This window comes from Oncorhynchus clarkii, chromosome 27 (genome assembly GCF_045791955.1).
Source record: "Oncorhynchus clarkii lewisi isolate Uvic-CL-2024 chromosome 27, UVic_Ocla_1.0, whole genome shotgun sequence".
NCBI lineage: Eukaryota > Metazoa > Chordata > Actinopteri > Salmoniformes > Salmonidae > Oncorhynchus > Oncorhynchus clarkii.
In genome coordinates, this window is record NC_092173.1 from 45,624,298 (window position 1) to 45,768,476 (window position 144,179).

General features: G+C 44.5%; 6 protein-coding genes across 7 annotated transcripts; 5 read left to right on the forward strand and 1 right to left on the reverse strand.

Moving 5' to 3' along the window:
• The first annotated feature begins 5,413 nt into the window (after positions 1-5,413).
• Positions 5,414-19,605, forward strand: LOC139386281 (guanylate cyclase activator 1C). The gene is made up of 4 exons (XM_071131777.1): positions 5,414-5,727; positions 14,425-14,574; positions 16,843-16,930; positions 17,113-19,605. The coding sequence occupies exons 1-4, from the start codon at positions 5,533-5,535 to the stop codon at positions 17,253-17,255; spliced, it is 576 nt and encodes a 191-aa protein (XP_070987878.1). The 5' UTR covers positions 5,414-5,532; the 3' UTR covers positions 17,256-19,605.
• A 13,840-nt stretch (positions 19,606-33,445) lies between these two features.
• Positions 33,446-34,167, forward strand: LOC139385964 (thyroid hormone responsive). The gene has a single exon (XM_071131279.1). It carries the CDS (start codon positions 33,560-33,562, stop codon positions 34,010-34,012), a length of 453 nt encoding a protein of 150 aa, XP_070987380.1. The 5' UTR covers positions 33,446-33,559; the 3' UTR covers positions 34,013-34,167.
• Positions 34,168-34,705: 538 nt separating this feature from the next.
• LOC139385927 (NADH:ubiquinone oxidoreductase subunit C2) lies at positions 34,706-37,261 on the reverse strand. Its single transcript, XM_071131224.1, has 3 exons — positions 36,988-37,261; positions 35,433-35,576; positions 34,706-34,901 (listed from the first exon to the last, which is right to left on the reverse strand). The coding sequence occupies exons 1-3, from the start codon at positions 37,121-37,123 to the stop codon at positions 34,852-34,854; spliced, it is 330 nt and encodes a 109-aa protein (XP_070987325.1). The 5' UTR covers positions 37,124-37,261; the 3' UTR covers positions 34,706-34,851.
• A 3,307-nt stretch (positions 37,262-40,568) lies between these two features.
• Positions 40,569-51,097, forward strand: LOC139385844 (RAB30, member RAS oncogene family). The gene is made up of 5 exons (XM_071131101.1): positions 40,569-40,667; positions 42,634-42,732; positions 43,474-43,557; positions 46,858-47,041; positions 50,526-51,097. Exons 2-5 carry the CDS (start codon positions 42,640-42,642, stop codon positions 50,777-50,779), a joined length of 615 nt encoding a protein of 204 aa, XP_070987202.1. The 5' UTR covers positions 40,569-40,667; positions 42,634-42,639; the 3' UTR covers positions 50,780-51,097.
• Positions 51,098-64,359: 13,262 nt separating this feature from the next.
• On the forward strand, positions 64,360-116,382 carry LOC139386099 (prolylcarboxypeptidase (angiotensinase C)). 2 transcript variants are annotated; one of them, XM_071131524.1, is made up of 9 exons: positions 64,360-64,651; positions 90,190-90,330; positions 91,680-91,781; positions 91,950-92,131; positions 92,856-93,013; positions 93,358-93,527; positions 100,528-100,698; positions 106,781-106,968; positions 114,432-116,382. In XM_071131524.1, exons 1-9 carry the CDS (start codon positions 64,466-64,468, stop codon positions 114,643-114,645), a joined length of 1,512 nt encoding a protein of 503 aa, XP_070987625.1. In that variant the 5' UTR covers positions 64,360-64,465; the 3' UTR covers positions 114,646-116,382. The 2 variants fall into 2 exon arrangements, with proteins under 2 accessions (XP_070987625.1, XP_070987624.1); XM_071131523.1 differs by lacking the exon at positions 64,360-64,651 and adding an exon at positions 77,303-77,715.
• A 20,181-nt stretch (positions 116,383-136,563) lies between these two features.
• Positions 136,564-138,579, forward strand: LOC139386164 (protein FAM181B). The gene has a single exon (XM_071131623.1). The coding sequence runs from the start codon at positions 136,921-136,923 to the stop codon at positions 138,238-138,240; it is 1,320 nt and encodes a 439-aa protein (XP_070987724.1). The 5' UTR covers positions 136,564-136,920; the 3' UTR covers positions 138,241-138,579.
• The last annotated feature ends 5,600 nt before the right edge of the window (positions 138,580-144,179 follow it).

Below are 144,179 nucleotides of genomic sequence, written 5' to 3' on the forward strand. Positions count from 1 at the left end.
AAATTAAAAAGCCATCTTCCATAACATCAGCGTGAGCTTATCAACCGTAGTGTGCATCCTTATGAAACACCATCTTTGGATGAAGCAAATCTACAGAATCACATTTGAAAGGAATTCCCAAAGAGTGAAGGATAAACGGTATGAATATGTGCAAGTAGGTAATGTATTAGTATTGCTGTCTTGAAACATTAGAGACTCATTGATGTTGACAGTGAACTTTACCACACAGCAATTACAGTATTAACTGTCATTTCAGAGAATCATTGAGTTGAATACAAGTCCCATTCTCCCAGGAACTCATATACCTAGATGAGGCTGGATTCAATTTAGCGAAGACGAGGAGGAGAGGAAGGAACATCATTGGTCAACGCGCCATCGCTGAGGTACCTGACCAACGCGGGGGAGAAATGTCACCATATGAGCAGCTATGAGCCACAATGTGGCTCTCCACCGTCATGCTACTGTTGGACCATACAACACTGCCCATCTCCTTCATTTCCTGAATACCTTACATGACAATCGTTTTCAGCCAGAGCAGAGAGACACCAGGTGACCCTGAGGAGAGAGACACCAGGTGACCCTGAGCAGAGAGACACCAGGTGACCCTGAGCAGAGAGACACCAGGTGACCCTGAGCAGAGAGACACAAGGTGACCCTGAGCAGAGAGACACCAGGTGACCCTGAGCAGAGACACACCAGGTGATCCTGAGCAGAGAGACACCAGATGATCCTGAGCAGAGAGACACCAGGTGATCCTGAGCAGAGAGACACCAGATGATCCTGAGCAGAGAGACACCAGGTGATCCTGAGCAGAGAGACACCAGGTGACCCTGAGCAGAGAGACACCAGGTGACCCTGAGCAAATCAAATCAAACTTATTTGTCACATACACATGGTTAGCAGATGTTAATGCGAGTGTAGCGAAATGCTTGTGCTTCTAGTTCCGACAATGCAGAGAGACACCAGGTGATCCTGAGCAGGGAGACACCAGGTGATCCTGAGCAGAGAGACACCAGGTGATCCTGAGCAGAGAGACACCAGGTGATCCTGAGCAGAGAGACACCAGGTGACCCTGAGCAGAGAGACGCCAGGTGACCCTGAGCAGAGAGACGCCAGGTGATCCTGAGCAGAGAGACGCCAGGTGATCCTGAGCAGAGAGACACCAGGTGATCCTGAGCAGAGAGGGCCAGGTGATCCTGAGCAGAGAGGGCCAGGTGATCCTGAGCAGAGAGGGCCAGGTGATCCTGAGCAGAGAGACGCCAGGTGATCCTGAGCAGAGAGGGCCAGGTGATCCTGAGCAGAGAGGGCCAGGTGATCCTGAGCAGAGAGACGCCAGGTGATCCTGAGCAGAGAGGGCCAGGTGATCCTGAGCAGAGAGACGCCAGGTGATCCTGAGCAGAGAGGGCCAGGTGATCCTGAGCAGAGAGGGCCAGGTGATCCTGAGCAGAGAGACACCAGGTGACCCTGAGCAGAGAGACACCAGATGACCCTGAGCAGAGAGACACCAGGTGATCCTGAGCAGGGAGACACCAGGTGATCCTGAGCAGAGAGACACCAGGTGATCCTGAGCAGAGAGACACCAGGTGATCCTGAGCAGAGAGACACCAGGTGACCCTGAGCAGAGAGACGCCAGGTGACCCTGAGCAGAGAGACGCCAGGTGATCCTGAGCAGAGAGACGCCAGGTGATCCTGAGCAGAGAGACACCAGGTGATCCTGAGCAGAGAGGGCCAGGTGATCCTGAGCAGAGAGGGCCAGGTGATCCTGAGCAGAGAGGGCCAGGTGATCCTGAGCAGAGAGACGCCAGGTGATCCTGAGCAGAGAGGGCCAGGTGATCCTGAGCAGAGAGGGCCAGGTGATCCTGAGCAGAGAGGGCCAGGTGATCCTGAGCAGAGAGGGCCAGGTGATCCTGAGCAGAGAGACACCAGGTGACCCTGAGCAGAGAGACACTAGGTGATCCTGAGCAGAGAGACACCAGGTGACCCTGAGCAGAGAGACACCAGGTGACCCTGAGCAGAGAGACACCAGGTAACCCTGAGCAGAGAGACACCAGGTGACCCTGAGCAGAGAGACACCAGGTAACCCTGAGCAGAGAGACACCAGGTGACCCTGAGCAGAGAGACACCAGGTGACCCTGAGCAGAGAGACACCAGGTGACCCTGAGCAGAGAGACACCAGGTGATCCTGAGCAGAGAGACCCCAGGTGACCCTGAGCAGAGAGACACCAGGTGACCCTGAGCAGAGAGACACCAGGTGACCCTGAGCAGAGAGACACCAGGTGACCCTGAGCAGAGAGACACCAGATGACCCTGAGCAGAGAGACACCAGGTGACCCTGAGCAGAGAGACACCAGGTGACCCTGAGCAGAGAGACACCAGGTGACCCTGAGCAGAGAGACACCAGGTGATCCTGAGCAGAGAGACCCCAGGTGACCCTGAGCAGAGAGACACCAGGTGACCCTGAGCAGAGAGACGCCAGGTGACCCTGAGCAGAGAGACGCCAGGTGACCCTGAGCAGAGAGACACCAGGTGACCCTGAGCAGAGAGACACCAGGTGACCCTGAGCAGAGAGACACCAGGTAACCCTGAGCAGAGAGACACCAGGTGACCCTGAGCAGAGAGACACCAGGTGACCCTGAGCAGAGAGACACCAGGTGACCCTGAGCAGAGAGACACCAGGTGATCCTGAGCAGAGAGACCCCAGGTGACCCTGAGCAGAGAGACACCAGGTGACCCTGAGCAGAGAGACACCAGGTGACCCTGAGCAGAGAGACACCAGGTGACCCTGAGCAGAGAGACACCAGATGACCCTGAGCAGAGAGACACCAGGTGACCCTGAGCAGAGAGACACCAGGTGACCCTGAGCAGAGAGACACCAGGTGACCCTGAGCAGAGAGACACCAGGTGACCCTGAGCAGAGAGACCCCAGGTGACCCTGAGCAGAGAGACACCAGGTGACCCTGAGCAGAGAGACGCCAGGTAACCCTGAGCAGAGAGACGCCAGGTGACCCTGAGCAGAGAGACACCAGGTGACCCTGAGCAGAGAGACACCAGGTGACCCTGAGCAGAGAGACACCAGGTGACCCTGAGCAGAGAGACACCAGATGACCCTGAGCAGAGAGACACCAGGTGACCCTGAGCAGAGAGACACCAGATGACCCTGAGCAGAGAGACACCAGGTGACCCTGAGCAGAGAGACACCAGGTGACCCTGAGCAGAGAGACACCAGGTGACCCTGAGCAGAGAGACACCAGGTGATCCTGAGCAGAGAGACCCCAGGTGACCCTGAGCAGAGAGACACCAGGTGACCCTGAGCAGAGAGACACCAGGTGACCCTGAGCAGAGAGACACCAGGTGACCCTGAGCAGAGAGACACCAGGTGACCCTGAGCAGAGAGACACCAGGTGACCCTGAGCAGAGAGACACCAGGTGACCCTGAGCAGAGAGACACCAGATGACCCTGAGCAGAGAGACACCAGGTGACCCTGAGCAGAGAGACACCAGATGACCCTGAGCAGAGAGACACCAGGTGACCCTGAGCAGAGAGACACCAGGTGACCCTGAGCAGAGAGACACCAGGTGACCCTGAGCAGAGAGACACCAGGTGATCCTGAGCAGAGAGACCCCAGGTGACCCTGAGCAGAGAGACACCAGGTGACCCTGAGCAGAGAGACGCCAGGTGACCCTGAGCAGAGAGACGCCAGGTGACCCTGAGCAGAGAGACCCCAGGTGACCCTGAGCAGAGAGACACCAGGTGACCCTGAGCAGAGAGACGCCAGGTGACCCTGAGCAGAGAGACGCCAGGTGACCCTGAGCAGAGAGACACCAGGTGACCCTGAGCAGAGAGACACCAGGTGACCCTGAGCAGAGAGACACCAGGTGACCCTGAGCAGAGAGACACCAGATGACCCTGAGCAGAGAGACACCAGGTGACCCTGAGCAGAGAGACACCAGGTGACCCAGAGCTGCAAATGTATGTTTACATCAGGCTGCTCAGGTCCCCAACTGGTTCCACGACCATCCCAGGTTTTTACAATTCTCCATCTCCCACCATATTCTCCATTTCTCAACTCCTATTGGGGGGGTTGTTTTCAGCATTGGCTGTGGACGGCGTACGATCACAAACCCCAATGAACGTTTGACCCTTGTCCTTGGTGTAGGAGGCCTGTGGTGACGTTCCTGTCAGAGTCCTGTCAGGGGGAGGATGTGTCATGACAAAAGTTATTTCCCCTTTGCTGTCTGGCCAAGGAGAATATCGCCTGCGATGTTGATGAAGACCTGCGGCCGGACCAAAACATTGTTTTCAACGGAGAATTTGTTTCTTGACTTAAAGTTATGATTTGACTGTATTTTAAGTTTCTTTATCTATTCCGTGTAATTGATCTAACGTACAGTAGTACAAATAGGAATATTTTTCTTCCTTTGCATATGCAAAATATATTTACTTACTTTTAATTGTTTATTTACTTTATGTTTGCATTTTTACTGCGTATGTGCTTACGGTATGCTGTTTGACGTGTATTGAGTCATGTTAAAATGTAAAAAATAAATAAAAAAATTGCCTTTGTGTTCCTTTCTTGTTTGAGTAAAACACAAATAGTACACAGTATGACAACAACGTCTTAGTCTTTACACTGAAATAGGTGCTGATAGTGGTGTTTTGAATATGTCACATTAGTGTGTTCTCGGTTGTCACCAAGTTAGATTCATTTGACGTTTGTATGCGTGCGTGCGTGTGCACGCACGTGCGTGCGTGCGTGTGCGTGCGTGTGTGTGTATATCTCATTAGTATGCAGAGTTTCATTTTGAGCAAGGTCTTACATGATTTTGATCCCAAATTATTGTGTTGTCTGTTTAGTGTTTTGAATACCTACGATGTGGTTTCAGCAAATGTGTTTTGACAATTGGGAAAATCTGTGTATGTGGAAATGTGTGGAAAACAACGTTGATTCAAACTAGTGTGTGCCCAGTGGGATGTGATCCGTTGCTACACAACCAAGATGGGCGGGGAGGGTTCTTGTGTCCATCGGCAGCTAAATTAGGTCTGGCCACAGTGACTTGGGCTCCGTGACTACACTTGACCTTGTTGGGCTCAGAGATTCCTTAGAAATGCTAATCCAGAGCTGTAGTGCCAGGGTCTTCAGCCAATGTTCTTCCCCCTCACGGTTCTCTGGGTGGGACGTCTCTGTCCAACGAGCCAATCATGGGGCCCCTCACTTTACACCGGCGAAGCCTAGATGTCCCCAGGTTCTTGGTAGAGCTGTCCAGTTATCCCATTATAGGGTTACCTCTTTTTTTAGTAGCCGGGGAAGGGTGTGGGGGAGTGTGTGTGTGTGTGTGGGGGGGGGGGGGGAATTAACTCAAGTAGATTAAGACAGAGTCAATGCAGCAAGAGTCAGCCAGTTGCAGTGTTGTTCTCCACTACGCCTCACCTCCCTCCGGCTCCGCTCTCTGCAGGCAGGCCCCAGACCCCAAGGCCCACACCACACCTCTCTCCTAGGCAGAAGCAGAACGTGTCTGTAGGAATAAGAAAGTATGGGCGCCTACGAGTCTAACCTGGACGATATCCTGGCAGAGGACATGCACCACTGGTACAACAAGTTTATGAAAGAGTCTCCTTCGGGACTCATCACGTTGTTTGAGCTGAAGACGATGTTGGAGATGCAGGGGATGACAGAAGAAGCTAGCAGCTACGTGGACCAGGTCTTCTTTACCTTCGACATGGACGGGGTAAGAAGACCCTCATTCTCTCTCTCTCTCTCCGTCTCCCTCTCTGTCTCTCTCTCTCTCTCTCTCTCTCTCTCTCTCTCTGTCCCCCCTCTATTTCTCTCTCTCTCTCTCTCTCTCTCTCTCTCTCTCTCTCTCTCTCTCTCTCTCTCTCTCTCTCTCTTCGAAGACACGGTTCCACCAGGGATAGAAAGATGAATTAATTAAGTCGAAATATATATGGCAAATAGAAATCCAATATGGATGGTGTTAAGAGATAGATGGGAGGGGTTGAATGGAGCTGAAGGGTAGGACTAATAACAACAAGATAACCAATGTAAAACATACAGTAAAATGTATAAAGGTTCAGAAATGTTGTGAAGTAGCACAGTTACAAATAGAAATCAAACTGGATGGACATCAGCAATAGAGGAAGGACTAACCTCAAACAAAATATAACTAATTGTAAAATAGATTGTGTCTGTAAGATGTGTATAAACTGAAGGTAGAAGACTAAGTGTTTATTAGTTTACTCCAATTGGGGGATCGGCGGTAGGGTTTGTGGGGAATAATAATAAAGGGATATTCTTTTAAAAGTATGTATATATAGGTATGTGTATGTCTGTCTATATGTGTATATGAATGCATGCGTGTATGTATGTGGATATATATATTTACCCCCCAAAATATATGGGAGATTGGAAATGATGCAGACAATTACATTGATGGAAGTAACAATCTTTCCGCAATATTAAGCTGATCCACCCCTTAAACAAAGAAGTGTGAATTGATTTGATTCATGTATTATTATAAACTGGGTGGGGTCGAGCCCTGAATGCTGATTGGTTGACAGCCGTGGTATATCAGACCGTATACCACGGGTATGACAGAACATGTATTTTTACTGCTCTAACTACGTTGGTAACTAGTTTATAACAGCAATAAGGCATCTCAGGGGTTTGTGGTATATGGCCAATATACCACGGCTAAGGGCTGTGTCCAGGCTGTACTCTAGGTTGCGTCCTGTGTAAGAACAGCCCTTAGCCGTGGTATATTGGTCATATATCACACCTCCTCAGGCCTTATCGCTTAAATATAGCCCTGTTCAAGATGCTCACAGCACTTACATTGTAAGGAGAGAAACTCACCTCATTCACCACCAATATGTGCCTTAATTAATGCTCACCACACATCAGCTCACCACACATCAGCTAACCAGCTCACCACACATCAGCTAACCAGTTCACCACACATCAGCTAACCAGCTCACCACACATCAGCTAACCAGCTCACCACACATCAGCTCACCACACGTCAGCTCACCACACATCAGCTAACCAGCTCACCACACATCAGCTAACCAGCTAACCACACATCAGCTAACCAGCTCACCACACATCAGCTAACCAGCTCACCATACATCAGCTAACCAGCTCACCACACATCAGCTCACCACACATCAGCTAACCAGCTAACCACACATCAGCTAACCAGCTAAACACACATCAGCTAACCAGCTCACCACACATCAGCTAACCAGCTAACACACATAAGCTCACCACACATCAGCTAACCAGCTCACCACACATCAGCTCACCACAAATCAGCTCACCACACATCAGCTAACCAGCTCACCACACATCAGCTCACCACAAATCAGCTCACCACACATCAGCTAACCAGCTCACCACACATCAGCTAACCAGCTCACCACACATCAGCTCACCACACATCAGCTAACCAGCTCACCACACATCAGCTAACCAGCTCACCACACATCAGCTAACCAGCTCACCACACATCAGCTCACCACACGTCAGCTCACCACACATCAGCTAACCAGCTCACCACACATCAGCTAACCAGCTCACCACACATCAGCTAACCAGCTCACCACACATCAGCTAAACACAGAATGCTAACCAGCTCACCACACATCAGCTCACCACACATCAGCTAACCAGCTCACCATACATCAGCTAACCAGCTCACCACACATCAGCTAACCAGCTCACCACACATCAGCTAAACACAGAATGCTAACCAGCTCACCACACATCAGCTCACCACACATCAGCTAACCAGCTCACCATACATCAGCTAACCAGCTCACCACACATCAGCTCACCACACATCAGCTAACCAGCTAACCACACATCAGCTAACCAGCTAAACACACATCAGCTAACCAGCTCACCACACATCAGCTAACCAGTTCACCACACATCAGCTCACCACACATCAGCTAACCAGCTCACCACACATCAGCTCACCACAAATCAGCTCACCACACATCAGCTAACCAGCTCACCACACATCAGCTCACCACACGTCAGCTCACCACACATCAGCTAACCAGCTCACCACACATCAGCTAACCAGCTCACCACACATCAGCTAACCAGCTCACCACACATCAGCTCACCACACATCAGCTAACCACACATCAGCTAACCAGCTCACCACACATCAGCTAAGCAGCTCACCACACATCAGCTAACCAGCTCACCACACATCAGCTAACCAGCTCACCACACATCAGCTAAGCAGCTCACCACACATCAGCTAACCAGCTCACCACACATCAGCTCACCACAGAATGCCATCCTCCACTGTGCCCCCTTGAACTTTCTAATCCTGTAGCTCAGGTTGAAACACTTCACTAATATGACATATGGCTCATCTTCATATAACTCAGTTATGAACCCTGTTAACCCAGACCTTCCTGTCTTATTGTTAACCCAGACCTTCCTGTCTTATTGTTAACCCAGACCTTCCTGTCTTATTGTTAACCCAGACCTTCCTGTCGTATTGTTAACCCAGACCTTCCTGTCTTATTGTTGACCCAGACCATCCTGTCTTACTGTTGACCCAGACCATCCTGTCTTACTGTTGACCCAGACCATCCTGTCTTACTGTTGACCCAGACCATCCTGTCTTACTGTTAACCCAGACCATCCTGTCTTACTGTTGACCCAGACCATCCTGTCTTACTGTTGACCCAGACCATCCTGTCTTACTGTTGACCCAGACCATCCTGTCTTACTGTTGACCCAGACCATCCTGTCTTACTGTTAACCCAGACCATCCTGTCTTACTGTTGACCCAGACCATCCTGTCTTACTGTTGACCCAGACCATCCTGTCTTATTGTTGACCCAGACCATCCTGTCTTACTGTTGACCCAGACCATCCTGTCTTACTGTTGACCCAGACCATCCTGTCTTACTGTTGACCCAGACCATCCTGTCTTACTGTTAACCCAGACCATCCTGTCTTACTGTTGACCCAGACCATCCTGTCTTACTGTTGACCCAGACCATCCTGTCTTACTGTTGACCCAGACCATCCTGTCTTACTGTTGACCCAGACCTTCCTGTCTTATTGTTGACCCAGACCATCCTGTCTTACTGTTGACCCAGACCATCCTGTCTTATTGTTGACCCAGACCATCCTGTCTTACTGTTGACCCAGACCATCCTGTCTTACTGTTAACCCAGACCATCCTGTCTTACTGTTGACCCAGACCATCCTGTCTTACTGTTAACCCAGACCATCCTGTCTTACTGTTGACCCAGACCATCCTGTCTTACTGTTGACCCAGACCATCCTGTCTTACTGTTAACCCAGACCATCCTGTCTTACTGTTAACCCAGACCATCCTGTCTTGCTGTTGACCCAGACCATCCTGTCTTACTGTTGACCCAGACCATCCTGTTGTCACGTTCTGACCTTTCCTTCCTTTGTTTTGTCTTTATTTAGTATGGTCAGGGTGTGAGTTGGGGTGGGCAGTCTATGTTTGTTTTTCTATGATTTGGGTATTTCTATGTTTCGGCCTAGTATGGTTCTCAATCAGAGGCAGGTGTCATTAGTTGTCTCTGATTGAGAATCATCCTTAGGTAGCCTGGGTTTCACTGTGTGTTTGTGGGTGATTGTTCCTGTCTTTGTACCAGATAGGGCTGTTTTGGTTTTTTCACATTTCTTGTTTTGTTAGTTTATTCATGTATAGTGTCTATATTAAAGAACCATGAATAACCACCACGCTGCGTTTTGGTCCGCCTCTCCTTCACTTCAAGAAAACCGTCACAGAATCACCCACCACAACAGGACCAAGCGGCGTGGTAACAGGCAGGAGCAGCGCGAGGAGTACTGGACATGGTAGGATGAGTTGGATGGTAAAGGACCCTGGGCACAGCCTGGAGAATATCGCCGCCCCAAAGAAGAGCTGGAGGCGGCGAAGGCGGAGAGGCGCTGGTATGAGGAGGCAGCACGGCGGCGTGGATGGAAGCCCGAGATTCAGCCCCAAAAATTTCTTGGGGGGGGGGCACACAGGAAGTGTGGCGAAGCCAGGTAGGAGACCTGCGCCAACTTCCTGTGCTTACCGGGGGGCTGGAGAGACCGGGCAGGCACCATGTTATGCTGTGAAGCGCACGGTGTCCCCAGTGCGGGTGCATAGCCCGGTGCGGTACATACCAGCTCCGCGTATCGGCCTGGCTAGAGTGGGCATCGAGCCAAGTGCCATGAAGCCGGCTCTACGCATCTGGTCTCCAGTGCGTCTCCTTGGGCCGGCTTACATGGCACCAGCCTTGCGCATGGTGTCCCCGGTTCGCCTGCATAGCCCAGTGCGGGCTATTCCACCTCGCTGCACTGGCAGGGCAACCGGGAGCATGCAACCAGGTAGGGCTGGGCAGGCTCGGTGGTCAAGGCAGGTGTCATTAGTTGTCTCTGATTGAGAATCATACTTAGGTAGCCTGGGTTTCACTGTGTGTTTGTGGGTGATTGTTCCTGTCTCTGTATTTGCACCAGATAGGGCTGTTTTTTTCACATTTCTTGTTTTGTTAGTTTATTCATGTATAGTGTCTATATTAAAGAACCATGAATAACCACCACGCTGCGTTTTGGTCCGCCTCTCCTTCACTTCAAGAAAACCGTTACACCTGTCTTATTGTTGACCCAGACCATCCTGTCTTACTGTTAACCCAGACCATCCTGTCTTATTGTTGACCCAGACCTTCCTGTCTTACTGTTGACCCAGACCATCCTGTCTTATTGTTGACCCAGACCATCCTGTCTTATTGTTGACCCAGACCTTCCGCTGGGCAATACGAACTTTCAGCTCCCTCCATAGATTATCTATTGGGTTCAGGTCTGGAGACTGGCTAGGCCACTCCAGGACCTTGAGATGCTTCTTATGGAGCCACTCCTTAGTTGCCCTGGCTGTGTGTTTTGGGTCGTTGTCATGCTGGAAGACCCAGCCACGACCTATTTTCAATGCTCTTACTGAGGGAAGGAGGTTGTTTGCCAAGATCTCGCGATACATGGCCCCATCCATCCTCCCCTCAATACGGTGCAGTCGTCCTGTCCCCTTTGCAGAAAAGCATCCCCAAAGAATGATGTTTCCATCTCCATGCTGCAAGGTTGGGATGGTGTTCTTGGGGTTGTACTCATCCTTCTTCTTCTTCCAAACATGGCGAGCGGAGTTTAGACCAAAAAGCTCTATTTTTGTCTCATCAGACCACATGACCTTCTCCCATTCCTCCTCTGGATCATCCAGATGGTCATTGGCAAACTTCAGACGGGCCTGGACATGCGCTGGCTTGAGCGTGTGCTGCAGGATTTGAATCCATGACGGCGTAGTGTGTTACTAATGGTTTTCTTTGAGACTGTGGTCCCAGATCTCTTCAGGTCATTGACCAGGTCCTGCCGTGTAGTTCTGGGCTGATCCCTCACCTTCCTCATGATCATTGATGCCCCACGAGGTGAGATCTTGCATGGAGCCCCAGACAATTTTCTAATAATTGCGCCAACAATTGTTGCCTTCTAACCAAGCTGCTTGCCTATTGTCCTGTAGCCCATCCCAGGCTTGTGCAGGTCTTTATTTTCATAGCCGTAGGACCATGCCTCAGGACTACCTGGCATGATGACTCCTTGCTGTCCCCAGTCCACCTGGCCGTGCTGCTGCTCCAGTTTCAACTGTTTTGCCTGCGGCTATGGAATCCTGACCTGTTCACCGGACGTGCTACCTGTCCCAGACCTATTTTTTTTTACCATGCTGGTCATTTATGAACATTTGAACATCTTGGCCATGTTCTGTTATAATCTCCACCCGGCAAAGCCAAAAGAGTACTGGCCACCCCTCATAGCCTGGTTCCTCTCTAGGTTTCTTCCTAGGTGTTGGCCTTTCTAGGGAGTTTTTCCTAGCCAACGTGCTTCAATACCTGAATTGATTGGTGTTTGGGGTTAAAAATCATACAATGTCTCTCGCAGTTGAAGTGTACCTATGATAAAAAAAAATGACAGACCTCTACATGCTTTGTATGTAGGAAAACCTGCAAAATCGTCAGTGTATCAAATACTTGTTATCCCCACTGTATATACACAGTAAAACGAGTGCTATATCGACATAACCTGAAAGGCCGCTCAGCGAGGAAGAAGCCACTGCTCCAAAACCTCCATAAAAAAGCCAGACTACAGTTTGCAACTGCACATGGAGACAAACATTGTACTTTTGGAGAAATGGCTGATGAAACAAAAATATAACTGTTTGGCCATAATGACAATTGTTATGTTTGGAGGAAAAAGGGGGAGGCTTGCAAGAAGAACACCATCCCAACCGTGAAGCACGGGGGTGGCAGCATCATGTTGTGGGGGTGCTTTGCTGCAGGAGTGATTGGTGCACTTCACAAAATAGATGGCATCATGAGGCAGGTAAATTATGTGGATATATTGAGGCAACATCTCAAGACATCAGTCTTGAAAGTTAAAGCTTGGTCGCAAATGGGTCTTCAAAATGAACAATGACCCCAAGAATACTTCCAAAGTTGTGGCAAAATGGCTTAAGGACAACAAAGTCAAGGTATTGGAGTGGCCATCACAAAGCCCTGACCTCAATCCTATAGACAATTTGTGGGCAGAACTGAAAAAGGGTGTGCGAGCAAAGAGGCCTACAAACCTGACTCAGTTACACCCGCTCTGTCAGGAGGTATGGGACAAAACTCACCCAATTTATTGTTGGAAGCTTGTGGAAGGCTACCCGAAACGATTGACCCAAGTTGAACAATTTAAATGCAATGCTACCAAATACTAGTTGAATGTATGTAAACTTCTGACCCACTGGGAATGTGATGAAAGAAATAAAAGCTGAAAAAAATAATTATCTCTAGTATTATTCTGACATTTCACATTCTTAAAATAAAGTGGTGGTCCTAACTGACCTAAGACAGGGAATTTTTACTCTGAGTTTAAATGTATTTGGCTGAGGTGTATGTAAACGTCTGACTCCAACTGTTGCAAAGGGCATCAGTGTCTTAACAGAGAGCTTTGCCAAGGCAGGATACTCCGATCGCAACCGAACCCAGAAATCTGGCAGTGGCTTCTGATTCAATTTGATTTTCACAGAACCACTTGTTGCAATTTCGATGAGGCTCTCTTGTTCAGATATTGGTAAGTGGACTGGAGGCAGGACATGAAAGGGATAATGAATCCAGTTGTTTGTGTCGTCCGTTTCAGGAAAGTACCTGCGTAATTGCGCACCCAACTCACTCAGGTGATTCGCTATATCAGATTTGACATTGTCCGTAAGCTTGAGTTCATTTGCACACAAAAAAATCATACAATGATGGAAAGACCTTTGTGTTGTCCTTGTTAATGTAGACAGAGAAGACCTCCAACTTCTTAATCATAGCCTCAATTTTGTACCGCACATTGAATATAGTTGCAGAGAGTTCCTGTAATCCTAGATTCAGATCATTCAGGTGAGAAAAACATCACCCAGATAGGTCAGTTGTGTGAGAAACTCGTCATCATCAAGCGGTCAGACAAGTGAACATTATGGTCAGTAAAGAAAACTTCAAGCTCGTCTCTCAGTTTGAAAAAACATGTCAATACTTTGCCCCTTGATAGCAGCGCATTTCTGTATGTTGTAAAAGCGTTACCTGGTCGCTGCCCATATCATTGCATAGTGCAGAAAATACACGAGAGTTCAGGGGCCTTGCTTTAACAAAGTTAACAATTTTCACTGTAGTGTCCAAAACGTCTTTCAAGCTGTCAGGCATTCCCTTGGCAGCAAGAGCCTCTCGGTGGATGCTGTAGTGTACCCAAGAGCCTCTCGGTTAATGTGATTGGATGTTAATTATTTGACTAGGCTACCTGTATTTGACATTGTGTTGTTATTTCGCTGAACACTAGATGGTTTAATTTTATTTTTTGGCAGTGAGAAAAAAACTCACCCATATGTATAGCCCCGTTGGAAATTTGGCGTACCCTCAGCACTCTGGGTAAACCTGACATAGACCATTGTGAGAGGCAACTTTGAGAGGCATCTTTGAGAGGCATCCTTGAGAGGCAACTTTGAGAGGCATCCTTGAGAGGAAACTTTGAGAGGCATCTGTGAGAGGAAACTTTGAGAGGCATCCGTGAGAGGCATCCGTGAGAGGCATCCGTTAGAGGCATCCGTGAGAGGCATCCGTGAGAGGCATCCTTGAGAGGCATCCTTGAGAGGCATCCTTGAGAGGCATCCTTGAGAGGCATCCGTGAGAGGCATCCGTGAAAGACAACTTTGAGAGGCATCCGTGAGAGGCATCCTTGAGAGACAACTTTACTGGGATATTATAATTACATTAGGTGTTGGTGTTAACCAGAAAGTTATAGTAAGTATCTATTCTCTTTTTTGTTGTTGTCTAACAATCATATTTCTCTCTCTCTCTCTCTCTCTCTCTTCCAGGATGGATATATAGACTTCGTAGAGTACATAGCAGCAGTCAGTCTGATGCTGAAAGGAGAAATCAACCAGAAACTGAAATGGTACTTCAAACTGTTCGATCAGGACGGAAACGGCAAGATTGACCAAGATGAAATGGGGACAATATTCAAGGTGGGCATCTATATTTATTTATTATTTATGTAATTTAGTTGCTGTGATTTTTATACAGCCATCTTTATCAGGCTCAGAGCCTTGAGGAACATTATAAACTCTCTATATCGCCACTGAAATATAGACTTCAGAGAGATTAACTGTGAAGGGATCAGAAAGGTTTAAATAGCCGACAACTGGACAACTAAAAGGTTGCTAATCTAATCCTAACCTAAATACATCCCTCACTACTGTATGTTGTCGATCAATCTGCTGCTTTGCTAGCTACACTGGAAATCATGTAGCAGAAAAAGATACTGTAGAATTCTGAGTTGGATTAATTTTTTACATTTATCCTGTTAGAGGTCTTATTTAAGTCACCACAAGGACGCAGTCATTCAAAAAAATGTCTTATCTTGTTTAGAGGAAACATTTCCTATAAGAGTTTTTTTTTTAAGGCTTGAACGGTGAACTAAGAAAGTAGAGTGCTATAAAAAAATAAAAAAACGTAACTGTAACTGACTGTTGTGGATTGGCTTGATACCTTCAAACAGTCCAAACGGTCAACGGACTCTATCTGAGGATATATTCTGGGGCCTGGAGTTATCGCTTTACATCTCAGAGTGGACCAATCGGACAATGCTACTGACTACTCAAGCTCTTATAGGGTAACGGAGTTCCTCCTAAAGTGTGCACTGGTTCACTTCCTTTCACTGAATTGAAAGGAAATGACTGGTAAAAAAAATATATATATATATGGTGGGAAGTCCCATTACTTGTCCTCATCCCAGAGGATGACAGAACCCCAAAGGATGACAGAACCCCAGAGGATGACAGGATGACAGAACCCCAGAGGATGACAGGATGACAGAACCCCAGAGGATGACAGAACCCCAGAGGATGACAGAATCCCAGAGGATGACAGAACCCCAGGGGATGACAGAATCCCAGAGGATGACAGAACCCCAGGGGATGACAGAACCCCAGAGGATGACAGAGTCCCAGAGGATGACAGAGTCCCAGAGGATGACAGGATCCCAGAGGATGACAGGATCCCAGAGGATGACAGAACGCCAGAGGATGACTGAACGCCAGAGGATTACAGGATGACAGAATCTCAGAGGATGACAGAACCCCAGAGGATGACAGAACTCCAGAGGATGACAGAATAGCCAGAGGATGACAGAATCCCAGAGGATGACAGAACCCCAGAGGATGACAGGATGACAGAACCCCAGAGGATTACAGAACCCCAAAGGATGACAGAACCCCAGGGGATGACAGAATCCAAGAGGATTACAGATCTCCCAGAGGATGACAGAACCCCAGAGGATGACAGAACCCCAGAGGATGACAGGATGACAGATACCCAGAGGATTACAGAACCCCAGAGGATGACAGAACCCCAGAGGATGACAGAACCACAGAGGATGACAGGATGACAGAACCCCAGAGGATTACAGAACCCCAAAGGATGACAGAACCCCAGGGGATGACAGAATCCCAGAGGATTACAGATCTCCCAGAGGATGACAGAACCCCAGAGGATGACAGGATGACAGAACCCCAGAGGATGACAGAACCCCAGAGGATGACAGGATGACAGATACCCAGAGGATTACAGAACCCCAGAGGATGACAGAACCCCAGAGGATGACAGGATGATAGAACCCCAGAGGATGACAGATCCCCAGAGGATGAAAGAACCCCAGAGGATGACAGGATGACAGATACCTAGAGGATGACAGAACCCCAGAGGATGACAGAACCCCAGAGGATTGACAGAACCCCAGAGGATGACAGATCCCCAGAGGATGACAGAACCCCAGAGGATGGCAGGATGACAGATACCCAGAGGATTACAGAACCCCAGAGGATGACAGAACACCAGAGGATGACAGGATGACAGAGGATTGACAGAACCCCAGAGGATGACAGAACCCCAGAGGATGACAGAACCCCAGAGGATGACAGATCCCCAGAGGATGACAGAACCCCAGAGGATGACAGGATGACAGAATCCCAGGGGATGACAGAACCCCAGGGGATGACAGAACCCCAGAGGATGAAAGAACCCTAGAGGATGACAGGATGACAGATACCCAGAGGATGACAGAACCCCAGAGGATGACAGAACCCAGAGGATGACAGGACGACAGAGGATGACAGAACCCCAGAGGATGACAGGATGACAGAACCCCAGAGGATGACATGAAAGTATAAAAACACTTATTTCTAATGATATTCTCTGTGACTTCAGCTCTTTGTTCTTTGTTTTGATTACTTCAGGCTATCCAGGACATCACCAGATGTTATGACCCTCCTACGGAGGAGATTGTGACCCTCATCTATGAGAAGGTTGACATAAATAACGAAGGTAAGAACGATCAACATTTAGAGATGTACATTTATTGAAACGGGGTGAGCTTGCCCATAGCACAGATAGGTATTCTAGAGGGTGGAGTTTAAGTTAGCTTCTTAATGATTTTAATTGCCATCCTCTAGGAAGCCAATGTGTATCTTGTTCTATATATTTTTTGAATTGTTCACACCTCCCAGGTGAGTTGACTCTGGAGGAGTTCATCGAAGGAGCCAGGGACCACCAAGACATCATGGAGATGTTGGGAAAGATGATGGACCTCACCAACGTTCTGAAGATCATTGTCAACGGACAGAAAAAGCAGGTCAAATCACCCGAATGAGGATGACGTCACTTCCTGTTGCACTTCCTGTTTGGTGGACTCAGAATTTACAGAATGCAACGCAGAAAGGTTGTTGAGAAAGAATAGGATTGTTTGGGACGGAAAGCAATTATAGTGGAATGTTTAATATATAATATATGGAGGAAATGTATAAAAGAACAAACGACGAACTTGAGCATCTTGATGAGAAGGTGAATATACATGAATGGGAGGGGAGCCATGTCCCAAATCTCCATCGACCAAGAAGACTGAGTTGATGTAAGGACAATGGAACCATGCCAGGAGGTCATGTGACCCGTCTTGCCTACTCTATGTTCTCTATTTCTACATCCCGATTGTCTTTTCACCCTTTTCCCAAAGTCCCATCATAGATTTAACCACGGTGGAAACCCTCTAGGCAATGATTACACCAATTAAATACTTTGAGATCAAATGACAGGAAGTGTGGAAGTGCAAGTGTAGAGAATTGGGATGCAGACTATATGTTCTCTCTGTGTGTATCACTTGAGTATCCTCCTCCTCTCACTGTCACCACAGCTCTCTCTAGTCCTCCTGCTCCTGCTCCTAGTCTCACAGTCACCACAGCTCTCTCTGGTCCTCCTCCTGCTCTCATAGTCACCACAGCTCTCTCTAATCCTCCTCCTGCTCTCACAGTCACCACAGCTCTCTCTAATCCTCCTCCTGCTCTCACAGTCACCACAGCTCTCTCTAGTCCTCCTCATCTCAGTCACCACAGCTCTCTCTAGTCCTCCTCCTGCTCTCACAGTCACCACAGCTTTCTCTAGTACTCCTCCTCTCACAGTCACCACAGCTCTCTCTAGTCCTCCTCCTGCTCCCACAGTCACCACAGCTCTCTCTAGTCCTCCTCATCTCAGTCACCACAGCTCTCTCTAGTCCTCCTCCTGCTCTCACAGTCACCACAGCTCTCTCTAGTCCTCCTCCATCTCTCACAGTCACCACAGTTCTCTCTAGTCCTCCTCCTGATCCTCCTCTCTCAGTCACCACAGCTCTCTCTAATCCTCCTCCTCTAACAGTCACCACAGCTCTCTCTAGTCTTCCTCCTGCTCTCACAGTCACCACAGCTCTCTCTAGTCCTCCTCCTGATCCTCCTCTCTCAGTCACCACAGCTCTCTCTAGTCCTCCTCCTCCTGCTCCTCCTCTAACAGTCACCACAGCTCTCTCTAGTCTTCCTCCTGCTCTCACAGTCACCACAGCTCTCTCTAGTCCTCCTCCTTATCGTCCTCTCTCAGTCACGACAGCTCTCTCTAGTCCTCCTCCTCCTGCTCCTCCTCTAACAGTCACCACAGCTCTCGCTAGTCTTCGTCCTGCTCTCACAGTCACCACAGCTCTCTCTAATCCTCCTATGTAACGGTCTTAAAACACACTTTGTCACCAACTGATACATTGTTCTTAGAGGTATTTTAAGAGAGAATGTATAAGTGCTGTTGTCAGAAGCAAGCCCTTATACCATAAACAGACGGGTATTGAACTTTAGGGGCGTTCTCTGGCTGGTGACTAGGATTCTATGCATTCCTATTTGTATTCAGGCTAAAATATTTCAAGAAACTGAATAGATGTATTGTATATCCTCTTATTCTAAATAAATGGAATGGATTTGTTGTTTTTCAAAACAATTATGGAACGTTATAGATATTTATAATCATAAGCAAATGTTTGAGAAAAAATATATATTTTCACAAAGTAAAACGTTCAGGTTTCTGAGTCACTAAAGATGTTTCATAGTGTGTTTTAGACTGGATGTTGAAAGTGACCCTACATTCAAAATGCACACGTGTCCCTTGGGTTGGGACTGATCTCAACATTAGACTACTTTTGGGGTTCTGAAAACCCAACCCTTCTTTTGTGTTGTTTTTGTACCATCATCATTGAAATGCAAGATAAATTCTATAATGTATATTTCAGCCCAGGTGCAATATGCATTTTGGCCACTAGATGACAGCAATGTATGTGCAAAGTTTTAGACTGATTCAATGAGCCATTGCATTTCTGTTCAAAATGTTGTATCGAGACTGCCCAAATATGCCTAATTTGTTTATGAATAACATTTTATATTAAAAATTGTACACTCTCCTCTCCTTTCACTGTAATAGCTACTGCAAATTGGACAGTGAAGTTAGATTAACAAGAATTTAAGCTTTCGGACAATATCAGATATGTGTATGTCCTGGGATTAGCCTACGTTAGCTCAACCGTCCCGTGGAAGGGGACACTGATCCCGAATAAATTTTGAAACATGTTTTTTGGGGTTGCCTTAACAATTTTATCAATACAGTCATTCTGAATAAACATACCGATTTCCTGTTGATTAAATAAAGGAAGTGGTTCAACAGTTTTAACTAATTTCTTCAACATGATACTGCAGGCATCCAAACATCTAGGCATATATCGTTTTTTATATCGTCTTAAAACGCCCCTGACTTCAATGATTTCTATGGCTAACAAACTTCCAGAATCATACATTTGGATGCTTGTTTATACTGAAAGATATCCCCTCCACTTGCTACAATCCTTACCTACTGAGTACTTGGTTGACATATATTTAATCCTACAGTAGTCTATTTATAACAAGCTTAAATCCTGGTGTTTCATTTATCAGCACAACTAAATAAGTTCTCAGTAGAGGACCTACGGAACCATGGTGCCCGCTTCCAGCAGAAATACCATTTATTCAACAGTATAGGACCTACGGAACCATATTGGTGCCTGCTTCCAACAGAAATACCATTTATTCAACAGTAGAGGACCTACGGAACCATGGTGCCTGCTTCCAACAGAAATACCATTTATTCAACAGTGGAGGACCTACGGAACCATGGTGCCTGCTTCCAACAGAAATACCATTTATTCAACAGTAGAGGACCTACAGAACCATATTGGTGCATGCTTCCAACAGAAATACAATTTATTCAACAGTAGAGAACCTACGAAACCATGGTGCCTGCTTCCAACATAAATACCATTTATTCAACAGTAGAGGACCTACGGAACCATGGTGCCTGCTTCCAACAGAAATACCATTTATTCAACAGTAGAGGACCTACGGAACCATGGTGCCTGCTTCCAGCAGAAATACCATTTATTCAACAGTAGAAGACCTACGGAACCATGGTGCCTGCTTCCAACAGAAATACCATTTATTCAACAGTAGAGGACCTACAGAACCATGGTGCCCGCTTCCAACAGAAATACCATTTATTCAACAGTAGAGGACCTACGGAACCATGGTGCCCGCTTCCAACAGAAATACCATTTATTCAACAGTAGAAGACCTACGGAACCATGGTGCCTGCTTCCAGCAGAAATACCATTTATTCAACAGTAGAGGACCTACGGAACCATGGTGCCTGCTTCCAACAGAAATACCATTTATTCAACAGTAGAGGACCTACGGAACCATATTGGTGCCTGCTTCCAACAGAAATACCATTTATTCAACAGTGGAGGACCTACGGAACCATGGTGCCTGCTTCCAACAGAAATACCATTTATTCAACAGTAGAGGACCTATGGAACCATGGTGCCTGCTTCCAACAGAAATACCATTTATTCAACAGTAGAGGACATACGGAACCATGGTGCCTGCTTCCAACAGAAATACCATTTATTCAACAGTAGAGGACCTACGGAACCACATTGGTGCCTGCTTCCAACAGAAATACCATTTATTCAACAGTAGAGGACCTACAGAACCATGGTGCCTGCTTCCAACAGAAATACAATTTATTCAACATTAGAGGACCTACGGAACCATGGTGCCTGCTTCCAACAGAAATACCATTTATTCAACAGTGGAGGACCTACGGAACCATGGTGCCTGCTTCCAACAGAAATACCATTTATTCAACAGTAGAGGACCTACAGAACCATATTGGTGCATGCTTCCAACAGAAATACAATTTATTCAACAGTAGAGAACCTACGAAACCATGGTGCCTGCTTCCAACATAAATACCATTTATTCAACAGTAGAGGACCTACGGAACCATGGTGCCTGCTTCCAACAGAAATACCATTTATTCAACAGTAGAGGACCTACGGAACCATGGTGCCTGCTTCCAGCAGAAATACCATTTATTCAACAGTAGAAGACCTACGGAACCATGGTGCCTGCTTCCAACAGAAATACCATTTATTCAACAGTAGAGGACCTACAGAACCATGGTGCCCGCTTCCAACAGAAATACCATTTATTCAACAGTAGAGGACCTACGGAACCATGGTGCCCGCTTCCAACAGAAATACCATTTATTCAACAGTAGAAGACCTACGGAACCATGGTGCCTGCTTCCAGCAGAAATACCATTTATTCAACAGTAGAGGACCTACGGAACCATGGTGCCTGCTTCCAACAGAAATACCATTTATTCAACAGTAGAGGACCTACGGAACCATATTGGTGCCTGCTTCCAACAGAAATACCATTTATTCAACAGTGGAGGACCTACGGAACCATGGTGCCTGCTTCCAACAGAAATACCATTTATTCAACAGTAGAGGACCTATGGAACCATGGTGCCTGCTTCCAACAGAAATACCATTTATTCAACAGTAGAGGACATACGGAACCATGGTGCCTTCTTCCAACAGAAATACCATTTATTCAACAGTAGAGGACCTACGGAACCACATTGGTGCCTGCTTCCAACAGAAATACCATTTATTCAACAGTAGAGGACCTACAGAACCATGGTGCCTGCTTCCAACAGAAATACAATTTATTCAACATTAGAGGACCTACGGAACCATGGTGCCTGCTTCCAGCAGAAATATCATTTATTCAACAGTAGAAGACCTACGGAACTATGGTGCCTGCTTCCAACAGAAATACCATTTATTCAACAGTAGAGGACCTACGGAACCATGGTGCCTGCTTCCAACAGAAATACCATTTATTCAACAGTAGAGGACCTACGGAACCATGGTGCCTGCTTCCAACAGAAATACCATTTATTCAACAGTAGAGGACCTACGGAACCATGGTGCCTGCTTCCAACAGAAATACAATTTATTCAACAGTGGAGGACCTACGGAACCATGGTGCCTGCTTCCAACAGAAATACCATTTATTCAACAGTAGAGGACCTATGGAACCATGGTGCCTGCTTCCAACAGAAATACAATTTATTCAACAGTAGAGGACATACGGAACCATGGTGCCTGCTTCCAACAGAAATACCATTTATTCAACAGTAGAGGACCTACGGAACCACATTGGTGCCTGCTTCCAACAGAAATACCATTTATTCAACAGTAGAGGACCTACAGAACCATGGTGCCTGCTTCCAACAGAAATACAATTTATTCAACATTAGAGGACCTACGGAACCATGGTGCCTGCTTCCAGCAGAAATATCATTTATTCAACAGTAGAAGACCTACGGAACTATGGTGCCTGCTTCCAACAGAAATACCATTTATTCAACAGTAGAGGACCTACGGAACCATGGTGCCTGCTTCCAACAGAAATACCATTTATTCAACAGTAGAGGACCTACGGAACCATGGTGCCTGCTTCCAACAGAAATACCATTTATTCAACAGTAGAGGACCTACGGAACCATGGTGCCTGCTTCCAACAGAAATACCATTTATTCAACAGTAGAGGACCTACGGAACCATGGTGCCTGCTTCCAACAGAAATACCATTTATTCAACAGTAGAGGACCTACAGAACCATGGTGCCTGCTTCCAACAGAAATACCATTTATTCAACAGTAGAGGACCTACGGAACCATGGTGCCTGCTTCCAACAGAAATACCATTTATTCAACAGTGGAGGACCTACGGAACCATGGTGCCTGCTTCCAACAGAAATACCATTTATTCAACAGTGGAGGACCTACGGAACCATGGTGCCTGCTTCCAACAGAAATACCATTTATTCAACAGTGGAGGACCTACGGAACCATGGTGCCTGCTTCCAACAGAAATACCATTTATTCAACAGTAGAGGACCTATGGAACCATGGTGCCTGCTTCCAACAGAAACACCATTTATTCAACAGTTTTAAATTTGCTGCTGTGAAGTACTTTTGCTTTACTTCAAAATGGCACACAACTGTGGTACTGTTGGATTGTATGTAGGGTGTTGCTTAGGGGTTTGAGCTTTTCAGGTTAGAGAAGTAACACTGCAGATGAACGACTAACTGGTATTCATCTACAGATTGTAAAAAATATATATAAATAATTACACAATGTGGCTGATCAGCAGAATGTTTAGCTTAAAATGTTGATAAACTATTAGGCTATTTCATCACATTATCAGTGCAGCGATGTGCACACGGCAGAATTTATTGGGGATCCTAAGCAGCTACACTTCCTGGGGTCCAAACACATTAAGGCAATTACATGACATATAAAACAAACGATAAAACAGTACATCATATAACATTAGTTCACCACTACATATCTAATATACAAAATAATAATATTACAATGTATGCGTGTGTAGAGTGTGAGTGATAGTGATTGTGTGTGTATGCCTGTACCTGTGTGTGTGTGTCTCTTCACAGTCCCCGCTGTTCCATAAGGTGTATTTTTTAAATCGGATTCTACCGCTTGCATCAGTTACCTGATGTGGAATAGAGTTCCATGTAGTCATGACTCTATGTAGTACTGTGGAATAGAGTTCCATGTAGTCATGGCTCTATGTAGTACTGTGGAATAGAGTTCCATGTAGTCATGGCTCTATGTAGTACTGTGGAATAGAGTTCCATGTAGTCATGGCTCTATGTAGTACTGTGGAATAGAGTTCCATGTAGTCATGGCTCTATGTAGTACTGTGGAATAGAGTTCCATGTAGTCATGGCTCTATGTAGTACTGTGAGCCTCCCATAGTCTGTTCTGGACTTGGGGGATTGTGACCTCTGGTGGCATGTCTTGTGAGGTATGCATGGGTGTTCTGAGCTGTGTGCTAGTAGTTTAGACAGACAGCTTGGTGCATTCAGCTTGTCAATACCTCTCATAAATACCAGTAGTGATGAAGTGTGATGATATTAATTAACACAAATGTCGATCTGAATGCAAACAGGCAGGAATGATTCACAAGGAAGGTGGATCCTTTTGAAGATGAGAAGTGGATGAAAAAGGAGATTTGGCTCATGAATCTATATGGTCCAAATCAGGATGATCCACACTTCTTCAAATATATATACCAATTTATTGAACTTACAGGTTACAAATTATCTAATCATTATGGTAGGAGACTATAACACAGTGTTAATAAGTACCTCAATGGACCGTAAAGGAAATCACTCTACAAACTATCATCACCGTGCCCTTAAGGAAATCACAAATATTATGGACACATTATACATAGTGGATATTTGGAGACTAAAAAATTCCCGACCTAGTGAGATGGGAGGAGACTTAATCAAGCCAGTCGTCTTGAATACTTTCTTGTCTCTTTCTCTCTTGCATTAAAGGTTAAAAAAGTTTGAATAGGAGACAGAATGCGATCGGATCATCATCTAATTGGCCTTCACATAACTCATAGATTTTCCACGTGGACGGGGATATTGGAAATTTAATCAAAGTTTACTGGAGGACAACTCCTTTTTAACTAAAACAAAATAATTTATAACAAAAATGTTCCAGTATAATATAGGTTCAGCAAATCCCCTTATTGTTTGGGATACCTTTAAAATGTACCTTCAGGGGTCATTCAATTCAATATTCATCAATAATTAAAAAGCAGTTTCTGGCTAAAGAGACAAGACTAACCAGGGAAATCCATGAACTAATAGTACAGGTAGATAGCAATAAAAACGATACTACAGAGACACAAGATAAGTTAGAGGAAAAACAAAAAAGAACTTGAGGAACTTATTCAAGAACGATCTAATGTAATCTATTATAAAAATAAAATAAAGCCAACTGGATGGAATATGGAGAAAAATGCACAAAAGTCTTCCTGAATCTCCGATGCAGGAACACTAACAAAAGGAATGAGCAGAAACTCGTTACTGAGTCATCTATGATTCTCCAAATTATATTTTAAAAGAGGAAGCTAATTATTTTAGGCAGATGTTCTCTTTTCCGTCTCATCCTCTCCCACTGAATGAAGATCACGGTAAGGAATTTTTTCCAAATAATATAAAAAATGAAAAATTAACAAATGTACAGAAAGATCAGTGCCAAAGCCAAATTACAGAGGAATAACTTTTTGAGGCTATTAAATCCTTTCAGTCTGGAGAAACCCCAGGGCTTGATGGGATACCGCTAGAGGTATATCAAGTATTTTTTTCATACACTTAAAGCTCCATTGTTAGCTTGTTTTATCTACTCCTATAGAAATGGTAGTCTGTCAGGTACTCAGCAGGAAGGTCTGATTTCTCTATTATTAAAACAAGACCCAGATGGCAAATATAAAAACCCAGTCTATCTAAAAAAAAAACCTTACACTTCAATGTTGTGATGCAAAAACACTAGTGAAATGCATAGCGCTGCCTACTCCTGATGATTCGTTTTTCAGATCATATGAGGGAAAAAATACTGTGCTTTATCTGGGACGCTAAACCAGACAAAATAAAACGAGCCTGTCTATATAATGAATGTGAATTGGGTGGGTTGAGATTATTAAATATAAAAACACTAAACCTCTCTCTAAAAGCTTCACTCATTCAAAAGTGTTATTTGAACCCAAAAGTAGATTAATAAGAAAAGCTCAATCATTGTTTAAAAATGACCTTATTTTTTGCCTTTGTGCAGATTGCCATGTCTCATTTTCGATTAATTGAAAATAATATTTTTTTTCAAAGTATCTCTCTTCTTCAAACAAGCATTGCAGAGCTGGCTACAATTTCAATTTCATCCCCCTGGAAAGATATAACAAATATTACGGCTGAACTCCTTCCTCCTTCCTGAACTCCTTAAACGCTAGTAAAACCAAATACATGCTCTTCAACCGTTCGCTGCCCTGGACAGTTCGCCACCCTGGACAGTTCCGACCTAGAATATGTGGACAACTACAAATACCTACAAATACCTAGGTGTCTGGTTAGACTGTAAACTCTCCTTCCAGACTCACATCAAACATCTAGCATCTCCCACCTGTAGCCCGCGCTCCAGCAGGTATATCTCTCTGGTCACCCCCAAAACCAATTCTTTCTTTGGCCGCCTCTCCTTCTAGTTCTCTGCTGCCAATGACTGGAACGAACTACAAAAATCTCTGAAACTGGAAACACTTATCTCCCTCACTAGCTTTAAGCACCAACTGTCAGAGCAGCTCACATATTACTGCACCTGTACATAGCCCACCTATAATTTAGCCCAAACAACTACCTCTTTCCCTACTGTATTTTATTTATTTATTTATTTTTCTCCTTTGCACCCCATTATTTTTATTTCTACTTTGCACATTCTTCCATTGCAAAACTACCATTCCAGTGTTTTACTTGCTATATTGTATTTACTTTGCCACCATGGCCTTTTTTTGCCTTTACCTCCCTTCTCACCTCATTTGCTCACATCGTATATAGACTTGTTTATACTGTATTATTGACTGTATGTTTGTTTTACTCCATGTGTAACTCTGTGTCGTTGTATGTGTCGAACTGCTTTGCTTTATCTTGGCCAGGTCGCAATTGTAAATGAGAACTTGTTCTCAACTAGCCTACTTGGTTAAATAAAGTGTGAAATAAATAAAAAATCAATAGACCATTTATTTTGGCATTGTCCTCAGGTAGCCTGTTTCTGGTCTCAGGTTCAGGAATAGCTGTAAATGCAGAACATTGATCTAAAATTGACCCTAGAAATAGTATTGTTAGGAGATCTGGAGAGACCGGGTCAGTCAATTACTAACATACTAATACTCTTAGTAAAAGTATTGATCTTCAACTCGCAATCTGTGGATTGTATTCGATTAGATTAGATTGAAATTGTACATTAAACATCACAGCATAGTTGAAAGATATGTGTTGCGTAGAAACACGAAGTGGGTGGCCAGCAGAGATAGATGGGATGGGCTGAGGGAAGCTGAGGGTTGGGATGGGATGGGCTGAGGGAAGCTGAGGTTTGGGATGGGATGGGCTGAGGGAAGCTGAGGTTTGGGATGGGATGGGCTGAGGGAAGCTGAGGGTTGGGATGGGATGGGCTGAGGGAAGCTGAGGGTTGGGATGGGCTGAGGGAAGCTGAGGGCTGGTATGTGGAATTGGAGACAAGTGGGAGTGGAGTTGCTGTGTGAGAGATAGATAGATAGATGGTCAAATATAAAATTATAAAAATAAATCATAATAAAAGTACATTTGAATGACACTAAGTGGCAGTGTTTTTACAACTAATGCCGGTTTGCCTGAGGCTGATGCCGTGCAGGTGTTTGTACACATGCATATACACACACTCTCATTCAAATAAACACATACAAGAACACACACATATACATGTAATAGTGCCAGACATTAACACAAACCTATACAGTTGGCATTGCTGTTATGATTTCAGTTCCTTGATGTCCTTTGTTTTAAATGTTGTTGTTTTGTTTTATTTTTCATTTTTTTGCTGTTTTCTTCTGTCTTTTCCTTTTTTTTTCTCTTTCGTTCATTTTCATTAATGGGATTAATTGTATTTTTCTTCCTATGCTTTTAGAATGTGGGAGGAGTCTTGAATGGTTGAGGGACAGCTATTGGGGGACTGTGGGGGGGATCTTGGAGGGTTCGGGTTCACGTTTTTTGGGCCTGGTGGGAGATCGGTCAACATGCCCCCTTGAGCAGGGCATTGACCCTGGATGCTTCTGTGTGTCGCTCTGAATGGGAGTCTGTTGGATGACTGGTCTGATGTAGTTATTGAATGGCTTCACTGCAAGTATATTGTATGTTTCAAATATTCAATAAAAAAATATATAATTTTTAAAAAAGTAGTGAGGAAGTCAGTCTCTCCTCCACTTTGAACCAGGAGAGATTGACATGCATATTATTAATATTAGCTCTCTGTATATATTTAAGGGCCAGCTGTGCCAATTGCAAAGTCCTTCTTTGTGGCACCTGACACCACGACTGAACAGTAGTCAAGGTGTGACAAAACTAGGGCCTGTAGGCCCTGCCTTGTTGATAGTGTTGTTAAGAAGGTAGAAACTAGAGCCTGTAGGACCTGCCTTGTTGATAGTGTTGTTAAGAAGGTAGAAACTAGAGCCTGTAGGACCTGCCTTGTTGATAGTGCTGTTAAGAAGGTAGAAACTAGGGCCTGTAGGACCTGTCTTGTTGATAGTGTTGTTAAGAAGGTAGAAACTAGGGCCTGTAGGACCTGCCTTGTTGATAGTGCTGTTAAGAAGGTAGAAACTAGGGCCTGTAGGACCTGCCTTGTTGTTAGTGTTGTTAAGAAGGTAGAAACTAGGGCCTGTAGGACCTGCCTTGGTGATAGTGTTGTTAAGAAGGTAGAAACTAGGGCCTGTAGGACCTGCCTTGTTGATAGTGCTGTTAAGAAGGCAGAGCATTGCTTTATTATGGACAGACTTCTCCCCATCTTAGCTACTCCTGTATCAATATGACAGTTTACAATCAGTTTAGTCACCTCAATTTCCACATTATTCATTGCAAGATTTAGTTGACGTTTAGGGTGAATGTTTTGTCCCAAATACAATGCTTTCAGTTTTGGACATATTTAGGACTAACTTATTCCTTGCCACCCATTCTGAAACTAACTAAAGCTCTTTGTTGAGTGTAGCAGTCATTTCAGTCGCTGTAGTAGCTGACATGTATAGTGTTGAGTCATCCGCATACATAGACACTCTGGCTTTACTCAAAGCTGCCTTGTTCAGGGGCAGAACGACAGATTTGTACCTTGTCAGCTTGGGGATTTGAACTTGCAACTAGTCCAAAGCTCTAACCACTAGGCTACCTGCCACCCCAAATGGATGACGCTTTAACATGGTTCATTTTCATGTAGGCCAGGTAGGCTATACTCCTGTTGTAAAGATAAGAAATGTGCTTAATATTAGGAAAGTTGAGAAATACATATAGTAGGCCTAGCCTATAGAAAGCGAATGGGATTCTCCTCTTTTTATTAGAGGCCATCACTCTGTTTTCTCACGCAATTACATAGCCTTTAGAAATGTTGCACAACAAAACACAACATGGGCTCTCATGAAGTGTTTGATTGGATTATCGATAACATTTGCATTGATGCCAGAGTGATTAGAGGGACAACAGAGTGCAGAGTACCAGGCAGTTAGCAAGTTTGCTAAGCTACGAATGACCATCAGCAGCATCAGAGCTTAGAGAAGTCTAATTATGGTGACTAAACGGTAAAGTGGAATTTGACCAGCCTTCATGAATTGTGACTGCCGGTGTGGCGGTAATATGGTCACTTCAACAGCCCTAGGAAGGGGGTTCCCTAACACAACTGAATGCATTCAACTGAAATGTGTCTTCCGCATTTAACCCAACCCTTCTGAATCAGAGAGGTGTAGGGTGCTGCCTTAATCGACATCCACGTCATCGGTGTCTGAGAGCAGTTGTTGTCCTTGCTCAACGTATGATGGACATTTTCCTCCTAAAGTACATATTTATATTAGAATACATAAACTACGTGGCCAAAAGTATTAGTGGATTCCCCTTCAAATTAGTCGATTCTGCTATTTCAGCCACACCCGTTGCTGACAGGTGTATAAGATTGAACACACAGTCATGCAATCTCCATAGACAAACATTGGCAGTAGAATGGCCCGTTCTGAAGAGCTCAGTGACTTTTAACGTGGCACCGTCATAGGATGCCACCTTTCCAACAAGTCAGTTTGTCAAATGTCTGCCCTGCTAGAGCTGCCCCGGTCAACTGTAAATGCTCTTATTGTGAAGTGGAAACGTCTAGGAGCAACAACGGCTCAGCCACGAAGTGGTAGACCACACAATCTCACAGAATGGGACCGCCGAGTGATGAAGCGCATAGAGTGTAAAAATCCTCAGTCCTCGATTGCAGCACTGCTGAGTTCCAAACTGCCTCTGGAAGCAACGTCAGCACAAGAACTGTTCGTCGGGAGCTTCATGAAATGGGTTTCCTTGGCCGAACAGACACACACAAGCCTAAGATCTGCTAAATGTCGGCTGGATTGGTGTAAAGCTTGCCGTCATTGGCAGTCTGATGGACGAATATGGTTTGGCGGACGCCAGGAGAACGCTACCTGCTCGAATGCATAGATAGTGCCAACTGTAAAGTTTGGTGGAGGAGGAATAATGGTCTGGAGCTGTTTTTCATGGTTCGCGCTAGGTCTCAGTTCCAGTGAAGGGAAATCTTAATGCTACAGCATACATTCTAGACAATTCTGTGCTTCCTATTTTGTAGAAACCATTTGGGGCAGGCCCTTTCCTGTTTCAGTATGAATACCTTTGGATTGAATTGGAATGCTGACTGCAAGCCAGGCCTAATCGGCCAAACACCAGTGTCTGACCTCACTAAGGCTCTTGCAGCAAATGGAAGCAAGTCCCCGCAGGAATGTTCTGTCACCACAGCTCTCTCTAGTCCTCCTCTAGTGGAAAGCCTTCCCAGAAGAGTGGAGGCTGTTATAGCAGCAACGTTCCAACATCTAGTGGAAAGCCTTCCCAGAAGAGTGGAGGCTGTTACGGCAGCAAGGGGGGGGGGGGGGGGGGGGCTGGGGGGGGGGGGCAACTCCATATTAATGCCCATGATTTTGGAATGAGATGTTGTACAAGCAGGTGTCCACATACTTTTGTAGTGTAAGTATAGAGGTATGGTGACTAGGCACCATGTCGTGTACTTCCTGTTCCTTGGTCATGTAGTGTACTACTCTATCACTCTTCACTTTTCTCATTTTAGGATTTTGTGCTGAGACAGCTAACCTGATAAGGACTGAGTACATCTGTATGGTAGCACCCTGACAATCCAAACAAAAGGTGGTCTCGGTATGAAATGTGTTGAATAAAGCAATACTGGTATCACATTCTGATCAAACTGTAATTTTTTGGAGGTTTTGTACGATAATCTTGACTATATGTTTACATTAAACATTTTCACCACTTAAATCCTTTAAATTAGTTTTCATAAACTATGTAAACAAAAAAAGAAAGTAATCTATATCTGTTGGATGACAAATTAAAGTCAAAATAACGATATGAGCTGATTTGAGACATCACACGGTTTTAACCACAGCCTCAACGAAGGAATACAAAAGGTGATGTTATGCACACATTAACCGCACTTGAGTTAACCGGTGCCGCAATGGGCAAAAAGATTTCTTCATCACACGCGGTCAACGTGTTGCACTGTCCATGGACCACTGCCAAGGAAAAGAAAGTAGGGCTGTCCCCGACAAAAAATAAATAATATATTGGTCGACCAAGAGTCATCTTTTCCTGGCCAAAATTGGTCTACATTTTTAAAACGTATACTTTTCCATGCATAGACACACTATGTTTGAATACAATCAACTATAAGTAGGCTACTGAGCTTGTCTGATGCTGTAAGCACTGCCATTAAAAATGAAGGCTCGCCAATTACTAGAGGGAGCCAGAGATCAATATAGCCTAACCAGAAGAAGAAACAAAAACCCTGTTCTGGGCCAGCCATCTCACCCTGCTGCTGACTGAGCAGATTCTGACATTATGTCGCCTATGGATTAGTCCACTCTGACAGGCCTCTACAATGGATTAGTCCACTCTGACAGGCCTCTACAATGGATTAGTCCACTCTGACAGGCCTCTACAATGGATTAGTCCACTCTGACAGGCCTCTACAATGGATTAGTCCACTCAGACAGGCCTCTACAATGGATTAGTCCACTCTGACAGGCCTCTACAATGGATTAGTCCACTCTGACAGAACTCTATAATGGATTAGTCCACTCTGACAGAACTCTATAATGGATTAGTCCACTCTGACAGAACTCTATAATGGATTAGTCCACTCTGACAGAACTCTATAATGGATTAGTCCACTCTGACAGACCTCTACAATGGATTAGTCCACGGAGACAGGCCTCCACAATGGATTAGTCCACTCAGACAGGCCTCCACAATGGATTAGTCCACGGAGACAGGCCTCTACAATGGATTAGTCCACTCAGACAGGCCTCCACAATGGATTAGTCCACGGAGACAGGCCTCTACAATGGATTAGTCCACTCAGACAGACCTCTACAATGGATTAGTCCACTCAGACAGGCCTCCACAATGGATTAGTCCACTCAGACAGGCCTCCACAATGGATTAGTCCACGGAGACAGGCCTCTACAATGGATTAGTCCACTCAGACAGACCTCTACAATGGATTAGTCCACTCAGACAGGCCTCCACAATGGATTAGTCCACTCAGACAGGCCTCCACAATGGATTAGTCCACGGAGACAGGCCTCTACAATGGATTAGTCCACTCAGACAGGCCTCCACAATGGATTAGTCCACTCAGACAGGCCTCCACAATGGATTAGTCCACTCAGACAGACCTCTACAATGGATTAGTCCACTCAGACAGGCCTCCACAATGGATTAGTCCACTCAGACAGGCCTCCACAATGGATTAGTCCACGGAGACAGGCCTCTACAATGGATTAGTCCACTCAGACAGACCTCTACAATGGATTAGTCCACTCAGACAGGCCTCCACAATGGATTAGTCCACTCAGACAGGCCTCCACAATGGATTAGTCCACGGAGACAGGCCTCTACAATGGATTAGTCCACTCAGACAGGCCTCCACAATGGATTAGTCCACGGAGACAGGCCTCTACAATGGATTAGTCCACTCAGACAGGCCTCTACAATGGATTAGTCCACTCAGACAGGCCTCTACAATGGATTAGTCCACTCAAACAGGCCTCTACAATGGATTAGTCCACGGAGACAGGCCTCTACAATGGATTAGTCCACTCAGACAGGTGTCTTGTGTACCATAACATTTAAAAATATATTTTTGCCAATGCTCAATTAAAAGGTCTGTTGATGAACAGCCCATCGACCAGACAACTAAATGGGGTCAGCCCTAAAATAAAGCTTGTGAAAAGTAAACAATGACTTATTGGCCATGGTTCAACATTACAGTTACAATGTCCCTCAAAGGATTAACCCATCCTATTGCATAACTACAGTTGACCTATTGTCCTTGGTTCAACATTACAGCCACAATGTCCCTCAAAGGATCACCCCATCCTATTGCATAACTACAGTCGACCAGCCCGGCCCACCTCAGGTCGGCTTATCGTAGCCTATAAAGCCCCAATACTCCCTCTTAGCTCCTTGCACTGCATTCAGGCTTCCAGCCCCATCCCCACCACCTGATCACCAACAGCCCAGGAAAAAGCCATCTTTACCAGAACCATCCATCCACCTGGAACCTCTGCCATGCAGTCTGCCGAGACCAACACCAAGCTGAACCGGGGTTGCCTGCTCCTGGCTCTGAGGCGCTACAGCACCGCAGTTCACAACATGGAACAGACTGTCCTCCTCCCCAGCCTCCTCCGAGATGTGGAGTCAGACTCCGACACTGACGACGACTGTTTCCAGGACTGTCACTCTGCAGCCGAAAGCTCGCGTAAAGACCTGTATGACTACTACCTGATGCTGAAGGCTGTCAGGAACACAGTGGAGAGTGGTCTGGTCACGCTGGACGACCGCAAGGCCAAGAACCAGACCTACCTGGCCCAGAATAAGACCCTGGAGCCCATGCTGGAGGCTGACCCAGAGGCCTTGTTCCACTTCCACCTCAGGGGGCTTTTCTCTGTCATGGGAAACCTCACCAAGAAGTCCCAGGGCGTCACAAACAAGTACATGGACATCATCAGAATAATGAACTAGAATAAGAAGACTCAGGTTAACCCCCAATCGACAAAACAAGCAATACATTTTGGGGCTTGAACATAAGATGTACAACTGTCAAGCTGTTTACATATACTGTCAATAACACCAAGTCGTGTGTAAAATTGAATAAAAGGTGCTTTTGTCGAAACTGACTTCTGCATGTCTGTTGTTGTTTTTTTGTTGTTTTTTTTAAATGTCCAAGACACTTTAGTGATTGGAGTAAAATAAAATAACATAGAGCAGCTACAGGATATGTTTGTTAGATGATCTACTTCCCCATTATGCATTCATCAAGACTAACATAGCAGATAATGATTCTGACATTTAATTAAGTGTGAATTGTAAACAGCTCAGAATTGTGTCCTTCGTGATCTTCAGTTAAAGGTGCAAGTAGTTTAAATCAGCTGCATGTTTACTAGGGATGGGAGAGGGAGGGGGGGAGAAGTGTTATACCAATCAGACCCCCCCCCCTCCCCAGAGGACTGGAATTGCCCAGGCCTGCAGCCTGTCACAAGCTTTCAGCTCGACTTGGTGATCAAAGCCTGGGCGTCCAAGGTAACTGTCACATTGAATAAGTACATAATGCTATTCTCTATCCATGAACAACAGGCGATAATACGCCCTATTATCTGAAACATAATGACAACACTTTATTGGAGAGGAATGATATTCTGTGTAAACAAGACCACATTATTTCAGTAGGATTTTGTTTTATTATATACAAGACTCTTTAGGGTTTTACATAATATAATGGGGTGATTGCAATAACACCAACTAGGGACGACAGAGACAGATGGTAAAGTGTTCTCTCTTCTCCTTCAGCCAGCCTCCTACACTCAGCGAATTGGGTGAAAAGGCTCCACAATCTCAGCAAATGTCTTCTTCTCTGTGGAGATTAACACACACCACAAAAAACAACAACACTTGATTGAATATTGAATAAAAATGACTGACATATGTACATATCAGTTAGTTGCCCGAGTTTTGTGAAACAAGCTGGGTTGATTGCTCTGTGTATGTCAATGCCATATAAAATGTAAGAAATCAATAACATCAAAATGTGCCAATGACGTAACATTTGGTGCAGGATGGTATTTCTTTGGGGTCACAGCCAGAGCTAGAGCCTGGTTTGTGACTAGAAGAAACAGGTTTGTGACTAGAAGAAACAGGTTTGTGACTAGAAGAAACAGGTTTGTGACTAGAAGAAACAGGCCTGTGACTAGAAGAAACAGGCCTGTGACTAGAAGAAACAGGCCTGTGACTAGAAGAAACAGGCCTGTGTAATTTTTCTGATGGTCCATGAGAACATTATGAAGCTATGGGGGTGTGGTTGCTAGAATCTAGCCTAGTGATTGACTTGTCTTGAACACAGAGGCATTCGTGTCTTTCTATGTGGACATCAGTCCAATCCATTTACCTTTGTCTGAAAAGTTCTCTGGGTGGAGTCGTACGTATTCGTTCATGTCTCGGTCCAATCTAGCGTATGTGTAGTTCTCGTGTTTGGTGACATGGTAACCAATGAACCAACCAATGGATGCCAGCAAGGCTTGCCGGTGAACACCTGAAAGACAATGACAAATACAGGCCATTGATCGATACAGGTGGGTCCACCTGTCGCATATCATGATGACACTCACCGGTCTAGATCAATGAGAGAATATTTGAAATAGACAAGAAGGCAGCGTACACATTGTTGGATTAATTCATGGAGCAAAATTTTTTTTTAATAACAGAGATTGTTCTAAATTCAAACTGGACCTCCTGCAACTGTACACAGTCATTTTATGAGACTGCAGTTCCTTTGAGAATTGAGAATGTAGATGGTATTGCCAATACCTGGTTAGTTGGAAAAAAAATCCCTGATGTTTTAAAATTTTTAATTGGCAGACCTGTAACTTCCAATATAATAGATATCAATTTGGGGGGGTTAAATCCCATTCTGGTGTTACAATCTGTAGCTAGTGTTAGCCTAGATCAGCCTGGTAAAGTGTCATTTCTATATTATTAAAATACCTATAAAGCCTATTTTAAATGTGTAGATGGTTGCATCGACGCTATAAGACATATTGACATGACTGAGGGTGGGTATAATTTGTGGAACGTTCCAACAGGAATCTGTTCCAAAAACTTGGAAACAAACACATACAAAATAACATGATCAATTCACCTCAAATCAAATTTTATTTGTCACATACACATGGTTAGCAGATGTTAATGCGAGTGTAGCGAAATGCTTGTGCCTAGGAACGCGAAGCGAGGCGGCCATCTCTGTCGGAGCCGGAAGCTAACTAGCTGCAGAACAGTGTAGCAACTCACCATGTAGCTTTCCCTTAAATGTTTTTGTCGATAGGCTACCAGAATGAGGACATTTTTCGGGAAAAAACATGGGGAGTGAAACATTTGTAAAATAGACCACCCGGTATCTTATTCTGCCACTATACAACTTTCTATGTGTTGTTTGTTGGTAACCTACGTATTTACGTGAAGTTTTTGAAAAACAGATTAATGATGGAACCTTTAACAAATTATACCAAACCCCATGACTGATATGCTGTCAGTCGACTGAAAATGGCCACATTTCATAGATCAATCGATCCCAGTTATTATTGCAGACTAGAAAAGATATGTTCCATACTGCAGTGTATTATAATGTAACGTTATCTTCTTGAACATTAATTTACAGAAGACAGTGATTTTTTTTTGTTAAGAATAGAAGTTGGCAAGCAGTGTTCTGGTGTTTGTAGCCAGCTGTCAAGCTAACTACCGGTTACAGTAGGGTGTTTGTAGCCAGCTAACTAACTTAACGTTAAATCGTTACATTTGTTTGATAATTAAAACAACTAGCTATTATATAGCCTATGACATTAAAATGGTTTGACTTGGCTCTGGGTTGAGATCCAACTAGCGAGCTAACAGCTAGTTACGGTGATCTTGTTGAGCGGCTAGTGCTAAAGTGTGCTAGCCGACTCTACCTGATTTCATGGGCGGCCTGCGGTTGAGGGCATTCTGTAGCATCGCAGAGCACCAGCCGATAACACCGAGCCAGACCGAGTTTCGGTTGATTATTCCTGGAGGTGGAAGGGCCTTCGCCTCATCTGGGAGCCCCATGTCGGGAAAATACACTGATCCAAACAATTATTATAAATTTACTTTATTGACTAGCCTGCTGGCGCTTCACCTCACAGAGGAAACCAAGGGCATATTATTTAGCTGTTCAGTGTAACCGTGAAACCACTCCGTCAAGGAACCAAAAGACCTGGTTCCGCCCCCAAAATCTGATTCTTCTCTTTTTCAGTTCACAAAATTCCTTGTATTATAGTCAACCACATTTGCATGGTTTATTTTCATCAAATTAAAACACTTTTTATTAATTCAATAATTTTGCCCCAACTCTCTAAAGTTGATTACATTTCATTTGGCCCTGACACTGTATATAGCTTCCTGTCCTATTTCTTATAGGACTGCACTGTTGGGTAGCTCTTGCAAGTTAAACATTTGTACTTGTGCATGTGACAAAAAAAACTTGATCTAGTTGATGGTTGGGAATATTTTGCAATAAAAAACATGTTTTTGGAGCACTGAGGTAGATACAGTGCATTCAGAAAGTATTCAGACCCCTTCCCTATTTCCACATTTTGTTATGTTACAGCCGTATTCTAAAACTGAATTACCTTATTTACATAAGTATTCAGACCCTTTGCTATGAGACTCGAAATTGAGCTCAGGTGCATCCTATTCCCATTGATCATCCTTGAGATGTATCTACAACTTGATTGGAGTCCACTTGTGGTAAATTCAATTGATTGGACAACCCTCCAGGCAAGCTTCAATGCCAAAAAACTCTCCTTCCCGTGGCCTCCAATTGCTCTTAAATACAAGTAAAACTAAATGCATACTCTTCAACCGATCGCTACCTGCACCTACCCGCCTGTCCAACATCACTACTCTGGACGGCTCTGACTTAGAATACAAACATCTCCAATCCAAAGTTAAATCTAGAATTGGCTTCCTATTTCGCAACAAAGCATCCTTCACTCATGCTGCCAAACATACCCTTGTAAAACTGACCATCCTACCAATCCTCGACTTCGGCGATGTCATTTACAAAACAGCCTCCAATACCCTACTCAACAAATTGGATGCAGTCTATCACAGTGCAATCCGTTTTGTCACCAAGGCCCCATATACTACCCACCATTGCGACCTGTAAGCTCTCGTTGGCTGGCCCTCACTTCATACTCGTCGCCAAACCCACTGGCTCCATGTCATCTACAAGACCCTGCTAGGTAAAGTCCCCCCTAATCTCAGCTCGCTGGTCACCATAGCATCACCCACCTGTTGCACGCGCTCCAGCAGGTATATCTCTCTGGTCACCCCCAAAACCAATTCTTTCTTTGGCCGCCTCTCCTTCTAGTTCTCTGCTGCCAATGACTGGAACAAACTACAAAAATCTCTGAAACTGGAAACACTTATCTCCCTCACTAGCTTTAAGCACAAGCTGTCAGAGCAGCTCACAGATTACTGCACCTGTACATGGCCCATCTATAATTTAGCCCAAACAACTACCTCTTTCCCTACTGTATTTATTTTATTTATTTATTTTGCTCCTTTGCACCCCATTATTTTAATTTCTACTTTGAACATTCTTCCATTGCAAATCTACCATTCCAGTGTTTTACTTGCTATATTGTATTTACTTTGCCACCATGGCCTTTTTTTGCCTTTACCTCCCTTATATCACCTCATTTGCTCACATCGTATATAGACTTGTTTATACTGTATTATTGACTGTATGTTTGTTTTACTCCATGTGTAACTCTGTGTCGTTGTATGTGTCGAACTGCTTTGCTTTATCTTGGCCAGGTCGCAATTGTAAATGAGAACTTGTTCTCAACTTGCCTACCTGGTTAAATAAAGGTGAAATAAAATAAAATAAATAAATAAACATTTGGAAAGGCTGTCACCTGTCTATATAAGGTCCCACAGTTGACAGTGCATCAAGGTAGAGTGGCCAGACGGAAGCCACTCCTCAGTAAAAGGCACCTGACAGCCCGCTTGGAATTTTCCAAAAGGAACCTAAAGGACTCTCAGACCATGAGAAACAAGATTCCCTGGTCCGATGAAACCAAGATTGAACTCTTTGGCCTGAATGCCAAGTGTTACGTCTTGAGGAAACCTGGCACCATCCCTACAGTGAAGCATGGAGGTGGCAGCATCCCTACAGTGAAGCATGGCGGTGGCAGCATCCCTACGGTGAAGCATGGAGGTGGCAGACGAGGAGGCTGTCAAGTAAAAAATGTGGGAAAGGTGAAGTGGTCTGAATACTTTCTGAATGCACTGTACTTTTCTCCTTCCCCCTTCTGACACCTAGGTGGCGACACACATCTCTGCGTGCCTGGCAGATATCTCAGCTTGGATGTCGGCCCACCACCTCAAGATCAACCTCGACAAGGCAGAGCTGCTCTTCCTCTTGGGGAAGGCCTGCGCCGCTCCAAGACATATCCATCCCGGTTGTGCAAAGATCCTTGACGTGACCCTGGTCAACACCCTGTTGTCCTCTATAAACATCAAAGCAGTGACTCGCTCCTGCAGGTTCATGCTCTACAACATCTGTAGAGTACTACCCTTCCTCATACAGGAAGTGGCGCTTGTCATCTGAGCTCTCGCTCAGCCCAGTCCAAGCTCTTCTCTGTCCTGGCACCTCCATGGTGGAACCAGCCTCCCCCTGAAGGTAGGACGGCAGAGTCCTTGCCCATCTTTCGAAAACATCTGAAACCCCTACCTCTTCAAGGAGTATCTTAAATAATCCCACAGTACCCCCCCCCCCCACCCACCTCGTGAACTAACATTTACACTTGACTTTAATAGCTCAGACCTTGCTGATAGCTACTTTATTAAGTAAAAATGTAATTACTTTGCCTGTGATATGTGGTTGTCTCACCTACTGTAGCTGTCTTAAGATGAATGCGCCAACTGTAAGTCGCTCTGGATAACAGTGTTTTCTAAATGACTAAAAATGTAAATGTCATTGAAGTAGATATGTACATAGAGGCAGGGGTAAATTCACTAGGCAACAGGATAGATAATAAACAGTAGGAGGGTATGTGTGGTGAGTGTGGGGGAGTAATATAGTGACCAGTAGCAGGATAAATCGATAGATACGAATGGCAATAAATAATCAATGAACAGCAGTGGTCATTCTGTAATAATGTAGTTACCCTGGTTGATGACTCCCTACTACATCATCATCATCATCATATCCCTCCTGTACTTTGTGTATTAATTCAATGGCTGGTCAGGAAACAAACACGTAATAAACAGTGCCTACCATACCATAGTAGCCAAGAGAGACTACAGTTCATGCAATATAAAAAAATATATTAAAAAATGTCTTCATAAAATGTGATTATAAATCTAACCTTAACCACCATGATAACCTTGTGCTTAACCCTAACATTAAATGAAGCACATGTTTTAGGATATTACCCATTTTTAATTTGTGGCTGTGGTAACTACTGAAAACCCTACTGCTGTTGCTGAGGCTGAGGGAACAAACACTGTTGGTGAAAAAGCCCTGTTGCAGATTTTGCTAAGCAGACTGAATGCATATCGAAATACTTTGAAAAGTCGGGGGAATATCCCCACGTTTGTGGTAAGTGTAGTTAGTATTTTTAAAATGTCACGATTATTTAGCTAACCAATTGGCATATGAAGCATCTTTGCTAGCGACTGAACTAGCTAGGTATCTAGCTAAAAGGCTAGCTGACGTACGTTAGCTGTTTTCTGGGAGGGGAAACCATCGCATGCTATGTAATTAGCTTGTTTGCTTTTTTTTAATATAGATCAGATCTTAGTTTGTAGCTACTAGATAACAACTACAAAATATGCATTTTCCCCCCAGTTTAGGTGAGCGATATGTTAATAAGTTATTAACAAGAGAGGTTGCTGACCAGCTAGCTAGCTAGGTAGCTAAATCAATGCACCCAGCCAGTTAACATATGCTGCAGCTTTAGCCACGGATGCATACCCTCCCTAGAAAAAATATTATAGTCTTGCTATTCTAAGAGAAATAATATGCCGCTAGCCTTTGTTTTTGCCCCCCGATACGGATTGGATTGTTATTTTTTTGTTGTTGTAATCAAATGTTAATAATATATAAATGTTATAGACAGGTAGACTAGAACAATGGTAATAGGACATGTTTTGTTCATGTAATTGTGAATTGAGTGGGGGTGGCTGGGGGGCCTTAGCCAGGGCTCTTTCGGTTATGGACGGTCAATACATTTGGTTTGGTATCAGTAACTTGCTAATAACGTTAGCGAGAGATTGCATTTGAAACCCGTGAAAGTAACTAGGCCATCACTTAAATCTAGCTGCATCATGTAATTTCTATTTTCCTTTCCAGGTTTGCCACATGATAGGCCTACTTCAAAGCAGTATTAGGATAAAATATAGCGTATTATTTCCAATGCATATGTTACGAGGCTGTAATTTGATAGTAACTAGTGGCTAGCTAAAGGGGTTGTTGGCTTGGATTGTTCTCTCTCTCTCTCTCGTTCTCTTTCTCTCTCTCTCTCTCTCTTTCTCCCTCTCTTTCTCTCTGTGTGTGGACTTCTCCTTGCAGTCTTCCCAACATCACACCATTAGCCCCTGGCAACCAGTCCATAAAGACACATGCACACTAGGCCCTGCCATAGCAACATCTTGGATCCTTCAAGAGGAAAAACACTGAATGTGCTTCAGGGAAACACAATGGTTCTTTTGATGTGATGCATAAAAGGCAGCATTTAGAACTAAACACTTACTGTCAGATGCTGGTTAAATGTCAACAGTTGTTTTCTTTCACTTGTAGAACCTCAAAAGCTTCAAGAGCAGCTATTGCCGCTGTTGATGAAATGCAGAACTACTCAACACCTCCTTTTGGGAATAGGCCTTTACTTAAATTCTGTATTGTGCACTTGTGCTATGCAAAATATCGGTGACGTTATCTAAACTATGCTCAAGGAACCGGTAGGAAGAGGCAGTGTAGCCAAACAGGAGGTTTATAAATAATCATTTTTATGCAAGGTCAGTATTTGTATTAGGGCGTCCACACGTTGTTGTTTACCTCTGCAGAATGACCTAGAATATTCTGTTATTCAATCCATTGATTTCTCTCTCTCTCTCTCTTTCTCTTTCACTCTCTCCCCCACCCTTTCTCTCTCTCTCTCTCTCTCTTTCTCACTCTCTCCCCCCACCCTTTTTCTCCCCCCCACCCTTTCTCTCTCTCTCCCTTCCTCACTCTCTCCCCCCTCTCTCTCCCCCCACCCTCTCTCTCTCTCTCTCTCTCTCTCTCTCTCTCTCTCTCTCTCTCTCTCTCTCTCTCTCTCTCTCTCTCTCTCTCTCTCTCACCCTCTCTCTCTCTCTCCCCCAACCTCCCTCTCTCTCTCTCTCTCTCTCTCTCTCTCTCTCTCTCTCTCTCTCTCTCTCTCCCCCCACCCTCTCTCTTTCTCTCTCTCTCTCCCCACACCCTCTCTCTCTCCCCCCACTCTCTCTCTCTTTCCCCCCACCCTCTCTCTCTCCCCCCACTCTCTCTCTCTCTCCCCCCACCCTTTCTTTCTCTCTCTTTTCATCAACAGTTTAGGATGAGCATGGAAGATTATGACTACCTGTTCAAAATTGTACTAATAGGAAATGCTGGTGTTGGGAAAACCTGCCTAGTCCGACGCTTCACTCAGGTTAGTATCGTAATCATACACCAAACCTGCCTGGTCAGATGGCTCACTCAGGTTAGTATCGTTAGTATCGTAATCATACATCAAACCTGCCTGGTCAGATGGCTCACTCAGGTTAGTATCGTTAGTATCGTAATCGTACACCAAACCTGCCTAGTCAGATGGTTCACTCAGGTTAGTATCGTGATCATACACCAAACCTGCCTAGTCAGATGGTTCACTCAGGTTAGTGTCGTGATCATACACCAAACCTGCCTGGTCAGATGGTTCACTCAGGTTAGTATCGTGATCATACACCAAACCTGCCTAGTCAGATGGTTCACTCAGGTTAGTATCGTAATCGTACACCAAACCTGCCTGGTCAGATGGCTCACTCAGGTTAGTATCGTTAGTATCGTAATCATACATCAAACCTGCCTGGTCAGATGGTTCACTCAGGTTAGTATCGTGATCATACATCAAACCTGCCTGGTCAGATGGTTCACTCAGGTTAGTATCGTTAGTATCGTAATCATACATCAAACCTGCCTGGTCAGATGGTTCACTCAGGTTAGTATCGTGATCATACACCAAACCTGCCTGGTCAGATGGTTCACTCAGGTTAGTATCGTGATCATACACCAAACCTGCCTGGTCAGATGGTTCACTCAGGTTAGTATCGTGATCATACACCAATCTCATCAGTGAGTTGCGAAAAAAAACAATTATTTAAAATTCTGTAAATTTTTCCGTTCCGTTTCCCAGGGCCTTTTCCCCCCTGGACAAGGGGCTACCATAGGAGTTGACTTCATGATCAAGACTGTGGAGATCAAAGGGGAAAAAGTAAAGGTGTGTCAATCACACTTCATGTACAATTTACTTTAGAGTTCTATAAAGCAGGGTTGCCCAACTGGCGTCCCATGGGCCGAATTTGACCCGCGGGTGATTTTACTTGGCCCCAACAGCAACTCAGCTCCCAAGTGATTTTCATTTAGGAAAACTGTTTCAAAATATTCTCATGCAGACTAGAGAGATACAGTGGGGCATACAATTATTTAGTCAGCCACCAATTGTGCAAGTTCTCCCACTTAAAAAGATGAGAGAGGCCTGTAATTTTCATCATAGGTTCACTTCAACTATGACAGACAAAATTAGGGAAAAAAATCCAGTAAAATCACATTGTAGAATTTTTTTATGAATTTATTTGCAAATTATGGTGGAAAATAAGTATTTGGTCACCTACAAACAAGCAAGATTTCTGGCTCGCACAGACCTGTAACTTCTTCTTTAAGAGGCTACTCTGTCCTCCACTCGTTACCTGTATTAATGGCACCTGTTTGAACTTGTTATCAGTATAAAAGACACCTGTCCATAACCTCAAACAGTCACACTCCAAACTCCACTATGGCCAAGACCAAAGAGCTGTCAAAGGACACCAGAAACAAAATTGTAGACCTGCACCAGGCTGGGAAGACTGAATCTGCAATAGGTAAGCAGCTTGTGGGAGCAATTATTAGGAAATGGAAGACATACAAGACCACTGATAATCTCCCTCGATCTGGGGCTCCACGCAAGATCTCACCCCGTGGGGTCAAAATGATCACAAGAACGAAAATCCCAGAACCACACTGGGGGACCTAGTGAATGACCTGCAGAGAGTTGGGACCAAAGTAACAAAGCCTACCATCAGTAACACACTACGCCGCCAGGGACTCAAATCCTGCAGTGCCAGACGTGTCCCCCTGCTTAAGCCAGTACATGTCCAGGCCCGTCTGAAGTTTGCTAGAGAGCATTTGGATGATCCAGAAGAAGATTGGGAGAATGTCATATGGTCAGATGAAACCAAAATATAACTTTTTGGTAAAAACTCAACTCGTCGTATTTGGAGGACAAAGAATGCTGAGTTGCATCCAAAGAACGCCATACCTACTGTGAAGCATGGGGGTGGAAACATCATGCTTTGGGGCTGTTTTTCTGCAAAGGGACCAGGACGACTGATCCGTGTAAAGGAAAGAATGAATGGGGCCATGTATCGTGAGATTTTGAGTGAAAACCTCCTTCCATCAGCAAAGCATTGAAGATGAAACGTGGCTGGGTCTTTCAGCATTTCAAGGTCCTGGAGTGGCCTAGCCAGTCTCCAGATCTCAACCCCATAGAAAATCTTTGGAGGGAGTTGAAGTCCGTGTTGCCCAGCAACAGCCCAAAAACATCACTGCTCTAGAGGAGATCTGCATGGAGGAATGGGCCAAAATACCAGCAACAGTGTGTGAAAACCTTGTGAAGACTTACAGAAAATGTTTGACCTCTGTCATTGCCAACAAAGGGTATATAACAAAGTATTGAGAAACTTTTGTTATTGACCAAATACTTATTTTCCACCATTATTTGCAAATAAATTCATAAAAAAATCCTACAATGTGATTTTCTGGATTTTTTTTCCTCATTTTGTCTGTCATAGTTGAAGTGTACCTATGTTGAAAATTACAGGCCTCTCATATTTTTAAGTGGGAGAACTTGCACGATTGGTGGCTGGCTAAATACTTTTTTGCCCCACTGTATGTGTGATGGTATATAAATGTATTATCATGTTTTAGTGAAATATTATATCTGTTTCGGGCTTCTTGCAGTCAATTTGCAGTCTACACATTATTTGTAATTATGTTATGACCCCCTGACCATCCGCTCAAGATGAAATCGGCCTGCGGCTGAATCTAGTTGAGGATCCCTGCTGTAAAGGAATCTCGTTGATGATCCCTGCTGTAAAGGAATCTAGTTGACGATCCCTGCTGTAAAGGAATCTCGTTGATGATCCCTGCTGTAAAGGAATCTAGTTGCCGATCCCTGCTGTAAAGGAATCTAGTTGACGATCCCTGCCCTAAAAGGAATCTAGTTGACGATCCCTGATGTAAAGGAATCTAGTTGACGATCCCTGCTCTAAAAGGAATCTAGTTGACGATCCCTGATGTAAAGGAATCTAGTTGACGATCCCTGCTGTAAAGGAATCTAGTTGACGATCCCTGATGTAAAGGAATCTAGTTGACGATCCCTGCTCTAAAAGGAATCTAGTTGACGATCCCTGCTGTAAAGGAATCTAGTTGACGATCCCTGCTGTAAAGGAATCTAGTTGACGATCCCTGCTCTAAAAGGAATCTAGTTGACGATCCCTGCTGTAAAGGAATCTAGTTGACGATCCCTGCTGTAAAGGAATCTAGTTGACGATCCCTGCTGTAAAGGAATCTAGTTGACGATCCCTGCTGTAAAGGAATCTAGTTGACGATCCCTGCTGTAAAGGAATCTAGTTGACGATCCCTGCTGTGAAGGAATCTAGTTGACGATCCCTGCTCTAAAAGGAATCTAGTTGACTATCCCTGCTGTAAAAGGTTTATCACGCATCTCTGTCGTGTCTATAAAGGCTTAATAAATGCTCTATAAATCCGTTGTAACTGCTTTATCGTTAGTTTTAATGTGCGACCGTATTATTTTTCCAACGCCAGATTTTGTCTCTCATCATGAGAATCGAAGAACAAACCTTAGCTCAACGTTGTCTGTGACGGCCTCCCGGGTGGCGCAGTGGTTAAGGGCGCTGTACTGCAGCGCCAGCTGTGCCATCAGAGTCCCTGGCTCTGTCGTAACCGGCCACGACCGGGAGGTCCGTGGGGCGACGCACAATTGGCCTAGCGTCGTCCGGGTTAGGGAGGGATTGGTCGGTAGGGATCTCCTTGTCTCATCGCGCACCAGCGACTCCTGTGGCGGGCCGGGCGCAGTGCGCGCTAGCCAAGGTTGCCAGGTGCACGGTGTAGCCTCCGACACATTGGTGCGGCTGGCTTCCGGGTTGGATGCGCGCTGTGTTAAGAAGCAGTGTGGCTTGGTTGGGTTGTGTATCGGAGGACGCATGACTTTCAACCTTCGTCACTCCCGAGCCCGTACGGGAGTTGTAGCAATGAGACAAGATAGTAGCTACTACAACAATTGGATACCACGAAATTGGGGAGAAAAAGGGGTAAAATTAAAAAAAAAAAAAACATTGTCTGTGACGTGTGGTTGTCCGAATCAAACGTTAGACGAATGAATGCCCGGACTAAGGAGCTCTGGATAAAGAGCTGTGATAATGTGATTTGAACACTTTTTTTTAAATATATTTTCATCCAGCTGCAGATCTGGGACACAGCAGGCCAGGAGCGTTTCCGTTCCATCACCCAGAGTTACTACCGGAGTGCCAACGCACTCATCCTCACCTATGACATCACGTGTGAGGACTCCTTCCGGTGCCTTCCAGAATGGCTGAGGGAGATTGAGCAGTATGCCAACACCACCGTGGTCACTATTTTAGTCGGTGAGATAGCATTCCACATACTGTAGTAAAGTGTGTACTAAATGACATCCTATTGCCTAGAAAGTGCACTATGTTTGACCAGAGCTCATTGTGGACCAAAAGCAGTGCGTCGCATCACATCGCATTGATGTCAATGTCCCTCTGGTTAAAGGTCAAGCCCATACAAAAGCCATGGTCATCAGTCCAAGGACTAGCTCAACGTAGGAAATCAAAAAGTTATTTGGTATTAAAAGTAGATGGCATCTTTAAATGTGCTATTGGCTTATCAGGGTAGGGTCAGATGTCCTAAAGACGTACTTACCGGTAACTCATTTCTGTAGTTTTATCAGACAATGGGATAACAAGCTAATATTAGATGCAATTGTTCCACAGTGTTAGGTTACCATGCCTCCACTCTAGAATTTGGGAAGGGATTTTATCAGAGTGAAAAGCTTCATAGAAAATGTAGAAAATGTATGTTGTTATTGGGCCCCCAGGCTGTATCCAACCGGCCGTGATCAGGAGTCCCATAGGGCCCCCAGGCTGTATCACAACCGGCCGTGATCAGGAGTCCCATAGGGTCCCCGGGCTGTATCCAACCGGCCGTGATCAGGAGTCCCATAGGGCCCCCGGGCTGTATCCAACCGGCCGTGATCAGGAGTCCCATAGGGCCCCCGGGCTGTATCCAACCGGCCGTGATCAGGAGTCCCATAGGGCCCCCGGGCTGTATCCAACCGGCCGTGATCAGGAGTCCCATAGGGCCCCCAGGCTGTATCCAACCGGCCGTGATCAGGAGTCCCATAGGGCCCCCAGGCTGTATCCAACCGGCCGTGATCAGGAGTCCCATAGGGTCCTCAGCCGTGATCAGGAGTCCCATAGGGCCCCGGGCTGTATCACAACCGGCCGTGATCAGGAGTCCCATAGGGCCCCCTGGCTGTATCACAACCGGCCGTGATCAGGAGTCCCATAGGGCCCCCTGGCTGTATCACAACCGGCCGTGATCAGGAGTCCCATAGGGCCCCCAGGCTGTATCCAACCGGCCGTGATCAGGAGTCCCATAGGGCCCCCAGGCTGTATCCAACCGGCCTTGATCAGGAGTCCCATAGGGCCCCCAGGCTGTATCACAACCGGCCGTGATCAGGAGTCCCATAGGGCCCCCTGGCTGTATCACAACCGGCCGTGATCAGGAGTCCCATAGGGCCCCAGGCTGTATCACAACCGGCCGTGATCAGGAGTCCCGTAGGGCCCCCAGGCTGTATCATAACCGGCCGTGATCAGGAGTCCCATAGGGCCCCCAGGCTGTATCATAACCGGCCGTGATCAGGAGTCCCATAGGGCCCCCTGGCTGTATCACAACCGGCCGTGATCAGGAGTCCCATAGGGCCCCCTGGCTGTATCCAACCGGCCGTGATCAGGAGTCCCATAGGGCCCCGGGCTGTATCACAACCGGCCGTGATCAGGAGTCCCATAGGGCCCCCTGGCTGTATCACAACCGGCCGTGATCAGGAGTCCCATAGGGCCCCCAGGCTGTATCCAACCGGCCGTGATCAGGAGTCCCATAGGGCCCCCAGGCTGTATCCAACCGGCCGTGATCAGGAGTCCCATAGGGCCCCCAGGCTGTATCACAACCGGCCGTGATCAGGAGTCCCATAGGGCCCCCTGGCTGTATCACAACCGGCCGTGATCAGGAGTCCCATAGGGCCCCAGGCTGTATCACAACCGGCCGTGATCAGGAGTCCCATAGGGCCCCCTGGCTGTATCACAACCGGCCGTGACCAGGAGTCCCATAGGGCCTCCAGGCTGTATCACAACCGGCCGTGATCAGGAGTCCCGTAGGGCCCCCAGGCTGTATCATAACCGGCCGTGATCAGGAGTCCCATAGGGCCCCCTGGCTGTATCACAACCGGCCGTGATCAGGAGTCCCATAGGGCCCCCAGGCTGTATCCAACCGGCCGTGATCAGGAGTCCCATAGGGCCCCGGGCTGTATCACAACCGGCCGTGATCAGGAGTCCCATAGGGCCCCCTGGCTGTATCACAACCGGCCGTGATCAGGAGTCCCATAGGGCCCCCAGGCTGTATCCAACCGGCCGTGATCAGGAGTCCCATAGGGCCCCCAGGCTGTATCACAACCGGCCTTGATCAGGAGTCCCATAGGGCCCCCAGGCTGTATCACAACCGGCCGTGATCAGGAGTCCCATAGGGCCCCCTGGCTGTATCACAACCGGCCGTGATCAGGAGTCCCATAGGGCCCCCAGGCTGTATCCAACCGGCCGTGATCAGGAGTCCCATAGGGCCCCCAGGCTGTATCACAACCGGCCTTGATCAGGAGTCCCATAGGGCCCCCAGGCTGTATCACAACCGGCCGTGATCAGGAGTCCCATAGGGCCCCCTGGCTGTATCACAACCGGCCGTGATCAGGAGTCCCATAGGGCCCCAGGCTGTATCACAACCGGCCGTGATCAGGAGTCCCATAGGGCCCCCTGGCTGTATCACAACCGGCCGTGATCAGGAGTCCCATAGGGCCCCCTGGCTGTATCACAACCGGCCGTGATCAGGAGTCCCATAGGGCCCCCTGGCTGTATCACAACCGGCCGTGATCAGGAGTCCCATAGGGCCCCCAGGCTGTATCATAACCGGCCGTGATCAGGAATCCCATAGGGCGGCACACAATTTGTCCAGCGTCGTTCGGGTTTGGGGAGGGTTTGGGGAGGGTTGGGCGAGGGGTTGGGGGAGGGTTGGGGGAGGGTTTGGGGGAGGGTTTGGGGGAGGGTTTGGGGGAGGGTTGGGGGAGGGTTTGGGGGAGGGTTTGGGGGAGGGTTGGGGGAGGGTTTGGCCGTCATTGTAAAATAAAACATTTGTTCTTAACTGACTTGCCTGGTTAAATTAAGGTTAAATTAAGGTTAAATTAAGGTTAAATAAAAAAATATATATTAAAATTGGACGCTTTCCATCCTATCTGCTATTGAAAATATTTACAATAGATAACTCCCTTCTTGGAACGTTGTTTTTTTTGGGGGGGGGGCAAAGTACAGAACTTGTGAACAAGATCCAACAGTGTCGTTGATGCTTAATGTCAGCGATGAGAGGTTAAAGTCACACCGTAAGAATCAGCCTGTACACTAGACACTATGGCTGACAGTCAATATTAAAAGGGGAACATGTCCATTCTCTTCCAGTGTATTTCATTCAATGTCATTGAAGTTTACAGTCACACAGATGCATATTTCCCTTCTCTTTTTCCTTTCACCCCCCCCCCCCCAGGCAATAAGATCGACCGTCTCTTTTTCCTTTCACCCCCCCTCCCAGGCAATAAGATCGACCTTCTCTTTTTCCTTTCACCCCCCCCCCCCAGGCAATAAGATCGACCTTCTCTTTTTCCTTTCACCCCCCCCGCTCCCAGGCAATAAGATTGACCTTCTCTTTTTCCTTTCACCCCCCCCCCCCCCCCCCCTCCCCCAGGCAATAAGATCAACCTTCTCTTCTTCCTTTCACCCCCCCTCCCAGGCAATAAGATCGACCTAGCGGAGAAGAGGGAAGTCATGAGGCAGAGAGCTGAAGAGTTTGCGAACTCCCAGAGCATGCTTTATCTGGAGACCTCCGCGAAGGAGTCTGATAACGTGGAGAAGCTCTTTCTGGATCTGGCCTGCGAGCTGATCCGCGATGCCAAACAGAACACGCTGGACAACAATGACACGGCTAACGCTATGCCAGGAGAGGGGAAAACCATCAGCTACCTAGGTTGCTGCAGCGCTAACTAGGTCAGATGCTAGAGTGCTGGGTCGTGTTCATTCCTGTTCATAAGGGCACAACACCAACAGGGGGGGTTCTTATCGGACAGTTTTAGCTCAGTACCTTCCGCTAACCCTCTGTTTTCGGGACGTTTTTCTTCCCAAGTTGAATGCCTATTGAACACCACCCTGAACTCTATTCTGGCCATGCAGCTGTGCTGAGTGCACTACGACGTAGACCTAACGCAGAGGAATGGAGATGACAGGATGCCTCTTGTCTGTTTTGTCCCAGACTTCATGGTGCCACTTGTCAGTCTCTCTTTTGAGAGTCCCTCCCATGGCCTTTTTTTTTTATTTTTTTACCTTCAACAGTATGATCTGTCCAATCACCTTCTTGTTGTTTTATCCTCTGTGGGAATAGAAATGTTGAGAGGATGCAATACAAGTTTCTGCCACTAGATGGGAGTGCATAACCTTATATCCCTGGTGCAACGGGATTGAACAGACTGTACTATAGGCCTTGTTGCAAACTGATGTAATATATTGGTATTTATTATTTTATTTTTTTCCCCCAAAAAAGGAAATCTGAGGAAGGTTTTAAGAGGTTAAATGTATTCATACACTATTCATTCATTCATTCATTCAACGGAGAGGGGGGGTTGTGCCTCCTGTCCTGTGGGTTGGTGGGTAGATTAAAAAAACACGAAAATCCAGGAGGAGCTACCACCAGCACCTGATTTTCAAAAGAACCACAATTATTTCCTCACAAACAGGACATGTACAGCCCAATTCAAGTTCTTTTAATTTGTCAACAACAAATGATCTGAATACGATTGAATAGACGAATGTGTGTGAATGAGAATCCACCCAACCACTTTTATATTTATATATATATATATATATATATATATATATAAATACAATTCAAACACTTATGCATTTAAATGTTGACGCATGCTACATGAAATGGTTTGTTAGTTAGCTATTGTAGCCTACCTATACAATGCACAACATTTAATACATAGATATTATATACCCTTTCGATTTAGGCTTCCTCAGTTGACCTATTGGTTATTGAGTAATTGATTGGAGCCATTTTTTTTTTTTTACAGTATTGAAAGAAATGGAAAAGATCAATTTACCAGAAGTGATCAATAAAGGGTTTTTGTGTTTATTCCTCATCAGTACACTTTATGTCCGAGAGCTCATAAGTTAAAGTTAAAATTCCTTCAAGTAGCAAACACCCGGTGTGGGTTTAACTCATTTCAAACCTTAGCATTATTATAAAATTGATTTGCACAAGTCATTTTGTCTCTCGGCTCAATTTACTCAAGTGTCAAATGGTGTATGTAGTTTGACACGCCTGAATACAATGCAGAGCGGCATGATAAAGAAAGCAGTCGTGTGTGTGTGTGTGTGTGTATCCCACGCTATCCTCCATGTAGTCCGTGCTCTCTACTTTTGACCACAGCCCTGTGAGCCCCTATGGGCTCTGGTCAAAAGGTAGTGCGCTATTATAGAGAATAGGGACGATGCTCAAGTATTGTTTTTTGTCTGCTTTTGTCTTATGAATGATGGATGGATGTTCATTTCAGATAATGTACCAGTGTTCATGAATGATGGATGTTCATTTCAGATAATGTACCAGTATTCATGAATGATGTTCATTTCAGATAATGTACCAGTATTCATGAATGATGTTCATTTCAGATAATGTACCAGTGTTCATGAATGATGTTCATTTCAGATAATGTACCAGTATTCATGAATGATGTTCATTTCAGATAATGTACCAGTATTCATGAATGATGTTCATTTCGGATAATGGACCAGTGTTCATGAATGATGTTCATTTCGGATAATGTACCAGTGTTCATGAATGATGGATGTTCATTTCAGATAATGTACCAGTATTCATGAATGATGTTCATTTCAGATAATGTACCAGTGTTCATGAATGATGTTCATTTCAGATAATGTACCAGTATTCATGAATGATGTTCATTTCAGATAATGTACCAGTATTCATGAATGATGTTCATTTCAGATAATGTACCAGTATTCATGAATGATGTTCATTTCAGATAATGTACCAGTATTCATGAATGATGTTCATTTCAGATAATGTACCAGTATTCATGAATGATGTTCATTTCAGATAATGTACCAGTGTTCATGAATGATGTTCATTTCAGATAATGTACCAGTGTTCATGAATGATGTTCATTTCGGATAATGTACCAGTGTTCATGAATAATGTTCATTTCGGATAATGTACCAGTGTTCATGAATGATGTTCATTTCAGATAATGTACCAGTATTCATGAATGATGTTCATTTCAGATAATGTACCAGTATTCATGAATGATGTTCATTTCAGATAATGTACCAGTATTCATGAATGATGTTCATTTCAGATAATGTACCAGTATTCATGAATGATGTTCATTTCAGATAATGTACCAGTATTCATGAATGATGTTCATTTCGGATAATGGACCAGTGTTCATGAATGATGTTCATTTCGGATAATGTACCAGTGTTCATGAATGATGTTCATTTCGGATAATGTACCAGTGTTCATGAATGATGTTCATTTCGGATAATGTACCAGTGTTCATGAGTAATGTTCATTTCGGATAATGGACCCGCGTCTATGACTAAACGTAACAATTCCCTTAATGTATTCGTCTGATTGTTTGCACATGTTATTACAATGGAACTGTGAATCTATATTTTTAGTTTAAAATAGATTCTCAACATTTTACCTGCTGCTCCTTTGTTTTCACATTTTCATGTTGTCTAATATGAAAATCAAACCCGTACTCAAGAATAGATTATATTTATTCTTCAGTTAAACAAAATTCTGTTTATCGCCAATTGTATTATTTTATTTGATGAATGCATTGTTACTTGATAATGCATTTAATAATGCACTACATTACCGGTTCAGTTAACCCATAGCCTCTAGTTAGCTGCACGGAAAATATATTTCAACTTTTTCAAGTGTTTAAAACACTAGTTCAACATTAAGTTCAAAATGTATTTGTTTTCTTTGCGGTTGATTTTTTTTTAAAGGGGCAATCTGCTGTTTCTAAACACATGGTTAGATTTAAATGAGTGTCAGCTGTTTTCAGACATCAAAATGAATCTAATATTAAGATGAGTCCATGACATCTCATGTGATCTATTGTGATTTTTAGAGTGACCAATCACAGGAAATGTGAATTATTATGTGGATTATAATTAATGAACATTTTTTTTTCGTTGAGGGGTTGATACGTTTTTCGTTAGGGCAACTTGAGTCTGAAATTTCAAAGTGGAAATGACAAACTTTAGAACCATTTTTTTTGCAGGAAAATTCTCAGCAACAAAAGAGTGATCAAATTAAGAGACTACATCTGTAGTTGATTGCCCAATGTTTGCCGTGATTTGAAAGTGTCATGCATTCTATATTACCACATTTTTCTTTGAAAGCAAAACATTTTCGATTTTTAGTTTTGTACACAGAATTATTTGTAGCCTGGGTACCAGTCTGTTTGTACTAACATTCCACTCCTTTGTACTCCTTGTGGAATGTTGGAATGTTGGCATAAAACAGGTCTGGATTTCAGGATAATTTGTACTGTATTCCATATTCTTTTGGTGTTTTTATCTTACAGCTCCTGCCATTTATTTGAGTGTCTTCTAGCTTTATTTTCTAGACCTGATCGCCATGGTGTACTGTTGTTACACAGCATCATAATCTGCTGTATATTGATAGTGTAGTTTTAATATTTCAATTTCTTGTTTGTTGTAACGCCTGTATTTTAACTTAGCACATTGCTTTTATATTACTGGCTATATATAAATATATATATATACTTTTTTTTGTCCTCCTGAACAGTATTTGATCAGACTAATGTTAATCTAGCTGATATTGCTGTCTTTTGACTGCTACAGTACTGAGTAACTTGGTCAAACTGCTACAGTACTGAGTAACTTGGTCAAACTGCTACAGTACTGAGTAACTTGGTCAAACTGCTACAGTACTGAGTAACTTGGTCAAACTGCTACAGTACTGAGTAACTTGGTCAAACTGCTACAGTACTGAGTAACTTGGTCAAACTGCTACAGTACTGAGTAACTTGGTCAAACTGCTACAGTACTGAGTAACTTGGTCAAACTGCTACAGTACTGAGTAACTTGGTCAAACTGCTACAGTACTGAGTAACTTGGTCAAACTGCTACAGTACTGAGTAACTTGGTCAAACTGCTACAGTACTGAGTAACTTGGTCAAACTGCTACAGTACTGAGTAACTTGGTCAAACTGCTACAGTACTGAGTAACTTGGTCAAACTGCTACAGTACTGAGTAACTTGGTCAAACTGCTACAGTACTGAGTAACTTGGTCAAACTGCTACAGTACTGAGTAACTTGGTCAAACTGCTACAGTACTGAGTAACTTGGTCAAACTGCTACAGTACTGAGTAACTTGGTCAAACTGCTACAGTACTGAGTAACTTGGTCAAACTGCTACAGTACTGAGTAACTTGGTCAAACTGCTACAGTACTGAGTAACTTGGTCAAACTGCTACAGTACTGAGTAACTTGGTCAAACTGCTACAGTACTGAGTAACTTGGTCAAACTGCTACAGTACTGAGTAACTTGGTCAAACTGCTACAGTACTGAGTAACTTGGTCAAACTGCTACAGTACTGAGTAACTTGGTCAAACTGCTACAGTACTGAGTAACTTGGTCAAACTGCTACAGTACTGAGTAACTTGGTCAAACTGCTACAGTACTGAGTAACTTGGTCAAACTGCTACAGTACTGAGTAACTTGGTCAAACTGCTACAGTACTGAGTAACTTGGTCAAACTGCTACAGTACTGAGTAACTTGGTCAAACTGCTACAGTACTGAGTAACTTGGTCAAACTGCTACAGTACTGAGTAACTTGGTCAAACTGCTACAGTACTGAGTAACTTGGTCAAACTGCTACAGTACTGAGTAACTTGGTCAAACTGCTACAGTACTGAGTAACTTGGTCAAACTGTGTTTCATGTCTCGTACCTTTTCTTCTATGGTCTAGAGACTCGAGAGGGAGAAATACACAGTACAATACTTCAATAGAATACAGTAAAAACCTTCAATAGAATACAGTAAAAAACGTTCAATAGAATACAGTAAAAACCTTCAATAGAATACAGTAAAAAACCTTCAATAGAATACAGTAAAAACCTACAATAGAATACAGTTAAAAAACCTTCAATAGAATACAGTAAAAACCTTCAATAGAATACAGTAAAAAACCTTCAATAGAATACAGTGAAAAACCTTCAATAGAATACAGTAAAAAACCTTCAATAGAATACAGTAAAAACCTACAATAGAATACAGTTAAAAAACCTTCAATAGAATACAGTAAAAACCTTCAATAGAATACAGTAAAAAACCTTCAATAGAATACAGTGAAAAACCTTAAATAGAATACAGTAAAAACCCTTCAATAGAATACAGTAAAAACCTTCAATAGAATACAGTGAAAAACCTTCAATAGAATACAGTAAAAACCCTTCAATAGAATACAGTAAAAACCTTCAATAGAATACAGTAAAAACCTTCAATAGAATACAGTAAAAACCTTCAATAGAATACAGTAAAAAACCTTCAATAGAATACAGTAAAAACCTTCAATAGAATACAGTAAAAACCTTCAATAGAATACAGTTAAAAAACCTTTAATAGAATACAGTAAAAACCTTCAATAGAATACAGTAAACCTTCAATAGAATACAGTAAAAACCTTCAATAGAATACAGTAAAAACCTTCAATAGAATACAGTAAAAAACCTTCAATAGAATACAGTAAAAACCTACAATAGAATACAGTTAAAAAACCTTCAATAGAATACAGTAAAAACCTTCAATAGAATACAGTAAAAAACCTTCAATAGAATACAGTGAAAAACCTTCAATAGAATACAGTAAAAACCCTTCAATAGAATACAGTAAAAACCTTCAATAGAATACAGTGAAAAACCTTCAATAGAATACAGTAAAAACCCTTCAATAGAATACAGTAAAAACCTTCAATAGAATACAGTAAAAACCTTCAATAGAATACAGTAAAAAACCTTCAATAGAATACAGTGAAAAACCTTCAATAGAATACAGTAAAAACCCTTCAATAGAATACAGTAAAAACCTTCAATAGAATACAGTGAAAAACCTTCAATAGAATACAGTAAAAACCCTTCAATAGAATACAGTAAAAACCTTCAATAGAATACAGTGAAAAACCTTCAATAGAATACAGTAAAAACCCTTCAATAGAATACAGTAAAAACCTTCAATAGAATACAGTAAAAACCTTCAATAGAATACAGTAAAAAACCTTCAATAGAATACAGTAAAAACCTTCAATAGAATACAGTAAAAACCTTCAATAGAATACAGTTAAAAAACCTTCAATAGAATACAGTAAAAACCTTCAATAGAATACAGTAAAAAACCTTCAATAGAATACAGTAAAAACCTTCAATAGAATACAGTAAAACCCTTCAATAGAATACAGTTGAGAAAAAGAGAAGCATCAGGATGTTACATTTAATTTGGATATGACTTTTATTTTATGTGTACAAAATAATCCCTAAGGCTATCCTGTGGTACATTAAATAATCATCACTAAACATGACTCATGTTTCTGACTCATCCGTTATTGCAAATGGTAATTTTAACGATCATTTAAAGGAAGTCGTTCACTATTTTACAACTTAACATCTATGGAAGTGATGGGTGCATGTGAGCACGAAATAAACAATTTTATGAAAAACACAATTTTGACGGTTCATGATCACTAAAAAAAATACTGTCCAAATCACCTCAAATCAACTCATATTTGGTTGGATTATACTTAAAGGTGATTCGGCCTTTACAAAAAACGTGATCACATGCCCCCCCCATCACTTACATAGATTTGTAGCTAGCGTTGCTAAAGTTAGCTGAAGTTTGTAATTCTGCGGCCCAACGCAGGTACAGGGAATCACCCATTTAATACAGACGGACATGGAACAGGAACCACGTCTGGACATAAACACGACAAACAATACTGGGAACAACACAGACATACAGGGAACAACACAGAGGAGCAGACATACAGGGAACAACACAGAGGAGTAGACATACAAGGAACAACACAGGCATACAGGGAACAACACGGAGCAGACATACAGGGAACAACACAGACATACAGGGAACAACACGGAGCAGATATACAGGGAACAACACAGAAGGACAGACATACAGGGAACAACCCAGACATACAGGGAACAACACAGAGGAGCAGACATACAGGGAACAACACAGAGGAGTAGACATACAGGGAACAACACAGACATACAGGGAACAACACAGAGGAGCAGACATACAGGGAACAACACAGAGGAGTAGACATACAGGGAACAACACAGAGGAGCAGACATACAGGGAACAACACAGATGAGCAGACATACAGGGAACAACACAGAAGGACAGACATACAGGGAACAACACAGACATACAGGGAACAACAGCCATACAGGGAACAACACAGAGGAGCAGACATACAGGGAACAACACAGACATACAGGGAACAACACAGACATACTGGGAACAACACAGATACAGACAACAACACAGGCATACAGGGAACAACACGGAGCAGACATACAGGGAACAACACAGACATACAGGGAACAACACAGAGGAGCAGACATACAGGGAACAACACAGACATACAGGTAACAACACAGACATACAGGGAACAACACAGAGCAGACATACAGGGAACAACACAGAGGAGCAGACATACAGGGAACAACACAGAGGAGTAGACATACAGGGAACAACACAGACATACAGGGAACAACACAGAGGAGCAGACATACAGGGAACAACACAGAGGAGTAGACATACAGGGAACAACACAGAGGAGCAGACATACAGGGAACAACACAGAGGAGCAGACATACAGGGAACAACACAGAGGAGTAGACATACAGGGAACAACACAGACATACAGGGAACAACACAGACATACAGGGAACAACACAGAGGAGCAGACATACAGGGAACAACACAGAGGAGTAGATATACAGGGAACAACACAGAGGAGCAGACATACAGGGAACAACACAGAGGAGCAGACATACAGGGAACAACACAGAAATACAGGAAACAACACAGAAGGACAGACATACAGGGAACAACACAGACATACAGGGAACAACAGCCATACAGGGAACAACACAGACATACAGGGAACAACACAGACATATAGGGAACAACAGAGGAACAGACATACAGGGAACAACACAGAAATACAGGGAACAACACAGAAGGACAGACATACAGGGAACAACACAGACATACAGGGAACAACACAGCCATACTTGGAACAACAGCCATACAGGGAACAACACAGACATACAGGGAACAACAGCCATACAGGGAACAACACTGAAATACAGGGAACAACACAGAAGGACAGACATACAGGGAACAACAGCCATACAGGGAACAACACAGACATACAGGGAACAACAGCCATACAGGGAACAACACAGACATACAGGGAACAACACAGAAATACAGGAAACAACACAGAAGGACAGACATACAGGGAACAACACAGACATACAGGGAACAACACAGAGAAGCAGACATACAGGGAACAACACAGACATACAGGGAACAACACAGAGGAGGAGACATACAGGGAACAACACAGACATACAGGGAACAACACAGAGGAGTAGACATACTGGGAACAACACAGAGGAACAGACATACAGGGAACAACACAGACATACAGGGAACAACACAGAGTAACAGACATACAGGGAACAACACAGAGGAGGAGACATACAGGGAACAACACAGAGGAGTAGACATACAGGGAACAACACAGACATACAGGGAACAACATAGAGTAGACATACAGGGAACAACACAGACATACAGGGAACACCATAGAGTAGACATACAGGGAACAACACAGACATACAGGGAACAACACAGAGGAACATATGTATATATATATAGATATACACGGGGGCAATCAACAGTGAGGGAGTCCAGGTGAGTCCAATGAGCGCATGTCATGTTCTGACCTTAGTTCCTTTGTTATGTCTTTGTTTTAGTTTGGTCAGGGCGTGAGTTGGGGTGGGCAGTCTATGTTCTTTTTTCTATAATTTGGTATTTCTGTGTTTGGCCTGGTATGGTTCTCAATCAGAGGCTGCTGTCAATCGTTGTCCCTGATTGAGAACCATACTTAGGTATCCTGGTTTCTCCTTTGAGTTGTGGGTGATTATTTTCTGTTATGTGTATGTCACCTTACAGAACTGTTTCGTTTCTCCTTTGTTATTTTGTTTAATGTTCTCGGTTTAATAAATATAATGATGAACACTTACCACGCTGCGCTTTGGTCCTCCCCTCATTCCAACGACGAGCGTCACAGCCCAGCTGCGCGTAATGAAGGTAACAGCTGCGTATAATGGGTAGCCTGGCGCCCTCGAGCGCCAGGGAAGGGGAGCAGGCGTGACAGTAATGGCTGGTGCCCTCGAACGCCAGGGAAGGGGAGCGGGCGTGACAGTAATGGCTGTTTGAAGAAAACTAAACCAGAGATGACAGTTTCTCCCTAACAACAGAGATGACAGTTTCTCCCTAACAACGGAGATGGCAGTTTCTCCCTAACAACGGAGATGACAGATTCTCCCTAACAACAGAGATGACCGTTTCTCCCTAACAATGGAGATGACAGTTTCTCCCTAACAACGGAGATGACAGTTTCTCCCTAACAACGGAGATGACAGTTTCTCCCTAACAACAGAGATTACAGTTTCTCCCTAACAACAGAGATGACAGTTTCTTCCTAACAACAGAGATGGCAGTTTCTCCCTAACAACAGCTTCTCCCCGGGTGCCGACGACATGGACATCAACTAAGGCAGCCCGCTACACCTCTCTGATTCAGAGGGGTTGGGTTAAATGCGAAAGACACATTTCGGTTGAATGCATTCAGTTGTGCAACTGACTAGTTATCCCCCTTTCCTTGTATACAGTGCATTTAGAAAGTTTGATCGGGTTCAAGTCGGGGGTCTGGCTAGGCCATTCAAGGACATTCAGAGACTTATCCCGAAGCCACTCCTGCGTTGTTGGCTGTGTGCTTAGGGTCGTTGTCCTGTTGGAAGGTGAACCTTCCCCCCAGTCTGAGGTCCTGAGCGTTCTGGAGCAGGTTTACATTAAGGATCTCTCTGTACTTTGCTCCGTTCATCTTTCCCTCGATTCTGACTAGTTTCCCAGTCCCTGTCGCTGAAAAACATCCCCACAGCATGATGCTGCCACCACAATGCTTCACCGTAGGGATGAGGCCAGGTTTCCTCCAGATGTGATGCTTGGCATTCAGGCCAAGGAGTTCAATCTTGGTTTCATCAGACCAGAGAATCTTGTTTCTTATGGTCTGAGAGTCTTTTAGGTGCCTTTTGGGAAACTCCAAGTGGGCTGTCATGTGCCTTTTACTGAGGAGTGGCTTCCATCACTATACCATAAAGGCCTGATTGGTGGAGTGCTGCAGAGATGGTTGTCCTTCTAGAAGGTTCTCCCATCTCCAGAGGAACTCTGTCAGAGTGACCATCAGGTTCTTGGTCACCTCCCTGACCAAGGCCCTTCTCCCCTGATTGCTCAGTTTGGCCGGGTGGCCAGCTCTAGGAAGAGTCTTGGTAGTTCCAAACTTCTTCCATTTAAGAATGATGGAGGCCACTGTGTTCTTGGGGACCTTCAATGCTGCAGAAATGTTTTGGTACCCTTCCCTAGATCTGTATCTTGACACAATCCTGTCTCGGACCTCTACGGACAATTCCTCCCATGGCTTGGTTTTTGCTCTGACATGCACTGTAAACTGTGGGACCTTATGTAGACAGGTGTGTGCCTTTTCGAATCATGTCCAATCAATTGAATTAACTACAGGCGGACTCCAATCAGGTTGTAGAAACATCAAGAATGATCAATGTCGTCGGAAAAGAAGGCTGCCGTTTTACGTGTCCCCAACCGATTGTGTTTTTTTGTTTGTTTATTTGCATTGTTTGTAACTTATTATTTTACTTATTTTATACATAATGTTGCTGCTACCATCTCTTATGACCGGAAATAACATCAGGACATCAGGACTGTGATTACTCACCATGGACTGGCAGAATCGTTTTTCTTTCTTTTAAGGAGTCTGATGAGCCTAACGCGAACGATATACTGCTTTCTCGGGAAGAGGCCCAGATCCCCGTGATTTGCGTGAAGAGGAAGCGGAGAAAAAGGGGCCAGAGGGTGGGCTGCCTTCTGAGAATTCGTAGAATTCGATTGAATAAACCTCCATTTCCTTCCATTCTGTTAGCAAACGTACAATCTTTGGAGAATAAAATTGATGACCTACCAGGGAGATTAAACTACCAACGGGACATTCAAAACTGTAATATCTTGTGCTCCACGGAGGTGTGTCTGACTGACGACACTATCAACATACAGCTGGCTGGTTATACCCTGTACCGGCAGGATAGAACAGCGGCGTCTGGTAAGACAAGAGGCGACGGACTATGTATTTTTGTAAATAACAGCTGGTGTACGATATCTAAGGACGTCTCGAGCTATTGCTCGCCTGAGGTAGAGTATCTCATGATAAGCTGTAGACCACACTATCTACCGAGAGAGTTTTCATCTGTATTTTTGTAGCTGTTTACATACCACTACAGACTGAGGCTGGCACTAAGACAGCATTGAATGAGCTGTATTCCGCCGTAAGCAAACAAGAAAACTCTCACCAAGAGGTGGCGCTCCTAGTAGCCGGGGACTTTAATGCAGGGAAACTTAAATCCGTTTTACCAAATTTCTATCAGCATGTTAAATGTGGAACCAGATGGAAAAAAAACTCTGGACCACCTTTACTCCACACACAGAGACACATACAAAGATCTCCCTCGCCCTCCATTTGCCAAATCTGACAATAATTCTATCCTCCTGATTCCTGCTTACAAGCAAAAATGAAATCAGGAAGCACCAGTGACTCGTCTATTAAAAAGTGGTCAGATGAAGCAGATACTAAGCTACAGGACTGTTTTGCTAGCACAGACTGGAATATGTTCTGGGATTCATCCAATGGCATTGAGGAGAACACCACATCAGTCATTGGCTTCATCAATAAGTGCATCGATGACGTCCCCACCACAGTGACCTTACATACATACCCCAACCAGAAACCATGGATTACAGGGAACATCCACACTGAGCTAAAGGCTCAGAGCTGCCGCTTTCAAGGAGTGGAAACGTATAAGATCCAGCTATGCCCTCCGACGAACCATCAAACAGGCAAAGTGTCGATACAGGACTAAGGTCGAATCATATTACACTGGCTCTGACGCTCGTCGGATGTGGCAGGGCTTGCAAACCATTATAGACTACAAAGGGAAGCACAGCCGAGAGCTGCCCAGTGACACGAGCCTACCAGACGAGCTAAATTAGGTCTATGCTCGCTTCGAGGCAAATAACACTGAAACATGCATGAGAGCACCAGCAGTTCCGGAAGACTGTGTGATTACGCTCTATTATTGTTATCCATATCTTTTAAACTGCATTGTTGGTTAGGGGTCGTAAGTAAGCATTTCACTGTAAGGTCTACCTACACCTGTTGTATTCGGCACATGTGACTCATAGCAAAGGGTCTGAATACTTATGTAAATAAGGCATTTCTATGAAAAAAATAATAATTACATTTCAAGAAAAAAAATCTAAAAACTTGTTTTCGCTTTGTCATTATGTGTTATTGTGTGTAGATGAAGGGAAAAAATATTTAACACAATGTGTAAAAAGGGAAGGGGTCTGACTACTTTCCGAATGCACTGGAGCATGAGAACGTCATGCCTACCGAATGCACTGGAGCATGAGAACGTCATGCCTACCGAATGCACTGGAGCATGAGAACGTCATGCCTACCGAATGCACTGGAGCATGAGAACGTCATGCCTACCGAATGCACTGGAGCATGAGAACGTCATGCCTACCGAATGCACTGGAGCATTTGAGAACGTCATGCCTACCAAATGCACTGGAGCATGAGAACGTCATGCCTACCGAATGCACTGAGGTAAACTGAATGTTTTTATCATTTAAGACAATAATAAGGTGAAGTGTCAACCTGGGGTTTAATCATTAGTCCAGATAGTTGCAATTGCAACTAAACCCAGAGTTTCTATTGGAAACATTCAGGTAGCTCTCTCCCCGTTTCTTTCCGTTTAAGAAACGTTTTACAACGGAATCTACGTAATGAATATGCCCCAGGCGTAAACGCAGCAGCTCCATTTGCATCTATATTTTCGCAACTCGTGATGAATGGCTACATTGTAACTGAAAACCTTTCCACCATATACCAACTGTTACTTTGTAATCTTTGCCCAGTCTGTCCATAAATGAATTTGCATCATGGCACAAAGTCTTCTCACATGATAGCTTAATTGTTCATCAACGTGTGACTTGCATGCACTCTGATTTGCTGACTGGCAACTTGACTTCCTCTTAGTGAAACATCAACAAATGTTAACTAGGTTCCTCCTTCCTACTCACAGCTGCATCATGCGACTGCAGCCCACACAGATCACTTTATATAGACTGTTCAGACAGGTTGTTCTGTAGAATCGTCCTGGCCACTGCAGATATGAGGTCTGGAGGATTCGTTTCGGTATCCAGACCGGTCATAACGTCCATCGTTCTCATCTTATCGCTCTATTGTTTTCATGTGTTTGCGCTCAAGTCGCAACTTTTGACGAGGCATGGCGGGGTTACAGACCTCAATGCTCAGGACACCGTCATCAACTATGAAACATGCTATTTTGACCAGAAGGTACGTTTCTTTTCGCTATAATAATATCATAAAGTTATTGACGGCTGTCATGATGTCTGTCAACAATCACTGTCTAGACAAGGAACGAGACTAATCAGCTTTGTAGATTATCAGGACATTCAAGCTATAGTCTAAACAAACACACACACACACACACACACACACACACACACTGCATGTTTAGTTTATCTGACAGATATGTTAAGAGCTTTACAACTTTAACAAGTTGTAATAATGTTATAACGGTTGAGTTGATGCATTTATTTACCTGTGCAACAATTTGTTCACAGTTATGTATGTTTTTTTGCAATGATTATTCTAATTTAAACTGTCGTTCATTATTTTACAACTTAATGTTAGATGGCGTCTCACCCTGAAAACAGTCAGGAGAAACTGTAGTGCATGGTTCCATTTTTTTCAAACAGCCATGACAAACTTCAGCTAACTTTAGCCACCACTAATTACAAATCTATGGAAGTGATGGGGAAATGTGAGCATGAAATATAATCAAATTTCATGACAAACATGATTTTGACAATATTAAAAAGATAATGCCTAAATCACTTGAAATCAAATCACTTGTCACATGCTTCGGAAACAACAGGTATAGACTAACGCCCCATGTCCACCAAATGTATCAAACTCTGCGTTCCGGCGGAAGTAATTCATTTTTAAATGAGCAGTCCAACACTCTACGTTGGCGGTGCGTTCTGTGTACCTCATGCGTTCGATATTTTCAACACTCGCGTTGCTTTATCGTGCGGTGGTACAAACGGGAACAACAAATCAAATGTTATTGGTCACATTCACATAGTTAGCAGATGTTATTGCGGGTCTAGCGAAATGCTTGTGTTCCTAGGTCCAACAGTGCAGTAATATCTTAACAATTCACAACAATACACACAAATCTAAAGTCAAATAATGGAGTTAAGAAATATACATATATATTAGGACCAGCAATGTCGGAGTGACATTGACTAAAATACAGTAGAATAGAATACAGTACATACATATGAAATGAGTTAAGCAATATGTAAACATGATTAAAGTGACCAGTGATTCCATGTCTATGTATATAGGGCAGCAGCCTCTAAGGTGCAGGGTTGAGTAACAGGGTGGTAGCCATCTAGTAACGCTGCAGTGGTGGATTTAGGCATAGGTGACATGGGCAGCCGCCCAGGGCGGCATCTTGTCGGGGCGGCACGGGGGGGGGGGGGGCACAAAAAAACATTGGAATGGTGACATTTGCGCAATCGGTTTTCTATCGCTCATTTGCGCGTCACGTGACATCTTGAGCCAGATCCAACATGTGAGCAAGCTGATGCCGTCTCCCAGGATGCAAGTGGATGTTGCAGTCAGTCGTCTCAGAAAGACAGAGAGAGGTCTCAGCAGGGCAACGGGCTTTATGACTGCTCAAACGTCAGCCAAGGATACTTGCTAAAGCACAAACGTCAGCCAAGGAAACTTGCGAGGGTTTGAATGTCGAGGTCGTTCCACAACAAAAAAAGGCTTGAGGTCCACAAAGCGGGACACTTTTCATATGAATCATTTGATGAGCCTTTGAGTGATGCCCTGAAGAAGCTGGAGGTGAACATTTTTTAAATTTTGTTGTTGATGCTGCAACCTCAGCCGTTCAGGAAAGATTTTCCACATTGGAAACTGTGGGAGAGAAGTTTGGAGTGCTGTCAACCTTCCAAAGTCTCTCAAATGAGGAGCAATGTGAGGCCCTTGGTATGAGACTGCACTATAAAGAACACTCAGACTTGGATGGCAGAGAGCTGGCACAGGAACTGAAGAACTTGCCGGAAGAACACCGGAAGACCATGACCCTGCTTGAGCTGCTGATATTTATACATGAAAGAGAGATCTCAGAATTTCCTCTCAGAATAACTCTTCCGGTGACCGTAGCTGAAGCAGAGAGGAGCCTTTCAAAGCTGAAGCTCATCAAATCCTACCTGAGGTCCATCATGTCACAGGAACGCCTTAGTGGCCTTGCTGTCATCAGTATTAACCATGTAATTGCTGGGCAGATTTCTTGTGACGATGTAATTGATGACTTTGCATCAAGGAAGGCAAGACAGGTCAGGGTTCAGATGGAAGTTGTGCAACTTAGTTTGGGTGTTTCTTCTTTTGAAGTGCAATAGTGTAATAATCAGGCTCTCTTCTGTATAAGTGTGTTATTATATTTGTGTGATATAGGATTTATGTAATTTAGTTGTATTTATGTTTTTTGTTAGCAATAGGGTAGTGGTGTCATAATTCGGGGGGGCTAAAGGGGGAGTTCGCCCAGGGAGCCATACAAGCTAGAACTGCCACTGTGTGACAGTGACTGACTAGCTTTGATGCACCTGTACTGACCTCGCCTTCTCGATGATAGCAGGGTGAACAGGCAGTGGCTCGGGTGGTTGATGTCCTTGATGATCTTTTTTGGCCTTCCTGTGACATCGGGTGGTGTAGGTGTCCTATCCTACACACACACACACACACACACACACACACACACGCACACACACACACACACACACACACACACACACACACACACACACACACACACACACACACACACACACACACACACACACACACACACACACACACACACACACACAGTCCAACGAGCTATCTTTTGAAAAGCGAAGAAAATGTGGGTGAGACATGCTTACTTACGGGTCCTTCCCAACAATGTAGAGAGAAAATAAAGATAAATAATATAAAAATAATAACACGAGGAGCAGGTGGCGGTTAAGAGAACTTGACTGGTAACCGAAAGGTCACTGGTTCGAATCCCAGAGCTGACTAGGTTAAACATGTGTAGTTGTGCCCTTGAGCAAAGCACTTAAATCCTCTAAGTCGTTCTGGATAAGAGAGCATCTGCTGACTAAAATGTAAAAATAAAAATCACAATGAGTACCGATAACTTGGCTATATACATGGGGTACCAGTACTGAGTCGATGTGCAGGGGTACGAGGTAATAACTTGGCTATATACATGGGGTATCAGTACTGAGTCGATGTGCAGGGGTACGAGGTAATAACTTGGCTATATACATGGGGTATCAGTACTGAGTCGATGTGCAGGGGTACGAGGTAATAACTTGGCTATATACATGGGGTATCAGTACTGAGTCGATGTGCAGGGGTACGAGGTAATAACTTGGCTATATACATGGGGTATCAGTACTGAGTCGATGTGCAGGGGTACGAGGTAATAACTTGGCTATATACATGGGGTATCAGTACTGAGTCGATGTGCAGGGGTACGAGGTAATAACTTGGCTATATACATGGGGTATCAGTACTGAGTCGATGTGCAGGGGTACGAGGTAATAACTTGGCTATATACATGGGGTACCAGTACTGAGTCGATGTGCAGGGGTACGAGGTAATAACTTGGCTATATACATGGGGTATCAGTACTGAGTCGATGTGCAGGGGTACGAGGTAATAACTTGGCTATATACATGGGGTATCAGTACTGAGTCGATGTGCAGGGGTACGAGGTAATAACTTGGCTATATACATGGGGTATCAGTACTGAGTCGATGTGCAGGGGTACGAGGTAATAACTTGGCTATATACATGGGGTACCAGTACTGAGTCGATGTGCAGGGGTACGAGGTAATAACTTGGCTATATACATGGGGTACCAGTACTGAGTCGATGTGCAGGGGTACGAGGTAATAACTTGGCTATATACATGGGGTACCAGTACTGAGTCGATGTGCAGGAGTACGAGGTAATAACTTGGCTATATACATGGGGTACCAGTACTGAGTCGATGTGCAGGGGTACGAGGTATTAACTTGGCTATATACATGGGGTACCAGTACTGAGTCGATGTGCAGGGGTACGAGGTAATAACTTGGCTATATACATGGGGTACCAGTACTGAGTCGATGTGCAGGGGTACGAGGTAATAACTTGGCTATATACATGGGGTACCAGTACTGAGTCGATGTGCAGGGGTACGAGGTAATAACTTGGCTATATACATGGGGTACCAGTACTGAGTCGATGTGCAGGGGTACGAGGTAATAACTTGGCTATATACATGGGGTACCAGTACTGAGTCGATGTGCAGGGGTACGAGGTAATAACTTGGCTATATACATGGGGTACCAGTACTGAGTCGATGTGCAGGGGTACGAGGTAATAACTTGGCTATATACATGGGGTACCAGTACTGAGTCGATGTGTAGGGGTACGAGGTAATAACTTGGCTATATACATGGGGTACCAGTACTGAGTCGATGTGCAGGGGTACGAGGTAATAACTTGGCTATATACATGGGGTACCAGTACTGAGTCGATGTGCAGGGGTACGAGGTAATAACTTGGCTATATACATGGGGTACCAGTACTGAGTCGATGTGCAGGGGTACGAGGTAATAACTTGGCTATATACATGGGGTACCAGTACTGAGTCGATGTGCAGGGGTACGAGGTAATAACTTGGCTATATACATGGGGTACCAGTACTGAGTCGATGTGCAGGGGTACGAGGTAATAACTTGGCTATATACATGGGGTACCAGTACTGAGTCGATGTGGAGGGGTACGAGGTAATAACTTGGCTATATACATGGGGTACCAGTACTGAGTCGATGTGCAGGGGTACGAGGTAATAACTTGGTTATAACATGGGGTACCAGTACTGAGTCGATGTGCAGGGGTACGAGGTAATAACTTGGCTATATACATGGGGTACCAGTACTGAGTCGATGTGCAGGGGTACGAGGTAATAACTTGGCTATAACATGGGGTACCAGTACTGAGTTGATGTGCAGGGGTACGAGGTAATAACTTGGCTATATGTTATATGTTATATATATTAAATTGTTGTTTTTACTCATCAATCTGCAGACAATACCCCATAATGACGAAGCAAAAACAGGTTTTTAGACATTTTTAGCAAATTTATAAAACCTTAACTGAAATATCACATAAGTATTCAGACCCTTTACTCAGTACTTTGTTGAAGCATCTTTGGCAGCGATTACAGCCTCAAGTCTTCTTGGGTATGACGCTACAAGCTTGGCAGACCTGTATTTGGGGAGTTTCTCCCATTTTTCTCTGCGGATTCTCTCAAGCTCTGTCAGGTTGGATGGGGAGCGTTGCTGCACAGCTATTTTCAGGTCTCTCCAGAGATGTTAGATCGGGTTCAAGTCTGGGCTCTGGCTGGGTCAAGGACATTCAGAGACTTGTCCCAAACCCACTCTTGCATTGTCTTGGCTGTGTTCTTAGGGTCCTTGTCCTGTTGGAAGGTGAACCCACTCTTGTATTGTCTTGGCTGTGTTCTTAGGGTTCTTGTCCTGTTGGAAGGTGAACCCATTCTTGCATTGTCTTGGCTGTGTTCTTAGGGTCTTTGTCCTGTTGGAAGGTGAACCCACTCTGTAGCAGGTTTTCATCAAGGATCTCTCAGTACTTTGCTCCATTTATCTTTCCCTCGATCCTGACTAGTCTCCCAGTCCCTGCTGCTGAAAAAAATCCCAACAGTATGATGCTGCCACCACCATGCTTCACCGTAGGGATGGTGCCAGGTTTTCTCATGACGTGACGCATGGCATTCAGGCCAAAGAGTTCAATCTTGGTTTCATCAGACCAGAGAATCTTGTTTCTCCTGGTCTGAGAGTCTTTTAGGTGCCTTTTGGCAAACTCCAAGTAGGCTATCATGTGCCTTTTACTGAGGAGTGGCTTCCGTCTGGTTACTCTACCATGAAGGCCTGATTGGTGGAGTGCTGCAGAGATGGTTGTCCTTCTGTAATTTTCTCCCATCTCCACAGATTAACTCTGGAGCTCTGTCAGAGTGACCATCAGGTTCTTGGTCACGATTGCTCAGTTTGGTGGTTCCGAACTTCTTCCATTTAAGAATGATGGTGGCCACTGTGTTCTTGGGGACCTTCAATGATGCAGACATATTTTGCTACCCTTCCCCAGATCTGTGCCTCGACACAATCCTGTCTCAGAGCTCTATGGACAATTCCTTCGACCTCATGGCTTGGTTTTTCCTCTGACATGCACTGTAAACGGTGGGACCTTATATAGACAGGTGTGTGCCTTTCCAAAATCATGTCCAATCAATTGAATTTACCACAGGTGGACTCCAGTCAGGTCTTCTGATCAATGGAAACAGGATTCACCTGAGCTCAATTTTGAGTGTCAGAGCAAAGGGTCTGAATGCTTATGTAAATAAGATATCTCTGTTTTTTAATTTTTTTTATACATTTGCAAACATTTCTAAAAACCTGTTTTCACTTTGTTATTAACGGGTATTGTGTGTAGATTGATGAGGATTTAAAAAAAAAATGTAAACATTTTAGAATAAGTCTGTAACGTAACAAAATGTGGGAAAAGTGATCTGAATACTTTCTGAAGGCCCTGTATAGGTAGGGATAACGTAAATAGGCAACAGGATAGGTAATAAACAGTAACAGCAGTCAAAAGAGTTAGTGCAAAAAGGTTCAATGTAGATAGTCCGGGTAGCTATTGGTTAACTATTTATCAGTCTTATGGCTTGGGGGTTAGAAGCTTTTCAGCGTCCTGTTGGTTCCAGACTTGGTGCATCGGTACTGTTTGCCGTGCGGTAGCAGAGAGAACAGTCTATGACTTGGGTGACTGGAGTCTTTGACCATTGTTAGGGCCTTCCTCGCCTGGTATAGAGGTCCTGGATGGCAGGGAGCCCCGGTGATGTACTCTCTGTAGCGCCTGCCAGATCTCTGACCTCCCTGTAGGCTGTCTCATCATTGTTGGTGATCTGGCCTAGGGCTGTGGCGTTCACAAAATTTCATCAGCCATGTTTGTCAAGCAAATAACTGTCTTTCTCTGTAATTGACCGTTAATTAACACATTTTTCATCTCCTGGCATAGTCTACAAGTCAAATTGCTTGCTGTTTGGGGTTTTAGGCTGGGTTTCTGTACAGCACTTTGAGATATCAGCTGATGTACGAAGGGAAACATTTGATTTGATTTACTGTAGGTTCATCAGGTACCCCACACGCAGGCCTTTATAGCGTCGTCTCCCCCTCCTTCGAGTGTCAGTGATTTTTCTGCTAGCGGTGGCTCATTTCTGCTGAAGTTTGTAATAGCTTTTTAAAGGAAACCGAACCATGGATTACAGTTTCTCCTGGCCCATAGGTGAGATGCCATCTAACATCAAGTTGTAAAATAGTGAACTGCAAGTTTAATGTCGATTTTTATAGTTGAATAATGATGTTAATTTCATGATTTGTAATTTAACCTCAAATAGAAATAACATCAGCAAGGTATCAGGAAATGTTATTTGTGTGAATTCTGTACTTCAACTGATACACCTGGTCCAAAATGTTTCATAAAATAATAATGATAGTTGAATGACTCCTCCACTTGAAATAGAATCATGCTGGTTCTATACTGTAGCGACCCGCATAGACAGCTGTGTGTTATGTGTTCGGCTAGTAGGTGGTTGTGTTGTACTTACCAGTACCCTGTGTTCGCGGGGTCCGACATGCCAATCAACCTGCTATCTGTCAATCACGGGAATGCCTGGAATGTTCTGATGCCGGGCATCCTGGCGGTTGGTGGAGTGGCGTGGAGGGGGTGGGGCAGGGGGGTGGAGCATTGGAAGTTAAGACCAGGTTTAGCCATTGTTCTCTCTCTTATGTCTGGCCTTCACAAGAGACGGTCACGGTTGGCTTGTGGGTTATCTTTTATTGATTTGGCCGTGGGCCACGGCCAAACAGTAGCCTGTGTAAAGTTGGGTTAATAAACCGTCAATTCGTAAACTCAAATCCTCTGTCTGGACAATAGTTCCTTTATGATCTAGTCAGGTCATTACACTACATAATATTTATATCTGCAGCACAATGACTGTATATATGAACGGGAGCATTTGAGAAGGTCTTGCCTACCAAATGCACCGCGTATAACCAAATGTGTTACAGCATTTACAACGATCGTAAAGTGACATGTTAACATGGTGTGTAATCACTAGTCTAAACAGACAGGTTTTTTGTTGTTGTTGTTGGACAAATTCAGGTTGGTCCCTCCCCGTTTCGGTTTGTTTGCTTCTGTTTAAGAAACGTTTTGCAACAGAATATGGGTGATGAATACACCGCAGGTGACATCTGTTATTTTATACCGCAATGGTGTCAACACACAGCAGCTCCATTTGCATCTATATTTTCGCAACTCGTGATGAATGGCTACATTGTAACTGAGAACCTTTCCACCATATACCAACTGTTACTTTGTAATCTTTGTCCAGTCTGTCCATAGATGAGAACCTTTCCACCATATACCAACTGTTACTTTGTAATCTTTGTCCAGTCTGTCCATAGATGAGAACCTTTCCACTATATACCAACTGTTACTTTGTAATCTTTGTCCAGTCTGTCCATAGATGAGAACCTTTCCAACATATACCAACTGTTACTTTGTAATCTTTGTCCAGTCTGTCCATAGATGAGAACCTTTCCACTATATACCAACTGTTACTTTGTAATCTTTGCCCAGTCTGTCCATAGATGAGAACCTTTCCACTATATACCAACTGTTACTTTGTAATCTTTGTCCAGTCTGTCCATAGATGAGAACCTTTCCAACATATACCAACTGTTACTTTGTAATCTTTGTCCAGTCTGTCCATAGATGAGAACCTTTCCATCATATACCAACTGTTACTTTGTAATCTTTGTCCAGTCTGTCCATAGATGAGAACCTTTCCACCATATACCAACTGTTACTTTGTAATCTTTGTCCAGTCTGTCCATAGATGAGAACCTTTCCAACATATACCAACTGTTACTTTGTAATCTTTGTCCAGTCTGTCCATAGATGAGAACCTTTCCACTATATACCAACTGTTACTTTGTAATCTTTGTCCAGTCTGTCCATAGATGAGAACCTTTCCAACATATACCAACTGTTACTTTGTAATCTTTGTCCAGTCTGTCCATAGATGAGAACCTTTCCACTATATACCAACTGTTACTTTGTAATCTTTGCCCAGTCTGTCCATAGATGAGAACCTTTCCACTATATACCAACTGTTACTTTGTAATCTTTGTCCAGTCTGTCCATAGATGAGAACCTTTCCAACATATACCAACTGTTACTTTGTAATCTTTGTCCAGTCTGTCCATAGATGAGAACCTTTCCACCATATACCAACTGTTACTTTGTAATCTTTGTCCAGTCTGTCCATAGATGAGAACCTTTCCACCATATACCAACTGTTACTTTGTAATCTTTGTCCAGTCTGTCCATAGATGAGAACCTTTCCAACATATACCAACTGTTACTTTGTAATCTTTGTCCAGTCTGTCCATAGATGAGAACCTTTCCAACATATACCAACTGTTACTTTGTAATCTTTGCCCAGTCTGTCCATAGATGAGAACCTTTCCAACATATACCAACTGTTACTTTGTAATCTTTGTCCAGTCTGTCCATAGATGAGAACCTTTCCACTATATACCAACTGTTACTTTGTAATCTTTGTCCAGTCTGTCCATAGATGAGAACCTTTCCAACATATACCAACTGTTACTTTGTAATCTTTGTCCAGTCTGTCCATAGATGAGAACCTTTCCAACATATACCAACTGTTACTTTGTAATCTTTGTCCAGTCTGTCCATAGATGAGAACCTTTCCAACATATACCAACTGTTACTTTGTAATCTTTGCCCAGTCTGTCCATAGATGAGAACCTTTCCAACATATACCAACTGTTACTTTGTGATCTTTGTCCAGTCTGTCCATAGATGAGAACCTTTCCACCATATACCAACTGTTACTTTGTAATCTTTGTCCAGTCTGTCCATAGATGAGAACCTTTCCACTATATACCAACTGTTACTTTGTAATCTTTGTCCAGTCTGTCCATAGATGAGAACCTTTCCAACATATACCAACTGTTACTTTGTAATCTTTGTCCAGTCTGTCCATAGATGAGAACCTTTCCAACATATACCAACTGTTACTTTGTAATCTTTGTCCAGTCTGTCCATAGATGAGAACCTTTCCAACATATACCAACTGTTACTTTGTAATCTTTGCCCAGTCTGTCCATAGATGAGAACCTTTCCAACATATACCAACTGTTACTTTGTGATCTTTGTCCAGTCTGTCCATAGATGAGAACCTTTCCACCATATACCAACTGTTACTTTGTAATCTTTGCCCAGTCTGTCCATAGATGAGAACCTTTCCAACATATACCAACTGTTACTTTGTAATCTTTGTCCAGTCTGTCCATAGATTAACTAGCATCATGGCACGAAGTCTTCTCACATGATAGCTTCATTTTATTTTAATTTTTTAAATATATTTAAAAATATATATAAATATATTTAAAAAAAAAGTTGTTATTTTTATTACCAATGTAGAAAAGTCTGTATACATACAATAAGTACATAAATAGACAATGATAACATATGCTACGGGGTAGAACAAATGACAGATTATACAAAGACCTTAAAAGGAACACACATATTTGATTGTTTTAACAGCTTTCTGATTAGAAGAATGTAGAATGGTCTTAAGGTCTTAATGTACTTCTCCAATTCCTTATAGAAAAGACGGAAGAGTGTTTTTTTTTTATTAGTGAATTTACATGTATTTTTCCATTAGGACAATTAGATTTATGAGCTAAAATAGTTTTTCTTTATCTTGATTATGGTTAAGGAAACCGAGCAACATATTCTCCCATTAAAAATTAAAAAAAACTAAAGTCATCAAGAATATTAACAATTATAAAACTGTGAATATCTTTCCATAATTGTTTTATATGTAGACAATACCAAAATAGATGTGACACTGTTTCTGGATGCTCAACACAAAAATGACAATCAATGTTAATGAGTTTCTTCAGGAAATTATTCACAGGGTAATACTTATGGATCATTCTGAAAGAGACCTCTTTGACCTTGTTAACAAGCAGGTGTTTGTGTGGTAATAACCAGACTTTCTCCCCAACAGATATTAGTGACCAATGTATTCCAGTAAGTTGTGACATAAGGAATGGATACAATCTCCCGTTGAAATAAAGTATAGATCTGTTGTTCTGAGGGAGCAAGGAGAAACATATTTTACGTATTGGAGGGTCACCTGGATTAAGGAGGGTAGGTCAACAAGGTGAGGTCTGGCTACACCTCTAAATAACATGAGAGTTCCAGATGGAATAGCATCAGAGACTATGGAGAACTCTCTAGGAGGGCAGGTCAACAAGGTGAGGTCTGGCTACACCTCTAAATAACATGAGAGTTCCAGATGGAATAGCATCAGAGACTATGGAGAACTCTCTAGGAGGGTAGGTCAACAAGGTGAGGTCTGGTTACACCTCTAAATAACATGAGAGTTCCAGATGGAATAGCATCAGAGACTATGGAGAACTCTCTAGGAGGGTAGGTCAACAAGGTGAGGTCTGGTTACACCTCTAAATAACATGAGAGTTCCAGATGGAATAGCATCAGAGACTATGGAGAACTCTCTTGGAGGGCAGGTCAACAAGGTGAGGTCTGGCTACACCTCTAAATAACATGAGAGTTCCAGATGGAATAGCATCAGAGACTATGGAGAACTCTCTAGGAGGGTAGGTCAACAAGGTGAGGTCTGGTTACACCTCTAAATAACATGAGAGTTCCAGATGGAATAGCATCAGAGACTATGGAGAACTCTCTAGGAGGGTAGGTCAACAAGGTGAGGTCTGGTTTCACCTCTAAATAACATGAGAGTTCCAGATGGAATATTATCAGAGACTATGGAGAACTCTCTAGGAGGGTAGGTCAACAAGGTGAGGTCTGGCTACACCTCTAAATAACATGAGAGTTCCAGATGGAATATTATCAGAGACTATGGAGAACTCTCTAGGAGGGCAGGTCAACAAGGTGAGGTCTGGTTACACCTCTAAATAACATGAGAGTTCCAGATGGAATAGCATCAGAGACTATGGAGAACTCTCTTGGAGGGTAGGTCAACAAGGTGAGGTCTGGTTTCACCTCTAAATAACATGAGAGTTCCAGATGGAATAGCATCAAAAACTATGGCCAACTCTCTAGGTGTTACAGGGATATTGTAACAAGTTAAAAAACAATCCTTCTACATTAAACAGTTGACTCACCAGCAGGATATGATTATTGAACCAGTTCGTAAAAATTAAAGTGGGGAAAAAACATGTTTATATAACAACGACCACGCCATGAATACTTGCCTATGAAAAGCAGATAATTTTGCAGGAATCTTATCAATGCCACATGATAGCTTAATTGTTCATCAATTTGCGACAAGCACGACATCACAGAGTTTCTAAACCCAGAAGCGTAACATCGCGAGATTTATGAGAACGCTTGTGAAACAGATCTTGCTGGTGTTTGGGGTTTGAGAAGTCAATGAGAGAAGTGAAACAATACGTCCTTAGTTGTTCATTTTCTCCTAATCTAAAGGCACAACTTACATTCGAGACAATTTCTTAAATCGTTGAACATGTTATTACTCCAACCTCGTGAAAGTGATACACTGACACGTTTTCATTTTCGTTAAAAAAAACACATTTATATTGAAGGAGTGCCTTTGATTTTTGACGGCTTGCACATGCGCAGTTCATCGGGATACGAACGTCAGACGCGATGACGTCCTTTTACACATGAGCGTCGCCTAAAAGCCTTATAAGGGATTTCTATTGGATAAACCGTTTTAGCCTCTCTTCATACTGTACTGTCTCTGCACTTTTGATTTGCTGACTGGCAACTTGACTTCCTCTTAGTGAAACATCAACAAATGTTAACTAGGTTCCTCCTTCCTACTCACAGCTGCATCATGCGACTGCAGCCCACACAGATCACTTTATATAGACTATTCAGACAGGTTGTTCTGTAGAATCGTCCTGGCCACTGCAGATATGAGGTCTGGAGGATTCGTTTCGGTATCCAGACCGGTCATAACGTCCATCGTTCTCATCTTATCGCTCTATTGTTTTCATGTGTTTGCGCTCAAGTCGCAACTTTTGACGAGGCATGGCGGGGTTACAGACCTCAATGCTCAGGACGCCGTCATCAACTATGAAACATGCTATTTTGACCAGAAGGTAAGTTTCTTTTCGCTATAATAATATCATAAAGTTATTGACGGCTGTCATGATGTCTGTCAAGAATCACTGTCTAGACAAGGAACGAGACTAATCAGCTTTGTAGATTATCACGACATTCAAGCTAGTCTAAACACACACACACACACACACACACACACAAACACACACACACACACACACACACACACACACACACACTGCATGTTTAGTTTATCTGACAGATATGTTAAGAGCTTTACAACTTTAACGAGTTTGTGCTAATGTTGAAATAATAATGTTATAACGGTTGAGTTGGTGCATTTATTTACCCTGTGCACCAATTTGTTCAGTTATGTAGCTATGTTTTCTGTAATGATTATTTAGCCCAATTTAAAATGTCTAGATTTTATTGTTATTTTTAGAGAATATATTATCTCATTCCACTATGGTCTTTGTCCACCAAGACGTTGCAATTTAAATAGCATTGTTTATATTGATGCTTGTTGCCTAATTTACTATTGACCGTAGTTTTTATTTGTTTGTGGTGATCTGAAAACTGCTTCGCTGGCTTTCCTTGGAGGATTTCCTTAATTCTCTGTGTACTTTAAATCACTTCTAAACTGTTTGGGTATTGTGTCTGCAGACAATCAGCGTATCCGCTCTGCTTCCTGGTAGGACGGGAAAGCCATCAATACACTGGGCTGTTTTCCTGCCAACACAACTCAATCCCTGCTGGCATCCTGCCCAGAGGAACTGCAGTGTACTGCCATAAAAGTGAATTTAAAGTAGGCTACTATAGACTAAAGAACATCAAAGATCCTGGAGGTTACAGCTTTCCCCCAAAATTGCATGTGCTAAAGGTATAGGTAGCCTAGTGGTTAGAGCGTTGGACTAGTGACCGGAAGGTTGCAAGATCGAATCCCTGTAGCTGACAAGGTACAAATCTGTCGTTCTGCCCCTGAACAAGGCAGTTAACCCACTGTTCCTAGGGCATCATTGTAAATAAGAATTTGTTCTTAACTGACTTGCCTAGTTAAATAAAGATATAAAAATGATGTGAACTCTACATATCCACGTTGTTAGGTTGTCCGTTATAGCTGTGGCTAGATAGCATTTTCAACTGTTTTGTTGATCGTTGTGATTCATGTGAGTTGAAATGCTTTCTTGTAACTCGTGATCTCAGAATTGCAACAAACATGTCATGATGCATTACAAATCAAATCAAGCTTTATTTATACAGCACATTTCAGACATGGAATGAAACGGAATGTGCTTCACAGGAAAACATGAATAAAAAACAATTAAAATAAAAACTGAAATATTTACTACACAACAAACATAAGATAAAAAACAATAACAATAACATCTGAAAAACTACAAAGATCCCCAAGGAAAAGCAAAGTTAAAAAGGTGTGTTTTAAGATCTCTTTTTTAAATATGTCCACAGTTCCTGCCCCCCCCTCAGGTTCTCTGGCAGGCTGTTCCAGAGACTGGGGGCATAATAACTAAAGGCTGGGGGCATAGTAACTAAAGGCTGGGGGCATAGTAACTAAAGGCTGGGGGCATAGTAACTAGAGACTGGGGGCATAGTAACTAGAGACTGGGGGCATAGTAACTAAAGGCTGGGGGCATAGTAACTAGAGGCTGGGGGCATAGTAACTAAAGGCTGGGGCGTAGTAACTAAAGGCTGGGGCCATAGTAACTAGAGACTGGGGGCATAGTAACTAAAGGCTGGGGGCATAGTAACTAAAGGCTGGGGGCATAGTAACTAGAGACTGGGGACATAGTAACTAGAGACTGGGGGCATAGTAACTAGAGACTGGGGGCATAGTAACTAGAGACTGGGGGCATAGTAACTAGAGACTGGGGGCATAGTAACTAGAGACTGGGGGCATAGTAACTAGAGACTGGGGGCATAGTAACTAAAGGCTGGGGGCATAGTAACTAGAGGCTGGGGCATAGTAACTAAAGGCTGGGGGCATAGTAACTAAAGGCTGGGGCGTAGTAACTAAAGGCTGGGGCCATAGTAACTAGAGACTGGGGGCATAGTAACTAAAGGCTGGGGGCATAGTAACTAAAGGCTGGGGGCATAGTAACTAAAGGCTGGGGACATAGTAACTAGAGACTGGGGGCATAGTAACTAGAGACTGGGGGCATAGTAACTAGAGACTAGGGGCATAGTAACTAGAGACTGGGGGCATAGTAACTAAAGGCTGGGGGCATAGTAACTAGAGGCTGGGGACATAGTAACTAAAGGCTGGGGGCATAGTAACTAGAGACTGGGGGCATAGTAACTAGAGACTGGGGGCATAGTAACTAGAGACTGGGGGCATAGTAACTAGAGGCTGTGGGCATAGTAACTAAAGGCTGGGGTGTAGTAACTAAAGGCTGGGGCCATAGTAACTAGAGACTGGGGGCATAGTAACTAAAGGCTGGGGGCATAGTAACTAAAGGCTGGGGGCATAGTAACTAGAGACTGGGGACATAGTAACTAGAGACTGGGGGCATAGTAACTAGAGACTGGGGGCATAGTAACTAGAGACTGGGGGCATAGTAACTAAAGGCTGGGGGCATAGTAACTAAAGGCTGGGGGCATAGTAACTAGAGACTGGGGACATAGTAACTAGAGACTGGGGGCATATTAACTAGAGACTGGGGGCATAGTAACTAGAGACTGGGGGCATAGTAACTAGAGACTGGGGGCATAGTAACTAGAGACTGGGGGCATAGTAACTAGAGACTGGGGGCATAGTAACTAGAGACTGGGGACATAGTAACTAGAGACTGGGGGCATAGTAACTAGAGACTGGGGACATAGTAACTAGAGACTGGGGGCATAGTAACTAGAGACTGGGGACATAGTAACTAGAGACTGGGGGCATAGTAACTAGAGACTGGGGCATAGTAACTAGAGGCTGGGGGCATAGTAACTAGAGACTGGGGACATAGTAACTAGAGACTGGGGGCATAGTAACTAGAGACTGGGGGCATAGTAACTAGAGACTGGGGGCATAGTAACTAGAGGCTGGGGCCATAGTAACTAGAGGCTGGGGGCATAGTAACTAAAGGCTGGGGGCATAGTAACTAAAGGCTGGGGGCATAGTAACTAGAGGCAGGGGGCATAGTAACTAGAGGCTGGGGGCATAGTAACTAAAGGCTGGGGGCATAGTAACTAAAGGCTGGGGGCATAGTAACTAGAGGCTTGGGCCATAGTAACTAGAGGCTGGGGCCATAGTAACTAGAGACTGGGGGCATAGTAACTAGAGGCTGGGGGCATAGTAACTAGAGGCTGGGGGCATAGTAACTAGAGGCTGGGGGCATAGTAACTAAAGGCTGGGGGCATAGTAACTAAAGGCTGGGGGCATAGTAACTAAAGGCTGGGGGCATAGTAACTAGAGGCTGGGGTAATAGTAACAAGGCTGAGGATGCAGACTTAACAATATCACAACGACTTACAGGCAGTGCTTTACGAACAATGACAAAACATTTATACAAAAGGAGGATGGGATGGCTGGTCTGAAGGGAATCAAGTGATCTAGCAGTTATCCAGGAAATCCTTTTGGCTTCTCTCTTCTCCTGGAACAAAGAATGGAGCCCTGTTTTTAGCATCACTTGTGAACTGTACGTTAACTACTGTCCCTTTACCATGAGTACAGCAGTAGAGGCTGCTCAGGGGAGTGACGGCTCACAATAACTACTGTCCCTTTACCATGAGTACAGCAGTAGAGGCTGCTCAGGGGAGTGACGGCTCACGATAACTACTGTCCCTTTACCATGAGTACAGCAGTAGAGGCTGCTCAGGGGAGTGACTGCTCACGATAACTACTGTCCCTTTACCATGAGTACAGCAGTAGAGGCTGCTCAGGGGAGTGACGGCTCACGATAACTACTGTCCCTTTACCATGAGTACAGCAGTAGAGGCTGCTCAGGGGAGTGACGGCTCACGATAACTACTGTCCCTTTACCATGAGTACAGCAGTAGAGGCTGCTCAGGGGAGTGACTGCTCACGATAACTACTGTCCCTTTACCATGAGTACAGCAGTAGAGGCTGCTCAGGGGAGTGACGGCTCACGATAACTACTGTCCCTTTACCATGAGTACAGCAGTAGAGGCTGCTCAGGGGAGTGACGGCTCACGATAACTACTGGAACGGAGCGAATGGAATGGATTCAAAAACCATGTGTTTAATGTATTTGATACCATTCCACCTATTCCGCTCCAGCCATTACCACGAGCCCATCCTCCCCAGTTAAGGTGCCACCGACCTCCTGTAGACTACAGAGTGTGTATGTTCATCAGTCGTTTCCTACATTGGCTTTGAGTCAATTATTTTTTTGCCATTTATTTTCATACTATCACATTTAGTTGTAAGTAATGTTTACCTCACTGCTTTTCAGAAGCTACAGATCTTTCAGCATTTGACTTGACATTGAATGTTTCAGCACCTAATGAGTTTCCTGTAACTAAATGCTACCAGCATCAACCACAAGGTGGCAGTATTAGGTTTGGTAGGAAGACATGGACATCGAAGCTATGAAGGTTTCAGTTCCCCTATGAAACCATAGCCATATTATGAAACCATAGCCATATTATGAAACCATAGCCATATTATGAAACCATAGCCATATTATAAAACCATAGCCATATCATGAAACCATAGCCATATTATGAAACCATAGCCATATTATGAAACCATAGCCATATTATGAAACCATAGCCATATTATGAGACCATAACCATATTATGAAACCATAGCCATATTATAAAGCCATATTATGAAACCATAGCCATATTATGAAACCATAGCCATATTATGAAACCATAGCCATATTATGAAACCATAGCCATATTATAAAACCATAGCCATATTATAAAACCATAGCCATATTATAAAACCATAGCCATATTATGAAACCATAGCCATATTATGAAACCATAGCCATATTATAAAACCATAGCCATATTATGAAACCATAGCCATATTATAAAACCATAGCCATATTATGAAACCATAGCCATATTATAAAACCATAGCCATATTATGAAACCATAGCCATATTATAAAACCATAGCCATATTATGAAACCATAGCCATATTATGAAACCATAGCCATATTATGAAACCATAGCCATATTATGAAACCATAGCCATATTATGAAACCATAGCCATATTATGAAACCATAGCCATATTATAAAACCATAGCCATATTATAAAACCATAGCCATATTATGAAACCATAGCCATATTATAAAACCATAGCCATATTATGAAACCATAGCCATATTATAAAACCATAGCCATATTATGAAACCATAGCCATATTATAAAACCATAGCCATATTATGAAACCATAGCCATATTATGAAACCATAGCCATATTATGAAACCATAGCCATATTATGAAACCATAGCCATATTATGAAACCATAGCCATATTATGAAACCATAGCCATATTATAAAACCATAGCCATATTATGAAGCCATAGCCATATTATAAAACCATAGCCATATTATGAAACCATAGCCATATTATAAAACCATAGCCATATTATGAAACCATAGCCATATTATGAAACCATAGCCATATTATGAAACCATAGCCATATTATGAAACCATAGCCATATTATGAAACCATAGCCATATTATGAAACCATAGCCATATTATGAAACCATAGCCATATTATGAAACCATAGCCATATTATGAAACCATAGCCATATTATGAAACCATAGCCATACTATGAAACCATAGCCATATTATGAAACCATAGCCATACTATGAAACCATAGCCATACTATGAAACCATAGCCATATTATGAAACCATAGCCATACTATGAAACCATAGCCATACTATGAAACCATAGCCATATTATGAAACCATAGCCATACTATGAAACCATAGCCATACTATGAAACCATAGCCATACTATGAAACCATAGCCATATTATGAAACCATAGCCATATTATGAAACCATAGCCATACTATGAAACCATAGCCATACTATGAAACCATAGCCATACTATGAAACCATAGCCATATTATGAAACCATACTATGAAACCATAGCCATATTATGAAACCATAGCCATATTATGAAACCATAGCCATATTATGAAACCATAGCCATATTATGAAACCATAGCCATATTATGAAACCATAGCCATACTATGAAACCATACTATGAAACCATAGCCATATTATGAAACCATAGCCATATTATGAAACCATAGCCATATTATGAAACCATAGCCATATTATGAAACCATAGCCATACTATGAAACCATAGCCATACTATGAAACCATAGCCATATTATGAAACCATACTATGAAACCATAGCCATATTATGAAACCATAGCCATATTATGAAACCATACTATGAAACCATAGCCATATTATGAAACCATACTATGAAACCATAGCCATATTATGAAACCATACTATGAAACCATAGCCATACTATGAAACCATACTATGAAACCATAGCCATATTATGAAACCATAGCCATATTATGAAACCATAGCCATATTATGAAACCATACTATGAAACCATAGCCATATTATGAAACCATACTATGAAACCATAGCCATACTATGAAACCATACTATGAAACCATAGCCATATTATGAAACCATAGCCATATTATGAAACCATAGCCATATTATGAAACCATACTATGAAACCATAAGCACAAACATAGGGAAAGTCTCCAGCCCAGATTGGCTTAACACTGAGTTAGAACCACTCGGCCAGAAGATCAGGTTATATATTTTGAATCTATTTCCTAGAGTACCTTCTTGAGTGATGTAAAACATATTTTTGGATCATCTAACAGAAGGGGAATGAATATGTAATTGACTTATTACAGAGAATATACTATTTACATATGAAATTGACAAATCATTTTGAGTCTGGATTGCAATGTGGTTTTCCTGACACCACTAGCCAAGCTGTGGAGAGGCTCCAGGAGTGGATGAATGAACACATTCAGGCCTGAAATCTTTTCCCTGTCATTGGCTCATAAAATTGGTGAATCCTTTTGAAAGGCACTGGGAAGGGAGAACGGGGGAGAGAGAGAGAGAGAGAGGGTGCAAACACAACAAAAACATTCTTTATCAAGTGTTGGGTGGGTTTCAAGTAGGGGACAACTCGTCTGTGGCCACACAGCGGTGGCATTAGGCTGGAGAGAAGGACGAGTCCCAAATAGCGTAGTGGACTGTATAGGGTTCGGTTTGGGAAGCAGATGTGCTAGTGGAACTAATGCGGCATCCCTGGAACTGTCTCTCTCTGGGTTTTAATACAAATTGAGGCTAATTATCCTAGCGTCCTGCATTGGGGTTGTCACCGACTCACTGCACAGTACAAAGTAGTGTATGGCAGAAGGCCAGGGCCACAATGATCACACCCTAGCGCAGGGACACGTTGGAGGGAGAGAGAGGTCACCCTCTGGAGGAGGTGCTACTGTACTGTCTCTCACACTGGAAACTTTATAATGTGTCTGTCAGAGGGGAACAAGAACCTTTACAGGGTGTCTTGCAGAGGGGAACAAGAACCTTTACAGAACCTTTACAGGGTGTCTGGCAGAGGGGAACAAGAACCTTTACAGGGTGTCTATCAGAGGGGAACAAGAACCTTTACAGAACCTTTACAGGGTGTCTGTCAGAGGGAAACAAGAACCTTTACAGGGTGTCTGTCAGAGGGGAACAAGAGCCTTTACAGGGTGTCTGTCAGAGGGGAACAAGAACCTTGACAGAACCTTTACACGGTGTCTGTCTGAGGGGAACATGAACCTTTACAGGGTGTCTGTCAGAGGGGAACAAGAACCTTTACATAATGTTTACAAGGTATCTGTCAGAGGGGAACAGGAACCTTTACAAGGTATCTGTCAGAGGGGAACAAGAACCTTTACAGGGTGTCTGTCAGAGGGGAACAATAACTTTTACAGAACCTTTACAGGGTGTCTGTCTGAGGGGAACAAGAACCTTTACAATGTGTCTGTCAGAGGGGAACAAAAACCTTTACAGAACCTTTACAGGGTGTCTGTCAGAGGGGAACAGGAACCTTTACAAGGTATCTGTCAGATGGGAACAAGAACCTTTACAGGGTGTCTGTCAGAGGGGAACAATAACCTTTACAGAACCTTTACAGGGTGTCTGTCAGAGGGGAACAGGAACCTTTACAAGGTGTCTGTCAGAGGGGAACAAGAACCTTTACAGAGTGTCTGTCAGAGGGGAACAAGAACCTTTACAATGTGTCTGTCAAAGGGGAACAAGAACCTTTACAGGTTGCCTATCAGAGGGGAACAAGAACCTTTACAGGGTGTCTATCAGAGGGGAACAAGAACCTTTACAGGGTGTCTGTCAGAGGGGAACAATAACTTTTACAGGGTGTCTGGCAGAGGGGAACAATAACCTTTACAATGTGTCTGTCAGAGGGGAACAATAACCTTTACAAGGTGTCTATCAGAGGGGAACAAGAACCTTTACAAAACCTTTACAGGGTGTCTGTCAGAGGGGAACAAGAACCTTTACAGGGTGTCTGTCAGAGGGGAACAAGAACCTTTACAGGGTGTCTGTCAGAGCGGAACAAGAACCTTTACATAACCTTTACAGGGTGTCTGTCAGAGGGGAACAAGAACCTTTACAGGTTGTCTGTCAGAGGGGAACAAGAACCTTTACAGAACCTTTACAGGGTGTCTGTCTGAGGGGAACAAGAACCTTTACAGAACCTTTACAGGGTGTCTATCAGAGGGGAACAAGAACCTTTACAGGGTGTCTATCAGAGGGGAACAAGAACCTTTACAGGGTGTCTGTCAGAGGGGAACAAGAACTTTTACAGGGTTTCTGTCAGAGGGGAACAAGAACCTTTACAGGGTGTCTTTCAGAGGGGAACAAGAACCTTTACAGAACCTTTACAGGGTGTCTGTCAGAGGGGAACAGGAACCTTTACAAGGTATCTGTCAGAGGGGAACAAGAACCTTTACAGGGTGTCTGTCAGAGGGGAACAATAACCTTTACAGAACCTTTACAGGGTGTCTGTCAGAGGGGAACAGGAACCTTTACAAGGTATCTGTCAGAGGGGAACAAGAACCTTTACAGGGTGTCTGTCAGAGGGGAACAAGAACCTTTACAGAACCTTTACAGGGTGTCTGTCAGAGGGGAACAGGAACCTTTACAAGGTGTCTGTCAGAGGGGAACAATAACCTTTACAGGGTGTCTGTCAGAGGGGAACAAGAACCTTTACAGGGTGTCTGTCAGAGAGGAACAATAACTTTTACAGGGTGTCTGGCAGAGGGGAACAAGAACCTTTACAATGTGTCTGTCAGAGGGGAACAAGAACCTTTACAGGGTGTCTATCAGAGGGGAACAAGAACCTTTACAGAACCTTTACAGGGTGTCTGTCAGAGGGGAACAAGAACCTTTACAAGGTGTCTGTCAGAGGGGAACAAGAACCTTTACAGGGTGTCTGTCAGAGCGGAACAAGAACCTTTACAGAACCTTTACAGGGTGTCTGTCTGAGGGGAACAAGAACCTTTACAGGGTGTCTGTCAGAGGGGAACAAAAACCTTTACAGAACCTTTACAGGGTGTCTGTCAGCGGGGAACAAGAACCTTTACAGGGTTTCTGTCAGAGGGGAACAAGAACCTTTACAGAACCTTTACAGGGTGTCTGTCAGAGGGGAAATGGAACCGTTGGTCAGAGAGGATGACCATTTGTCAGAGAGGATGACCATTGGTCAGAAAGGATGACCGTTGGTCAGAGAGGAATTGGAACCGTTGGTCAGAGAAGATGACTGTTGGTAAGAGAGGAAATGGAACCGTTGGTCAGAGAGGATGACAGTTGGTCAGAGAGGATGACCGTTGGTCAGAGAGGATGACCGTTGGTCAGAGAGGAAATGGAACCGTTGGTCAGAGAGGATGATCGTTGGTGAGAGAGGATGACTGTTGGTCAGAGGGGATGACTGTTAGTCAGAGAGGATGACTGTTGGTCAGAGGGGATGACCGTTGGTCAGAGAGTATCACCGTTGGTCAGAGGGGATGACCGTTGGTCAGAGAGGATGACTGTTGGTCAGAGAGGATGACTGTTGGTCAGAGAGGATGACCGTTGGTCAGAGGGGATGACTGTTGGTCAGAGGGGATGACCATTGGTCAGAGATGATGACCATTGGTCAGAGAGGATGACTGTTGGTCAGAGAGGAAATGGAACCGCTGGTCAGAGAGGATGACTGTTGGTCAGAGAGGATGACCGTTGGTCAGAGAGGATGACTGTTGGTCAGGGAGGATGACTGTTGGTCAGGGAGGATGACTGTTGGTCAGAGAGGAAATGGAACCGTTGGTCAGAGAGGATGACTGTTGGTCAGAGAGGATGACTGTTGGTCAGAGAGGAAATGGAACCATTGGTCAGAGAGGATGACCGTTGGTCAGAGAGGATGACCGTTGGTCAGAGAGGATGACCGTTGGTCAGAGAGGATGACTGTTGGTCAGAGAGGAAATGGAACCGTTGGTCAGAGAGGAAATGGAACCGCTGGTCAGAGAGGAAATGAAACCGTTGGTCAGAGAGGAAATGGAACCGCTGGTCAGAGAGGAAATGGAACCGTTGGTCAGAGAGGATGACTGTTGGTCAGAGAGGAAATGGAACCGTTGGTCAGAGAGGATGACCGTTGGTCAGAGAGGATGACTGTTGGTCAGAGAGGATGACTGTTGGTCAGAGAGGATGACTGTTGGTCAGAGAGGATGACTGTTGGTCAGAGAGGATGACCGTTGGTCAGAGAGGATGACCGTTGGTCAGAGAGGAAATGGAACCGTTGGTCAGAGAGGAAATGGAACCGCTGGTCAGAGAGGAAATGGAACCGTTGGTCAGAGAGGAAATGGAACCGTTGGTCAGAGAGGATGACCGTTGGTCAGAGAGGATGACTGTTGCTCAGAGAGGAAATGGAACCATTGGTCAGAGAGGAAATGGAACCGCTGGTCAGAGAGGATGACTGTTGGTCAGAGATGATGACCGTTGGTCAGAGAGGATGACTGTTGGTCAGAGAGGATGACCGTTGGTCAGAGAGGAAATGGAACCGTTGGTCAGAGAGGATGACTGTTGGTCAGAGAGGATGACTGTTGGTCAGAGAGGATGACTGTTGGTCAGATAGGATGACCGTTGGTCAGAGAGGATGACCGTTGGTCAGAGAGGAAATGGAGCCGCTGGTCAGAGAGGATGACCGTTGGTCAGAGAGGATGACTGTTGGTCAGGGAGGATGACTGTTGGTCAGGGAGGATGACTGTTGGTCAGAGAGGATGACCGTTGGTCAGAGAGGATGACTGTTGGTCGGAGAGGATGACCGTTGGTCAGAGAGGAAATGGAACCATTGGTCAGAGAGGATGACTGTTGGTCAGAGAGGAAATGGAACCGTTGGTCAGAGAGGATGACTGTTGGTCAGAGAGGATGACTGTTGGTCAGAGAGGATTGACAGGATGTTGAATCCCAGTTCCATTCCACCGGACGTCAGGGCCACATTTTAACTGGCTCCATTTAGAGTTAAATTCAGAGACCTTGAAATGGATTCGTAATACATTGATTCAATTTCTTCTCTTGAGCCTTCATCTCATCTCAAGCTAAATATGAATGTCTTAGAGACTAGGTGTCATGCTGGTATAAATTATTCGGGAGACAGGCGCAGGAATGCGTAATAGGGATCTTTATTTTACCCAAAGTACGGCGTGTCATGTGAAGGCACGGAGACGAAGACCAGACAAACATGTAACAAAACCACAGGGTTGAAACCCAAAACAAAAGAGTACCTCGAATAAATAACACACGAGCACAACTATTATCGCACGGGTCGAGACCCGTAATCATCTGCGCAATCCACAGTGGCACGAAAGCCCAAAACACACAGCACAGGTACTCGCACGCACCAACGGACACAGTAACAATAATGGACAGTCCAATGGAAACCACAAGTACTAATCCGTGGGAATAGGGGACAGGTGTGTGTAATGAAAGTTCCGGAAGGATCCGTGACAATACCCCCAGGATCACAGGAACGCAGCGCGGGTCGATCAGGACCCGATGCAGCGGCCGAAGTTGCGTCGTCGTGGAGACGGGCCATTCCCGCTGTCTCCCTCAATGGTCGATCATTCTGTCACGTCGGTATAAATTATGCGGGAGACAGGCGCAGGAATGCGTAATAGGATTTTTTTATTGCGCCCCCAAAAAAGGCACTGGGACGAAGACCCAACAAACGCATAACAAAACACAGGGTAGAAACCCAAAACATAAGAGTGAGGTGCACCTCGAATAAGCACAAGCACACAATGAGTAACACACGGGATGAGACCCGTAATCATCTGCGCAATAGGTGCCAGGTGTGCGTGATGAACGTTCCCGGAGGGATCCGTGACACTAGGTTGGGTTTAAAGTAGCCGCGTGTCATATTTTAGCCATCCTCTTGATTTCTTCATGTTTTTCTGATGTACGTCTCTGTCCTTACAGATCGATCACTTTGGTTTCCTGGAGGATGGCACCTTTAAGCAGAGATACCTGGTTAATAATGAACACTGGGATCAGAAGGGAGGGCCTATCTTGTTCTACACCGGCAATGAAGGAGACATTACCTGGTTCTGCAATAACACTGTAATAATTATCCTTCTGTATTCATCTTCTCTGTTCTGTAATGTATTCATCTTCTCTGTTCTGTAGTGTATTCATCTTCTCTGTTCTCTGTTCTGTAATGTATTCATCTTCTCTGTTCTGTAGTGTATTCATCTTCTCTGTTCTCTGTTCTGTAATGTATTCATCTTCTCTGTTCTGTAGTGTATTCATCTTCTCTGTTCTGTTCTGTATTCATCTTCTCTGTTCTGTATTCATCTTCTCTGTTCTGTAATGTATTCATCTTCTCTGTTCTGTAATGTATTCATCTTCTCTGTTCTGTATTCATCTTCTCTGTTCTGTTCTGTATTCATCTTCTCTGTTCTGTATTGTATTCATCTTCTCTGTTCTGTATTCATCTTCTCTGTTCTGTTCTGTATTCATCTTCTCTGTTCTGTAATGTATTCATCTTCTCTGTTCTGTAATGTATTCATCTTCTCTGTTCTGTATTCATCTTCTCTGTTCTGTATTCATCTTCTCTGTTCTGTGTTCATCTTCTCTCTTCTGTTCTGTATTCATCTTCTCTGTTCTGTATTCATCTTCTCTGTTCTGTGTTCATCTTCTCTCTTCTGTTCTGTATTCATCTTCTCTGTTCTGTTCTGTATTCATCTTCTCTGTTCTGTTCTGTATTCATCTTCTCTGTTCTGTATTCATCTTCTCTGTTCTGTTCTGTATTCACCTTCTCTGTTCTGTTCTGTGTTCATCTTCTATGTTCTGTAATGTATTCATCTTCTCTGTTCTGTAATGTATTCATCTTCTCTGTTCTGTAGTGTATTCATCTTCTCTGTTCTGTATTCATCTTCTCTGTTCTGTATTCATCTTCTCTGTTCTGTTCTGTATTCATCTTCTCTGTTCTGTATTCATCTTCTCTGTTCTGTTCTGTATTCATCTTCTCTGTTCTGTAATGTATTCATCTTCTCTGTTCTGTATTCATCTTCTCTGTTCTGTAATGTGTTCATCTTCTCTGTTCTGTAATGTATTCATCTTCTCTGTTCTGTAATGTATTCATCTTCTCTGTTCTGTATTCATCTTCTCTGTTCTGTAATGTGTTCATCTTCTCTGTTCTGTATTCATCTTCTCTGTTCTGTATTCATCTTCTCTGTTCTGTATTCATCTTCTCTCTTCTGTAATGTGTTCATCTTCTCTCTTCTGTAATGTGTTCATCTTCTCTGTTCTGTAGTGTATTCATCTTCTCTGTTCTGTATTCATCTTCTCTGTTCTGTATTCATCTTCTCTGTTCTGTATTCATCTTCTCTGTTCTGTAATGTATTCATCTTCCCAGCATGCCTTGCATCATTTGTTAGAATATTTTGCCTTGTACTTTTTGTCTGTAGGGTTTCATGTGGGACGTTGCAGAGGATCTGGGAGCCATGTTGGTGTTTGCAGAGCACCGTTACTATGGAGAATCCCTGCCGTTTGGACAAGACTCTTACAGTGTAAATGAACCGTAATGCTTTTGCACACACACACACACACACACACACACACACACACACACACACACACACACACACACACGGTATATAGCATTTTAAATATGACGTGTTGGTTTACTACACGTTTAGAAACACTGTTCGTTAAACATGCTTTGTCTTCACAAACAGGACACCAAGCACCTGAATTACCTGACGTCGGAGCAGGCGCTCGCTGACTTCGCTGTGCTCATCAGAGAACTGAAGAGGAAGGTGCTTGGAGCTCAGGAAAGTCCTGTGATCGCCATCGGAGGGTCCTACGGAGGGATGCTCTCTGCCTGGTTGAGAATGAAATACCCTAATGTTGTTGTTGGGTAAGAGAGACTGTGTACAGGTCTTCATGGGGCCCTATTTTTATGTTTTTATATAGTGAACTACTTTTGACCAGGGCTCATAGGGCTGTGGTCAAAAGTAGTGTGCTTTATAGGGAATAGGGTGCTATTTGACCTGAGGAAAATCTCGTTCTAACTGTCTCTCTGTGTGGTAAACAATGTGTTCTAACTGTCTCTCTGTGTGGTTAATACTGTGTTCTAACTGTCTCTCTGTGTGGTTAATGTGTTCTAACTGTCTCTCTGTGTGGTTAATGTGTTCTATCTGTCTCTCTGTGTGGTTAACAATGTGTTCTAACTGTCTCTCTGTGTGGTAAACAATGTGTTCTAACTGTCTCTCTGTGTGGTTAATACTGTGTTCTAACTGTCTCTCTGTGTGGTTAATGTGTTCTAACTGTCTCTCTGTGTGGTTAACAATGTGTTCTATCTGTCTCTCTGTGTGGTTAACAATGTGTTCTAACTGTCTCTCTGTGTGGTTAGCAATGTGTTCTAACTGTCTCTCTGTGTGGTTAATGTGTTCTAACTGTCTCTCTGTGTGGTTAATACTGGGTTCTAACTGTCTCTCTGTGTGGTTAACAATGTGTTCTAACTGTCTCTCTGTGTGGTTAATACTGGGTTATATCTGTCTCTCTGTGTGGTTAATACTGGGTTATATCTGTCTCTCTGTGTGGTTAATACTGGGTTATATCTGTCTCTCTGTGTACTCCAGAGCTCTGGCTGCCTCTGCCCCCATATGGCAGTTCCCTGACATGGTTCCATGTGGAGATTTCTATAAGATAGTCACCCAGGACTTCGCCAGGAGTGGACTGAACTGTGACGTTAACATCCGGAGGTCCTGGAAGGCCATCGACAACATCACAGCAACTGGTAGGATGAATTAGCCTGTCTGAATGACAACATCACAGCAACTGGTAGGATGAATTAGCCTGTCTGAATGACAACATCACAGCAACTGGTAGGATGAATTAGCCTGTCTGAATGACAACATCACAGCAACTGGTAGGATGAATTAGCCTGTCTGAATGACAACATCACAGCAACTGGTAGGATGAATTAGCCTGTCTGAATGACAACATAACAGCAACTGGTAGGATGAATTAGCCTGTCTGAATGACAACATCACAGCAACTGGTAGGATGAAATAGCCTTTTTTCAAAGCTAGTTTAAAGCCTAGTTAACTCATGAGGACTATTTTCCTCATCTCTGTGCAGATGACGGCCTCCAATGGCTGTCCGGGGAGTTTAGCTTATGTTCCCCACTCAAGAAGACGGACTTGGATGGTTTTAAGGCCTGGCTCCAAGAGACCTGGGTGAATCTGGCCATGGTTGACTATCCTTACGAAGCTAACTTCCTCCAACCTCTCCCACGCTGGCCAATACAGGTACACATATATATATATATATATATATCTATATCAAATTTATATATCTTTCATAATAATGTATTAAATTGTATTACACAAGTAGAATAAGAAATCTCCTAGTATTTTACATAGTAGCCCAATTCTTAATAATTTAATAGTTCATATTTTGTTTTACTTACAGAAAAGGTTAAAACAAGGGAAGGGAAAAATCACATTAGCAACAATTATTTTCTTTCTACCTCACTGAATCCATTCAACCTGTACTACCCTGTGAATGTACTGTTTCCAATTAACTGTCTCTGCTTCCTTTAGCTTCCACATCCTCTCTGTCTCTACTTCCTTTAGCTTCCACATCCTCTCTGTCTCTACTTCCTTTATCTGCCACATCCTCTGTCTCTACTTCCTTTAGCTGCCACATCCTCTCTGTCTCTACTTCCTTTAGCTGCCACATCCTCTCTGTCTCTACTTCCTTTATCTGCCACATCCTCTCTGTCTCTACTTCCTTTATCTGCTCTGCCACATCCTCTCTGTCTCTACTTCCTTTATCTGCCACATCCTCTGTCTCTACTTCCTTTATCTGCCACATCCTCTCTGTCTCTACTTCCTTTAGCTGCCACATCCTCTCTGTCTCTACTTCCTTTATCTGCTCTGCCACATCCTCTCTGTCTCTACTTCCTTTATCTGCTCTGCCACATCCTCTCTGTCTCTACTTCCTTTATCTGCTCTGCCACATCCTCTCTGTCTCTACTTCCTTTAGCTGCCACATCCTCTCTGTCTCTACTTCCTTTAGCTGCCACATCCTCTCTGTCTCTACTTCCTTTAGCTGCCACATCCTCTCTGTCTCTACTTCCTTTATCTGCTCTGCCACATCCTCTCTGTCTCTACTTCCTTTATCTGCTCTGCCACATCCTCTCTGTCTCTACTTCCTTTAGCTGCCACATCCTCTCTGTCTCTACTTCCTTTATCTGCTCTGCCACATCCTCTCTGTCTCTACTTCCTTTATCTGCTCTGCCACATCCTCTCTGTCTCTACTTCCTTTATCTGCTCTGCCACATCCTCTCTGTCTCTACTTCCTTTATCTGCTCTGCCACATCCTCTCTGTCTCTACTTCCTTTATCTGCTCTGCCACATCCTCTCTGTCTCTACTTCCTTTATCTGCTCTGCCACATCCTCTCTGTCTCTACTTCCTTTATCTGCTCTGCCACATCCTCTCTGTCTCTACTTCCTTTATCTGCTCTGCCACATCCTCTCTGTCTCTACTTCCTTTATCTGCTCTGCCACATCCTCTCTGTCTCTACTTCCTTTATCTGCTCTGCCACATCCTCTCTGTCTCTACTTCCTTTAGCTGCTCTGCCACATCCTCTCTGTCTCTACTTCCTTTATCTGCTCTGCCACATCCTCTCTGTCTCTACTTCCTTTATCTGCTCTGCCACATCCTCTCTGTCTCTACTTCCTTTATCTGCTCTGCCACATCCTCTCTGTCTCTACTTCCTTTAGCTGCTCTGCCACATCCTCTCTGTCTCTACTTCCTTTATCTGCTCTGCCACATCCTCTCTGTCTCTACTTCCTTTATCTGCTCTGCCACATCCTCTCTGTCTCTACTTCCTTTATCTGCTCTGCCACATCCTCTCTGTCTCTACTTCCTTTAGCTGTTCTGCCACATCCTCTCTGTCTCTACTTCCTTTATCTGCTCTGCCACATCCTCTCTGTCTCTACTTCCTTTATCTGCTCTGCCACATCCTCTCTGTCTCTACTTCCTTTATCTGCTCTGCCACATCCTCTCTGTCTCTACTTCCTTTAGCTGTTCTGCCACATCCTCTCTGTCTCTACTTCCTTTATCTGCTCTGCCACATCCTCTCTGTCTCTACTTCCTTTATCTGCTCTGCCACATCCTCTCTGTCTCTGATTCAAATGGTTGTGTTACAAGTAGGTGTCGTCTTTCTTTTTCTTTTCTTATTATTTTGTTTATTACAACTGTCAATTAACTGCATTAATATTCATAGTAAATGTACATTTCCTAATGGTTAAGACCCAAATGTTACCCCGTTTCCTATGTAGTGCACTAGTTTTTAACCAGACCGGGTTTGACAGTAGTGCACTACTTTTGACCAGACCGGGTTTGACAGTAGTGCACTACTTTTGACCAGACCGGGTTTGACAGTAGTGCACTACTTTTGACCAGACCGGGTTTGACAGTAGCGCACTACTTTTGACCAGACCGGGTTTGACAGTAGCGCACTACTTTTGACCAGACCGGGTTTGACAGTAGTGCACTACTTTTGACCAGACCGGGTTTGACAGTAGTGCACTACTTTTGACCAGACCGGGTTTGACAGTAGTGCACTACTTTTGACCAGACCGGGTTTGACAGTAGTGCACTACTTTTGACCAGACCGGGTTTGACAGTAGTGCACTACTTTTGACCAGACCGGGTTTGACAGTAGTGCACTACTTTTGACCAGACCGGGTTTGACAGTAGTGCACTACTTTTGACCAGACCGGGTTTGACAGTAGTGCACTACTTTTGACCAGACCGGGTTTGACAGTAGTGCACTACTTTTGACCAGACCGGGTTTGACAGTAGTGCACTACTTTTGACCAGACCGGGTTTGACAGTAGTGCACTACTTTTGACCAGACCGGGTTTGACAGTAGTGCACTACTTTTGACCAGACCGGGTTTGACAGTAGTGCACTACTTTTGACCAGACCGGGTTTGACAGTAGTGCACTACTTTTGACCAGACCGGGTTTGACAGTAGTGCACTACTTTTGACCAGACCGGGTTTGACAGTAGTGCACTACTTTTGACCAGACCGGGTTTGACAGTAGTGCACTACTTTTGACCAGACCGGGTTTGACAGTAGTGCACTACTTTTGACCAGACCGGGTTTGACAGTAGTGCACTACTTTTGACCAGACCGGGTTTGACAGTAGTGCACTACTTTTGACCAGACCGGGTTTGACAGTAGTGCACTACTTTTGACCAGACCGGGTTTGACAGTAGTGCACTACTTTTGACCAGACCGGGTTTGACAGTAGTGCACTACTTTTGACCAGACCGGGTTTGACAGTAGTGCACTACTTTTGACCAGACCGGGTTTGACAGTAGTGCACTACTTTTGACCAGACCGGGTTTGACAGTAGTGCACTACTTTTGACCAGACCGGGTTTGACAGTAGTGCACTACATTTGACCAGACCGGGTTTGACAGTAGTGCACTACTTTTGACCAGACCGGGTTTGACAGTAGTGCACTACTTTTGACCAGACCGGGTTTGACAGTAGTGCACTACTTTTGACCAGACCGGGTTTGACAGTAGTGCACTACTTTTGACCAGACCGGGTTTGACAGTAGTGCACTACTTTTGACCAGACCGGGTTTGACAGTAGTGCACTACTTTTGACCAGACCGGGTTTGACAGTAGTGCACTACTTTTGACCAGACCGGGTTTGACAGTAGTGCACTACTTTTGACCAGACCGGGTTTGACAGTAGTGCACTACTTTTGACCAGACCGGGTTTGACAGTAGTGCACTACTTTTGACCAGACCGGGTTTGACAGTAGTGCACTACTTAAGGATCATGGTGCCTTTTGGGACTTGTTAGTTTCTTCTTCTTGTGTGGTTGTGAGGATTGTGAGGTGTCTTGTGAGGTGTCTCTTCACTTTTGTATATTATCTACTTCACTTGCTTTGGCAACATTAACATGTTCCCTTGCCAATAAAGCCCCTGGGAGGGAGAGAGGGAGAATTTTACAGAGTAGGCCTCAGAAGTGCATCTGTGGCGTTTTCTTCTCCACTAAACCCTGTTTGTCTGACATGGCAACAGTACTATGTGCCAGTACTATGTACCAGTACTATGTACCAGTACTCTGTAACAGTACTCTGTAACAGTACTCTGTACCAGTACTCTGTAACAGTACTATGTACCAGTACTATGTAACAGTACTATGTACCAGTACTATGTACCAGTACTATGTACCAGTACTATGTAACAGTACTATGTAACAGTACTATGTACCAGTACTATGTAACAGTACTATGTAACAATACTCTGTAACAGTACTCTGTAACAGTACTATGTAACAGTACTATGTAACAGTACTATGTACCAGTACTATGTAACAGTACTCTGTACCAGTACTCTGTACCAGTACTATGTAACAGTACTCAGTAACAGTACTATGTAACAGTACTCTGTAACAGTACTCTGTAACAGTACTCTGTACCAGTACTATGTAACAGTACTCTGTAACAGTACTCTGTACCAGTATTATGTAACAGTACTCTGTAACAGTACTCTGTAACAGTACTATGTAACAGTACTCTGTAACAGTACTATGTACCAGTACTATGTAACAATACTCTGTAACAGTACTCTGTAACAGTACTCTGTACCAGTACTATGTAACAGTACTCTGTAACAGTACTCTGTACCAGTACTATGTAACAGTACTCTGTAACAGTACTCTGTAACAGTACTATGTAACAGTACTCTGTAACAGTACTATGTAACAGTACTATGTACCAGTACTATGTAATTTGATGATATCAGCTGTATACTTTTTAATTGTTAAAGCTGCAATATGGCACCTTTTTGGGCGACCCGTCCAAATTCACATAGAAATGTGAGTTATAGATCTGTCATTCTCATTGAAAGCCAGTCTAAGAAGCAGTATATCTGTTTCTATGCTTCCTGTTTTTAAATTTTGTTTTTTGCCTCTTTTACTTCAAACAGCTGGATATATCATATTTTTTATTATGGAAAATATATAAATTATTTGTTCCGGCACCCTGACCATCCACTGTTATAGAAGGCTGAAGGACTCAGTGATCCCTGGACTGTAGAGGCTGTTATAGAAGGCTGAAGGACTCAGTGATCCCTGGACTATAGAGGCTGTTATAGAAGGCTGAAGGACTCTGTGATCCCTGGACTGTAGAGGCTGTTATAGAAGGCTGAAGGACTCATTGATCCCTGGACTGTAGAGGCTGTTATAGAAGGCTGAAGGACTCAGTGATCCCTGTACTATAGAGGCTGTTATAGAAGGCTGAATGACTGAGTGATCCCTGGACTGTAGAGGCTGTTATAGAAGGCTGAAGGACTCAGTGATCCCTGGACTATAGAGGCTGTTATAGAAGGCTGAAGGACTCTGTGATCCCTGGACTGTAGAGGCTGTTATAGAAGGCTGAAGGACTCATTGATCCCTGGACTGTAGAGGCTGTTATAGAAGGCTGAAGGACTCAGTGATCCCTGTACTATAGAGGCTGTTATAGAAGGCTGAATGACTGAGTGATCCCTGGACTGTAGAGGCTGTTATAGAAGGCTGAAGGACTCAGTGATCCCTGTACTATAGAGGCTGTTATAGAAGGCTGAAGGACTCAGTGATCCCTGGACTGTAGAGGCTGTTATAGAAGGCTGAAGGACTCAGTGATCCCTGGACTGTAGAGGCTGTTATAGAAGGCTGAAGGACTCTGACCCATCATTCTTTGTACCAGCTCCTCTGACACGTCACGTCCCCAACCAAGGCAGCACCATTGACCCTAAACCCTAAACCCTGAACCCTGAACCCTAAACCCTAAACGCTGCTAGTGCTTGCTCACCCTCCTGGGGTGCTCCAACCATCCTGTGAGTTATATGAGATGTCCACTGTTCTGTTACTTTTTCATTAGTAGAAATATATCAACTTAAAAAAATAAAAAAAAACATTTGTAGTCCTCATCGATATATATAAATCCTAAATCCCCTAGTGGTGCAGCAGGTTAACAGACACGGAGAAGCTGAATGGACATTTGGAGCCGTTGTGGCTCAGTGCCTGTAATGTATGCCTGCCCTATGGGTGGTTTAAGCGGTTTAGCCAGTGAGCTTTTTTAATGACAAAGCTAATGTGATTATGTGAGTGACTGTGGGAAGGGAGTATTGAGGGTTTAAAGGGGGGAAATCTGTTGGCAAAGATGAATGTAGGAGACTAATCCTATCTGAAAAGTAGAGAGGAGATGCTTTAGAGCAATTGCTGGACGTTTTTCTTTTTTCATGGCATAAATCTGCGGTTCAGACATGCCTGTTGCTCTACCCCTCCTTCTCATATATCCATCGACATCCTCCCCCTTCCTCCTCAACCTCCTCCTCCTCCCCCTCCTCCTCCTCCCCTAGCCCGCCTGTAGACAAAAGCCTCAGTAACAGCCTCCATTCTGCCAGAACTCCAGTCCAACGTCCTAACAAGCAGCCACAGTCTCTCCAGCAGCCTTTTACAAAGACTGACAGAACAAAAACAGCTAGCAGACAGAACAGGACAGGCAGCAAACTCTGCTGCTACCATGACAACGACCAATACAGTAACTATGTCTGAAAGCAAACCACGAACGATGAAAAAAAAAAAAAAAATCCCATTTTAAATGTATCTCAACTGCAGTAATTGTCACTGTAGATGAAACAGTCACTTTCGTAAAGTTGAGAAGTTGTCCTGGTAGGGTGAGAATGAGGCGGAGGGAGGAAACCAGGTCGATAAATCTTTTAACAACAAAATATGTCTCCTCGCTATGCTAAGAGCGCAGAGCTATACATTTAAATGAAGCCTTTTGTTTCATTCCACTCAATTTCATATGTAAATTAGACACTACATTTTTTTTAAGTGAAATGTTTTATGAGAAAACAACCGGTAAACAGCTCCGAGACGAGAGAGAGAGAGCTTTCTAACAGCCGTTTGGATTTGGACTGAAATGGAACGGAGGTGTTTGTTTTGTAAACAAAGTGCTTTAAAAGGTTACCTATGAAAAACTCTTACTTATTACCTAGTATTACTATTTAATTAGCGGGAAAAGTATTTTCACTCTGCTGTTGTCAGACGTATTAATTCATTAGTAATTGTTCCATGTTTGTGCCTCGTGTGACGAACACTGACCAAAAAAATCCTGTATTTAGTATACTGAGACAACGATTGTCATTTCTAAGCCCAAACTGTCTGCCAACTTTAAAAAAAAAAAATCTCTACATCCGTGATATCTTTTGTTGTTTTTTTCCCAGGTGGTGTGCAAACACCTTAGCTTTGACCCCAGCAGTGTGTCAGACTACCAGCTGTTAGGGGGTATCTCTGAAGCTGCTAGAGTCTACTACAACTACACAGGAAACTGTCCTTGTCTCAACACTTCCTCTACGGCTACAGGGAACCTGGGCTTCATCGGCTGGTACTACCAGGTAACACAAACTCACAGGTTGTTTCTAAAATGGCACCCTATTCCCTATATGGAGCTCTTGTCAAAGGTAGTGCTCTAATTAGGGAATAGGGCTCTGGTCAGGAAGTGCTCTAATTAGGGAATTAGGCTCTGGTCAGGTAGTGCTCTAATTAGGGAATAGGGCTCTGGTCAGGTAGTGCTCTAATTAGGGAATAGGGCTCTGGTCAGGTAGTGCTCTAATTAGGGAATAGGGCTCTGGTCAAGTAGTGCTCTAATTAGGGAATAGGGCTCTTGTCAGGTAGTGCTCTAATTAGGGAAGAGGGCTCTGGTTAAGTAGTGCTCTAATTAGGGAATATGGCTCTGGTCAGGTAGTGCTCTAATTAGGAAATAGGGCTCTGGTCATGTAGTGCTCTAATTAGGGAATAGGGCTCTGGTCAGGTAGTGCTCTAATTAAGGAATAGGGCTCTGGTCAGGTAGTGCTCTAATTAGGGAATAGGGCTCTGGTCAGGTAGTGCTCTAATTAGGGAATAGGGCTCTGGTCAGGTAGTGCTCTAATTAGGGAATAGGGCTCTGGTCAGGTAGTGCTCTAATTAGGGAATAGGGCTCTGGTCAGGTAGTGCTCTAATTAGGGAATAGGGCTCTGGTCAGGTAGTGCTCTAATTAGGGAATAGGGCTGTGGTCAGGTAGTGCTCTAGTTAGGGAATAGGGCTCTGGTCAGGTAGTGCTCTAATTAGGGAATAGGGCTCTGGTCAGGTAGTGCTCTAATTAGGGAATAGGGCTCTGGTCAGGTAGTGCTCTAATTAGGGAATAGGGCTGTGGTCAGGTAGTGCTCTAATTAGGGAATAAGGCTCTGGTCAGGTAGTGCTCTAATTAGGGAATAGGGCTCTGGTCAGGTAGTGCTCTAATTAGGGAAGAGGGCTCTGGTCAGGTAGTGCTCTAATTAGGGAAAAGCGCTCTGGTCAGGTAGTGCTCTAGTTAGGGAATAGGGCTCTGGTCAGGTAGTGCTCTAATTAGGGAAGAGGGCTCTGGTCAGGTAGTGCTCTGTAAAGAGCTAGACTCAGCAACAGGTGGGGGGAGAGGTGTAAATTCACCAGGAATTTAGCTAAAAATGATTTTAATTTAGGAAATCTGCTCCCAAGTATTCCCATGGATAAAAAAAGAGATGTGATCATGTTTCAATGAGTACGTTTACATGCACAGTAGTACTTGGATATGAAACTGGTTATGGCAGAAGGCTGAGTATTGCATTAGTCATGTAAACACCATTCTCTGCTCATCTTAATCGGCATACGGTCAAAATCTATAGGAGTAGTTCCCTACCCCTGGAATAGAGAATAGTAGTTCCCTACCCCTGGAATAGAGAATAGTAGTTCCCTACCCCTGGGATAGAGAATAGTAGTTCCCTACCCCTGGGATAGAGAATAGGGTCCCATTTCAGATGCATATTTCTCTTCAGGGTCTTCCAGATCAAGCAATGTATTTGTAAGGACCCTCTAGTCTGTTCCTCTAGTCTGGTCCTCTAGTCTGGTCCTCTATATGGACCCTCTAGTCTGGTCCTCTAGTCTGGTCCTCTAGTCTGGTCCTCTATATGGACCCTCTAGCCTGGTCCTCTATATGGACCCTCTAGTCTGGTCCTCTGTATGGACCCTCTAGTCTGGTTCTCTAGTCTGGTCCTCTATATGGACCCTCTAGTCTGGTCCTCTATATGAACCCTCTAGTCTGGTCCTCTATATGAACCCTCTAGTCTGGTCCTCTATATGAACCCTCTAGTCTGGTCCTCTATATGAATCCTCTAGTCTGGCTCTCTATATGAACCCTCTAGTCTGGTCCTCTAGTCTGGTCCTCTATATGGACCCTCTAGTCTGGTCCTCTATATGGACCCTCTAGTCTGGTCCTCTAGTCTGGCCCTCTATATGAACCCTCTAGTCTGGTCCTCTAGTCTGGTCCTCTATGTGAACCCTCTAGTCTGGTCCTCTAGTCTGGTCCTCTATATGAACCCTCTAGTCTGGTCCTCTAGTCTGGTCCTCTATATGGACCCTCTAGTCTGCTCCTCTAGATGGACCCTCTAGTCTGGTCCTCTAGTCTGGGCCTCTAGTCTGGGCCTCTATATGGACCCTCTAGTCTGGGCCTCTAGATGGACCCTCTAGTCTGGTCCTCTATATGGACCCTCTAGTCTGGTCCTCTAGTCTGGTCCTCTATATGGATCCTCTAGTCTGGTCCTCTATATGGACCCTCTAGTCTGGTCCTCTATATGGACCCTCTAGTCTGGTCCTGTAGTCTGGTCCTCTCGTCTGGCCCTCTATATGAACCCTCTAGTCTGGTCCTCTAGTCTGGTCCTCTATATGAATCCTCTAGTCTGGTCCTCTAGTCTGGACCCTCTATATGGACCCTCTAGTCTGGTCCTCTATATGGACCCTCTAGTCTGGTCCTCTAGTCTGGTCCTCTAGTCTGGTCCTCTATATGAACCCTCTAGTCTGGTCCTCTAGTCTGGACCCTCTATATGGACCCTCTAGTCTGGTCCTCTATATGACCCCTCTAGTCTGGTCCTCTATATGAACCCTCTAGTCTGGCCCTCTATATGAACCCTCTAGTCTGGTTCTCTATATGAACCCTCTAGTCTGGTCCTCTAGTCTGGACCCTCTATATGGACCCTCTAGTCTGGTCCTCTAGTCTGGCCCTCTATATGAACCCTCTAGTCTGGTCCTCTAGTCTGGGCCTCTATATGAACCCTCTAGTCTGGTCCTCTAGTCTGGTCCTCTACATGAACCCTATAGTCTGGTCCTCTAGTCTGGTCCTCTATATGGACCCTCTAGTCTGCTCCTCTAGATGGACCCTCTAGTCTGGTCCTCTATATGGACCCTCTAGTCTGGTCCTGTAGTCTGGTCCTCTAGTCTGGTCCTCTAGTCTGGGCCTCTATATGGACCCTCTAGTCTGGGCCTCTAGATGGACCCTCTAGTCTGGTCCTCTATATGGACCCTCTAGTCTGGTCCTCTAGTCTGGTCCTGTAGTCTGGTTCTCTATATGGACCCTCTAGTCTGGTCCTCTAGTCTGGTCCTCTAGTCTGGGCCTCTATATGGACCCTCTAGTCTGGGCCTCTAGTCTGGGCCTCTATATGGACCCTCTAGTCTGGGCCTCTATATGAACCCTGTAGTCTGGGCCTCTAGTCTGGGCCTCTATATGGCCCCTGTAGTCTGGTCCTCTAGTCTGGTCCTCTAGTCTGGTCCTCTATATGGACCCTCTAGTCTGGTCCTGTAGTCTGGTCCTCTAGTCTGGTCCTCTATATGGACCCTCTAGTCTGGGCCTCTAGTCTGGGCCTCTATATGGACCCTCTAGTCTGGGCCTCTATATGAACCCTGTAGTCTGGTCCTCTAGTCTGGTCCTCTAGTCTGGTCCTCTAGTCTGCTCCTCTAGTCTGGTCCTCTAGATGGACCCTCTAGTCTGGTCCCTCTAGTCTGGTCCTCTAGTCTGGTCCTCTATATGAACCCTCTAGTCTGGTCCTCTAGTCTGGTCCTCTAATGAACCCTCTAGTCTGGTCCTGTAGTCTGGGCCTCTAGTCTGGGCCTCTAGTCTGGGCCTCTAGTCTGGGCCTCTATATGGACTCTCTAGTCTGGTCCTCTAGTCTGGGCCTCTATATGGACCCTCTAGTCTGTGCCTCTAGTCTGAGCCTCTAGTCTGGTCCTCTAGTCTGGGCCTCTAGTCTGGGCCTCTAGTCTGGGCCTCTATATGGACCCTCTAGTCTGGTCCTCTAGATGGACCCTGTAGTCTGGTCCTCTAGTCTGGGCCTCTAGTCTGGGACTCTATATGGACTCTGTAGTCTGGTCCTCTAGGCTGGGCCTCTATATGGACCCTCTAGTCTGGTCCTCTAGATGGACCCTGTAGTCTGGTCCTCTAGTCTGGGCCTCTAGTCTGGGCCTCTATATGGACCCTCTAGTCTGGGCCTCTAGTCTGGTCCTCTAGTCTGGGCCTCTAGTCTGGGCCTCTAGTCTGGGCCTCTAGATGGACCCTGTAGTCTGGTCCTCTATATGGACCCTGTAGTCTGGTCCTCTATAAGGACCCTCTAGTCTGGTCCTCTATAAGGACCCTGTAGTCTGGTCCTCTATATGGACCCTGTAGTCTGGTCCTCTATATGGACCCTGTAGTCTGGTCCTCTATATGGACCCTGTAGTCTGGTCCTCTATATGGACCCTGTAGTCTGGGCCTCTGTATGGACCCTGTTAGCCTGGTTCTCTAGTCTGGTTCCTCTATATGGACCCTGTAGTCTGGTCCTCTATTTGGACCCTGTAGTCTGGTCCTCTATATGGACCCTGTAGTCTGGTCCTCTGTATGGACCCTGTAGTCTGGTCCTCTATATGGACCCTGTAGTCTGGTCCTCTATATGGACCCTGTAGTCTGGTCCTCTGTATGGACCCTGTAGTCTGGTCCTCTTTATGGACCCTGTAGTCTGGTCCTCTGTATGGACCCTGTAGTTTGGTCCTCTGTATGGACCCTGTAGTCTGGTCCTCTGTATGGACCCTGTAGTCTGGGCCTCTATATGGACCCTGTAGTCTGGTCCTCTGTATGGACCCTGTAGTCTGGTCCTCTGTATGGACCCTGTAGTCTGGTCCTCTGTATGGACCCTGTAGTCTGGTCCTCTGTATGGACCCTGTAGTCTGGTCCTCTGTATGGACCCTGTAGTCTGGGCCTCTGTATGGACCCTGTAGTCTGGGCCTCTGTATGGACCCTGTAGTCTGGTCCTCTGTATGGACCCTGTAGTCTGGTCCTCTGTATGGACCCTGTAGTCTGGGCCTCTGTATGGACCCTGTTAGCCTGGTCCTCTGTATGGAGCCTGTAGTCTGGGCCTCTGTATGGACCCTGTAGTCTGGTCCTCTATATGGACCCTGTAGTCTGGTCCTCTGTATGGACCCTGTTAGCCTGGGCCTCTATATGGACCCTGTAGTCTGGTCCTCTGTATGGACCCTGTAGTCTGGTCCTCTGTATGGACCCTGTTAGCCTGGTCCTCTAGTCTGGTCCTCTGTATGGACCCTGTAGTCTGGTCCTCTGTATGGACCCTGTAGTCTGGGCCTCTATATGGACCCTGTAGTCTGGGCCTCTGTATGGACCCTGTTAGCCTGGTCCTCTGTATGGACCCTGTAGTCTGGTCCTCTGTATGGACCCTGTTAGCCTGGTCCTCTAGTCTGGTCCTCTATATGGACCCTGTAGTCTGGGCCTCTGTATGGACCCTGTTAGCCTGGTCCTCTAGTCTGGTCCTCTATATGGACCCTGTAGTCTGGTCCTCTATATGGACCCTGTAGTCTGGTCCTCTATATGGACCCTGTAGTCTGGTCCTCTGTATGGACCCTGTAGTCTGGTCCTCTATATGGACCCTGTTAGCCTGGTCCTTTAGTCTGGTCCTCTATATGGACCCTGTAGTCTGGTCCTCTATATGGACCCTGTAGTCTGGGCCTCTGTATGGACCCTGTTAGCCTGGTCCTCTAGTCTGGTCCTCTATATGGACCCTGTAGTCTGGTCCTCTATATGGACCCTGTAGTCTGGGCCTCTGTATGGACCCTGTAGTCTGGTCCTCTGTATGGACCCTGTCGTCTGGGCCTCTGTATGGACCCTGTTAGCCTGGTCCTCTAGTCGGGTCCTCTATATGGACCCTGTAGTCTGGTCCTCTATATGGACCCTGTAGTCTGGGCCTCTGTATGGACCCTGTTAGCCTGGTCCTCTAGTCTGGTCCTCTTTATGGACCCTGTTAGCCTGGTCCTCTATATGGACCCTGTAGTCTGGTCCTCTGTATGGACCCTGTAGTCTGGTCCTCTATATGGACCCTGTAGTCTGGTCCTCTGTATGGACCCTGTAGTCTGGTCCTCTGTATGGACCCTGTAGTCTGGTCCTCTATATGGACCCTGTAGTCTGGTCCTCTGTATGGACCCTGTAGTCTGGTCCTCTATATGGACCCTGTAGTCTGGGCCTCTGTATGGACCCTGTTAGCCTGGTCCTCTAGTCTGGTCCTCTAGATGGACCCTGTTAGCCTATGCAGTAAAATGTTTACATGTCTGAAGAGCAGTAGGTCACCTTGGTTTCAGTCCTTAACAGCTCCTTTCCCCCTCTTCCTCCCCCAGGCGTGTACAGAGATGGTGATGCCACTCTGCACTGATGGGGTGCAAGACATGTTTGAGCCCCAGGACTGGAACTTCCAGGCCTTCTCAGATGAGTGCAACTCCCTGTTCGGGGTGCGTCCTCGGGCTGACTGGGCAGCGACCGTCTACGGAGGACTGGACATCGCTTCTCACAGCAACATCATCTTCAGGTAAACTAACACCTGCTGATTTTACTGAGCGAGGGACAGAAGATTTACCTGTGACCATGTAACTGGAGATTGCGACTGAAATGGTTCCCTGACACGTCAGCCTAACTTGGACCATGCCTTAGTACAGCCCTCGCCATGTGTTATTCACGGTAATCAACAGGTTCTCATGTCTTAATGCTTAATTAATACACTGTTACCCAATAGATGTTCAGCCATCTTAATTAATACACTGTTACCCAGAGGTGCAGGTATCTTAATTAATACACTGTTACCCAGAGGTGCAGGTATCTTAATTAATACACTGTTACCCAAAGGTGCAGGTATCTTAATTAATACACTGTTACCCAGAGGTGCAGGTATCTTAATTAATACACTGTTACCCAAAGGTGCAGGTATCTTAATTAATACACTGTTACCCAGAGGTGCAGGTATCTTAATTAATACACTGTTACCCAATAGATGTTCAGCCATCTTAATTAATACACTGTTACCCAATATAGGTTTAGTCATCTTAAATAATACACTGCTAGCCAGAGGTTCAGTCATCTTAAATAATACCCTGCTGTTCTCTGGATCCAGGATGCTGATTGGACAAGCAGCGTTCCAAGCTGTGCTGTTTTGGCCGTTACAGGCACACTATGCCTGTAAACAGTTTCCATCTGAAATGATCACTGCGCCTCCATAAGAATATCATGGTCATAGATGTGGTAAAGGAGTCAGTGGAACGAAGACGTTCCATTGACCAGACATTCCATTGTCCAGACGTTCCATTGACCAGACGTTCCATTGATCAGACGTTCAATTGTCCAGACATTCCATTGTCCAGACGTTCCATTGACCAGACGTTCCATTGTCCAGACGTTCCATTGTCCAGACATTCCATTGACCAGACGTTCCATTGACCAGATGTTCCATTGTCCAGACATTCCATTGACCAGACGTTCCATTGACCAGATGTTCCATTGTCCAGACATTCCATTGTCCAGACATTCCATTGTCCAGACATTCCATTGTCCAGACGTTCCATTGACCAGACGTTCCATTGACCAGATGTTCCATTGTCCAGATGTTCCATTGACCAGACGTTCCATTGTCCAGACGTTCCATTGACCAGACATTCCATTGACCAGATGTTCCATTGACCAGATGTTCCATTGTCCAGACGTTCCATTGACCAGACATTCCATTGACCAGACATTCCATTGACCAGACATTCCATTGACCAGACATTCCATTGACCAGACATTCCATTGACCAGACATTCCATTGACCAGATGTTCCATTGACCAGATGTTCCATTGACCAGACATTCCATTGACCAGACGTTCCATTGACCAGACGTTCCATTGACCAGACGTTCCATTGTCCAGACACTCCATTGTCCAGACATTCTATTGACCAGATGTTCCATTGACCAGATATTCCATTGACCAGACATTCCATTGACCAGACATTCCATTGACCAGACGTTCCATTGTCCAGACGTTCCATTGTCCAGACGTTCCATTGTCCAGACATTCCATTGTCCAGATGTTCCATTGACCAGATGTTCCATTGACCAGATGTTCCATTGACCAGACATTCCATTGACCAGATGTTCCATTGACCAGACATTCCATTGACCAGACGTTCCATTGACCAGACATTCCATTGACCAGACGTTCCATTGACCAGACATTCCATTGACCAGACGTTCCATTGACCAGACATTCCATTGACCAGACATTCCATTGACCAGATGTTCCATTGTCCAGACATTCCATTGTCCAGACATTCCATTGACCAGACATTCCATTGTCCAGACGTTCCATTGACCAGATGTTCCATTGTCCAGACGTTCCATTGGCCAGACGTTCCATTGACCAGACGTTCCATTGTCCAGACATTCCATTGTCCAGACGTTCCATTGACCAGACGTTCCATTGACCAGATGTTCCATTGTCCAGACATTCCATTGTCCAGACATTCCATTGTCCAGACATTCCATGGTCCAGATTGGCTCACATTCAACAAATCTGATCTAACAAAGTGGATATTCGTCACATGCTACATGATTTGTGTAGTGTAACAGTCCCACAATATGGTTACTTAAGTCCGATTTGGATTTACAGTTGAAGTCGGAAGTTTACGTACACTTAGGTTGGAGTCATTAAAACTCGTATTTCAACCACTCCACACATTTCTTGTTAACAAACTATAGTTTTGGCAAGTCGGTTAGGACATCTACTTTCTAGTCTACTTGTACACAAGTCATTTTTCCAACAATTGTTTACAGACTGATTATTTCACTTATAATTCACTGTATCACAATTCCAGTGGTTCAGAAGTTCACATACACTAAGTTGACTGCCTTTAAACAGCTCGGAAAATTCCAGAAAATTATGTAATGGCTTTAGAAGCTTCTGATAAGCTAATTGACATAATTTGAGTCAATTGGAGATGTACCTGTGGATGTATTTCAAGGCCTACCTTCAAACTCAGTGCCTCTTTGCTTGACATGGGAAAATCAAAAGAAATCAGCCAAGACCTCAGAAAAAAATGTTGACCTCCACAAGCCTGGTTCATCGATGGGAGCAATTTCCAAACGCCTGAAGGTACCACATTCATCTGTATAAACAATAGTACGCAAGTATAAACACAATGGGACCACTCAGTGGTCATATCGCTCAGGAAGGAGACCCGTTCTGTCTCCTAGAGACGAACGTACTTTGGCACGAAAGTGCAAATCAATCCCAGAACAACAGCAACAAGGACCTTGTGAAGATGCTGGAGGAAACGGGTACAAAAGTATCTATATCCACAGTAAACGAGTCCTATATCAACATAACCTGAAAGGCTGCTCAGCAAGGAAGAATCCACTGCTCCAAAACCACCATAAAAAAGCCAGACTACGGTTTGCAACTGCACATGGGGACAAAGATCGTGATTTTATAGAAACGTCCTCTGGTCAGATGAAACAAAAATAGAACTGTTTGGCCATAATGACCATTGTTATGTTTGGAGGAAAAAGGGGGAGGCTTGCAAGCCGAAGAACACCATCCCAACCGTGAGGCATGGGGGTGGCAGCATCATGTTGTGGGGGGTGCTTTGCTGCAGGAGTGGTGCACTTCACAAAATAGATGGCGAAAATGATGTGGATATATTGAAGCAACATCTGAAGACATCAGTCAGGGAGTTAAAGCTTGGTCACAAATGTGTCTTCCAAATGGACAATGACCCCAAGCATACTTCCAAAGTTGTGGCAAAATGGCTTAAGGACAACAAAGTCAAGGTATTGGAGTGGCCACCATAAAGCCCTGACCTCAATCACATAGAAAAGTTGTGGGCAGAACTGAAAAAGCGTGTACGAGCAATTAGGCCTACAAACCTGACTCAGTTACACCAGCTCTGTCAGGAGGAATGGGACAAAATTCACCCAACTTATTGTGAGAAGCTTGTGGAAAGCAACCTGAAACATTTGACCCAAGTTAAACAATTTAAAGGCAATGCCACCAAATACTAATTGAGTGTATGTAAACTTCTGACCCACTGGGAATGTGATGAAAGAAATAAAAGCTGAAATAAATAATTCTCTCTACTATTATTCTGACATTTCACATTCTTAAATAAAGTGGTGATCCTAACTGACCTAAGACAGGGAATTTTTACTAGGATTAAATGTCAGGAATTGTGAATAACTGAGTTTAAATGTATTTGGCTGAGTTGAATACAACAGGTGTAGTAGACCTCACAGTGAAATGCTGAATACAACAGGTGTAGTAGACCTCACAGTGAAATGCTGAATACAACAGGTGTAGTAGACCTCACATTGAAATGCTGAATACAACAGGTGTAGTAGACCTCACATTGAAATGCTGAATACAACAGGTGTAGTAGACCTCACATTGAAATGCTGAATACAACAGGTGTAGTAGACCTCACATTGAAATGCTGAATACAACAGGTGTAGTAGACCTCACATTGAAATGCTTACTTACAAGCCTCTAACCAACAAAGCTGTTTAAAAAAAATACGGATAAGAATAAGAAATAAAAGTAACAAGTAATTAAAGAGCAGCAGTAACACAACAATAGTGAGACTATGTACAGAGGAAGTGGCTGCTAAATGCTAACTCCCATTCGTGTAAGCTGGTAGCTCAGGTAGCATACAGAAATCAGTGGTGGTAGTCAAAGTCGTTTTTTAACTGTAATGCCTTTGATTGGTGACGATAACATACATGTGTTTGGGTTGACATCCATACAAGCATTATACTCTGATTTTTACCTCAACATAATGTGAAATACACATATACACAATATTCTAAATGTAGGCTAATTTGGGTCGGGGGGGGGGGGGGGGGGGGGATAAGGAGATTCGGTGTCATTCCCCCACAGTATATTTCCCCCCATGCGTTAATATAAGCCTGGCAGTTAGTTTGGTACAGCGGGGGTTAAAATAAGCCTATCATTTAGTTTGGTACAGCGGGGGTTAAAATAAGCCTATCATTTAGTTTGGTACAGCGGGGCTTAAAATAAGCCTATCATTTAGTTTGGTACAGCGGGGGTTAAAATAAGCCTATCATTTGGTTTGGTACAGCGGGGGTTAAAATATGCATTTAGTTTGGAACAGCGGGGGTTAATATAAGCATTTAGTTTGGTACAGCGAGGGTTAAAATAAGCATTTAGTTTGGAACAGCGGGGGTTAATATAAGCATTTAGTTTGGTACAGCGGGGGTTAATATAAGCATTTAGTTTGGTACAGCGGGGGTTAAAATAAGCCTGGCATTTAGTTTGGTACAGCGGGGGTTAATATAAGCATTTAGTTTGGTACAGCGGGGGTTAATAGAAGCCTGGCATTTAGTTTGGTACAGCGGGTGTTAATATAAGCATTTAGTTTGGTACAGCGGGGGTTAAAATAAGCATTTAGTTTGGTACAGCGGGGGTTAAAATAAGCCTGGCATTTAGTTTGCTACAGCGGGGGTTAATATAAGCATTTAGTTTGGTACAGCGGGGGTTAAAATAAGCATTTAGTTTGGTACAGCGGGGGTTAATATAAACCTGGCATTTAGTTTGGTACAGCGGGGGTTAATATAAGCCTGGCATTTAGTTTGCTACAGCGGGGGTTAATATAAGCCTAGCGTTTGGTACAGCGGGGGTTAATATAAGCCTGGCATTTAGTTTGCTACAGCGGGGGTTAATATAAGCCTGGCATTTAGTTTGCTACAGCGGGGGTTAAAATAAGCCTAGCATTTGGTTTGGTACAGCGGGGGTTAATATAAGCCTGGCATTTAGTTTGGTACAGCGGGGGTTAATATAAGCCTGGCATTTAGTTTGCTACAGCGGGGGTTAATAGAAGCCTAGCATTTGGTTTGGTACAGCGGGGGTTAATATAAGCCTAGCATTTGGTTTGCCGAGCTAGCCGAGTTAGCCGAGTTAGCCGAGCTAGCCGAGTTAGCCGAGTTAGCTGAGCTAGCTGAGTTAGCCGAGTTAGCTGAGTTAGCCGAGCTAGCCGAGTTAGCTGAGCTAGCTGAGTTAGCCGAGTTAGCTGAGTTAGCCGAGCTAGCTAGCAGGTGACAAGAACGTTATCCTGCCTGAATAGCGACCATTTTGTTTAGGACCGACGACCAGGCCTTTTGCATAGCAACTACGCAAAAATAATGAACGTCTGTATCCACATGACCAAAATAACTAACATCCAGACGTTTGTCTGGACTATGTCTTCTGGTGGAAGAATGACATTGGGTATGAATTTACTTATCAAAATAACATTTTAAATTAAAATATGTAATTTATTGTTATTTTAATATGTTTAGGCACACGTCGGGCCAAACATTTAAGGCTATCACATCGGGCCGAAGCACGCCATTTTCCTGTGACTGTATTCATGATACAGCACTGCCTCTTACCTGTATTCATGATGCAGCACTGCCTCTTACCTGTGATTGTATTAATGCTACAGCACTGCCTCTAACCTTTGACCTTATTAATGCTACAGCACTGCCTCTTACCTGTGACCTTATTCATGATACAGCACTGCCTCTTACCTGTGACCTTATTCATGATACAGCACTGCATCTTATCTGTGACTGTATTCATGATACAGCACTGCCTCTTACCTGTGACTGTATTCATGATACAGCATTGCTTCTTACCTGTGACTCTATTCATGATACAGCACTGCCTCTTACCTGTGACTGTATTCATGATACAGCATTGCTTCTTACCTGTGACTCTATTCATGATACAGCACTGCCTCTTACCTGTGACTGTATTCATGATACAGCATTGCCTCTTACCTGTGACTCTATTCATGATACAGCATTGCCTCTTACCTGTGACTCTATTCATGATACAGCACTGCCTCTTACCTGTGACCTTATTCATGATACAGCACTGCCTCTTATCTGTGACTCTATTCATGATACAACACTGCCTCTTACCTGTGACCTTATTCATGATACAGCACTGCCTCTTATCTGTGACTCTATTCATGATACAGCACTGCCTCTTACCTGTGACTGTATTCATGATACATCACTGCCTCTTACCTGTGACTGTATTCATGATACATCACTGCCTCTTACCTGTGACCTTATTCATGATACAACACTGCCTCTTATCTGTGACTGTATTCATGATGCAGCACTGCCTCTTGTGCCTTATTGCTTAAATAGAGGTTAAGCCTGATGTTATTCCATGTAGGTTAAGCCTGATGTTATTCCATGTAGGTTAAGCCTGATGTTATTCCGTGGAGGTTAAGCCTGATGTTTTTCCATGGAGTTTAAGCCTGATGTTATTCCATGTAGGTTAAGCCTGATGTTATTCCGGGGAGGTTAAGCGATTTGATGTTATTCCATGTAGGTTAAGCCTGATGTTATTCCATGTAGGTTAAGCCATTTGATGTTATTCCATGTAGGTTAAGCCTGATGTTATTCCATGTAGGTTAAGCCTGATGTTATTCCATGTAGGGTAAGCCTGATGTTATTCCATGGAGGTTAAGCCTGATGTTATTCCATGTAGGGTAAGCCTGATGTTATTCCATGTAGGGTAAGCCTGATGTTATTCCATGGAGGTTAAGCCTGATGTTATTCCATGTAGGGTAAGCCATTTGATGTTATTCCATGTAGGGTAAGCCTGATGTTATTCCATGTAGGTTAAGCCATTTGATGTTATTCCATGGAGGTTAAGCCTGATGTTATTCCATGTAGGGTAAGCCTGATGTTATTCCATGTAGGGTAAGCCTGATGTTATTCCATGGAGGTTAAGCCTGATGTTATTCCATCGAGGTTAAGCCTGATGTTATTCCATGGAGGTTAAGCCTGATGTTATTCCATGGAGGTTAAGCCTGATGTTATTCCATGGAGGTTAAGCCTGATGTTATTCCATGTAGTTTAAGCCTGATGTTATTCCATGTTAACTCTGCTTCACCGTTTGATCCTCCTTCCTTATGTGATTGGTTGATCCCTCTCCTCTAAACTCTCACAGTAACGGAGGACTGGACCCGTGGTCAAGTGGTGGGGTGACACGAAACATCTCGGACTCGGTGGTTGCCATAGTGATACCTGACGGAGCTCACCACCTGGACCTACGCTACAACAACGAGTATGACCCTCACACCGTCCTCTCAGCCCGCATCCAGGAGGTGGAATACTTCAAACTGTGGATCACACAGGCCAGGAAACTACAAATACCAGGTTAAATCAGTCTGAACTACAACTGCCAGGCTAAATCACTCTGAACTACAACTACCAGGTTAAATCACTCTGAACAACTGCAAGGCTAAATCATTCTGAACTACAACTACCAGGTTAAATCACTCTGAACTACAACTCCCAGATTAAAGCACTCTGAACTACAATTACTAAATCAAGCAGAACTAAAACTGCCAGACTAAATCACTCTGAACTTAAACACCCAGGGTTGGCCTGAAATGTCACCCTATTCCCTATATAGTGCACTACTTTTATCCAGGACCCCCTAGGACTCTGGTCAGAAGTAGGGCACTAGATGCAGCCCCAGCCTCTCAAACTACCTGAAGCTGAAAGACCATAGCATATAACATGTGGCTTTGTTCCAATGCCCTCTCTAGCATACTACTAAGAAGGGAGCATAGTATTGTATGTGTATTCTAAGTGATATGCTAGTGTGGACATTGAAACTAAGGCTTTGTTTGCATCCCAAAAGTGACCCTATTCCCTACATAGTGCACTACTTTTGACCAGAGCCCATATGGAGCATGTTTAAAAAGGAGTGCACTATGTAGGGAATAGGGTGCCATATAATACCAACGTTCTCTACCATCAGAATGTACTGATTGATGTATGTTCAGTGGAATATTGTTTTTCAGATGGGGTTGAGTTTAAGGAATGTCTACTTACACCAATAATCAGGTTTAGTTAAGTAACTATTTCAATGTTGATTTCAATGATTGTTTACAGCGTTCTCTGTTTCGTGCCAAAGTCTCTCTTTTTTTATTACGAGTGTCAGAAAGGGCTAGAATATCAAATGTTAAAAACTAAATAAATATTTTCTTAATGTGAAAATTAAAGACATTTTCACATAACACCAGATTAGATCATTCAGTTACAGTATTTATGAATTGTGTTTAATTGAAGTTTGATAGCTTACACATACTGTATATCAGAACAACAATTGTGTTTATTGGATAATTAGTACAAAAAAAATATTTATTTAACAACTCTCAGGAAAAACGTATGCTTTTTTTTTTTTGGTAAGTGTTTACAATTCGTTGTAATTGACCATTTCTGTCAAACTAGAATTAGCATTAGTCAGGGATTCTAAAGGTTTTTCCAAAACAATTGATAACATTCACTTGTAGTTTACAGTTTCTATACTACGGCCTGAGTTGTATTTGGTCCAGAAATAGACCCATATTTAACAACGGCAGCAGAAGGGCTGGACCCAGCAGTGTCTCTCAATGTCGTGTTAACATGTTTCATTGACTTTAATGGTTATGGCTGTTAAGTAATATCCCTTTAATGGTTATGGCTGTTAAGTAATATCCCTTTAATGGCTGTTAAGTAATATCCCTTTAATGGCTATGGCTGTTAAGTAATATCCCTTTAATGGCTGTTAAGTAATATCCCTTTAATGGTTATGGCTGTTAAGTAATATCCCTTTAATGGCTGTTAAGTAATATCCCTTTAATGGCTATGGCTGTTAAGTAATATCCCTTTAATGGCTGTTAAGTAATATCCCTTTAATGGCTATGGCTGTTAAGTAATATCCCTTTAATGGATGTGGCTGTTAATAAGTAATATCCCTTTAATGTCCTACTGCTATTGTCATGTGTTGTTCCCAGATTAAAAGCAATGTTATTTTGATACTGTTTTTGTCTATCTTGTCAACTCTAAACTCACAAAAGGAGTACTTGCTAAATAAATAATGTTTTATTCTACACTGAACATTCGAAAGATATTGACATTTGATGGATGAGTCATTGGCGTGACAATTGTTCATATGTAAACATGCTGAACATCAGAGGGCTGCTTCTATAATCTATATATTCATCCTGTCACACTGAGCGTTCCCTGTCACACTGAGCGTTCCCTTTCACACTGAGCGTACCCTTTAACACTGAGCGTTCCCTTTAACACTGAGCGTTCCCTTTAACACTGAGCGTTCCCTGTCACACTGAGCGTTCCCTTTAACACTGAGCGTACCCTTTAACACTGAGCGTTCCCTTTAACACTTAGCGTTCCCTTTAACACTGAGCGTTCCCTGTCACACTGAGCGTTCCCTTTAACACTGAGCGTTCCCCGTCACAGTGACCGTTCCCCGTCACAGTGAGCGTTCCCCGTCACACTGAGCGTTCCCCGTCACACTGAGCGTTCCCCGTCACACTGAGCGTTCCCCGTCACACTGAGCGTTCCCCGTCACACTGAGCGTTCCCCGTCACACTGAGCGTTCCCCGTCACACTGAGCGTTCCCCGTCACACTGAGCGTTCCCTTTAACACTGAGCGTTCCCTTTAACACTGAGCGTTCCCTTTAACACTGAGCGTTCCCCGTCACACTGAGCGTTCCCCTGAGCGTTCCCCGTCACATTGAGCGTTCCCTGTCACACTGAGCGTTCCCCGTCACACTGAGCGTTCCCCGTCACACTGAGCGTTCTCCTTAACACTGAGCGTTCCCTTTAACACTGAGCGTTCCCCGTCACACTGAGCGTTCCCCTGAGCGTTCCCCGTCACATTGAGCGTTCCCCGTCACATTGAGCGTTCCCTGTCACACTGAGCGTTCCCCGTCACGTTCCCCGTCACACTGAGCGTGTGAGCGTTCCCCGTCACACTGAGCGTTCCCCGTCACACTGAGCGTTCCCCGTCACACTGAGCGTTCCCCTGAGCGTTCCCCGTCACACTGAGTGTTCCCTGTCACACTCAGCGTTCCCCGTCACACTGAGAGTTCCCCTGAGCGTTCCCCGTCACACTGAGCGTTCCCTTTAACACTGAGCGTTCTCCGTCACACTGAGCGTTGTCCGTCACACTGAGCGTTCCCTGTCACACTGAGCGTTCCCTGTCACACTGAGCGTTCCCTTTAACACTGAGCGTTCCCTTTAACACTGAGCGTTCCCTGTCACACTGAGCGTTCCCTGTCACACTGAGCGTTCCCCGTCACACTGAGCGTTCCCTTTAACACTGAGCGTTCCCTTTGACACTGAGCGTTCCCTTTAACACTGAGCGTTCCCTTTAACACTGAGCGTTCCCTTTAACACTGAGCGTTCCCTGTCACACTGAGCGTTCCCTTTAACACTGAGCATTCCCCGTCACACTGAGCGTTCCCTTTAACACTGAGCGTTCCCCGTCTCACTGACCAGGTGTATCCAGGTAAAAGTTATGATCCCTTATTGATGTCACTTCAATCAGTGTAGAGGAAGAGGAGGAGGCAGGTTAAAGAAGGATTTTTAAGCCTTGAGACAATAGAGACATGGATTGTGTCTGTGTGTTGTTCAGAGGATGAACGGGCAAGACAAAATATTTAAGTGCCTTTAAACAGGGTATGGTAGTAGGTGCCAGGCGCACCGGTTTGTGTCAAGAACTGGAACGCTGCTGGGTTTTACACACTCAACAGTTTCCCGTGTGTATCAAGAATGTTCCACCACCCAAAGAACATCCAGCCAACTGGACACAACTGTGGGTAAGCATTGGAGTCAACATGGTCCAGAATCACTGTGGAACTGCTTTCGACACCTAGTGGAGTCCATGACCCGACTAATCGAGGCTGTTCTGTGAGGGCAAAAGGGGGAGGGGGGTGCAACTCAATATTAGGAAAGTGTTCCTAATGTTTTGTTCACTCAGTGTATATATTCATTCTGTTGCCAATCACAGCAGTAGCATGTGGTTGTGATTTAATAAAAAAGCATAGAAAGCCAAATCGGAGGAGACCAATAACGGTGCTGGTGGGAGGTGATCGAGGTTGCTGGGGTAAAGTCACAGGCTTGCGTCCCAATTGGTACCCTATTGCCTATATAGTGCACGACTTTTAGACCAGGACTCAAGTTGTACACTATATATAGGCAGTAGGGTACCATTTGGGATGCAGGGATTGGTGTGCGTGTTGACCCTAACCCCATGCGGACCAGCCTGTGGGATTCCCCCTGGAACAGATTCATACAGCTGGGAACCTCAAAGCTTTTTAAATTGCTGTACCTAGACGGGCCATGGTCCCCCGTCAGTTAACCCCTGCTAGCAATATTATTACTACTGCACATTCAGGGGCCAGAGAGGGTGGGATGGAGGGAGGGCCTTGGTTTGCAGGAGGGAGGGAGGGCTAGGGTGGGAACGAGGGAGGGAGGGCTAGGGTGGGAACGAGGGAGGGAGGGCTAGGGTGGGAGGGAGGGAGGGCTATGGTGGGAACGAGGGAGAGAGGGCCAGGGTGGGAACGAGGGAGGGAGGGCTAGGGTGGGAATGAGGGAAGGAGGGAGGGCTAGGGTGGGAAGGAGGGAGGGAGGGAAGGCCATGGTAGGAAGGAGGGAGGGAGGGAAGGAGGGAGGGCCAGGGTGGGAAGGCGGGAGGGCTAGGGTGGGAAGGAGGGAGGGAGGGCTAGAAGCAGGGAGGGCTAGGGTGGAAAGGAGGGAGGGCCAGGGTGGGAAGGAGAGAGGGCTAGGGTGGGAAGGAGGGAGGGAGGGAAGGAGGGAGGGAGGGCCAGGGTGGGAAGGAGAGAGGGCTAGGGTGGGAAGGAGGGAGGGCTAGAAGCAGGGAGGGCTAGGGTGGAAAGGAGGGAGGGCTAGGGTGGGAAGGAGGGAGGGAGGGCTAGAAGCAGGGAGGGCTAGGGTGGAAAGGAGGGAGGGCTAGGGTGGGAAGGAGAGAGGGCCAGGGTGGGAAGGCGGGAGGGCTAGGGTGGGAAGGAGGGAGGGCCAGGGTGGGAAGGAGGGAGGGCCAGGGTGGGAAGGCGGGAGGGCCAGGGTGGGAAGGAGGGAGGGCCAGGGTGGGAAGGAGGGAGGGCTAGGGTGGGAAGGCGGGAGGGCCAGGGTGGGAAGGAGGGATGGAGGGCTAGGGTGGGAAGGAGGGAGGGAAGGAGGGGGGGGCAGGGTGGGAAGGAGAGAGGGCCAGGGTGGGAAGGCGGGAGGGCTAGGGTGGGAAGGAGGGAGGGCCAGGGTGGGAAGGAGGGAGGGCCAGGGTGGGAAGGAGGGAGGGAGGGCTAGAAGCAGGGAGGGCTAGGGTGGGAAGGAGGGAGGGCTAGGGTGGGAAGGAGAGAGGGCCAGGGTGGGAAGGAGGGAGGGCTAGGGTGGGAAGGAGGGAGGGAGGGATAGGGTGGGAAGGGAGGGAGGGAGGGAGGGCTAGGGTGGGAAGGAGAGAGGGCCAGGGTGTGAAGGCGGGAGGGCTAGGGTGGGAAGGAGGGAGGGAGGGCTAGTGTGGGAAGGAGGGAGGGAGGGCTAGGGTGGGAAGGAGGGAGGGAGAGCTAGGGTGGGAAGGAGGGAGGGAGGGCTAGGGTGGGAAAGAGAGAGGGCCAGGGTGGGAAGGCGGGAGGGCTAGGGTGGGAAGGAGGGAGGGAGGGCTAGGGCGGGAAGGAGGGAGGGAGGGCCAGGGTGGGAAGGCGGGAGGGCTAGGGTAGGAAGGAGGGAGGGAGGGCTAGGGTGGGAAGGAGGGAGGGCTAGGGTGGGAAGGAGGGAGGGAGGGCTAGAAGCAGGGAGGGCTAGGGTGGAAAGGAAGGAGGGCCAGGGTGGGAAGGCGGGAGGGCTAGGGTGGGAAGGAGGGAGGGAGGGAAGGAGGGAGGGAGGGCCAGGGTGGGAAGGCGGGAGGGCTAGGGTGGGAAGGAGGGAGGGAGGGAAGGAGGGAGGGAGGGCCAGGGTGGGAAGGCGGGAGGGCTAGGGTGGGAAGGAGGGAGGGAGTGCTAGGGTGGGAAAGAGAGAGGGCCAGGGTGGGAAGGCGGGAGGGCTAGGGTGGGAAGGAGGGAGGGAGGGCTAGGCTGGGAAGGAGGGAGGGAGGGCCAGGGTGGGAAGGCGGGAGGGCTAGGGTAGGAAGGAGGGAGGGAGGGCTAGGGTGGGAAGGAGGGAGGGAGGGCTAGAAGCAGGGAGGGCTAGGGTGGAAAGGAGGGAGGGCCAGGGTGGGAAGGCGGGAGGGCTAGGGTGGGAAGGAGGGAGGGAGGGAAGGAGGGAGGGAGGGCCAGGGTGGGAAGGCGGGAGGGCTAGGGTGGGAAGGAGGGAGGGCTAGGGTGGGAAGGAGAGAGGGCCAGGGTGGGAAGGCGGGAGGGCTAGGGTGGGAAGGAGGGGGGGCCAGAATGGGAAGGAGAGAGGGCCAGGTTGGGAAGGAGGGAAGGAGGGTTCATGTATTGTGTTCTATAAGGAGGTTCATGTATTGTGTTGTATAAGGATGGTTGTATAAGGAGGTTCATGTATTGTGTTGTATAAGGAGGTTCATGTATTGTGTTGTATAAGGAGGTTCATGTATTGTGTTGTATAAGGAGGTTCATGTATTGTGTTGTATAAGGAGGTTCATGTATTGTGTTGTATAAGGAGGTTCATGTATTGTGTTGTATAAGGAGGGTTGTATAAGGAGGTTCATGTATTGTGTTGTATAAGGAGGGTTGTATAAGGAGGTTCATGTATTGTGTTGTATAAGGAGGGTTGTATAAGGAGGGTTCATTTATTGTGTTGTATAAGGAGGGTTGTATAAGGAGGGTTGTATAAGGAGGTTAATGTATTGTGTTGTATAAGGAGGTTCATGTATTGTGTTGTATAAGGAGGGTTGTATAAGGAGGGTTGTATAAGGAGGGTTCATGTATTGTGTTGTATAAGGAGGTTCATGTATTGTGTTGTATAAGGAGGTTCATGTATTGTGTTGTATAAGGAGGTTCATGTATTGTGTTGTATAAGGAGGTTCATGTATTGTGTTCTATAAGGAGGTTCATGTATTGTGTTGTATAAGGAGGGTTGTATAAGGAGGTTCATGTATTGTGTTGTATAAGGAGGTTCATGTATTGTGTTGTATAAGGAGGTTCATGTATTGTGTTGTATAAGGAGGGTTGTATAAGGAGGGTTGTATAAGGAGGTTTCATGTATTGTGTTGTATAAGGAGGGTTCATGTATTGTGTTGTATACGGAGGGTTGTATAAATGTGAAATGCTGAATACAACAGGTGTAGTAGACCTTACAGTGAAATGCTGAATACAACAGGTGTAGTAGACCACACAGTGAAATGCTGAATACAACAGGTGTAGTAGAACTCACAGTGAAATGCTGAATACAACAGGTGTAGTAGACCTCACAGTGAAATGCTGAATACAACAGGTGTAGTAGACCTCAGTGAAATGCTGAATACAACAGGTGTAGAAGACCTTAAAGTGAAATGCTGAATACAACAGGTCTAGTAGACCTTACAGTGAAATGCTGAATACAACAGGTGTAGTAGACCTCACAGTGAAATGCTGAATACAACAGGTGTAGGTAGACCGTACAGTGAAATGCTGAATACAACAGGTGTAGTAGACCTCACAGTGAAATGCTGAATACAACAGGTGTAGTAGACCTTACAGTGAAATGCTGAATACAACAGGTGTAGTAGACCTTACAGTGAAATGCTGAATACAACAGGTGTAGTAGACCTTACAGTGAAATGCTGAATACAACAGGTGTAGTAGACCTCACAGTGAAATGCTGAACACAACAGGTGTAGTAGACCTTACAGTGAAATGCTGAATACAACAGGTCTAGTAGACCTCACAGTGAAATGCTGAATACAACAGGTGTAGTAGACCTCACAGTGAAATGCTGAATACAACAGGTGTAGTAGACCTCATAGTGAAATGCTGAATACAGCAGGTGTAGTAGACCTTACCGTGAAATGCTGAATACAACAGGTGTAGTAGACCTTACCGTGAAATGCTGAATACAACAGGTGTAGTAGACCTCACAGTGAAATGCTGAATACAACAGGTGTAGTAGACCTTACAGTGAAATGCTGAATACAACAGGTGTAGTAGACCTTACAGTAAAATGCTGAATACAACAGGTGTAGTAGACCTCACAGTGAAATGCTGAACACAACAGGTGTAGTAGACCTTACAGTGAAATGCTGAATACAACAGGTGTAGTAGACCTTACAGTGAAATGCTGAATACAACAGGTGTAGTAGACCTTACAGTGAAGTGAAATAACAGTACAGAGTCAATGTGGAGACTATATACAGGGGGTACCAGTACAGAGTCAATGGGGAGGCTATATACAGGGGGTACCAGTACAGAGTCAATGTGGAGGCTATATACAGGGGGGTACCGGTACAGAGTCAATGTGGAGGCTATATACAGGGGGTACCGGTACAGAGTCAATGTGGAGGCTATATACAGGGGGTACCGGTACAGAGTCAATGTGGAGACTATATACAGGGGGTACCAGTACAGAGTCAATGTGGAGGCTATATACAGGGGGTACCAGTACAGAGTCAATGTGGAGGCTATATACAGGGGGTCCCGGTACAGAGTCAATGTGGAGGCTATATACAGGGGGTACCGGTACAGAGTCAATATGGAGGCTATATACAGGGGGTACCAGTACAGAGTCAATGTGGAGACTATATACAGGGGGTACCAGTACAGAGTTAATGTGGAGGCTATATACAGGGGGTACCAGTACAGAGTCAATGTGGAGACTATATACAGGGGGTACCAGTACAGAGTCAATGTGGAGGCTATATACAGGGGGTACCAGTACAGAGTCAATGTGGAGGCTATATACAGGGGGTACCGGTACAGAGTCAATGTGGAGGCTATATACAGGGGGTACCGGTACAGAGTCAATATGGAGGCTATATACAGGGGGTACCGGTACAGAGTCAATGTGGAGGCTATATACAGGGGGTACCAGTACAGAGTCAATGTGGAGGCTATATACAGGGGGTACCAGTACAGAGTCAATGTGGAGGCTATATACAGAGTGTTACGGTACAGAGTCAATGTGGAGGCTATATACAGGGGGTACCAGTACAGTGTCAATGTGGAGGCTATATACAGGGGGTACCAGTACAGAGTCAATGTGGAGGCTATATACAGGGGGTACCGGTACAAAGTCAATGTGGAGGCTATATACAGAGGGTACCGGTACAGAGTCAATGTGGAGGCTATATACAGGGGGTACCGGTACAGAGTCAATGTGTAGGTTATATACAGGGGGCACCGGTACAGAGTCAATGTGGAGGCTATATACAGGGGGTACCGGTACAGTGTCAATGTGGAGGCTATATACAGGGGGTACTGGTACAGAGTCAATGTGGAGGCTATATACAGGGGTACCGGTACAGAGTCAATGTGGAGGCTATATACAGGGGGTACAGGTACAGAGTCAATGTGGAGGCTATGTACAGGGGGTACCGGTACAGAGTCAATGGGGAGGCTATATACAGGAAGTACCAGTACAGAGTCAATGTGGAGGCTATATACAGGGGGTACCGGTACAGAGTCAATGGGGAGGCTATATACAGGGTGTCCCGGTACAGAGTCAATGTGGAGGCTATATACAGGGGGTACCGGTACAGAGTCAATGTGGAGGCTATATACAAGGGGTACCGGTACAGAGTCAATGTGGAGGCTATATACAGGGAGAACCGGTACAGAGTCAATGTGGAGGCTATATACAGGGGGTACCGGTACAGAGTCAATGTGGAGGCTATATACAGGGGGTACCGGTACAGAGTCAATGTGGAGGCTATATACAGGAAGTACCAGTACAGAGTCAATGGGGAGGCTATATACAGGGGGTACCGGTACAGAGTCAATGGGGAGGCTATATACAGGGGGTACCGGTACAGAGTCAATGTGGAGGCTATATACAGGGGGTACCGGTACAGAGTCAATGTGGAGGCTATATACAGGGGGTACCAGGACAGAGTCAATGTGGAGACTATATACAGGGGGTACCGGTACAGGATTACCGGTTAGTTGAGGTAATTGAAACAGATAATGCAAGAAGCCCGAAACAGATAGAATATTTGACTAAAACATGATAATACATTTATATACGATCACACATACAGTGGGGCAAAAAAGTATTTAGTCAGCCACCAATTGTGCAAGTTCTCCCACTTAAAAAGATGAGGCCTGTAATTTTCATCATAGGTACACTTCAACTATGACAGACAAAATGAGAAAAAAAATTCCAGAAAATCACATTGTAGGATTTTTTATGAATTTATTTGCAAATTTACGCACTACCCACTAGCCTTGGCCGAGCAGTTGCCATACCAGGCAGTGATGCAACCAGTCATGCTCTCGATGGTGCAGCTGTAGAACCTTTTGAGGATCTGAGGACCAATGACAAATGTTTTCAGTCTCCTGAGGGGGAAAGGTGTGCTTGGACCATGTTAATTTGTTGTTGATGGGGACGCCAAGGAACTTGAAGCTCTCAACCTGCTCCACTACAGCCCACCGATGAGAATGGGGGCGTGCTCGGCCCTCCTTTTCCTGTAGTCCACAATCATCTCCTTAGTCTTGATGCTTGTTCTGATTGGATCTAGGGGAGTGGAGCTATGTGGGTGTCGACTATCACCGGTTAGCGCTTGTTCTGATTGGATCTAGGGGGGTGGAGCTATGTGGGTGTCGACTGTCACCGGTTAGCGCTTGTTCTGATTGGATCTAGGGGGGTGGAGCTATGTGGGTGTCGACTATCAACGGTTAGCGCTGGTTCTGATCGGATCTAGGGGGGGTGGAGCTATGTGGGTGTCGACTATCAACGGTTAGCGCTGGTTCTGATTGGATCTAGGCCCTTGTCTCACTTGTCCGACTACCAGAGGTCCCTTGTAAAGAAACCTCCGCAGTCTTTCTTCGACAAGGTTTGCTACATTATTTAGTTGGAATTTTTTGGTGAGAGTATAGAGCTTGATATTTAGTATGTTGTTAATCAGTGTATTGATAGACGCAAAGCCAGACTTCCATGCCATTTTGTCCAAATCTCAGACGTCCCTCCCTGGTATTGAAACCCATCTCAGAAATAACCTAACAACAGACGAGGAGGTCCCCTAGATCCCCTTGCTAACAGATCCTTAGCTTTTCTCCTCTGAACAGCAACTCACAGTCATTCATTTGGGCTGACCCTTTTCTGTTGCCCCTGACACTCCCATCAATCAACTGTGTTCTTAGTGTGGGCCTGACCTTTGGGCTCTGAGTGTGTCATAGAGCAGGCAGGGACCACCCACTACTGGGAGGAGATTAGGGCTATGGGTGTTGCATCACATCGCCCTGAGGAGGGCTTGGTGGGGAGGGGGTCAGGGTGGGTACCTGGGGGATGTTGTTGGGTGGGGTGGTTGCTGAGTAAGTACATTCCAGGGGAAGATCTTTAAGAATATTCAGACAATATGGAACTGTGTACCGGGGAAAGCAAGTACTCTTGCTCACCTGTGGGCTAGTTAGTAGCAATGGATGGGACACAGAAAAGGGTTGAATTCGTCCAATGTTTCCCCTGTTTGTCCGTTTTATTCCCAGGGTTTGGTGATGTTCACCGTGATAGAGTAGTTTTGTTTTGGTAGATTTTTCTGTGTTATTACATATTATTGCTGTTTCTGTGTCAAATCAAATACAATTTTATTTGTCACATACACATGGTTAGCAGATGTTAAATGCGAGTGTAGCGAAATGCTTGTGCTTCTAGTTCCGACCGTGCAGTAATGTAGGGTATGTAAACATATAAAAGTGGCATTGTTTAAAGTGGCTAGTGATACAAGTATTACATAAAGATGGCAAGATGCAGTAGATGGTATAGAGTACAGTATATACATATGAGATGAGTAATGTAGGGTATGTAAACATTATATTAAGTGGCATTGTTTAAAGTGGCTAGTGATACATTTATTACTTCCAATTTCTTATTATTAAAGTGGCTGGAGTTTAGTCAGTATGTTGGCAGCAGCTACTCAATGTGGGGCGGCACGGTAGTCTAGTGGTTAGAGCGTTGGACTAGTAACCGGAAGTAACCGGAAGGTTGCAAGTTCAAACCCCCGAGCTGACAAGGTACAAATCTGTCGTTCTGCCCCTGAACAGGCAGTTAACCCACTGTTCCTAGGCTGTCATTGAAAATAGGAATTTGTTCTTAACTGACTTGCCTAGTTAAAGGTAAAATAAAAAAAATGTTAGTGGTGGCTGTTTAACAGTCTGATGGCCTTGAGATAGAAGCTGTTTTTCAGTCTCTCGGTCCCAGCTTTGATGGCGGTCCCACCCCGCCTTCTGGGTGAACAGGCAGTGGCTCGGGTGGTTGTTGTCCTTGATGATCTTTTTGGCCTTCCTGTGACATTGGGTGCTGTAGGTGTCCTGGGCAGGTAGTTTGCCCCCGGTGATGCGTTGTGCAGACCTCACTCACTCTGGAGAGCCTTACGGTTGTGGGCGGTGCAGTTGCCATACAGCCCGACAGGATGCTCTCGATTGTGCATCTGTGAAAGTTTGTCAGGGTGACAAGCCAAATATCTTCAGCCTCCTGAGGTTGAAGAGGCGCTGCTGCGCCTTCTTCACGATGCTGTCTGTGTGGGTGGATTGTCTGCAAGCTTGATGATTGAGTTGGAGGCGTGCTTGGCCACGCAGTCATGGGTGAACAGGGAGTACAGGAGAGGGCTGAAAACGCACCCTTGTGGGGCCCCAGTGTTGAGGTGGAGATGTTGTTTCCTACACTCACCACCGGGAGCGGCCCGTCAGAAAGTCCAGGACCCAGAGTCCAGGACCCAGTTGCACAGGGCGGGCAAATTGGAGTGGGTCTAGGGTGTCAGGTAGGGTGGAGGTGATTTGATCCTTGACTAGTCTCGCAAAGTACTTCATGATGACGGAAGTGAGTGCTGTCGGTGATAGTCGTTTATTTCAGTTACCTTAGCTTTCTTGGGAACAGGAACAATGATGGCCCTCTTGAAGCATGTGGGCATAGCAGACTGGGATAGGGATTCATTGAATATGTCCGTAAACACACCAGCCAGCTGGTCTGCGCATGCTCTGAGGACGCGGCTGGGGATGCCGTCTGGGCCTGCAGCCTTGCGAGGGTTGACACGTTTAAATGTTTTACTCAAGTTGGCTGCGGTGAAGGAGAGTCCGCAGGTTTTGGTAGAGGGCCGTGTGTCGGTGGAACTGTATTGTCCTCAAAGTGAGCAAAGAAGTTGTTTAGCTTGTCTGGGAGCAAGACATCCTGGTCCGCGACAGGGCTGGTTTTCTTTTTGTAGTCCGTGATTGACTGTAGACCCTGCCACATACCTCTCGTGTCTGAGCCGTTGAATTGCGAATCTACTTTGTCTCTATACTGACGCTTAGCTTGTTTGATTGCCTTGCTGAGGGAATAGCTACACTGTTTGTATTCGGTCATGTTTCCGGTCGCCTTGCCATGATTAAAAGCAGTGGTTCGCACTTTCAGTTTTGCGCGAATGCTGCCATCAATCCACAGTTTCTGATTAGGGAAGGTTTGAATCGTCACAGTGGATAAAACATCACCGATGCACTTGCTAATAAACTCGCTCACCGAATCAGCGTATACATCAATGTTGTTGTCTGAGGCTATCCAAAACATATCCCAGTCCACGTGATCGAAGCAATCTTGAATAAGAGACTGTTTCTATGTAATAACACTAACAGACTGTTTATATGTAATAACACTAACAGACTGTTTCTATGTAATAACAGACTGTTTCTATGTAATAACACTAACAGACTGTTTCTATGTAATAACAGACTGTTTCTATGTAATAACACTAACAGACTGTTTCTATGTAATAGCAGACTGTTTATGTAATAACAGACTGTTTATGTAATAACAGACTGTTTCTATGTAATAACACTAACAGACTGTTTCTATGTAATAACACTAACAGACTGTTTCTATGTAATAACACTAACAGACTGTGTCTATGTAATAACACTAACAGACTGTGTCTATGTAATAACACTAACAGACTGTTTCTATGGAGTAACACTAACAGACTGTTTCTATGTAATAACAGACTGTTTCTATGTAATAACACTAACAGACTGTTTCTATGTAATAACACTAACAGACTGTTTATATGTAATACCAGACTGTTTCTATGTAATAACACTAACAGACTGTTTCTATGTAATAACACTAACAGACTGTTTCTATGTAATAACACTAACAGACTGTTTCTATGTAATAACACTAACATACTGTTTATATGTAATACCAGGCTGTTTCTATGTAATAACACTAACAGACTGTTTCTATGTAATAACACTAACAGACTGTTTCTATGTAATAACACTAACAGACTGTTTCTGTGTAATAACACTAACAGACTGTTTCTATGTAATAACACTAACAGACTGTTTCTATGTAATAACACTAACAGACTGTTTCTATGTAATAACACTAACAGACTGTTTATATGTAATAACACTAACAGACTGTTTATATGTAATACCAGACTGTTTCTATGTAATAACACTAACAGACTGTTTATATGTAATAACACTAACAGACTGTTTCTATGTAATAACACTAACATACTGTTTATATGTAATAACACTAACAGACTGTGTCAATGTAATAACACTAACAGACTGTGTCTATGTAATAACAGACTGTTTCTATGTAATAACACTAACAGACTGTTTCTATGTAATAACACTAACAGACTGGTTCTATGTAATAACAGACTGTTTCTATGTAATAACACTAACAGACTGTTTCTATGTAATAACACTAACAGACTGTTTATATGTAATAACACTAGCAGACTGTTTCTATGTAATAACATACTGTTTATATGTAATAACACTAACAGACTGTGTCAATGTAATAACACTAACAGACTGTGTCTATGTAATAACAGACTGTTTCTATGTAATAACACTAACAGACTGTTTCTATGTAATAACACTAACAGACTGGTTCTATGTAATAACAGACTGTTTCTATGTAATAACACTAACAGACTGTTTCTATGTAATAACACTAACAGACTGTTTCTGTGTAATAACACTAACAGACTGTTTCTATGTAATAACACTAACAGACTGTTTCTATGTAATAACACTAACAGACTGTTTCTATGTAATAACACTAACAGACTGTTTATATGTAATAACACTAACAGACTGTTTATATGTAATACCAGACTGTTTCTATGTAATAACACTAACAGACTGTTTATATGTAATAACACTAACAGACTGTTTCTATGTAATAACACTAACATACTGTTTATATGTAATAACACTAACAGACTGTGTCAATGTAATAACACTAACAGACTGTGTCTATGTAATAACAGACTGTTTCTATGTAATAACACTAACAGACTGTTTCTATGTAATAACACTAACAGACTGTTTCTGTGTAATAACACTAACAGACTGTTTCTATGTAATAACAGACTGTTTATATGTAATAACACTAACAGACTGTTTCTATGTAATAACAGACTGTTTATATGTAATAACACTAGCAGACTGTTTCTATGTAATAACACTAACAGACTGTTTCTATGTAATAACACTAACAGACTGTTTCTATGTAATAACACTAACAGACTGTTTCTATGTAATAACACTAACAGACTGTTTATATGTAATAACACTAGCAGACTGTTTCTATGTAATAACACTAACAGACTGTTTCTATGTAGTAACACTTTCTATGTAATAACAGACTGTTTCTGTGTAATAACAGACTTTTAAGTCACTGTGCATCACTAAGTATTTGTGTCCTCCATACAGTAAATGCGGGTTACTGGGCACTGGTTACAGTCTTGCATCTCAGCAAGTTAACAATCAATCTCCTTGGTGTCTTTCTTTAATGTGTGTTTTTGCTGCCAGCCCAGCCCCTCTCATCCTCTCCCCTTTAACGTGTCTATAGAGTACGGTTTCTGGAATCAGAGCTTCAGGCCGGGAGCTCTGAATGACCGGCCAGAACAAAAACCAAGGCTTGGGAGTTAGATGGCGGAGGGGGGTGGGGGGTATTTCCTCCCTCCGCAACGGTTGTCCCAAATGACACCCTAGATAGTGCACTACAAAGTTGTTGGCATTGTTGTCTGATGTTTGATAGAAGTGCTAGAAAAAAGAACCAGAGAGTGGCTCCATGAATGCGGATACTGGATGTGACCTAATTATCATGTCATATTCACTTATTTCTGTTGCCTCTTTTTCTCGCCTGCTGCTGTCGACATTTAAGAATAGAGGTGCGAGATGCTATGAATATCTCTTTTAAATACCCTGCTTTTTTTGTAAAGAGAGAGAGAAAAGAAAGAGAGAGAGGGGAGGAGGAGGGGGAGAGGAGGAAAAGAGAGATGGGAGGAGGAAGGGGAGAGGGAGAGGAGGAAGAGATGGAGTGGAGAGAAGAGGGAGAGAAGAGGGAGAGACCAAGTGGAGAGAGGGATAGAGAGTGGAGTTAGAGAGAGAGAGTGGAGAGAGGGAGAGAGAAGAGGGAGAGAGACAGAGAGAGAAGAGGGAGAGAGACAGAGAGAGAAGAGGGAGAGCGAGAGAGTGGATAGAGAGAGAGAAGAGGGAGAGCGAGAGAGTGGATAGAGGGAGAGAGTGGAGTTAGAGAGAGAGTGGAGAGAGGGAGAGAGAGAAGAGGGAGAGAGACAGAGAGAGAGAGAGAAGAGGGAGAGCGAGAGAGTGGATAGAGAGAGAGAGAAGAGGAAGAGTGAGAGTGGATAGAGGGAGAGAGAGAGAAGAGGGAGAGCGAGAGAGTGGATAGAGGGAGAGAGTGGAGTTAGAGAGAGAGTGGAGAGAGGGAGAGAGACAGAGAGAGAGACGAGGGAGAGCGAGAGAGTGGATAGAGAGAGGGAGAGCGAGAGAGTGGATAGAGGGAGAGAGAGAGAAGCGGGAGAGCGAGAGAGTGGATAGTGGGAGAGAGAGAAGAGGGAGAGAGAACACCCCCATAAAGGCCTGAAGAGAAAAGCTTGTTTTTTTTTACAGAAGCTCTACGTTGTCCTGTTTATTGTGCTTCCATGTCAGCAGTTATTCTGAGCGTCTCATTCAGACCGGGTGTTGGGGCCACAGATAATTAGATCAGTACTATCACTTTCACTGTCCCCCCTTTTCCCTGTCCGCACCAATTTACATGAGAATAACAGTTTCTCGATGGACCCTTCTTCTTTCAAAGAGCTCAGAACCTCTCTCTCTCTCCCTCCTCCGTCTCCCAGCTCTAAATGATTCACTGCCTTAAAATGCACTTTCAAGAAAAGGGAAAAAGAAAGAATCCATTCTTGGGAATTCTGTTGCAAGGACCAAAAACAGCTATACCAACTGAGCCTCAGACCAGGCTGAGAGGAGAGAGTTGAGAGGAGAGAGCTGAGAGGAGAGAGCTGAGAGGAGAGAGCTGAGAGGAGAGAGGAGAGAGCTGAGAGGAGAGAGCTCCGAGAGTGTAGGCAATAACATAAGCCAGATTTCCAACATTATTTCATAAAAGCCCAAATGATTTAATGGGGCAGTGCAGTTAAAAAATTAAATGTTAGAATTATATTTCCACACTACGAGGTGAAATAACACTCTGAAATTGTGAAAGTGATAATAGTGGCCGTTTTGTTGTAAGGGTTGTTAAAAATAAAATATGCCTGGAATTTCAGCCTGTTCAAGTGGAAGGTTTGGACCACATCATGACGTCTCTGTGATCTGTTTATAATAGACCAATGACTATTCTTCTGGGTAAGTGGGTGGGCTCTAGACCATCCTATCAGCCAATCAAGGCAGTGTATGGAAATATCTTCAAAATAGGTACATCCCTTTTTTTTACTGTGTGAATAATCTATCCTCCATCCATCTTCCCTCTCTCACCAGCCCTGATACTATTTCCTCCATCCAGTCCTATGTATTCTTCCCTCTCTCACCAGTCCTGATACTATTTCCTCCATCTTCCCTCTCTCACCAGTCCTGATACTATTTCCTCCATCCAGTCCTATGTATTCTTCCCTCTCTCACCAGCCCTGATACTATTTCCTCCATCCAGTCCTATGTATTCTTCCCTCTCTCACCAGTCCTGATACTATTTCCTCCATCTTCCCTCTCTCACCAGTCCTGATACTATTTCCTCCATCTTCCCTCTCTCACCAGTCCTGATACTATTTACTCCATCTTCCCTCTCTCACCAGCCCTGATACTATGTCCTCCATCTTCCCTCTCTCACCAGTCCTGATACTATTTCCTCCATCTTCCCTCTCTCACCAGCCCTGATACTATTTCCTCCATCTTCCCTCTCTCACCAGCCCTGATACTATTTCCTCCATCTTCCCTCTCTCACCAGCCCTGATACTATTTCCTCCATCTTCCCTCTCTCACCAGCCCTGATACTATTTACTCCATCTTCCCTCTCTCACCAGCCCTGATACTATTTCCTCCATCTTCCCTCTCTCACCAGCCCTGATACTATTTCCTCCATCTTCCCTCTCTCACCAGCCCTGATACTATTTCCTCCATCTTCCCTCTCTCACCAGCCCTGATACTATTTCCTCCATCTTCCCTCTCTCACCAGCCCTGATACTATTTCCTCCATCTTCCCTCTCTCACCAGCCCTGATACTATTTCCTCCATCTTCCCTCTCTCACCAGCCCTGATACTATTTCCTCCATCTTCCCTCCCTCACCAGCCCTGATACTATTTACTCCATCTTCCCTCTCTCACCAGCCCTGATACTATTTACTCCATCTTCCCTCTCTCACCAGCCCTGATACTATTTCCTCCATCTTCCCTCTCTCACCAGTCCTGATACTATTTCCTCCATCTTCCCTCTCTCACCAGCCCTGATACTATTTCCTCCATCTTCCCTCTCTCACCAGCCCTGATACTATTTCCTCCATCTTCCCTCTCTCACCAGCCCTGATACTATTTCCTCCATCTTCCCTCTCTCACCAGCCCTGATACTATTTCCTCCATCTTCCCTCTCTCACCAACCCTGATACTATTTACTCCATCTTCCCTCTCTCACCAGCCCTGATACTATTTCCTCCATCTTCCCTCTCTCACCAGCCCTGATACTATTTCCTCCATCTTCCCTCTCTCACCAGCCCTGATACTATTTCCTCCATCTTCCCTCTCTCACCATCCCTGATACTATTTACTCCATCTTCCCTCTCTCACTAGCCCTGATACTATTTCCTCCTTTCAGCTCCCCCCCCCCCCCCCACACTTAAATCAGGATCAAGCTTTGGCACAGTGAAACTCTCAGGCAGACCTAGAACCCATACTGCACCTCTCAGTGTGTTCTGGGTATTCACTATTCACCGTTAGCCAAGAGACTTCCCGTAAAAGTATGATTGTCTACAGCAAGCAGTTTCATACCAGGGCTGTATTTCTTAAGGTCAACATTTCTTCTTCTTCACCGAGCTTGAACCAACACTTTATTTTCGCCTTTTAATTTAACAACCCCGCCAGCTTTTCCAGTTAAATCGACTGTTCATTATTGAGAGGGGGGGGGGGGGGGGGGGCTATTTTACTGTGGGGCTGTGAGGTGCACTTTAATGAATCCCTGGCACAAAGCTCCCTTTGAGAGGCGGGGGGAGAATAGAGGCTCTTTAGACTCTGTAGGGCTGTATGTCAAAGACCCGGCTATAATAGTTGTCAGGACCGAGCAAAAAATTCCCACTGCTCTGGGAATTCACCAACATGACCATGCACCAACAAGAAATCAACTTCCAACTTTAGTTCCACGAGCAGATTAAGACACAGAACAAGCAGGAAGGTTATCTTAAGTAGTAGAGTTATATTTGGGAATTGATCCCAGATACTATAAAGATACAATTGATCCCAGATACTATAGAGATACATGTTTGGGCACCAGGATTAGTTAAAATTGATCCCAGATACTATAGAGATACATGTTTGGGCACCAGGATTAGTTATAATTGATCCCAGATACTATACTGATACAATTGATCCCAGATACTATAAAGATACATGTTTGGGCACCAGGATTAGTTATAATTGATCCCAGATACTATAGAGATACCTGTTTTGGCACCAGGATTAGTTATAATTGATCCCAGATACTATAGAGATACATGTTTGGGCACCAGGATTAGTTATAATTGATCCCAGATACTATAGAGATACATGTTTGGGCACCAGGATTAGTTATAATTGATCCCAGATACTATAGAGATACCTGTTTTGGCACCAGGATTAGTTATAATTGATCCCAGATACTATAGAGATACATGTTTTGGCACCAGGATGAGTTATAATTGATCCCAGATACTATAAAGATACCTGTTTGGGAACCAGGATGAGTTATAATTGATCCCAGATACTATAGAGATACATGTTTGGGAACCAGGATTAGTTATAATTGATCCCAGATACTATAGAGATACATGTTTGGGCACCAGGATTAGTTATAATTGATCCCAGATACTATACTGATACAATTGATCCCAGATACTATAAAGATACATGTTTGGGCACCAGGATTAGTTATAATTGATCCCAGATACTATAGAGATACCTGTTTTGGCACCAGGATTAGTTATAATTGATCCCAGATACTATAGAGATACATGTTTGGGCACCAGGATTAGTTATAATTGATCCCAGATACTATAGAGATACCTGTTTTGGCACCAGGATTAGTTATAATTGATCCCAGATACTATAGAGATACCTGTTTTGGCACCAGGATGAGTTATAATTGATCCCAGATACTATAAAGATACCTGTTTGGGAACCAGGATGAGTTATAATTGATCCCAGATACTATAGAGATACATGTTTGGGAACCAGGATTAGTTATAATTGATCCCAGATACTATAGAGATACATGTTTGGGCACCAGGATTAGTTATAATTGATCCCAGATACTATACTGATACAATTGATCCCAGATACTATAAAGATACATGTTTGGGCACCAGGATTAGTTATAATTGATCCCAGATACTATAGAGATACCTGTTTTGGCACCAGGATTAGTTATAATTGATCCCAGATACTATAGAGATACATGTTTGGGCACCAGGATTAGTTATAATTGATCCCAGATACTATAGAGATACATGTTTGGGCACCAGGATTAGTTATAATTGATCCCAGATACTATAGAGATACCTGTTTTGGCACCAGGATTAGTTATAATTGATCCCAGATACTATAGAGATACCTGTTTTGGCACCAGGATGAGTTATAATTGATCCCAGATACTATAAAGATACCTGTTTGGGAACCAGGATGAGTTATAATTGATCCCAGATACTATAGAGATACATGTTTGGGAACCAGGATTAGTTATAATTGATCCCAGATACTATACTGATACAATTGATCCCAGATACTATAGAGATACATGTTTGGGCACCAGGATTAGTTATAATTGCTCCCAGATACTATACTGATACAATTGATCCCAGATACTATAGAGATACATGTTTGGGCACCAGGATTAGTTATAATTGATCCCAGATACTATACTGATACAATTGATCCCAGATACTATAAAGATACCTGTTTGGGAACCAGGATTTCCCCATGGAGAAAAAGCCTTTCTGAAAAGATAATAGTAAACGGTAGGGTCTTGATGACATAGTTTGGTGTGTTCTCGGTGTGTGATGAGATGGTAGAAGTAGCAAGTCCTGTCTGTAAACCCAACAATCAAGCTGGTATGAATAAAGACATGGAAATAATGTAAATATATATATATATATATATATATATATATATATATTTTTTTTTTTTAAGAGCACAAGATAAATAATGTATACATAGTACAGGGACAATGTTTTTTAGAAATGAAATCTTTAAAATTTTAACTAACTATTATAAAACAACATAAGAACTAATTTCCAAAGAATTACATTGCTCTGAAAGTGATATTCTAGTTTCACCTCCATAGTAGCCCAACATATTCAAGTTTCATAAGACCGGTTTAGGTTCACAGCACACATAAACAGTGAAAGGAGGAGGAAGAGGGATCCAACCAACCCTACCACTGGCTATTGTCTTGAGACACAGCGGGGAAGCTCAGACAAATCTCTCTTAGTTGCAGGTGGTCAGGCGTAAGCAAAGAGTTAAGTCCCGGGGTCTCTCTGCCCCTCCCCTTTGATGTTCTGACATCATCTAGCCCCGCCCCCTGAAAGATCTCTCTCTCTCTCCGTCAGATTTGCTTTCCACAAACAACAAGTGTCTGTTCCCTCAGTTCAGTCTCTGTTCTGTTCTACTGTGGAGTGGAAAAGTGGAGAGGAGAGGAGTGGAATTCACAGGAGCTGCATGTCCAAGCCTCACAACTAGCTTAAGGACCAAGGGGTTTGGACCAAAACTATGAGCAAAAAGACGCTGAAAATACATATCTTTGGTTGAAAAGACGTTGAGAATACATATTCTCAACCATTTTTTGCACACTGGGAAGCTACCCTGGGACTAGTCTCTTGTGACAGTCTGAAATCGAATATCTGATTTGCTTCTTGTAGGTGCCAACATTACCCAGACCTACAGGACAAGAAGACATGCTGTGACGAGGAAGAGGCTCTTTATATTTTGGATTAGCAGCAGTAGCCGGGAGCAGCAGCAGCGGATGCTGAGGGCGAGGCCACTGAGGCCCCAGTGTTTAGAATCAGAATTGTAATGGCTGTTCAAACTGCAATCATGAACTCTCCGTTCGTAAACTTCTGTTTCCCTGGGTCGGTCATGATGGAGTATGACATGGGTCAGAGCCTGGACGGGAGTCCGTTGGAGGAGAGTGAGGAGAGAGGAGAATACAGGGAAACCACCAGAAGTCTGGACGGGAGTCCGCTGGAGGAGAGTGAGGAGAGAGGAGAATACAGGGAAACTACCAGGAATCTGCTCAGCTTCATAGACTCGGCCTCCAGCAACATCAAACTGGCTTTGGACAAGCCAGTCAAGTCCAAAAGGAAAGTCAACCACCGCAAGTACCTGCAGAAGCAGATCAAGAGATGTACAGGCTTCATCAGTCCAACAGGGAACCCAGCAGCAGCTCCAGGGGCCAACAAGAGAAAAGTCTCTGGCTTTCCCACCCAGACCCAGACCCAGCCTCAGACCCAGCTTCAGACCCAGCCCAGCCCATTCCAGCAAGGCAAACCCGTCCACAAGCGGGACGGGCTACAGGCCAACCTCCAGACCAAGAGCCTGGCTGCCCTCTTTAACTCTGTCAAGGAGCCTGTCAAGGGGGAGAGAGCCAAGAAGCCTCCCCTGAGGCACCGTAACCTTCCCCCATCCTTTTTCACTGAGCCGGCCAACACTACCACCACCTCTCGAGTCACGTCCACCTCGGGCATGTTCCTGGGTGATCTGGAACGGGGAGGGGGGAACCCAGACTTCTTTGACCTGCTGGGGCCGGACTACAGTAACATGCTCAGTGACCAGGACGTGTTTCAAACTCGCGGCCTGCCCAGTAGGATCATCGACCAGGACATGTTTCAGACTCGGGGCCTGTCCAGTAGGATCATCGACCAGGACATGTTTCAGACTCGGGGCCTGCCCAGTAGGATCCTCCAGCACCAGCAGACTCAGGACATAACAGACCAGGTATCGCCCTACGACCCTCACCATCTAGTGGGAGGATTCTTGTATACAGAGCCTTGGAGTACCTCTTCTCCTTCTAAGAAGGCAGGGGAGGGCGTACGGACGGGCCCAGGAACACAGACACCCCTGTACTGCCAATCAGGAGAGGGCGTACGGACGGGCCCAGGAACACAGACACCCCTGTACTGCCAATCAGGAGAGGGCGTACGGACGGGCCCAGGAACACAGACACCCCTGTACTGTCACTCTGTGTCCGACTCCTCTGCGACAGGGTCTACAGAGGATAGTAACTCACTGTGCACTCTGGCCTTTCCCAACTTCTTCCCAGACTGCTCTGTGTCTCAGGTCTCATATGGTCTGAGTAGTGGTGGTTACAACACAAAGGATTTTTCTTCTCTCTGATAAGACATCGCTATCGTTTCCCTGTCGGAGACTACAAGTGGAGTAGTTCTGGTCCAACATGTTAGTGTGACTTGCTATTGACCAGAGCTACAGATTGAGATACTGTCTAATCTAATCGTATTTGTAACGTACACCTTTTCCAGCAGGTATAAAAAGTGCAGTGAAATACTTGTGTGTTAGAGCTCCCTCGACAACGCGGAACATTTCATCAATAATCATGCAATAACAAGTAGTAGAAGTAATAGACCAGGTAGTGTGCCTATTGATCATGTAGGTATTTACAAATATAAAGTGGGTAGTGGAATTAATAGTATATAATAAAACAGTAACATTGACTGTGTGTGTGTGTGTGTGTGTGTGTGTGTGTGTGTGTGTGTGTGTGTGTGTGTGTGTGTGTGTGTGTGTGTGTGTGTGTGTGTGTGTGCGCGTATATATATATATGTGTGTGAGTGTGGACATGGAGCCACAAGAAGTCCCCACAAGAATAGTAAACAAACAAAAAGTTGACCAACTCGGGACATTTTGCTGGTCCCCACAAGGAAAAATGATATTATTAGGGATGGAATTAGGTTTAGGGTTAAGGGGTTAGGTTTAGGGTTAAGGGGTTAGGGTTAAGAGGTTAGGTTTAGGGCTAAGGGGTTAGGTTTAGGGTTAAGGGGTTAGGTTTAGGGTTAAGGGGTTAGGGTTAGGGTTAAGGGGTTAGGTTTAGGGTTAAGGGGTTAAGGGGTTAGGGTTAAGGGATTAGGTTTAGGAGTTAGGTTTAGGGTTAAGGGGTTAGGGTTAAAGGGTTAGGTTTAGGGTTAGGTTTAGGGGTTAGGGTTAAGGAGTTAGGTTTAGGGTTAGGGTTAAGGGGTTAGGTTTAGGGTTAAGGGGTTAGGGTAAGGTTTAGTGTTAGGGGTGGGTTATGTTTTGGGGTTAGGGTTAGGGTAAGGTTTAGGGTTGTTATGTTTTGGGGTTAGGGTAAGGTTTAGGGTTAGGGGTTAGGGTTTGGGGTTAGGGGTAAGGTTTAGGGTTAGGGTAAGGGTTAGGAGTTAGGGTTAGGTTAGGGGTTAGGGTTAGGTTAGGGGTTAGGGTTTAGGGTAAGGGTTAGGGGTTAGGTTAGGAGTTAGGGGTTAGGGTTAGGGTAGGGGTTAGGGGTTAACGTTAGGGGTAAGGTTAGGGGTTAGGGAAAATATGATTTTGAATGGGAATCAATTGTGTCTCTCCACAAGGTTAGTAAAACAAGACTGTCTGCTGGTGTGTCTGTTTGTTTGTGTGTAAGGGTTGATTGTGTTGGTAGTCGGTGCAAATTATATCTATGGTGCATATAGTCTCTTAGGTGCAGATCTGTGCAGGGAGACGGCTAGGTTGAACTTTTCAGCAGTCTGGTGGCCTGGTGGTAGAAGCTGTCTCTGAGCCTGTTGGTCCGAGACATGACACTCCGACACCGCTTGCCAGATGGTAAACAGTCCTTGGCGATCTTTCAGTGTGGTGAATAAGAACAAATGTATAGATTTGGTTTTCTCATGTACTCTAATAATCGTGAAAGTGAAAGTTAATTCACCCCTAATGAAAAAAACGTTGTGTTACCCATGCCAGTCAATTTCAATATGTGTTTTGATTTGATTTAATTCATGCTCACAGCGGACAAGACTGACGACAAGACGATACGTTAAAAACACCAGATATTACTTTCAAGATATTATGTTCAATTAAGAGTCCAAGATTATAAGAATCCAGTTAAAGTCACATCTGATTATTAAACAGTGTCACAAAGCCCTTGAACATGTTTTACATTATTACAAAAGTCTCCTGGACTTGAATCAGAAAACTCTGAAAAGTATTCTGACATTTTGTTCAAAGCCAATTCATTTCCTTTTGAGGTTCAAGATGACCATCACCAGGTAGTCTACAGTATTCAAACCTCTGATTGATGACCATCACCAGGTAGTCTACAGTATTCAAACCTCCGGTTGATGACCATCACCAGGTAGTCTACAGTATTCAAACCTCTGGTTGATGACCATCACCAGGTAGTCTACAGTATTCAAACCTCTGGTTGATGACCATCACCAGGTAGTCTACAGTATTCAAACCTCTGGTTGATGACCATCACCAGGTAGTCTACAGTATTCAAACCTCCGGTTGATGACCATCACCAGGTAGTCTACAGTATTCAAACCTCTGGTTGATGACCATCACCAGGTAGTCTACAGTATTCAAACCTCTGGTTGATGACCATCACCAGGTAGTCTACAGTATTCAAACCTCTGGTTGATGACCATCACCAGGTAGTCTACAGTATTCAAACCTCTGGTTGATGACCATCACCAGGTAGTCTACAGTATTCAAACCTCTGGTTGATGAACATCGCCAGGTAGTCTACAGTATTCAAACCTCTGGTTGATGACCATCACCAGGTAGTCTACAGTATTCAAACCTCCGGTTGATGACCATCACCAGGTAGTCTACAGTATTCAAACCTCTGGTTGATGACCATCACCAGGTAGTCTACAGTATTCAAACCTCCGGTTGATGACCATCACCAGGTAGTCTACAGTATTCAAACCTCTGGTTGATGACCATCACCAGGTAGTCTACAGTATTCAAACCTCTGGTTGATGACCATCACCAGGTAGTCTACAGTATTCAAACCTCTGGTTGATGACCATCACCAGGTAGTCTACAGTATTCAAACCTCTGGTTGATGACCATCGCCAGGTAGTCTACAGTATTCAAACCTCTGGTTGATGACCATCACCAGGTAGTCTACAGTATTCAAACCTCTGGTTGATGACCATCGCCAGGTAGTCTACAGTATTCAAACCTCTGGTTGATGACCATCACCAGGTAGTCTACAGTATTCAAACCTCTGGTTGATGACCATCACCAGGTAGTCTACAGTATTCAAACCTCTGGTTGATGACCATCACCAGGTAGTCTACAGTATTCAAACCTCCGGTTGATGACCATCACCAGGTAGTCTACAGTATTCAAACCTCCGGTTGATGACCATCACCAGGTAGTCTACAGTATTCAAACCTCTGGTTGATGACCATCACCAGGTAGTCTACAGTATTCAAACCTCTGGTTGATGACCATCACCAGGTAGTCTACAGTATTCAAACCTCTGGTTGATGACCATCACCAGGTAGTCTACAGTATTCAAACCTCTGGTTGATGACCATCGCCAGGTAGTCTACAGTATTCAAACCTCCGGTTGATGACCATCGCCAGGTAGTCTACAGTATTCAAACCTCTGGTTGATGACCATCGCCAGGTAGTCTACAGTATTCAAACCTCCGGTTGATGACCATCGCCAGGTAGTCTACAGTATTCAAACCTCTGGTTGATGACCATCACCAGGTAGTCTACAGTATTCAAACCTCTGGTTGATGACCATCACCAGGTAGTCTACAGTATTCAAACCTCCGGTTGATGACCATCACCAGGTAGTCTACAGTATTCAAATCTCCGGTTGATGACCATCACCAGGTAGTCTACAGTATTCAAACCTCCGGTTGATGACCATCACCAGGTAGTCTACAGTATTCAAACCTCCGGTTGATGACCATCACCAGGTAGTCTACAGTATTCAAACCTCTGGTTGATGACCATCACCAGGTAGTCTACAGTATTCAAACCTCCGGTTGATGACCATCACCAGGTAGTCTACAGTATTCAAACCTCCGGTTGATGACCATCGCCAGGTAGTCTACAGTATTCAAACCTCCGGTTGATGACCATCGCCAGGTAGTCTACAGTATTCAAACCTCTGGTTGATGACCATCACCAGGTAGTCTACAGTATTCAAACCTCTGGTTGATGACCATCACCAGGTAGTCTACAGTATTCAAACCTCCGGTTGATGACCATCACCAGGTAGTCTACAGTATTCAAATCTCCGGTTGATGACCATCACCAGGTAGTCTACAGTATTCAAACCTCCGGTTGATGACCATCACCAGGTAGTCTACAGTATTCAAACCTCCGGTTGATGACCATCACCAGGTAGTCTACAGTATTCAAACCTCTGGTTGATGACCATCACCAGGTAGTCTACAGTATTCAAACCTCCGGTTGATGACCATCACCAGGTAGTCTACAGTATTCAAACCTCTGGTTGATGACCATCACCAGGTAGTCTACAGTATTCAAACCTCTGGTTGATGACCATCGCCAGGTAGTCTACAGTATTCAAACCTCTGGTTGATGACCATCGCCAGGTAGTCTACAGTATTCAAACCTCTGGTTGATGACCGTCGCCAGGTAGTCTACAGTATTCAAACCTCTGGTTGATGACCATCGCCAGGTAGTCTACAGTATTCAAACCATACACTGTGATTTCTCAGTCATGCATGGATCAAACCAGGACTGTGTTTAGGACACAAACCATGGCAACATTTTCAAATGCCCTTCAATTACACCCATAACAAATGATAAAACATTGTTTCAAACTATCGTTGGTTTAAGTGAGAGAAAAGAATGGTAGCTATTTGGCATTCCCGATTCTGCTAGATCCCTCTATGGTTGTCCTTCATTGGTACAGTAACTCTGGCTAGTTGTTTTCTGTGTGCAGCCAGACTAGTTAGTGTGAGAGTTGAGTGATTCGCAAATAGGTTAAATAAGTCAACACTGTGAATATACCGTGAAGTGTTGAAATACTAGAATCACCACACTTCTTAATGAAAACAGAATATATTTTACAAGATGTAATTTTTTTTCAAATTTAACCTTTATTTAACTAGGCAAGTCAGTTAAGAACAAATTCTTATTTTCAATGATGGCCTAGGAACAGTGGGTTAATAACTGCCTTTTCAGGGGCAGAACGACAGTACCTTGTCAGCTCGAGGGTTTGAACTTGCAACCTTCCGGTTACTAGTCCAACGCTCTAACCACTAGGCTACCCTGCCGCCTCTACACTCTAACCACTGGGCTACCCTGCCGCCTCTACACTCTAACCACTGGGCTACCCTGCCGCCTCTACACTCTAACCACTGGGCTACCCTGCCGTCTCTACACTCTAACCACTGGGCTACCCTGCCGCCTCTACACTCTAACCACTAGACTACCTGCCTCCTCTAACCACTAGACTACCTGCCTCCTCTAACCACTAGACTACCTATCTCCTCTAACCACTAGACTACATGCCTCCTCTAACCACTAGGCTACCTGCCTCCTCTAACCACTAGACTACCTGCCTCCTCTAACCACTAGACTACCTGCCTCCTCTAACCACTAGACTACCTGCCTCCTCTAACCACTAGACTACCTGCCTCCTCTAACCACTAGACTACCTGCCTCCTCTAACCACTAGACTACCTGCCTCCTCTAACCACTAGACTACCTGCCTCCTCTAACCACTAGACTACCTGCCTCCTCTAACCACTAGACTACCTGCCTCCTCTAACCACTAGACTACCTGCCTTCTCTAACCACTAGACTACCTGTCTCCTCTAACCACTAGACTACCTGCCTCCTCTAACCACTAGACTACCTGCCTCCTCTAACCACTAGACTACCTGCCTCCTCTAACCACTAGACTACCTGCCTCCTCTAACCACTAGACTACCTGCCTCCTCTAACCACTAGACTACCTGCCTCCTCTAAACACTAGACTACCTGCCTCCTCTAACCACTAGACTACCTGCCTCCTCTAACCACTAGGCTACCTACCTCTTCTAACCACTAGACTACCTACCTCCTCTAACCACAAGGCTATATGTCTCCTCTAACCACTAGGCTACCCTGCCTCCTCTACACTCTAACCACTAGACTACCTACCTCCTCTACACTCTAACCACTAGGCTACCCTACCATCTCTACACTCTAACCACTAGGCTACCCTACCATCTCTACACTCTAACCACTAGGCTACCCTGCCCCCCCGTATTCTGATAACGACAAAATAAAGCTGGTCTTTATTACTACACTGCCAGAAGTGTCCTTTTATTGATTTC

Excerpts from the sequence above, each read along its gene's own strand:
- LOC139386281 (XM_071131777.1), top strand. The coding sequence starts at position 5,533 with ATGGGCGCCTACGAGTCTAACCTGGACGATATCCTGGCAGAGGACATG. Across the intron at positions 5,728-14,424 it reads TTACCTTCGACATGGACGGG|GATGGATATATAGACTTCGT; the intron begins GTAAGAAGACCC and ends TCTCTCTTCCAG. Across the intron at positions 14,575-16,842 it reads AAATGGGGACAATATTCAAG|GCTATCCAGGACATCACCAG; the intron begins GTGGGCATCTAT and ends TGATTACTTCAG.
- LOC139385964 (XM_071131279.1), top strand. The coding sequence starts at position 33,560 with ATGCAGTCTGCCGAGACCAACACCAAGCTGAACCGGGGTTGCCTGCTC.
- LOC139385927 (XM_071131224.1), bottom strand. The coding sequence starts at position 37,123 with ATGGGGCTCCCAGATGAGGCGAAGGCCCTTCCACCTCCAGGAATAATC. Across the intron at positions 35,577-36,987 it reads CAGGCCGCCCATGAAATCAG|GTGTTCACCGGCAAGCCTTG; the intron begins GTAGAGTCGGCT and ends ATTGTCTTTCAG. Across the intron at positions 34,902-35,432 it reads AGAGAACTTTTCAGACAAAG|AGAAGAAGACATTTGCTGAG; the intron begins GTAAATGGATTG and ends TAATCTCCACAG.
- LOC139385844 (XM_071131101.1), top strand. The coding sequence starts at position 42,640 with ATGAGCATGGAAGATTATGACTACCTGTTCAAAATTGTACTAATAGGA. Across the intron at positions 42,733-43,473 it reads TAGTCCGACGCTTCACTCAG|GGCCTTTTCCCCCCTGGACA; the intron begins GTTAGTATCGTA and ends TCCGTTTCCCAG. Across the intron at positions 43,558-46,857 it reads TCAAAGGGGAAAAAGTAAAG|CTGCAGATCTGGGACACAGC; the intron begins GTGTGTCAATCA and ends ATTTTCATCCAG.
- LOC139386099 (XM_071131524.1), top strand. The coding sequence starts at position 64,466 with ATGAGGTCTGGAGGATTCGTTTCGGTATCCAGACCGGTCATAACGTCC. Across the intron at positions 90,331-91,679 it reads CCTGGTTCTGCAATAACACT|GGTTTCATGTGGGACGTTGC; the intron begins GTAATAATTATC and ends TTTTGTCTGTAG. Across the intron at positions 106,969-114,431 it reads CACAGCAACATCATCTTCAG|TAACGGAGGACTGGACCCGT; the intron begins GTAAACTAACAC and ends AAACTCTCACAG.
- LOC139386164 (XM_071131623.1), top strand. The coding sequence starts at position 136,921 with ATGGCTGTTCAAACTGCAATCATGAACTCTCCGTTCGTAAACTTCTGT.